The sequence below is a fragment of the Pleurodeles waltl genome, chromosome 6, assembly GCF_031143425.1.
Source record: "Pleurodeles waltl isolate 20211129_DDA chromosome 6, aPleWal1.hap1.20221129, whole genome shotgun sequence".
Taxonomy (NCBI): domain Eukaryota; kingdom Metazoa; phylum Chordata; class Amphibia; order Caudata; family Salamandridae; genus Pleurodeles; species Pleurodeles waltl.
In genome coordinates, this window is record NC_090445.1 from 221,683,781 (window position 1) to 221,827,959 (window position 144,179).

General features: G+C 45.1%; 1 protein-coding gene across 1 annotated transcript; it reads right to left on the reverse strand.

Annotated features, from left to right (window-relative positions):
• Positions 1 to 15,930: 15,930 nt before the first annotated feature.
• GJC1 (gap junction protein gamma 1) lies at positions 15,931 to 110,705 on the reverse strand. The gene is made up of 3 exons (XM_069237934.1): positions 110,494 to 110,705; positions 41,792 to 41,865; positions 15,931 to 17,609 (listed from the first exon to the last, which is right to left on the reverse strand). The coding sequence occupies exon 3, from the start codon at positions 17,587 to 17,589 to the stop codon at positions 16,417 to 16,419; it is 1,173 nt and encodes a 390-aa protein (XP_069094035.1). The 5' UTR covers positions 17,590 to 17,609; positions 41,792 to 41,865; positions 110,494 to 110,705; the 3' UTR covers positions 15,931 to 16,416.
• Between the last annotated feature and the right edge of the window lie 33,474 nt (positions 110,706 to 144,179).

The window sequence follows — 144,179 nt, forward strand, 5'->3', positions numbered from 1 at the left end:
GCTGGAGCCTCCCCCCACCACTGCTAGCACCAACACCAGCACTGCCACCACTGAGCAGCCGTCACCGCCGGAGGACAGTGTGTAGCCTTGCCTCCATGGGCTCTTGTGCGTCCTGGCCCCTGCAAATCCAGTGGGTCTGACACCCAGGTGAGAGACTGTGACCTTGCACTCCCCAAGATCTGCATCACAGGGCACAAGGCCCCCTCCAGAACCAGTGGAGAAGCCATCCACTCACCCCATCCTTCCCAGGATGTAGCACACAGGGCAGAAGGCCCCCTCCATAACCAGTGGAAGAAGCCATCCACTCACCCCATCCTTCCCAGGATGAAGCACACTGGGCACAAGGCCCCCTCCAGAACCAGTGGAAGAAGTCATTCACTCACCCCATCCTTCCCAGGATGAAGCACACGGGGCACAATGCCCCCTCCAGAACCAGTGGAGAAGCCATCCACTAGAGAGACTGTGGCTTTGGACTCCCCAGGACCAAGCAGTGGGCAAACCACCCACTGTAGAGACTGTGGCCTTGCACTCCCCAGGACCAAGCGGTGGGCAAACCACCCACTTAAGAGAATGTGGCCTTGCACTCCCCAGGACCAAGCAGTGGGCAAACCACCCTCTTGAGAGACTGTGGCCTTGCACTCCCCAGGTCCAAGCAGTGGGCAAACCACCCACTAGAGAGATTGTGGCCTTGCACTCCCCAGGATCAAGCAGTGGGCAAACCACCCACTTGAGAGACTGTGGCCTTGCATTCCCCAGGACCAACCAGTGGGCAAACCACCCACTAGAGGGACTGTGGCCTTGCACTCCCCAGGACCAAGCAGTGGGCAAACCACCCACTTGAGAGACTATGGCCTTGCACTCCCCAGGACAGCGCAGAGGGCATGTAGCCCCCTCCAGGACCAGTGATGTTGTACCATGTTCTGGCTGAGGTGCCCAACATTACCTATACCCCTGGGGTGCCTGTGTATTTTCGACCCGATGCCCCTTCAGTGTTCTCTCCGTGTTGTTGCAGGAGTGAGGTGGGGCCCTGGCCTATGTGTTGTGGCCCACGGACATTGAGGACTGGGCAGTGTCCCTACATTTGTAAATATGTATATACGTTTGGATTTTGATGCACTTATTCCTAGTATTTTTTCGTATTACACTCACTTTCTTCAAATCATTTTGTCCTTGCACTATTCCTGAGGGGTACGGGTGGATATGTAATGTTACTGCATCTGTTTGTGTGTATGGTGGTGGGGGTCCAGGTGTTGCGTGTGTGTCACTCTCTTTTTCCTCCCACCTCCCTTGTGTGGTAGGCGGCAGTACTCACCGTGGTTGTCTTTGCCGGCGTTGGTGTTCGTAATGCAGTAAAAGGTAGACGAGCATGGGAAATATGTGTATTTTGGGCTCCATGGCGTCGTGGTTGTTCCCTGTGTCTCCAGAGGTGAGTCCTTTGACTTCTGTGTTCTGTTTCTGCCGTGCTTTTGATGTCTTGGTACTGCCCCAGAAAAGGTGACGGATAGGCCTGTTGCAGTACTGTGGGCGGTACATTGTCTTCCGCCTGGCTGTTGGCGGTTACCGCCATGGTGCTAGATGCTACCACCGTGGCGGTCGGTGTGTTAAAGTGGTTGTCTGTCTGAGCGGTTTCCGCTGTGGTCATAATTCCATTTTTGTTACCGCCGGCCTGTTGGCTGTATTACCGCCGATTTATCACCGACCGCCAGAGTTGTAATGAGGGCCCATGGTTCAAAGCCCCCACTCAGAATTAAGGTAATCTGCTTGATGCCATCCTTTCTTCTAACATACCTAAATTAGTCACAGGGGCCCCAATAGATATTACATGGTCAGATCACAAAATAATACCTTTTCAACTGACCAGATCAAACCACACAGATACTGCAGCCAGTAAGTCCATTGTCCGGCGGTGTTGTGTAGCCATTTTAGCTATAGTTTTACACACGTTATTTTAGCAAACTAGGCCTGCCGCTGTGCACTTTAACCTAGCCATACTTTATTCAGCTTTGCTTTTATTTTAACAACAGCCACATCTGAGGTCTTGTTTTATTTTCTCTATCTAGCTGTTCTTACTTAGGCCAGCACTGCGTTCTTAAACAAGACATTTCTTTCACTCTGTGCTTTTCTAAAGGCTGCAGTAAGATAGGTTGCCAGCAAAAAGTGGTACACTTTGTCTCTAATGTTCACAGAAACATACCCACGGGATCCTTTCTTGGAACATCAGCAGTTTTATTATAAAAACACTACTTTGACCCATGTATGTTAGAGGAAGATTCCAGCCAAATGACCACGACTGTATGCTGATTGTTGAGTGCTTCGCTGCAGCTGCTTATGTAGACTACAGGCCTCTTGCTCAGGTATGAGGGATGATGTCTTCCCGGGAGAACCTAAAGGGCAGAATTAGAGCTTAGCATGCTGTGCTCTAACACAGCCTAGGTAGGACTATTCTTAACGATCGTAGTGGCAATATGGTAGCGTTATTTTTATGCTTTACTCTCCTTGCCATAATTTTAATCCTGTCAGGCTTCATCGTCCTAGTTATTGCATTACATGCTTTATTATCTAAGATGCAGTTACTTGAAAAAAACTTTATTGAACTAGATTCTGCCTCTGATTGTCCTTGCATATGTGAGACTAATGTAACTGAAACAGATGAGATCTTAGTGACCACGATTTCCCTGAGGAGTCCATTGTGTAACGCGCTCAGTTGCTCAATCATCCCTGCCCTTGGTTGGAGATGAGGCACTGCTAGTTAGCCGAAACAAAACCTGGATTAGGCCGACAGGTGTCACCTGTAGTGGGTTCAGACTCAGTCCCCCACAGTGCAAGTGATTCTCTCGCCCAAATCCAGTAGTCTCATTAGGATAATGAGAGCCTACGCAACAGCGGAACTGGTCTAAACTAGACATAGGAGATTAGAAGAACATGCTCACCAACTCCGTCCCTGAAATGACAGGCGTCATAGCCAATAGATATAACAGTTTCGAGATATGGATACAGAATGTCCTAAATCTGTTGGCACCTTCAAAACAACAAAAGGCCTCACGCTCCAAGGGGGTGAGCATTGTGGTTCTCATCAGAACTCCTGGAACTAAAAAGGAGTCCAAATGGTTAGAAAGGGCACAGAGGAAAAGGTATGATGACCCTGGAAACATTTGTATGCAATAATCTATCCCTATACTAGGAGTCAAATGGAATTTTCCCTCCATCTCAAACTGGATTTTCACAAGGCAGCAGTACAGAAACGGCCCTCCTACCAGCCAAGGAAGAACTTTTGGATAAAGGTGGTTCAAAGGCCTTGATCCTACTTGATCTAATTGCTGCTTTCTGACATCGTTTCGCACCCAACCCTGGTTAAAAGGCCAGTGAAAGGAGGGATCACCAGTACAGCACTTAAATGGCTGACCTCCTTCCTTCAAAATAGAGCCTTCCAAGTAGGTTAAAAAGATAGGCAGTCATTCCCTCAAGTGCAGAGTGCCTCAGGGCTCCTTACTAAGCCCTACTTTGTTGAATTTATACGTCCTCCCACTAGCAGAGATCATAAAGAAGTACACCTTCTCATCAATATCCTATGCTGATGATACACAAATTATCATCAGTCTCTTTCATCAAACGGAAAATACTTCCACCTTCCTTAACACCTGCCTCAAACACGACTCGACTCTACACGACTCAGACTGGATGACTGCCAGCTGTCTCAAATTAAATGGAGACAAAACAGAGATGATGGTAGCGGGAAACAACCCCATCAGCTGGATGGAAATAAACTGGCCTATTGTTATGGGCAGTCAACCCACGCCTAAAACAGGGGGTAAAAAGTCTGGGAGTGTGGCTTGACAAGAAGCTCACAATGGAAACTCAAGTAAAACAATTGGCAGCTACCTGCTTTGGCATTGTTCGAACTTTGAGAAGACTACTGAGATGGCTTCCGGAATCAGCACGCAGAGTGGTGGTGTGAGGCTTGGTAATCACTTGACTTGGCTATGGGAATTCCCAATATCTTGGGAGTCCCAAATCAGTCATTAAAAGAATGCAGGTTATACAAAATGCTGCAGCCCATATACTGCTGAAAATCTCTTAACATCAGTCGGCAACTGTAGCTCTCGTAACCCTGCACTGGCTTCCAGTATTAAAAAGAATCCACTTCCAGGCACTTTGCCTTTCTCACAGAGTGTAGGATGCTGGCCTGGCTTGTAGTGGATACCAAGGGGTACTTACACTCTGTACCAGGTCCAGTTATCTCTTATTAGTGTAGAAGAGGTGTTTCTGAGGTACCCAGGGTATTGGGGTTTCAGGAGATCCCTATGGGCTGCAGCATTTCTTTTGCCACCCATAGGGAGCTCTGACAATTCTTACACAGGCCTGCCACTGCAGCCTGAGTGAAATAACGTCCACGTTATTTCACAGCCATTTACCACTGCACTTAAGTAACTTATAAGTCACCTATATGTCTAACCTTTACCTGGTAAAGGTTGGGTGCTAAGTTACTTAGTGTGTGGGCACCCTGGCACTAGCCAAGGTGCCCCCACATCGTTCAGGGCAAATTCCCCGGACTTTGTGAGTGCGGGGACACCATTACACGCGTGCACTATACATAGGTCACTACCTTTGTATATCGTCACAATGGTGACTCCGAACATGGCCATGTAACATGTTCAAGATCATGGAATTGTCACCCCAATGCCATTCTGGCATTGGGGAGACAATTCCATGATCCCCCGAGTCTCTAGCACACACCCGGGTACTGCCAAACTGCCTTTCCCGGGGTTTCACTGCAGCTGCTGCTGCTGCCAACCCCTCAGACAGGTTTCTGCCCTCCTGGGGTCCAGCCAGGCTTGGCCCAGGAAGGCAGAACAAAGGACTTCCTCAGTGAGAGGGTATTACACCCTCTCCCTTTGGAAAAAGGTGTTAGGGCTGGGGAGGAGTAGCCTCCCCCAGCCTCTGGAAATGCTTTCATGGGCACAGATGGTGCCCATTTCTGCATAAGCCAGTCTACACCGGTTCAGGGATCCCCCAGCCCTGCTCTGGCGCGAAACTGGACAAAGGAAAGGGGAGTGACCACTCCCCTGACCTGCACCTCCCCTGGGAGGTGCCCAGAGCTCCTCCAGTGTGCTCCAGACCTCTGCCATCTTGGAAACAGAGGTGCTGCTAGCACACTGGACTGCTCTGAGTGGCCAGTGCAAGCAGGTGACGTCAGAGACTCCTTCTGATAGGCTCTTACCTGTGTTGCTAGCCTATCCTCCTTCCTAGGTAGCCAAACCTCCTTTTCTGGCTATTTATGGTCTCTGCTTTGGGGAATTCTTTAGATAACGAATGCAAGAGCTCATCAGAGTTCCTCTACATCTCTCTCTTCACCTTCTGCCAAGGAATCGACCGCTGACTGCTCTGGAAGCCTGCAAAACTGCAACAAAGTAGCAAAGACGACTACTGCTACCTTGTAACGCTGATCCGGCCGCCTTCTCGACTGTTTTCCTGGTGGTGCATGCTGTGGGGGTAGTCTGCCTCCTCTCTGCACTAGAAGCTCAGAAGAAATCTCCCGTGGGTCGATGGAATCTTCTCCCTGCAACCGCAGGCACCAAAAGACTGCATCACCGGTCCTCTGGGTCTCCTCTCAGCACGACGAGCGAGGTCCCTTTAACTCAGCAACTCTGTCCAAGTGACTCCCACAGTCCAGTGACTCTTCAGTCCAAGTTTGGTGGAGGTAAGTCCTTGCCTCCCCACGCTAGACTGCATTGCTGGGTACCGCGTGATTTGCAGCTGCTCCGGCTCCTGTGCACTCTTCCAGGATTTCCTTTGTGCACAGCCAAGCCTGGGTCCCCGACACTCTAACCTGCAGTGCACGACCTCCTGAGTTGTCCTCCGGCGTCGTGGGACCTTCCTTTGTGACTTCGGGTGAGCTCCGGTTCACTCCACTTCGTAGTGCCTGTTCTGGTACTTCTGCCGGTGCTGCTTGCTTCTGAGTGGGCTCTTTGTCTTGCTGGACTCCCCCTCTGTCTCCTCACACAATTGGCGACATCCTGGTCCCTCCTGGGCCACAGCAGCATCCAAAAACCCTAACCGTGACCCTTGCAGCTAGCAAAGCTTGTTTGCAGTCTTTCTGCACGGAAACACCTCTGCAAGTCTCTTCACGAAGTGGGACATCCATCCTCCAAAGGAGAAGTTTCTAGCCTTTGTCGTACTTGCAGAATCCACAGCTTCTACCATCCGGTGGCAGCTTCTTTGCACCCACAGCTGGCATTTCCTGGGCATCTGCCCACTCCCGACTTGATCGTGACTCTTGGACTTGGTCCCCTTGTTCCACAGGTACTCTCGTCAGGAAATCCATTGTTGTTGCATTGCTGGTGTTGGTCTTCCTTGCTGAATTCCCCTATCACTACTTCTGTGCTCTTTGAGGAACTTAGGTGCATTTTGCACCCACTTTTCAGGGTCTTGGGGTGGGGTATTTTTCTAACCCTCACTGTTTTCTTACAGTCCCAACGACCCTTTACAAGGTCACATAGGTTTGGGGTCCATTCGTGGTTCGCATTCCACTTCTAGAGTATATGGTTTGTGTTGCCCCTGTACCTATGTGCTCTCATTGCAACCTATTGTGACTATACATTGTTTGCACTGTTTTCTATTGCTATTACTGCATATTTTGGTATTGTGTACATATATCTTGTGTATATTTGCTATCCTCATACTGAGGGTACTCACTGAGATACTCTGGCATATTGTCATAAAAATAAAGTACCTTTATTTTTAGTATATCTGTGTATTGTGTTTTCTTATGATATTGTGCATATGACACCAGTGGTATAGTAGGAGCTTTACACGCCTCCTACTTCAGCCTAAGCTGCTCTGCTAAGCTACCTTTTCTATCAGCCTAAGCTGCTAGACACTCCTCTACACTAATAAGGGATACCTGGAACTGGTGCAAGGTGTAAGTACCTCTTGGTACCCACTACAAGCCAGGCCAGCCTCCTACAGATATCTGCATGATTTGATGCTTTTATTGGTGGGCACAACTGACCTGGTAGAAGCTCATAAAGTACCTTTAGCTGTAATATCTCTTGACGTGGTGTAGGCCTTCAATTAGGTTGATTGGGTGTTTCTTTGGGACTGTCTACTAAGTTTGGAATACCCTCCAAAGTGGTATAGGCTATACGGAAAGTTTATGAAGCCCCACAGCACAAGAGTCCAAGCAAATGGGACCCTATCTAACTAAATTCAAATAGGAGGAGGAATGTGACAAGGGTGCCTGCTTTCAGCTTTATTATTCAATCTATATATAGGGTCCTATGTACAGCAACTAAGTCAAGATGCAAATATACCTCCTTTTAAATTTAATGGATACAAAAAAACAAGACACTTTGGGGCTCATTCTGAGCCCGGCGGGCGGCGGGAGCCGCCCGCCAGGAGGGAGCCGCCAAATGACCGCACCGCGGTCAAAAGACCGCGGCGGCCATTCAGACATTTCCTCTGGGCCGGCGGGCGCTCTCCAAAAGAGCGCCCGCCGGCCCAGAGGAAATGCCCCTGCAACGAGGACGCCTGCTCAGAATTGAGCCGGCGTAGTTGCAGGGGTGCGACGGGTGCAGTTTGCACCCGTCGCGTATTTCAGTGTCTGCATTGCAGACACTGAAATACACAGTGGGGCCCTCTTACGGGGGCCCCTGCAGTGCCCATGCCATTGGCATGGGCACTGCAGGGGCCCCCAGGGGCCCCGCGGCACCCCCTACCGCCATCCTGTTCCTGGCGGGAGACCCGCCAGGAACAGGATGGCGGTAGGGGGTGTCAGAATCCCCATGGCGGCGGAGCACGCTCCGCCGCCATGGAGGATTCCCCCGAGCAGCGGGAAGTCGGCGGGAGACCGCCGACTTTCCGCTTCTGACCGCGGCTGAACCGCCGCGGTCAGAATGCTCGTGGGAGCACCGCCAGCCTGTTGGCGGTGCTCCCGTGGTCGGTGGCCCTGGCGGCCACCGGCCGCCAGGGTCAGAATGACCCCCTTTATACTGACAATATCATCACATATATCAGGTTCAAACAAAGCAAAACGCAGGTAGCAAAGGTGACATTAGAGCGTAGGACTTAATCAGGTTATCAACTAAATAAACAAAAACCCTGAGGTTATGGAATGTAATATCCCCCTAAAGTCCTCCACTCAAATTAATGTGAAAGAAACAAGGTACTAGGGAATCACAATAACTCATGATTAAAGCAAAATTCCATTAATAAATGTAGTTAGAATCTCCAAAGAAACTGACGACCCTTTAACAAAATGGCTCAATCTCCCACTGACCATCTACGGAAGGGTTACCTAAATAAAATGACTATCCTCCCCAAGGCTGTCCTTTTGTATTATTGCATACTATTAGAGTTGATAAAAGGCACATCTCCAAAATACAGGGCAATCTGCCTAGTTTTATTTGGGTTTCAAAGGCATAAGGTTGTTCAAGAAAAGAGTGAGGACACTGAAGAAATGTGGACCTTTTTATTTTATTTTTGGGCTTTTCAGTTAAAAAATTGCTGTATGCAAATAACCTTTCTACACAAGTCGAATACAGGGCGAATGTTACACTACTAAAAGATGTAGATCAAGGAAAAGCCTTTCTGTACGGGTTGTTGCACCTAAATTCTTTACGAAAGTACTCCTTAAGACACTCCAGACAAATAGTAAAGTGTGGTATAATATCATGCTAAAAAGGGATTTACCATATTATAGCACTAGATCTCTAATCTTAGAATCATGAGGAATTCTATGTTGGTGTGACCTGATTGAGAAGATGACACTGAAATCATGGGTAGACCTACTACAGGATGCAGCAATGACAATATCAAGGATTAAATATGTACCACTTCAGTCATGGAATGCTACCCACAATTAGGATCAGCATAACTACTTGGACATTGAAATTCACAGCAATAAGATACCAAAGAAAGAAAAAGGCATAATGTTCTATGGATGAAACAAGAAAAATGAATCACACATATTTATATGGACTCTTTATGCCACAGAGAATGCTGCTTCTCTCAAAATAAATCACTTTTTTACACCTCATAGGTTATATTGGATGCCACAGTAAATTCCAAAAATCCTAGTAGGAGGTTTGTAGAAAGTGTGGCACTCCAAAACCAGATGATGTTCATTTGTTTGTGAGCTGCCCAGAACTGATATCTTACTGGGATGAAGTTCAATTCTCACAAATATTTTTCAAGAGTTAAGGTAAACCCAGCGATAATTTTATTTAGAATAGTGCTTAAATACTCAGGCCCTTTGTGAGTCTGGCGGTCCTGGGACCGCCAGACTTGCAGTGGTGGTCGGTCCGCCACCAAAGCAGTGGTCCGGCCTCCACATTGTGACCGTTGCAGAGCTGCCCGGTCCGACCACCTGCACTGCCAGGTTTCCACTGGTGAGCAGCCTTGGGGTGCCAGTAGTCTTAATGAGCCAGGGATTACGAGTCCCCTCTCTGCCGGCTTTTGCATGGCGGTTCTACCGCCATGCAAAGGCTGGCGGAGACGGGGTGCCTGGGGCCCCATGGACAGTGCAGTGAAGGGGCACCCATGGACAGCCCCTCCATGCTTTTCACTGCCTGAATTACAAGCAGTGAAAAGCGCGACGGGTGGTGTTGCACCCAACGCACCGCAACATTGGCCCCAGTTTGATTACAAGCCGGTGTCAATGTTGTGGCCTGTCTCCCGCTGGCTCAGCGTGAAACTCATAATAGGGCCAGCGGGCAGAAAACTAGAGTGGCATTTTTCTGTCCTAAAGAGTTTGGTGGGCTGCCTCTGCCGCCAGCCAAACTCAAAATGAGGCCCTGAATTATTGTACTGAAAAAAAAAGCCAATATGCACTTGTTTTAATTGATAATATTGTGTTGACAGGAGATTTGTACAAAATAAATTTCACCCAATATGCCTTTGACCTTAGATTGGTTAAGCAAATTATACCCAACCTATGAAAGCGATACCCAATATGCTAAACAAAAAAAGTTCAAATTATTTAACTGCTACCAGACATCAGCATCAAGAAAACAAAAATTCAAATAATTGTAACTGAAGCCTCAACAAAAATCCAATTACACCTAAAAACGTCTGAAACGTGGTGACTCGATAGCCAGTACCATTAGTCACACTATGGACCGCATCAAAAAGGTGCATGTGCGACTGGGTCTGGTTCCGAGAGAAAAGATCCAAACCGACTTGCATCGCTAGGTGATGCGAACTTAAAAAAAATTATATCACACTATTGTTCTACCGGCCCTATAATTAAAAGGTATAAGTCCTGCAAAAGCACAACAGTGTTTCTTTGCGCCAGCTCCATAAATCCCTGCGCAAATAGGTAGGTTTCTGAATCCTTCATCCTACACATGCCCCCAAACACTAGCAACATCCCATACCATGCAACAGCACAAGAGCCTCACTGGAGTAGCCAGCTTGGCAGGATATAGCAAGCTTTTGAGGTCTTGGGTCCAGTTTTGGCCTTGCTAGACAAGGAGAATGCCAGGGCCATGCACTCAGAGCCCTGCAAACCACTTCCACCACCACCCCCACCCCCACCCCTGATCCATGAAGCCTAGGTCCTCCTTAAAGTCTGAGCATGCGGATGCCATAAGCAATGTTCTGACTACTGTAAGGCTACAAAAAGGTCTCATTAAAGACACTGACCGGCAGGAACATTGTAATAGAACGTTCCTGCTGGACAGACCAGCAGAAACAGTGCTACGAGATAGCACTCAGCTCCATTAAAGGAGCCGAGTGCTATCTCGTAGCACAGAGGGATCTGACCAGCACCCTCGGAAGCAGACAGACAGTGCGCATTCCAATGATTCTGGGCAGGGGGGCTCCTGTACATGCCCATCCCCCTCCAGCACACCCTCACCGCCATGGAAAGGCTGAAGGTGAGGGGAGTTGTAATCAGCCAGGCGGCACAGAGTTCAGCGCCGCCCTGGCTGAGTACAACTCAGACTGCCGTCACCACGGTGGGAGCCATGTTCCTGGTGGGGATGGTGTTTCACTGGTGGGTCCACCAGCCAGAGTTGTAATTGGGCGGACCTCAGACTGCCACTCTCGTAATGAGGCCCTAAGAGTTGTATAGAATTAATTTAAAGTATTTTATTTATTTTTAATAAATGTTACTGCTACATTAAATGTTTAATTTAAAAAAAGGTTAATAAAACAATTTTAAATACATTTATAACCGTTTTATTTTTCGAAATTTCATTTAACATTAAATAAAATGTAATTATATATTTTTTAAATAAAAATTGTTACATTACATTTAAAATGTTAAAAAGTTGATAAAACATTTATGAATACATTAACTATGTTTTATTATTTTAAATGTAACATTAAATAAAATGCAATTATAATTTTTAACAGTTTAAATAATTTAATTTAAGATCAGTTCCTATGGGTTTTTATTTTAAGTTCCTACTGCCATCATTTTCTGAGGGCGGTTTTGCAGTACCTGTGCCATAGGTGGTGCTAGACTTACTCCAGCTCTGAGCTAGAACATTTTTGACTCTTTTAGGTCATTTTGGCTATAGTAACTATATAAGTGGAGTCGGTAAGTTGCAACAGGCGTACTCTTTTGTGGGTTTGTTCCAGACTCTTCCTAGCCCCTTCCCTAAACCTCCTTTAACTTCTCCTTACTGCTTCCTTAACCCCTACCCTTTAGTAATAGGTATTCCCCATTTTCAGCCACCCCACCGCCCTTACCATACTTACTACTAAAACATAAACATATGTGTGTCCTGAAGTCGGGGGTAGATAGCTGTGCAGAAAACATAGGAGAGGTGGAACCTCCACACGTAGGTTTGTGAACAGCATTTTGTTGTACATCAGTCATACTATTGTTGTTCTACTAAGCATACTACAAAACGCAATGTGTGGAGTTGGCCCACTGCGGCATGTAGTGATTTAACAGAAAAGCAATCTGTTGCCCAGACAGGCTCTTTATGGCCTGCACGAGTAGAATTATAAGTGCATACAATGCCTTCAACTATCCGTCAGCAATCTGTAACAGTTACTGCACTATGATTTCTACCTCTTTTCTACCCTGTACACCACAGCTGCCTTTTCCATCCTTCCTTACTTTCCAAAAAAAACCTAATGAAGACTACGCAGCACACAGTATCAGTTCTTAGGGTGAGCTCATAGTGTTTTGGGAAAATTATTCCATTCACAAATATCCCTGGTCACTCCCACTTCTGTTCATTTCGCGGTTCAACCCTGGTCACCCTTTCTCCTCTTGTCTCAGCTATGCCTCCCCGGCGACTTGTAGGCAGTCAATAGGGTGGTATAAAGCATTATACACATAGCATCATACAAGGTAATCTTGCTCAAATCTACACATGCAACCGCTCACTCAAAAAAGAACTTGGCACAAAAATAGTCAGCCCCTCACGTTTTTGCAACACTGTGCTTTGTAGGCGTTTTTGTGCATTAATAATGTTTATTTTTCACATTTACACATGAAATTACATGTGTACACTTATCTGATTTTATTGCTTTTGACCTATTAACATGCCTTTCCTTGGCATAAGGTAATTATGCCTCAGCTAGGCCTCAGCATCTTCTTTAAAATGGATGTCTCTCCCTGCACATTCACTGTTCAATATTTCTGGTGCACATAGTTAAGAAAAGTTATGTATATTTCTGAATGACGTTCTCCAAGAAGTCTCTATCGCATGGGCTCAGCAATGTTTCAACCTTCCAAGTTTTATTCTGCCTCCCTGCTCTATTGCATTCATTCACAATAGTTCACTGTTGTTTTATAACTAGTTTGCACTCCCCGAACGACATTAGCCTAGAGGGGGCGGAATCAATATTTATAAAGTGCTTAGGTGGAAAGGTACTATGACATTTACTATTTCTGTGCTCTGATTTGCTAAAATTTTATTATTTTGCTCACACCATGATGAACCTGCCGTTTTCATACTGTTCTATGAGACGATTTCCTATATAAACCCTCAAATTTGGGGGTGAGCCAAAGACCTTTCAGAGGCTAATAGGGATTCTGTACTGATATTGCTGCTCATTGAAACTTAGATTATCCTCGATTTTGCCTATAATTATGTATTGCCCTATTCCTGTGAGTCTTTCGGGAAATTACTTTATGAATCTGCATTTCTGTATTGTACTTTAACTTTTGTAATAAATCTTTCTAAATTGTCTTATTCTGCCTTAGAACTAACCTACTCAGTCTGTCCTTTCTTATTTAGTTGTATTTTTTTTTTTTTGCACATTATGGTGGGACACTTTGCCTTATGAAATTGAGGTTTAACACTGTCCCCAAATCATTCCACCCGTGGGCTTGCTATTGAAGTGTCTTTTGGGTTGTAAGATTTTCTAGGTTCCCCGCACCCGCAAAAATTTGGTAGCAGACGATGGTTAGAATATCGGGGTGTTTTTACAGATTCCTTTTTGCCCTGTCCCTAATATGGCTTTTGTCTACATTCCTGCGTCCACAGTGAATGTTTCTTTGTGGATTATTTGCTGATGTTGCAGTGGCTGTGCTTAACACTGTCCCCAATGCACCTACCCGTGGGCATTCTACTGTGGTATCTTTTAAGGTGTAAGTTTTCATGGGGTTGTCTGTGCACTGAGAAGCTGCCACTACTTCTAGCTTCCCTGTGCAATGATTAGAAGGAATTGAGTTAGCAAGAAACACTGCAAATCAAAATGTGTTTACTTAAAAAATACTCTTCCTTGATGCCATCTTGCACTGGTTGTGAAAGCTTAGAAAATCCAGTACTGAGACCGAACTATCAATGGAAGTATCTCCATGTCTGTATCACTAGCCTGCAGCGCAAAGCTTTCCAATCCAAAGGCTAGTGACAATACATTGATTTAATTCCTGACATTGTGGCCAGCTTCCATATTTTATTTAAAAAAATGCAAAAACAAAAAATAACAATAATATCTACACCCTGTTCAACATTAAATAATAACTGAGCAAATATTTGCTGATATGGAGAAAGGGAATGTGAAAGAACAGTTGTAAAGGAGAGAAAAATGTGCTTTTAGCAGGGGTGGGAAGTAAATACTTAACTTACTGCCATCAATTAAATCAAAAATGTACTTCCCTTCTGTAAAATTATTTCTGGTGGACACATAATCATCCTGCATATTACTCACCTTCTGAATTATCTCTCCACCCTTCAATCTGTTTATAAATTTCCTTCCCATCAACGGCTCCCCAGCACTGACGGATGGTGTCATGTGCCTCCAGCCACAATTCTGCCTCAAAACAGAACACCGGAGTATATTGGGTTCCAATTGGTGTGCTGGTGTGAGTTCCTGGACCTTTTCCACAGCCAAGCAAGGTGTGCAGTGAGGAAGCAGCAGAGCAAACACAGCAACAAATAACAAATAAGGTATACAGTATACGTTACTCAGAAAGGTGGTTGATGCTGAACGTCGCACATCTGAAACAGAGAGCTCTAAAATAGCATATCATATGTACAGTCATGTGAAGGGTGCCAGCCTGGTACGGAAACCCAACCACCATGGGTTTCGAGATGCACAAACACAGGCGGGAAAACAAACAACCTATGTCATGTGCTGCAGAATACACAATGCAAGAAAACACGAGCAACCAGGGCACTCCAAAATGATAAGTCCAAGATGAGTAAATTTGCAGAAGATACTTTAATCCTTAGTAATAGGAAGTCAAGTAGATACTCAAAGATACTCAAGTCCATATGTTAGAACAGGTATATGAGAGTTCAGAAACAGCCAACACGTGTTTCGTCCTCACGGACTTCTTCAAGGCTCAAAAGCTATCATTTGAGTAACCAAAATACTTCTGTTAAAGCTCCAAAGGTGATTCTATATAATCCATCAAAGTGAAGAAGCGTCCCTTATGATAAAGGGAAAAGTACTCTTCCAAAGCAGAGGGACTGTTCCGTAGAGTGTATCCGTAGTATAGGATAAAACTATGACAACGGCCTAAGTAGACCCAGTCTGTACTGCCCCAGAATCCGGGAGTCAGGAAGAAGCGGCGTGTGTGATTAACCGCAGCGCATGATACCGCTGCCGTGTTCAGTGAGGCAACCCAGTTCTTCACTTTGATGGATTACTCATCGTTTTTTTTATATAGAATCACCTTTGGAGCTTTAACAGAAGTATTTTGGTTACTCAAATGATAGCTTTTGAGCCTTGAAGAAGTCTGTGAGGACGAAACACGTGTTGGCTGTTTCTGAACTCTCATATACCTGTTCTAACATATGGACTTGAGTATCTTTGAGTATCTACTCGACTTCCTATTACTAAGGATTAAAGCATCTTCTGCAAATTTACTCATCTTGGACTTATCATTTTGGAGTGCCCTGGTTGCTCGTGTTTTCTTGCATAAGGCGTACAGTATGTTTGCATAGCTTGGTATCCTATTAGCCAGCTGAGGAATCTGCATGAGAACTATGTATCTACCAGAAGTAATCTTACAGAAAGTAAGTAACATTTTTATGATGGATACATCTTCCTACAGATTCCTTTCCTACAAATTTCTATCCTAATAATTACTTACATCAAATCTACAGAGGTTTACATGCCCTGTGCCATAGACTTCTTTACCACAAGGCATTTGGCTTAGTCAGTGTTCAAATACAGAAGGGATTCTACAGGTGAGACAGAGAGAGAGCTTCTGCCCTGCCTCAATAATGTGTGGAAAAACAGGAACTGACACCAGCATGCTGGCTGGTGCCTCATTTATGCTGTGTTTTAATGCCTGTAGGCAGAGTTGCTTTTGGACCAGCTTGCAAAAGTGTTCCCAAATCGTCTTAAACCTGGAGAGATAATTCATAAGGGGAGGAATCTGTGGGAAGATGTATCAATCAGAACACTATTTTGCGTCACATCTGTAGTAACTATTTTCTCACCTAGTACTCAACATAAATACTGCTTCAAACATCCTGTCACTGTGAATTAGTCTGCCAAAAATCATACGACAAGTTTCAAAAGAGCTTAAACATTTTGATTTTAATCAATGTGGTCTCTGTAAGAACCCTCATGAAATCCCCCAACAAACTGAAATATCAGCAGCCAGCAGAGGAACGTGTAACAAAGGCACTTGAAACAGTACGATGACAGCACTTAGGAAATATAGGCTGTAACCACTGGTCTTTCATATAAAAAAAGATTAACTGCAGTGACCCCATTTACAAATTCAAAAACTGAATGTGCATGAATACCATCAAACTGTCTTTACGCACAAACTATTCAACAAGAACCATTCACACGTAGTTGCTTCATTTTGGCAATTCTAGTAATCAAGTGCTGTAACTGTATTGCTGTAGAAGATTAGGTGCATATAAACTGATCTCATGTTTCCATCATTATCTTTACTGCTTGCAGTAACGTAACAAACTGTGTCCCTCAACTAAACAGAACCAAAGCTACGGATCAGCAGAGGCTGAGAACACCTGGCCTAGTTGAGTGTTAGAGCCACGATTTAGCCTTCCCCTCTCCTGCTTTACTGCTGCTGCTGCTTTTGCTGGAGCATGGTTTTGCTTTCTTCTCTTTCAAGCTCCCTTGGTTGCTCTGAGTGTTGTATATCTGGATTGCTAGGTCAAGGCGCTCCTGAGCCACTCTAATCTCCCGCTGCAGGTTCTCCAGGTTGGGTGGGATGTTCTCATCATGGCTCCCATACTGCTGTTCCTGAGCAATGTTAGCTTTGTTCTGCTTGTAGGCCATCTTAGCATTGGAGAGTTCAGTGTACTGGATCTGATCTGGCTTAACTGCAATATTGTACCCAGGGGGCGCAGAAGGTGTATTCCAAGTAAATGGATATGCGTAGGAAGTTGGTTCTTCCAGCACTTTCTTCTTGCTGCTCAGAGTGTCTCGAATGGTCCCAAATCCCAAATGAATCATTTCCAACACATTCAGAAGTAAACACAGGCAACTCACCCCATACATTATAAGTAGAAAAATAGTTTTCTCGGTGGGCCTTGAAACAAAACAGTCCACTGTGTGGTTGCAAGGAGCTGTGCTGCAGGTAAATTTAGGGATAACCTCAAATCCGTACAAGAAATATTGTCCAACAAGAAAAGCAATCTCAAAAGCAGTCCTGATGAGTAGCTGCAGCACATAGATTTTCATGAGGCCGTCAGCCCGAATTCGTCGGCGGCCATCATGTTTAGCTTTGTCATTGTCTGGGCTCTGGGTCTCTTTTTCACTTTCCATCTCCATTTCTGGGTACATCATGGGATCCTCCTCATGGTCATCTTCGGTCTCTTCCAGGGCTCGGTTCCTCTTCCACCGAACAGCAGTATTTTTGCCTTTGGACCTTTTCTCATTGCGCTCTGCCATTCTGGCGATTTTGTGAATAGCATAGCACAGGTACAGTAAGGATGGCGTTGTCACTAGAATGATCTGGAAGACCCAGAACCTTACATGGGATAAGGGTGCAAAGGCATCGTAGCAGACGTTCTCGCATCCCGGTGACTGTGTGTTGCACACAAACTTGCTCTGCTCGTCGTAGTATATTGATTCGCCACCAACAACAGTCAGGACGATGCGAAACACAATCAAGATGGTCAGCCATATCTTGCCAACAAAGGTCGAGTGGTTGTGGATCTCCTCTAGCAGGCGAGTGAGGAAGCTCCAGCTCATGATCACAAAATCTTATCACCCTGAAAATGAAACAAAAAGAAACATTATCAGTAAGAAAACAATGGATCAGAAGATGATGTGACTTTCAACAGGTCTCTCTGAGATAGTGAACTTTCTAGAGACAGAAGCAGGAAATGTAGTCAGAAGATTGGTTTGATGTTGGGTGTTACCTTGCAAGGAATCAGTTTGAAGAACTTTAGGCTATAGCAGCATCAATGACTGATGCTGAGGCGTCATTCAGTGGTCCCACTTAGACATAGTATGCTGGACCCAGCAAGGATATATACTATAGGCTTAAATTAAGCTGCCTCAGTCAGGCAGGATTACCTCAGTGCTCGTTTCTGCAATGGTAGGAGGAATGGTACCACTCAAGAACTATCTGCTCTAAGGCCATGTACCAAATCCAGCCTCGGCAACTTAACTCACAGCGAAAGTGAACAAGTGAAAAGTAAAGAGTGGTGGGACCAAACCAAACCTGTAGTAAAAAGTAACTTGTTAGAAAAGAAAGGTTTACAACACACACACACTTCAACTGAGATTGATGTAGTTATGCTCGCTAATAAACTGAGTTGAAGCTACGTCAATGGTACATGCACTTATTCTGAATACTTTATTTGTAGTCAGTGTGCTGATTTGCATTAGCAAACACAATAAGGTAAAACCTGGTGATATTGGTGATGGAGCCCATGCAAGAACAAAAGAAAGCTATTTGTGCTCATCTCCTCATGAATGCAATTGCTAAACGGGCTCAAAACTGTCTGCCCTTATTTTTAGTGTTAAATACCTGGGATGCTCAGAATACTAGCCAAACAAAGAGATAACCTCTGTTTTCAAAGGTGCTGATCGTGAATTTACAAAGACACAGAACAAAAAACAAGTGGGCCAGTGTTTTGTTTTCCTGATCATTAAAAGTCATAAAGAGTATTTTTTACATTATTTTTGTTGGAATATGGTAAAATACACTTAGGGGGTCATTATGATCCCAGCGGTGAGTGTTACTGTGGCGGTAGTATCGCCAACAGGCTGGCGGTACATGCCGCCACATTATGAGAATGTGTTCTCCACTCATACCGCCATGGTGGTATCAGCCGCCGGGTCGGGATGTCAATCTCCAGCCTGGCGGCCAGCACAGTCCCTCCAGTGGCATTATGAGCCTGCCTACAACCATGGTTTTCGTGGTGAAAACCATTGCAGTAGGCCCTACCGGTGACAGGGAATTCCTTTCCTGTCACTGGTAGGCGGCTCCCCCACCCCCCAAACACTTACCTGACACCCCACAGCCCCCTCAATCCAAATAACTCCCTCACCCCCTTAAGCACATTAACCCCCCCACTCTGTCATTCAAATACACCCCCCACACCAATCCAAACACACACACACCCACCCCCTCCGACCTTCTCACTCACCCCCCACCCACACACACACACCTGCAGACACGCACCACACATACACCCAATCACTCACACTGGCATGCACGCATTCATACACGCATACTTCCAGACATGCTCACACACAATCTCACTGACAGGCAGATATGCACTCACTTCACCATTCTTACACGCATTCAACCATGCAAACAACACAACACACACAGACGCATTCACACACTCACTCACACATATATACGCACACTAAGACACAGACACACACACACAACACCCCCTACCCTCCTCCCCTGTCAGAAGCCCGCCTTACTTTGCACAAGGAGGTCTTCCGGCAGGGAATAGGAAGGGGCGCTCGCCAGCAGAACACTGCCAGGCCGTATTACTTGTCATAATACGGCTGGCAGCGTTCAACTAGCGTGGCAGGCTGGGGGCAGCAGCGCCACCTTACCACCATGGGCCACCATGAACACTGCTGGATTTCCACCTTCCTGTGGCGGAAGTCTGGCAGTGCTCATAATCTGGCAGGTGGATGGTAGACGTGGTAGTGGTATTTTGGCACCCGTCACCGCGGCAGTAGGCAGGTTTTACCACCAAAGTCAAAATGACCACCTTAATTTCTAAACTGTATTGTATGATGTAGCACTACACTATTTAAATGGTCTCCACGTTATACGCTGTCTGACAGAATAATTATGGTACAATACCACTTCATTTTAAACTGAAATAGCAAGTATATTAATTATAGAAGAAGTAGAGGTATCCAACTATCCTCCTTTCACCACTTTTTATACACCAGAAGTTAAAACACTTAGGATACTAGAACAAGAACAAAGAAAGTACTTTCCTAGAACTGCAGTGTGATATCATTTAAAAACTCAAGCAGAATTATCAGAATTATCCCAAACATTTTCTTTACATTTTGAAATATAGAAGTAATTGCCTTATGCTGCCACTTTGGCATAATCAAATCTATGAAAAGACCAGATCAAGATATGCCCAAGCGAGCCACTTTCACCACCTTTCATCCTCCAGAAGTAAAAACACGTAGGGTACTTGAATAAGAACAAAAGGTTAATTTCCTGTAACGTCAGTGTGATATAAATAGAAGCCACAAATTACTATCAGAATGATCCCAAATATTTTCTTCACGTTTTGAGGTAATTACCTTTGTCGCCCTTTGGTATGATCCAGTCTATGAAAAGACCAAACCAAGAAGGCCTCCTACGTACAATAGTGGGCAGGAGAAGCAATAGATGATCACTTTCTGAAAACAATGTAAGAAATAGTATTCCTTGAGCTAAAGGCTCATTATGAGACTGAGGATGGGAGTGTCCAGGGTAACATGTATATAACAAATATTTATTAAAGAAATGTCTAATACGTGCATCAAACATCCTCCAACGCAGATGAGTGTGAGACAATAATAGTGAATCAATTTTAATAAGCTGTAGCGAAAATAAGGGTAATGTTTGCATGTGAAGATCAAGCACTGAGGACAAATGGGATGGCTGACTTCAAATGTAAGGTTTCCACGTTTCTAACACTAGTTTTCATATGAAAAGTCCCAACACCTATTCCACATTTTACTGCTATTATGGATGGGTTGTTGCAGTATGGATGGGCTGACTGATAGGTTACTTGGATCACTGAAAAGGGTACAGCCACTGGAATAACAACCACATACTGCAGTAGTTTGATGAGAAATCAGTCCATCGCCGGTGGTGTTTTTCTTTTTTAAAAGAGACTTGGTAGATAGAGACACCTGACAATGAGCAGCAAATGTACCTTGAACTTTTCACTGCCCATAGCTCTTCTGTTGACAAACAAAATATGGCAGATGATGAATTCAAATAAGCTGTAGCGAAAATAAGGCTAATGTTTGCATGTGAAGATCAAGCACAGATGACAAATGGGATGGCTGACTTCAAATGTAAGGTTTCCACGTTTCTAACACTAGTTTTCATATGAAAAGTCCCAACACCTATGCCACATTTTACTGCTATTATGGATGGGTTGTTGCAGTAGGGATGGGCTGACTGATAGGTTACTTGGATCACTGAAAAGGGTACAGCCACTGGAATAACAACCACATACTGCAGTAGTTTGATGAGAAATCAGTTCCATCGCCGGTGGTGTTTTTTTTTTAAAAGAGACTTGATAGATAGAGACACCTGACAATGAGCAGCAAATGTACCTTGAACTTTTCACTGCCCATAGCTCTTCTGTTGACAAACAAAATATGGCAGATGATGAATTCACTTTTTAACCCCTTCGCTGCCAGGCCTTTTCCCCCTCAGGTGCCAGGCCTTTTTTTGGCTATTTGGGGCAGTTTGCACTTAGGCCCTCATAACTTATTGTCCACATAAGTTACCAGCGCCAAATTTGTGTCCTTTTTACCCAACATCCTAGGGATTCTAGCGGTACCCAGTTTGTTGGTTTCCCTGGAGAAGACCAAGAAATTAGCCAAAATACAGCAAAAATTTCGTTTAAAAAAAATGGGAAAAAGGTCTGCAGAAGGCAGCTTGTGTTTTTTTTCCCTGAAAATGGAATCAACAAAGGTATTGCGGTGCTAAAATCACCATTTTCCCAGCTTTCAGGAACAGGCAGACTTGAATCAGAAAACTACATTTTTCAACACAATTTTGGCATTTTACTGGGGCATACCCCATTTTTACAATTTTTTGTACTTTTAGCCTCCTTCCAGTAAGTGACAGAAATGGGTGTGAAACCAGTGCTGGATCCCGGACAGCTAAACATTTCTAAAAAGTAGACAAAATTCTGAATTCAGCAATGGGTTATTTGTGTCGATCCTACAGAAAATACCAGCTGAAATAAAAAAGTATTAAAATTGAAGGACAAAAACAGCAATTTTTCGCCACATTCTACTCTGTAACTTTTTCATGCGATGTCAGATTTTTGAAAACAATATACCATTACGTCTGCTGGACTTTTCTGGTTGTGTGGATATATAGGGTTTGTAGGTTCTTCAAGAACTCTAGGTACCCAGAGCCAATAAACGAGCTGCACCTTGCAATGGATTTTCATTGTATACCGGGTATACAGCAATTCATTTGGTGAAATATAAAGAGAGAAAAACATGTATTATTTCCAAAATGGGCACAAGATAAGGTGTTGAGAAGCAGCGGTTATTTGCACATCTCTTAATTCTGGGGGTTCCCATAGTTGCATAAGAATTACAGGGCATTTCTCAAATAGACGTCTTTTTTACACGCTGTCTTATATTTGGAAAGAAAAAATGTAGAGAAAGACAAGGGACAATAACACTTGTTCTGCTATTTTCTGTTCCCCCAAGTCTCCCAATAAGAATGGTACCTCGCTTGTGTGGGTAGGCCTAATGCCTGCGACAGGAAACGCAACATGGACACTTCACATTTGTACATTGAAATCTGACGTGTTTTTTGGAAAGTTCCTAGCTGTGGATTTTGGCCTCTAGCTCAGCCGGCACCTAGGGAAACCTATGAAACCTGAGCATTTTTTAAAACTAGACACCTATGGGAATCCAGGATGGGATGACTTGTTGGGCTGTCGCCAGGTTCTATTACCCAGAAACCTTTGCAAACCTCATAATTTGACAAAAAAAAAAACTTTTTCCTCACTTTTCAGTGATAGAAAGTTCTGTAATCTGAGAGGAGCCACAAATTTCCTTCCACCCAGCATTCCTCCAAGTCTCCCAATAGAAATGGTACCCCACTTGTGTGGGTAGGCCTAGTACCTGCGACAGAAAATGCCCCAAAACACAACATGGATACATCACATTTTCCCCAAAGAAAACAGACCTGTTTTTTGCAAAGTGTCTAGCTGTGGATTTTGGCCTCTAGCTCAGCCAGCACCTAGGGAAACCTACCAAACCTGTGCATTTTAGAAAACTAGAAAACCTAGGGGATTCGAAGATGGGGTGACTTGTGGGGGCTCTCACCAGGTTCTGTTACCCAGAATCCTTAGCAAACCTCAAAATGCGGAAAAAAACACTTTTTCTTCACATTTCTGTGCTGAAAAGTTCTGGAATATGAGAGAGCCACAAACTTCCGACTACCCAGCGTTCCCCCAGGTCTCCTGATAAAAATGGTACCTCTTATGTGTAGGTAGGCCTAGCGCTCGCGAAAGGAAATGCCCCAAAACACTATGTGGACACATCAAAATTACCAAATACAAAACTACCTGTTTTTGCGGGGGCACCTGCGTCTTTGGTCCTGGGTTCAGCAGCCATATAGGAAAACCTACCAACCCCAAACATTTCTGAAAACTAGACACCCAAGGGAGTCCAGGGAGGTGTGACTTGCGTGGATCCCCCGGTGTTTTCTTACCCAGAATCCTTAGCAAACCTCAAATTTAGCTAAAAAAAAAAAATCACATTTTTCCCACATCTCTGTGTGGGATCACTACACCGGTACAAATTTCCTACCCCTCTCACCAGGCTCTGTTACTCAGAATCCTTAGCAAACCTCAAAATGTGGCAAAAAAAACAAAACAAAAAAAACGTTTTCCTCACATTTCGGTGCTGCAAAGTTCTGGAATCTGAGAGAGCCACAAACGTCCGACTACCCAGCGTTCCCCTCAGTCTCCCGGTAAAAATGATACCTCACTTGTGTAGGTGGGCCAAGTGCCTATGACAGGGAAGAGCCAAAAACATGCTGAAAATGAGGGGGAACCAAAGCGGGTCCAAATGGGCAATTTGAGAAAAAAACAAAAACATTTTTAGGCTGACAAGTGGGGCAGACTTTTTATTGGTATAGATGCGACAATGCTGGGTGGTAGGAATTTTGTGGCTTTCTGCAGATTCCGGAAGGTTCCATCACAAAAATGTGGGAAAAATGTGTGATTTCCAGCAAAGTTGGAGGTTTGCAAGGAATTGTGGGTAAGAAAATGGTGCGGGGTGCATGTGAGGCACAACACCCTGGACTCACACAGATGTTTAGTTTTCAGATGTGTCAAGGTCTCATAGATTGTTCTACATGACAGCGTCCCAAAGTCCCAAAAGTGCAGCCCTCACCAATCCAAGTGGGACGATTCTGAGAGTTAGACAAGCTCTCATGGCCCAAATGTAAAACCAAACCCAAAATAATCAGACGTCCTCTTGCCTGCCGTGGGATAAGATGTTTTAGTGTGCGGGGGAGAGCTGAAAGATTGTTACCCCCTTCAGTTGGGGTGGGGGCATATCCATGCTCATACTGGTTGGTAGCCACCACCCCACTATTTTTTTTAATTCCCTGGTATCCAGTAGGATTTCTGCCCTCCCTACCGGGGAGTGGATCGGAGGTAATTGCCCCACCTGCCCACCTGTGGGGAGAACATCTTTGTCCCCATTTATATGGGGTGGGGGTATAGCCATACCTCCACCCTCTTTTTAAAAAAAAAAATCTTCTCTGGCCTCAGGTGGGCTTTCTGCTCCCCCCTTGGGGCTGATGGGCCTTACAAAAATAGGGGCTGTCCCCCAAACAAAACACACACACACCAAACCCTGGTGCCTTAATGGTTTCTGCCCCCCCTAGGGGCAGATCGGCCTAATAGAAAGAACCTAAGGGGTCGCTCCTCTTGCGTGAAATTGTTGCAAAAAAATGAAAATCCCTGGTGTCTATTGGTTTCTGTCACCCTTGGGGACAGATTGGCCTAAACAAAATGACCGATCTGTCCTCAAGGGAGGCAGAAATGGCCTAAAATAGAATTGCCCCCCAGAGGAGTGACCCTTGCCTAAGGGGTCGCTCTTGGTGCCTAGTGGTTTCTGCCCCCCTCGGGGGCAGATCGGCCTAATTAAAATAGGGTGATCTGCCCAGAAGGGGGGCAGATTGGCCTAAACAAAATGACCGATCTGTCCTCAAGGGAGGCAGAAATGGCCTAAAATAGAATTGCCCCCCAGAGGAGGGACCCTTGCCTAAGGGGTCGTTACCCCACCTATTGAAAAAAAAAAAAAAAAAAAAAGGTCCCTGGTGTCTAGAGGTTTCTGCCTGCCCCCTAGGGGCAGATCGGCCTAAAAAAATTGGTCGATCAACCCCCAGCGGAGGCAGAAAAGGCCTAATTAAAAATTGCCCCCCCCACCCCCCCAAGGCAAGTGACCCTTTGCAAAAGGGGTCGCTCCCCTTCATTGTAAACACACATAAACAAACATTCCTGGTGTCTAGTGGGAATTTCTGCAGCCTGACTGCTTCACGATCGGGCTGCAGAAATGCTCAGAGAGACATCAAAGGAAAGGAAAGGCCTTTCCTTCCCTTCGATGCTTCTCCCCCCCCCCCTCAGGCCATGATCGGAAGAGAAATGCGAGAAAAGCTTAGCTGCAAGCATGGTGGGGTCTGCCTCTGATAATGTCAGTGTGTGTCATCAGACGCCAACTGGGGGGAGAGTGTTAGGGTAGGGGGCAGAAATTGGGATTGACAGGGGGGAGGGGAGCGGGGATGGAAGAGGAAGCGATTCCCCTTCGATCCCTGCCCATGGGATGGTGGTGCGATCGCACCCCCAGGGCCCATACTAGGATGTAACGGTTAGGTGCTTGGCACCCGAGCGGTGCAGCCGAGGATGTAACCGTTACATCCAGGGCACCCAAGGGTTTAAAGTGTGCCCTTGTTTTTGTGCTGTGCTAATGTGGTACTGTTCAATACTTGTTTTACATTTACATTTAATGACATTTACTATGTTTCTGTCTCTTGTGGCTTTCATTAGTTGCTGTTGTCAGTTGTTCCTTCAATAAAAAGTACTAGAAACGTTCAGTTTGTCTTGTTAAAAATCTCTATTTATAAAGACCGCCCATTCCATTTTAAGTTAGAACAGAGGAAATCAGTGGGTCTCTTGAATGGACTTCCATCTGGGATACAGCGGTAGTAAATGAGCAGAGGTACTCAACTTTGACAATAAGATTCTTGTCAACTAAAAGGTTCACACTTACACTTTCATCTCTTGGAGTTCTCTGGAAGCAGATCTGCTGTAGTCCTGACCCCTTGATATACCTTTGTAAAAAAAAATTGTTGCTCAGAGATTTTAATTTTTGATTTGTGTTTTTCTATCATTAGAGAACTAATTTAGCTCGAGTAGACATTGCTAACACTTTTAAAACTGGCAGATGTGTTGCAGTGATGATGTAATATTTCAGTAACCATGAGATGTTTATACTTCATTTTGGTGTCAAAACATAGGGTTTGGGGGTCAAGTAGTCTTACAGAGACAGAAAATAACACCTCAGGGCAATCCTTCCGACATTTTCCCAAATGGCGGCTCTATAATGATGTGTTTAAGCCATCATTTATTTTAATAGGATTTTTGTTTCACCTTTTCCGTTGATTCAACTTACTAAACATTAGCGAAGCAGGTGGCAGCAGATCTTTACTTCCTGACAGTGTTGCAAACTACGAAATTTGAGGACTCCTTCAACAAAGAAAAATATGTCATATGCCAAACTAATCTGAAAGAAAAACTAACACTGAAACTGATGGGAGAAGAGAATCAAATATTTTATCATTCTAACAACATGTGCTACAAGTCGTAAGCAATGGAAAAATAACCTGGAAAAAATTGCCAAAAAAACAGCAGAAACCAGTGAATTTCAACAAGAATCCGAGTCTTCTGAGAAAGCAATGACAACAAAACTCAATGCCTATGTGTAAGGAAATGCCTCCTTGGCATGGTTGCCCCCTGACTTTTTGCCTTTGCTGATGCTATGTTTACAATTGAAAGTGTGCTGAGGCCTGCTAACCAGGCCCCAGCACCAGTGTTCTTTCCCTAACCTGTACTTTTGTATCCACAATTGGCAGACCCTGGCATCCAGATAAGTCCCTTGTAACTGGTACTTCTAGTACCAAGGGCCCTGATGCCAAGGAAGGTCTCTAAGGGCTGCAGCATGTCTTATGCCACCCTGGAGACCACTCACTCAGCACAGACACACTGCTTGCCAGCTTGTGTGTGCTAGTGAGAACAAAACGAGTAAGTCGACATGGCACTCCCCTCAGGGTGCCATGCCAGCCTCTCACTGCCTATGCAAGTATAGGTCAGTCACCCCTCTAGCAGGCCTTACAGCCCTAAGGCAGGGTGCACTATACCATAGGTGAGGGTACCAGTGCATGAGCATGGTACCCCTACAGTGTCTAAACAAAACCTTAGACATTGTAAGTGCAGGGTAGCCATAAGAGTATATGGTCTGGGAGTTTGTCAAACACGAACTCCACAGCACCATAATGGCTACACTGAAAACTGGGAAGTTTGGTATCAAACTTCTCAGCACAATAAATGCACACTGATGCCAGTGTACATTTTATTGCAAAATACACCCCAGAGGGCACCTTAGAGGTGCCCCCTGAAACTTAACCGACTGTCTGTGTAGGCTGACTAGTTCCAGCAGCCTGCCACACTAGAGACATGTTGCTGGCCCCATGGGGAGAGTGCCTTTGTCACTCTGAGGCCAGTAACAAAGCCTGCACTGGGTGGAGATGCTAACACCTCCCCCAGGCAGGAGCTGTAACACCTGGCGGTGAGCCTCAAAGGCTCACCCCTTTGTCACAGCCCAGCAGGGCACTCCAGCTTAGCGGAGTTGCCCGCCCTCTCCGGCCACGGCCCCCACTTTTGGCGGCAAGGCTGGAGGGAACAAAGAAAGCAACAAGGAGGAGTCACTGGCCAGTCAGGACAGCCCCTAAGGTGTCCTGAGCTGAGGTGACTCTAACTTTTAGAAATCCTCCATCTTGCAGATGGAGGATTCCCCCAATAGGGTTAGGATTGTGACCCCCTCCCCTTGGGAGGAGGCACAAAGAGGGTGTACCCACCCTCAGGGCTAGTAGCCATTGGCTACTAACCCCCCAGACCTAAACACGCCCTTAAATTTAGTATTTAAGGGCTACCCTGAACCCTAGAAAATTAGATTCCTGCAACTACAAGAAGAAGGACTGCCTAGCTGAAAACCCCTGCAGAGGAAGACCAGAAGACAACAACTGCCTTGGCTCCAGAAACTCACCGGCCTGTCTCCTGCCTTCCAAAGAACTCTGCTCCAGCGACGCCTTCCAAGGGACCAGCGACCTCTGACTCCTCTGAGGACTGCCCTGCTTCGAAAAAGACAAGAAACTCCCGAGGACAGCGGACCTGCTCCAAAAAGACTGCAACTTTGTTTCCAGAAGCAGCTTTAAAGAACCCTGCAACTCCCCGCAAGAAGCGTGAGACTTGCAACACTGCACCCGGCGACCCCGACTCGGCTGGTGGAGAACCAACACCTCAGGGAGGACCCCCGGACTACTCTACGACTGTGAGTACCAAAACCTGTCCCCCCTAAGCCCCCACAGCGCCGCCTGCAGAGGGAATCCCGAGGCTTCCCCTGACCGCGACTCCCTGAAACCTAAGTCCCGACGCCTGGAAAAGACCCTGCACCCGCAGCCCCCAGGACCTGCAGGACCGGACTTTCACTGGAGAAGTGACCCCCAGGAGTCCCTCTCCCTTACCCAAGTGGAGGTTTCCCCGAGGAAGCCCCCCCTTGCCTGCCTGCAGCGCTGAAGAGATCCCTTGATCTCTCATAGACTAACATTGCAAACCCGACGCTTGTTTCTACACTGCACCCGGCCGCCCCCGCGCTGCTGAGGGTGAAATTTCTGTGTGGGCTTGTGTCCCCCCCGGTGCCCTACAAAACCCCCCTGGTCTGCCCTCCGAAGACGCGGGTACTTACCTGCAAGCAGACCGGAACCGGGGCACCCCCTTCTCTCCATTCTAGCCTATGCGTTTTGGGCACCACTTTGAACTCTGCACCTGTCCGGCCCTGAGCTGCTGGTGTGGTGACTTTGGGGTTGCTCTGAACCCCCAACGGTGGGCTACCTTGGACCAAGAACTGAACCCTGTAAGTGTCTTACTTACCTGGTAAAACTAACAAAAACTTACCTCCCCCAGGAACTGTGAAAATTGCACTGTGTCCACTTTTAAAATAGCTATTTGTGAATAACTTGAAAAGTATACATGCAATTGAAATGATTCAAAGTTCCTAATGTACTTACCTGCAATACCTTTCAAACAAGATATTACATGTTAAATTTGAACCTGTGGTTCTTAAAATAAACTAAGAAAAGATATTTTTCAATACAAAACCTATTGGCTGGATTTGTCTCTGAGTGTGTGTACCTCATTTATTGTCTATGTGTATGTACAACAAATGCTTAACACTACTCCTTGGATAAGCCTACTGCTCGACCACACTACCACAAAATAGAGCATTAGTATTATCTATTTTTACCACTATTTTACCTCTAAGGGGAACCCTTGGACTCTGTGCATGCTATTCCTCACTTTGAAATAGCACATACAGAGCCAACTTCCTACACTATGCTCTTAGAAGATCAATGGCTACCCTTCGTCCACCTCCAATACCTGATCAGAAAGCAGAGGATCGTCAATGTATTATTAGTGGTTTAACCAGAACAAGAGCCAAGGGGATTGACGAAAGAACAAAGTACAGAGTATATGAGTCTCAAAGGGCATCTGAAGCTAGTTTTGTCCAAGATGAAGTTTTCAGACAAATGGCTGATCTAAACAGCGATGTGAATGTATTTACAGCGGATTTGTATGCCCACCCGAACAGCATGCATGCGTACATTCGAAACTAAGAATGTACAATGAGCTCCCATCAGCAACGTAACCGCCAGCCTTCAATTAAGCTTGCACTCTTTGAAAAAGCAAACAAAGTTTTAAAGCCACTCTTGAGTGCTGGCTAATGGTTCACACTCAGTAACTTTAGAGAAATATTGGTCAACATTGATGAAACTGTATTAATTCATAACACTGAAATTAAGATTTTTCTGAGATTTTACAATGACACAACTTGTTTTTGTCAGTCTAACAAAAGGAGTAAGCCACTTATGGAGTTCTCAGCTGATTTGACTCCTGAAGTTCTTGCTGCCAAAAATAAGATCACAGGATGCAGTAAAATCAGCAGGAACCATTTTAAGAATCGTCCTGAAACATTTAGACTTTGGATTTAATGACACATTTTTTGATGCCCTAGAGCTCTGCAGATTATGAGAGTCAACAAGAATCCCTGATCCTGTCTTAACATTTTTCACATCATTGTTTAATATCAGCAAAGCAAAACTGTTACAAACGAAAGTGCTTGCGTTCAGAACTAAGGCCGACAATATTGATGATGGCTTTGAAGATATAAGCAAAGAAGTGGAAGACAATCCCATGAACCAACAGGCTTATGCTGTGCAAATATACTGTATTTTCCACATCATGTTTTATGAATTATATCACGGCAAAAAGAAAACTCTGCTACACATGATGATTGCCCACGCAATCCATGACAAGTGAAAAAATATAGAGTTAATCATTTCAATGAAAAGGATTTGTGTATCAACAAGTTATATTACCGGTGGTCTGAAGACTGCCATATTATGATGTCGTGCCAATTTCCGCCCAATTTTGGGCAGAGATCCGACACCATTGGCCTGGCCGACGTCATAATAGAGGCCGCCGCCATCGCCATGCTAACAGGACTCTGTCCGAAATATTATGACCCATAATAAGGCGCAGCGGTTTCCTGCACGGAGGTGCGGTGTCGGCGGTTGAAAGCGCTGGGACCCATCATCTCCCAGACAGCCACCTCGCAGAAGCAGGTCAGTTGATCTCCTGAAAGGAGGGTGTGGGAGTGTTGTGTGAATGTGAGTGGTGTGTGCATGTGTGTATGAATGCGGGTGGGGTGGTGCTGGTGTGTGTGTGAGTGTATGACGAGGCGGGGAGGGGGTGTTGTGTGTGCGTGTGTGAGTTTGTGTATGTTTGTGTGAATGCGGATGGGGTGTCTGAGTGTGTGCATTCAAGTGTATGTGTATGTCTGAGTGCGTGCATGCGAGTGTATGTGTATGTGTGAGTGCATGCATGAGAAAGAATGTCTGAGTACATACATGCAAGTGAATGGGTTTATCTGACAGTGTGTGCAAGTGAATGTGTGTATCTGAGTGCATGTGTGCGAGTGAATGGGTGTATCTGAGTGCATGTTTGGGTGCGAGTGTGTGGGGGCGCATGTAAGCGAATGCATCGGAGAGTGGGAGTGTGTGCATGTAGGTGTGTGGTCGTGTGGAGGTGTGTCTGCCAGTGACAGGAATGGAAATTCCTATCGCCGCGTGCATGCCACCAGCATTTTCGTGGCGGCGATACAGATGGCAGTATTGAAGCTACCATCGGGCCGGAGGTGCTCACCTCCAGCCCGGCGGTCTGACTGCCCTGGCGGTAAGGACGGCGTTTTGGCAGTTTGGCTTCGGCCAAACCGCCAAAGTCGTCATATGGTGGTTAGACCGCCACCACGAGTATGGTGGTCCACGGACCGCCAGACTCATAATGAGGGCCATAGTACGGAGCAGGAACTTGTTAGCAGGTCATGCTGTAAAATCTTGTAAAATCGACAACACACCACTTCCAAGTCACTTTACCAGGAAAGGATTTACAAGTGCTGCTCTTGAGAATTTTGATTTTGAAAACAGCTCTTCTTTGTCTGGAACATGCAGCACACAATACTGCCCTGGTGCTTTTTCAAGACTGTACCAATGAAGTAGCTGCTGGAAAATAAGCTGTGTCAGCTGTAGGCATAAACAAACAAAGCTGCAAACTTTTAACCCTATGCCTTACCAACACATGCAAAATCACTACAAACCATCAACACGTCCCATTCTACCAGAAAGTTTCAAAGTGGCTGAGGACATGGATCTTCTTCTGTCTGGTGCTGCATTCCTCAAAGCTGATCTAACCGAATTTATCATTTCGCTTATTAGGTACAGACTGAGAGATGAAGAAAATCCAGTTCCTCCATGGGCTGGTATTCATGCTCTGATTTCCCAGATTATCTCACTGATGAAGGTTGGGTTTTTACCAGTAATACCATCTCCAATCACAAACTATGCAACAGTATGCACAGCTCTTAAAAATTTCCAAAATGTGCATGCTCAGCTTGAAGACCAGCCTATCCTGCCAATTTTCTGTGATGAAGGTGTTTTCTGTATTGTAGCTGATATTTTTATGTGCAATCCTCTATATTTTGATGATCTTTATCCAATGATGGGTGTTTTCCACATGACAAAAGTTGTGTTGCGGTATGCAGGAAGTATCTCAATGGATGTGGCATAGACGATGTACTTATGGAGGCTGAAAACTTTGGAAGCAAAACTGTCCAGTCAGTATTGAGCAGAACTCATTATGTTTGTTACAAGGTACGCTCATCATATCCGAGGCAATAGAAACATTGCATTGGAATGCTTTCTGGCTTTTCCGGTTTTGCATATCTTATCTCAGAAGTGAACAAGGCACAGGGTGCACTTCATTCAAAAGACATAAAACAAAGCCAGGCAATGTTCAATACAATCAGATCAAAATCGGAAAACCTGAAAACCAAGTTTGTAGAGTTGTCAAAGAATGTGAAGAAAAATCAGAACTTTGCAAATACTGGGGAAATGTTTTACACGTGAACGCTCTAGAGAAAAACTTGTTACATGGTGATTGGGAGCTGTCCATGAAGACTGTGGAATCACTGATTACTGTGTTTGGCAAATTCAATTGCATAAACTACCTGAGATATGAAAGAGTGAAGAATCTAGAGGTGGAAAATCATACTGGTACAGAAAAGTAATCCAAAGAAATTTTGTGGTGAAAGACAAGGAGGGAAGGTTCAATGCTGTAGCTCCAGATATGAAACTGAAACAGACGATCCAGAGACCACAGAAAAGCTCCAAAGGAATTGTTGGTGAGACATGTAAAAGTGAATATGTTGCTCAATGGCAGCTAAGTTACCATGAAGTTCTTTCTAAATGCAATGTTTTCAGAGAGATGAGAAATTAAAAATTAATGGAACATTGTGAAACTGTTCCTCACCACAAACTTTTGGGGAAAAAGGGGGAACGTTTTAATAAACATGTTGATGACCTTCTTCATTTTATGCAGCAGCAAGGAAACCCCTTTGAAATGACTTAGCCTGTGGGACTACACAACTATGTCACCAAACAATATGTGGACAATGATATAAAGACAAGTCTACTAGATGTCCTAGAACACAGATCAAAACTACATGCAGAAATGAAGCAGGAGAGGTTTGTATTGAAAGAGAAAAAGCTGTATGACAATCACTAAAGCTAAACTTCCACGCTTTAATTGCCATAGTAAGAGTTAAGTCCAACCAGCCACTACAAAACAGGTTACAAAAAACAACTTTCTAAGGCACTTCAAGATGGATATACCAAAAGAAAGGGGTGGACTTATCATGGACAGTCTGTTGCATGATCTTCTTCAAACAAACCCATTATTTGATGGAGATGCTGCAACCAAACAAGTGAAGCACAAAATTGTACAAGAGCTCGAAAAAACAAATTTCACCTGATGAATTTCACTTCGAAAAGGGGTCTTCATTGAACAAACTCTGTTGTTGTGGACTATATGTCACATTTGTGATTGGGCAAGACTGCATCCATGCAAAACTTCAGAAAGGTCGTACAGACTGTACAGACATGAAAGTCAGTGTGCACCTTACAACTGCACATTGTGTTTGAGAGTCATCTTGAACTATATGTCAAAGAATATGAGAGAATCAGGCAAATGACTACAAGTGGAACAACGGACCTTGCGTGCATCAAACCTTCTGGTCATCAACATCGAACAAGATAAACCTGGAGATGGTAACTCACCAAAACATTGCTCATGCTTCAGTGAACACTGAAATTTTAAATTATTGCAAGTGGAACGATTGTCAATGAGGAATTGGTGCCTGCAGAGGTAGATTCAAAAGGTACTGGCCATAACTTAACAGCAAATTGGAGGAAGCTGACCTTCATGTTGTGCCATATTGAGTGGGCTGTTCAAAATGGTTCCAATCGGGTCATTGTTCTGTCAAATGACACAGGTGTTATTATTGTGCTACTTAGATTTGTTGCAATGTTCGTAAGTCAAGGATTGCCAGAGTTATGGATATGTTATAGAACAGGTGAAAAGACACTTAATCCTACTTCATATTCTGTACAAGAAAGTTGACGTGACGTGGACATGCCCAGTGTTCTTATCAAGGCACATATTCTTACGGGTGATGAGACTTTGAGCAAAACTGGAACAAAGCTTGGAGCTTTAACTGCTGAACCTGTGAGGTTTCTAAAAGGATTTGCTGAGGCAGTAGAAGAATGTGACTTTAAAGCTGTAGAAAAATACCTTATACTGTGTGGAAAACGAGTTCTGACTGTCACATTTCTGACAATCTTTGGTACAGTGAGTTCAATGGATCAGTCCAGCTAAGTGACCTTTCACCGATGTCATATTCTGTGTATGGACACATTAAAAGAGAGTTCTACTTGATCAGAAGATGTGGAAATGTTTTGGATCATGGATATGAAGAGAAAAATCCGTGTGAATTTGGTTGGGAAGATATCGATGGGGTACTAAAACCTACAACATTTCTAAAGACTCTACCCAGAGAACTTACAAGTACGTGTACTTGCAAAACCTGTGCTACAAAAAGATGTCGCTATTGATATGCTCTTCTCAAATTTTCAACATTCTGCAAATGTACCACAAGTGATTGTCGAAACAAATAAACAATTAGATAAAGTGAACTATGAACATGTATCTAAAACAGGAGTGATAAACACTATTATTTTCATATTCAGGTCATAAACATTGTTTGGTGTATACATAAAAGGATTAAATACCATTATTATGTGTTTCATTTCTATATATGGCTCTTCTTCTTCTATTATAGCAGTCATTTTGGAAAATGGCTGAAGGGCTGTTCTGAGGAGTTCTTTTCTGGCTCTATAATACTATTTGACCGTCAAAACCTATGTTTTGACACCAAAATAAAGTATATAGGTCTCATGGTTCCTGAAATATTACGTCATTACTGCAACACATCCGCTATTTTTTAAAATGTCGTCCACAAAAAATCGGCCCGGATCAGCAATGTCTACTCAAGTTGAATTACTTCTCTAATGACCCAAAACAAAAATCAAAATCTCTGACCAACAATACTTTTACGGAGGTGTATCAGATTAATTGAATGGTTTTAAAGTGTTGATGCAAAACGCTATTTAGCTTGTTCCAGAAAATGAATAAGCCAATCGGTTTTGAATACTTCTCTGATAAACATTTGTCTATTCGAAGATCTTTTCTGTTTTAAGTAATTGCAAGTTTTAAACAATGGTTCCTTGATTGGTACAAGTGGTAGGGTCCCCTTTGGAAGGGGAACTGACTATGATTCATGGCAAATAAAATGTTAAATTCCACACCCAAGTCTACAACCTAATCAGAAAAGCACAGGTATGCAGTATGATCAATCCAACACCATTAGAATGTTTTTAAATCCAGCACAAAGGAAGGTGCCAGCTGCACACTATTGCAGCAGCTCTCACGTGGATCCAGGCTACCAGTGCTGACTCTCATGGCTGATGCTTCTGCAACCAACTGACTACTAGTGCTGACTCTCATGGCTGATGCTCCTGCAACCAACTGACTACTAGTGCTGACTCTCACGGCTGATGCTTCTGCTATCAGCTGACTTTGTATACCCACAACAACCTGGAATTCTATATTCACAACTCTAAGACTTTTCTTTCCCCAATTCAGGATCTTTTTGTTTACATCATTCAGTTCTGGACATTAGTTTGGGCCATTATACCTACAGGGAAAATCATAAACCTCAAGGAATTATTGAGTTAACATACACCAGAATTTTGGGCTGACCAAAGGCAGTAAACTAAGAAGCCAATTCCTTTTGAAGATCTTGCACACCTGCCTTTGCTAGGTCAAAGTCCTTGGAGAATTCTTGGTGGAAGAAAGCACTGTCACACAAGAACACCATAAGGTTAATTTACATACCTTTTGTAACTCTCATCCTGGTACATATTCTTAACCACAGATTTCTCACCTTGTGAATCTTCCTATGCACCCAAGAATGAGATGTAGTGTCAACATGATTGATCCTTCACTGGGAGTGGGCAAAGCTAACTTGGGACCTTTTTAATACCCAAACTAACACCCCAAAAAGCAGGGGAAAGCAATGAGGAATCTGCAGTTCAGTTGAGTATCTAGCAGAAAGAGAATTATCAAAGCTAAGTAAGTGCTGATGGATACGTATAACCACAGATTTCTGTCTGGTAAATCAGTATCAAAGCCCACTCTGAGAAAGTGGATCTAGGGAGAGGACTTTCGACAAGGAAGTCATGGGTGTCAAAGCGGGCAAAAAAAAAATTGTTACAATGCCGGAGGCTATCATTATTCATTCATCCTTTAATGCTACTCCATGCAGCACTTCAAAGAACACAATATATCATAAAACAGTTAACAATCCAGAACTAGGGCCTGATTTAGAGTTTGACGGAGGGGTTACTCCATCACAATGGTGACGGATATCCCGTCCGCTGAAATCTAAATCCCATTTTATCCAATGGGATTTAGATTTAGGTGGACGGAATATCCATTGTGACAAAGTAAACCCTCTGCTAATATCTAAATCAGGCCCTAGAACCTTTACTCACATATAAATAGTTTATTCATGGAATCCTCTTCCTCTTTTAAATGCTGCTCCTTATTCAGATAAGTAGCAATTTTGCTTTTGTCTTTCATATATTGGTATGAGTCTGAAATATTACTGTATGATTTTTGTGAGTGGCATTGATGTTATTAGTCAGTTTTGAGTTTTCAGTTTGTCTTAAGAGTTTCCAATTTATGGAAATGGAAAGTTCTGTGGAGACATTTAAAGTGACTCCGGAAGATGTAAGCTCAGGCCGGCTACAGAGCATTTTTGGCAAATGTGCATAGGAGTAGGGGCCCATATTTCAGTTTTGAGCTAAACTGTACTAACACGCAGTTTGGCAATTTTCCAACTGTGTCAAGCCGCACTCAACCATGAAAATCTAAGCACACGCTGCACACATAAGCAGTGAACCTACCTCATGTAGGTGAACACATGCATTTGGCCGTTTCTGACATCAGGGCGGCAAGGCTTCTGGCAGTCGGTTGTACGGGGGCCTAAGGCTGTTCATGGTCGCTACTGCTCGAGTGTCAGAGTTCCGAGCGTGAGCAGCTTTCCGATCATTAGAGAAAAGATGTTGGTAGATGCACAAATTTAATTCTCACAAGATTTGGGTGCCATCTTGGTTTGGGCTTGGGCGTAAAATGCATTTTATGCTGCTGTTTTTTTATCTCACTTACTCATAATTTGTGCAGTGACAGTTACAGTGTCAGTTGTGAAGAGATAGTTAAAGGGGCATGTCAGATCAGGAGCTGGTTTTAATTGATAAGGAAAGGAAAAGGAATTTGGGTGTATTTTTACACTGTTTTGTTTGCTCTCTTGAAAGTTTTGGTCATTATTATGACAAAGAAGGGAAAAGATGCACCAGAATCCAGGAGGGGAAAAATAATGAGGATATTATTAAAAGATTAATACAACAAGAGATGAGGTCCTGTATACAGGAGATTGTTGATAAGGTAATGTAGAGTAGGAAAAAAGACAAAAGGTTCTGATAATGAGTATTGGACCTTATCAGAAGTTGCTTCTGATAGTGGTGAAAAGATGGGGAAAAAGAAAAACCAAACATATTAAACAGGGGTGTAACCCCCTTAAACAAGTAGGAGGTCTGAGCACCATTAAATTAAGGAGAAGAGTGTCCCTAGCAGCACAAAATCAAAAAAGAAAGGTATCCCATGGGACACACAGGAGAGGGGTCACCTTAGCGGCACACAGAATTTTGAAACTCAAGATAATGAGTTTCCTGAGACCGATTATTTAAAAGGGGAGAATGAGTTAGATGAGTACATGTTAGATCTCCAACAGGAGGATGATGAAAGTGAATATCACTTGGGAGAAGAGTTAACTCCCTCTACATCGAAGGATAATATTAAGAATCCCTTAGGGGAGGAAATGTTCTCACTGCATAGTATAAAGCACCCAGGAAGTGCGGAATGGTGGCCCCTGGGGCATGTGGGCAATTTTATTAAAAAATGGTTAAGAAATCCTCTAAAAAAAGAGGTGAGGAATGTGTTAAAGGCAGAATGTTCAACACCAGTGATTGACGACAAAGTCTGTCTTAGCCCTAATCTACACCCTGAAAAGATCACATTTTTGTCTAAGTTGGTTAAAGATCCCAGGGAAGGACATGAAAGTTCCTTGAAGCAGTGCCAGTATTGCCTCCCGGATATGGTTGGTCCTCTCCCTCAGATAACTGATATGTCTGAGGAATACGGATATATTAAGGGACTTCCTTTGGGCTCTGTCTTATTGAGGGGTTGGAGCCAAATAGCTCTAGTTTTGCTGGGCGACGTTAATGTGGGCCTGAATGCAGAAAGGAGGAAGGTGGTGTTAATGAACACCAACCCCAAATTAGGTGACCAAACAAAATGAGTGAAAATCCAAAAGAATTATTGTTTGGCGAGGACATGGTTAAGAGTCTGGGGAAGTATATGGCCACTTTCACTGCCTTCAATAAGGCTCAGAATAACATGCACAGCGTTTTCAGTGGCAGTGTTTTTTGCAGGGCCTGCAGAAGGGGACTTTCTGCTGGCCAGGGTTTCCAGAGGTCCCACTACAACAGTTACAGACAAAGAGGTTTTAGAAGAGGCTACCAAGCCGGTGCAGGATCTTCATTGTACCCTCAGAGGGGTTGCTTGCAGCGAGAAAGAGAAAATAAGACCAGTGGTCAGGGACTATCAGGATTCCTGGGTGAGTACAGTGATTTCTTTTTTCCAATGAAAAGTAGGTAGTTGACTAGAATATTATACAAAGATATGGGAGAATATAACAAAAGATCTATGGGTACTGGATGCAATTCAATAATTCAAAATAGAAATGACAGACACCTTTTCAATATGACCATCCAAGGGAATTGTTGTTGAACAGACCACCAGAGGGTGGTAGAGAAAGAAATAAAGAGTATGTGGGAGAAGGGCACAATTGTAGAGGTGAGCAAAGAGAACAAAGTTTTTGTGATTAATGTTTTACCAGTAGAGAAAAAAAGACAAAGGATGGAGACCTGTTATACGTGTGAGAGAATTTAACAAGTTTCTAGTGTAGAGACATTTCAAGATGGAGGGTATCCATCTTTTAAAGGACATGGTATTAACGAACGACTGGTTGGTAAAGTTGAATGTAAAAGATGCTTACTTTACAATACCAATGGCAAAAGGACAGTCATCCCTTCCTTCAGTTCATTTGAAAGAATTGAATAAATCAGTTCTGTTGCCTTCCATTCAGTCTGTCTTTAGCACCTTGTTGTTTCACCAAAGTAATGAGGGCAGTAGTAGCTTACCTGAGAGAGGGAGGGATTCGGTTGATCATTTACCTAGACAATATCTTGATTATGTCTTAATGCTTGATTCAACGTCTGCAGGAGTTGGAGGTGGTACGGAATTTGCTGGAAAACTGAGGTATTATTGCAAAGAGGGAAAAATCGATGTTGATTCCGAAACATACTTTGGAGTTTCTTGTTTTCCAAATAGATATGGTCAATGTACTTTTGCACATACCAGTGAAGAAGGTGATCAAAATAAAGAAGGAAATACGTTAAGTGTTGAGACGAGATGTTTTGACTTTAAGGGAATTGGCAAGATTAACAGGTCTTTTATCCGCTTCAATTCAGGCAGTCTTCCCAGGTCCTCTTCATTATCGAGCACTGCAAAAAGTAAAGGCGAGAGCCCTATGGGCAGGCCTGTAATATGGAGACAAAGTAATTGTGGATCAGGAGTTAACTTAGTGGTTGGAGAATCTGGATGCTTGGAAAAAGAGTGCAATTTTTGGCTGTCGTCCAGATTTTGTTCTTGAATCAGATGCAGGTCTGACAGGTTGGGGTGCACATTTGGGTGTATATGAGACTGGTGGATTGTGGTCAAACTTGGAAAGAGAGCATCATAAAAACTAATTAGAGTTGACAGCAGGTCTTTATGCTCTCAAGAGTTTCAGACAAATTTTGCAAGGCAGAGTAGTTATGCTAAAGCTGGACAATGTTTCTGCAGTGGCATATTTAAATTGATTAGGCGGTACACAGTCACAAGGACTGACAGAACTGGCGAATTAACTTTGGCTAGTTTGTTTAGATCACAAAATCAGTCTCGGAGCAGAATATCTGCCTGGCAAGGAAAATACAACTGCAGACTGGAATTCACGTTTTTTGAAGGATTACAGCGATTGGCAGTTGAATCAGGTTTACTTCAGGAGGATAGATCAAATTTGGGGCCCTCTTCAGCTAGTAGGTTGACCTTTCAGTTAAAGAATTATTTCAGTTGGGTGCCAGATTTGGGTGCATTAGCAGTGGACGCTTTTCTAGAGAGCTGGAGGGGAATAAATGCTTACGCCTCTCCCAACTTTGCTAGGATTCAGGGAGTTCTGCAGAAAGTGCGGAGAGAGAAAAGTCTTTTGATGCTGGTAACTCCATTCTGGGTATCACAGGTTTGGTTTTCAATGCTGTTGGAACTTGCATGTGAAATACCATTTTATCTTTCTGCGGAAGAGGGTCTGTTGAGAGACGCAGATGGAGAGGAGTATCCATTTTGAGTGTTCTTGTCTGGAAAGTATCAGGCAATCTGCAGCTGTTAAAGGACTTTCGGGAAAGGCAGAGGAATTACTTGAGGAACCTTGGACACTTGGTACTCGACGAAGGTATAATGAAACTTGGAATGTATGGGTTTGTAGGTGCTTGGAATGGGGTTTGGATCTCATGGAAGTTCCTATCGTAGAGGTAATTAATTTTCTGGTGGGACAATTTGAGAAAGGACTTAGTTATAGAACTATAAATTGCTACAGATCAACAGTGTCTGCTGGACGTAGTCAGGTGGATAGCAGAAGTGTGGGAAAGAATGTGTTGGTTTGAAGGGTGCTGAAATGTATAAGATTACAAAGATCTCCTAACACAAGATATTAGGTTTTTATGGGATGTCAATATGGTTCTATTTTTGTTGACCTTTTGGCCTAGTGATAGGTATTGAGATTTTAAAAGGCTGACTTTGAAGTTAGCAGCCTTGCTGTGTCATGTCACAGTTTCAGATGTAAAAGCTCTGGAGGTGAGTAACAGAGTTTATGACCCTTTTTGAGCGACATTTGATATTATTAAAAGAACCAAGACAATGTGGAAGTTATTTATGATCTAAAATTTGATGCATGTAAGAAACTGTGTGTAGTAGACTGGATGAATGAGTATGATTCTGGAATGGAGGCATATCGTCCTGATTGTGAGACCCAATTGATGATTTCTTTTGTAAAGCTACCCAAAGCTGTAACTACAGCTACTATTGCAAGATAAGTGAAGTGGACTATGCAACAAGCAGGTGCCGAGTAACAAAAATTGAAAGCTCATTCGAGGAGAGGAGCAATGGAAAGCCAAGCTTCTTGGAAATGTGGGAGACTGGAAGACATTATGAGAGCATCTGACTGGTCAAACGCTTCTGTTTTTGCAAAACATTACTGTTAACCGACTGAGCATATGGCAAATGTGGTTTTAAAAAGGCTACGAACATGCATGATGATAGCCTTGTAATGAAATAGCGTTTCTCCAAATGAAGTGCCTAGGGAGTGTGAATTTCATTAAAGACACGAAGGCTTCGTTTTTCACAAACATATTTATAATCAAGAAAATAAAGTTTCTAATTGCACAGAACTGAATTAGTTTTCCAACTAGAGATTGCTGAATAGTAATTTTTGGCCAACAATATTTACTCATATTTGACCAAGTCACTATAAAAGAAGATCTTTCCAATTGTATGTTTCAACATTTCAGCACCTAGGTGATTTATGAAACATTGAGAAAGTCAAAAAGGAAAGAATTGTGTGAGTTGGTGTGAGATACATAGCTCAATGAAAACCAAGAAAACTTGACAAAATACCTTTCTGATTCATTTACCTGTTGTCTTGACCTCCTGTCAGCCAGAGCTGCATGCAAAATACAGTTTCCTTGTAAATTTTCATGAAAACGTCCTACAAAAGGAAACATGTTCAGAAGTCAATATTGGAAGGAACAGATTATCTTGCTCAGTTATGGAGTATTTGAATTGTTTAAAAAGTTCATGTGCTTAAACAATGTTTGTTCCCATTGCTGGTAACACTCACATTAATGTTTATATTTGTAATTTCTCCTATGCTCTCCTGGAATTCTCACCTAAGCTGATATGCAAGAGAATGTGTACAAGCTAAGAATTAAATAATAAACAGTCAAGCATTCAGTTTGAAGTGGAGGTGGGAATACTACTAGGACATTTTAATTCAATAGGTAATAAGCTCAAAAACATAATTTTGAAAGAAAGACACAACAAAACCTCAAAGCCGAAGAAACCTGAAATTAACACATGTTTTTAGGAGTAATTAATGGAAGGCATTGGATTTGCTTTATAGATTTAGAAATGTATAAAGTTTGGACAGTCTAATATTAGAAACAAGAAACAGTGTTACCCTTATTATATACCTGTCAGTTCCTCTATCCTATACTCTACCCAACAGAAACACAGAAGTCAATAGTAAAACACAAATATATAACCATAAATATTATGTGTTCAATTATGATATGATTTGCACAATGCACATTTGAACTTAAAGGTGACTTGATGAACATGTGCTCTGTAAACAGTTGGCCTAGTTGGGTACCTACTTTGAGTACATAGAGATCTTTCAATCACAATACTTCCTCTAATATCCTTAATCCAAAAATGTACTCAGCTTACTAATAAGCAACGATTCCATGCTGGAACTGGAAACAAAAGAAGACATGTGACTAAAAAAATACTTCCATGAAGCTGCTATGCAACCATCATTCTGATCTCTCTTCTCCATTTACATTAGCATAATGATCTTAAACCGTTGTAACAATCTGCATTACATAACAGAACACTTTCTCCAGCTGAGCCACACATGAGAGTTGCCAACCGTGCGGACATGGCTGATCCCTTATGTTATGAGTAATAATAGGTTGGACATTTAATTCCAATAATATGAAAAGACAATCAATTTGAAGACCATGCAACTATAAGCCCTGAAGAAGTCCTTTTGTGTAGGACGAAACACGTAGGCTGATTGCTCGTTTTTTAAAGAAAAAGCAATAATAAAAAATTAAGATTTTTAAAAGTCAACGTTGTGTTACTGGACTTTACTGACTTTGTGAGGTGGTGCACTATCTATATCTTTTTGCATGTAATCCTTTCAGGATTGCTCTTGTGGTGGCAGGTGCCGTGATTTGTGCACAGGTATAGCCATAGATATTGGGCAACAATATAGTTCACAGAGTTTTAATATTTATGTTAGTCCAAGACAGGTGCATTTGTAAGGTTTAACCCGTATCCAATTCAGTAGCACAAAATATAAGATTGATGTAACGGGGATTCGAATCCAGTTCCCCTGTTTCAAATGCGGCAGCTTTGCCCATAAGGCCCCATCGTCTCTTCAAAATGCATACAAGTCCTTGACAGTAACAGAACAAACGACAGGTGTAGAAGCCATACGTTCTGTAATCTGTGGATGGCATATCCAACTTGCCTGTGGCAGAATAGCTGCTCTTCCAACCGCCACTGCAGAAGCACCTGCACTGGAACTCTATGACGCGCACACTTTGAGAGTCTGTGCGCGCGCTGGAGGAAAGCTGTGTGCGTGCGCACTCATGTTAGAGGGAACTATGATTCAGAGTGAGTCAGAATTAGGAATAAGTAATGAGATAGTTCAAATTCTTACCAACTCCAAATGGTGATTTTGCAAACCAACCTAACAATACATAGGTCAGTTTGCAAAATCAGAATTGATTTGCAAAAATGGAATGCATAATTTATGACCACCTTTTACAAGTCCATTCTTACTACATCTGGCAAGCCATCCTTAAACAGAACCAATTAAAGGAAAAAAAATCATAAGAAATATCCACAATAAATAATCCATACCACACATCAATACAAACAACAAAAAATGACGCAAAGAATCCAAGGTAATTATTTGGACTGTGTCAATGTAAGCCACCATAAAAAACAAGTCTGTGGAAACCAATGTTATCCTTTGGGCAATGTGCAAAACATCAGGCAACTGAAAAAGCGACAAACCCAGGCTTTGGCCTCTTTGTCAATTGGCCAATATGGTGGAATATTTACCCAGTCAGCGCGTCATTAGAAAATCTGACATATATACAGTGTTCCACTAGTGCAGTAGAGGTTTCTCTAGCAAAGTGAATGTACTTGCAATCCAAAGAACCTTTTAGAGGTGACAGCGTGCTAGAAAATACATTAATGGCTAGCACTACTTGATGACATTTCAACAGCCAAATGTGGGTAGTTTATTGTGCCTTGGAACTGGAATTAAAGTATCATTGTTCTTACCTTGATTCCCAGCTGGATAGGGGCGCCATATTTATCTTCCCATGGAAATTTACCACCATTTCCTTATTCTTGCATAGAGTTAAATGAGCCAGGTATAGTGGCAGGTGTACAGTCAAAGTATTCTCAGGGAGGAAGTGTGGGGTGAGAGACTCACAACGCAAACAGTCAAACGCTAAATTAAATAATTAATTGTCGAGCCCAGTGCTTTTATTTTAGTAAAAAGAGAAGTACTTTAATCACAGCAAAATGAGATACTACACATCACCACAAGGCTGTGTACTATGAGTGCTACGGGGTTATCTACAAAGAAATCAACAGCCTAGTTTAAAGAGCACATGCCGGCTCAATAGGGGTGAAGATAGAGAGAGCACAAGTCCTTGGCCTGGGGCAGGCACACTGGGGTGGGGAGGAATCGTTTAGTTAGTTCAACTCACGTTGCCTGGATATATACTGGGGGAGGCATCAAAACCTTTGGGACGACTCAGGTCAACTGTAGTTACTTTAAGACTAACAGCTCTTCTGGGCAACCCCTCTTCAAGGCTCGACAGCTGAGTTTCTTCTTTCTCAGACAGTCAGTTCCTTGCAGAGACTGACACACTTCTCCCCCTTCTAAGGGCACAAGCAGACCCACAGCTCTTCCATCAAGTAGCACTTCAGGTGATTTAATCTGGTAGACTGACTGTCAACACACACCAGCCCTGAATAGCAGCGGTTTTTCTAAGTGCTCTGTTGAGCCCTCCCTTCCTTGATCTTGAAGAACTTGAAACTGGGCGATGCGTGGGATCCACTTTTATTCACACTTCCTAGTAAGGGGATGTTGATACCACTGTCAATGTTCAAGAACCAGTTTTGGTTGCTTCTTTCATTATTTCATATTCTTTTAGAAGCACAGAGTTTGTAAATGGTGATGGCCATCACAAGAGGTAGTGACAATGCAGGCTTCAGGCAGGAATACCCATAAAATATGTACAATAACACGTGAAGCCTCTGCACCTTGCTATCGTCAGCTTTTCCTAAAGTACAACTCAGGGAGGGACGAAAGGAGCAGGTTATGCCTTAAAGCTTCCCCCTCTCTATCAAAAGAATATGCAGTCTCATCCCCATCCCCCTACCATTACCTCATAGGGCATTGCTCAAGAAGGATAATCAGCAACCACAGATTTTCTGAAGGCAGCCCTTTCCCCCATCCTGTCTCAACTTCAATGTCTGGGGTACACCTTCCAGGTCTGGAATGCAGGCAGCCAAAAGTGGATTATGTTGGTCTCTGCAATCTAAAGCTCACATCTGCACAGAGTCCTGTTACTATGCAATCTTTACACAACAAATACTCACCATGAACAAGTGGAAATGTACATGGCTGGGGGCAGAATGCACCATACTCCTGAATCAGAGTAAAATATCAGTTCAGTGTCTAAACAGGATTATAAAAACATTACCCTGCCACCCAGCTAAATGTCAGCAACCCAGGACATAGACAGTAGACCTATATTAGATGGAGAGTACACTGGTGAGCCTCACTAGCTCGCAGAATCAAGCTCTTGACTTTTCTTGGAGTTAAAGGAGAGGCCTACGTCTCAGTGTGCACATGGGATTAGCATGTAAACTGGGCTTCAAAAAGAACACAAGGTATTAGATGCCGTTAGATCACTCTAGGCAGGGGCACACACTCTCTCACCATGCAGGGACATTCCCAATACAATGACAACTTGGAAACAGTATTTCACCAAACTATGTATGGATTTGTAGGTGTCAAACAAAGTTTTGTAATCACCTTCTGTGATAGTGAATTGAAGGCACCACAGATTACATAATCACCTTCCATGCTAGTGAATTGCAGGCACCACTGTGTTAGTGAATTGAAGGCACCACAGGAGTCCAATGTGTGAGGATTTGAGCTTTATTATAAATACCAAAGACACAGCTGACAGGCGATGTCTCTCAGTGACAGTTGCCGGAATTCTAGTGATGCAGAACATTCCATTATACATAGTGAGGAGGGGGAAGTATAATGGGGAAATACCATGGAAGATACCCCCCTTTCTTCATAAAACAGAAGTGGCAAGCAGGGAAGGGTGCCACAGGATTAGAAGGGGGAGGAGGAGTAAACTCTTGACTGCATGGAGAAGCCAGGTAATTTTTCTGAACAATAAATAGTAATTGCAGTACACTGCATTAAAATTGGCATACGTAAAATGAGAACAAATTGACCAATTCCAAGTGTATAGATGAGACTAGGATGAGGAAAAGGGAGCAATGCTTATGAATGTATCACTTAAGCATGCCTCAGAGTATATTACGACTTCACTCCATGACACAGGGCCTGATTTAGAGTCTGGTGTAGGGGGTTACTCCGTCACAAAAGTGACGGATATCCCGTCCGCCGTATTAAGATCCCATTATCGCCTATGGAGATTGCAATACAGTGGTTGGAATATCCGTTGCATTGGTCAAACTCTAAATCAGGCCTGTAGTTGTTCAAGTACTCTGGTGGTCTAATTGGAGGTCCCCGCACTCCAAAAGGGGTTTCGTTCATGGAATGCATGTCTGTTCCTCCATTCAGCATATGGGTATAATCGCCTAGCTAACTATTATTGGCATTGCTCACATTACCTAGTGGTTGGGTTGCATTATCCTTAGCCACAGAATTGTCAAGCTTCGCAACCCTCCATGGGGTCCATATTCTGCCAACTTCAGTTTTAAATGCATTGCAGAACAACTTTGTTACAGTCGAGGCTTTGGAGAATTTTGACCATTTGGCTCACCCCCATGGACATCTTATCTTCACCCAGTTTTCCTCTTGTACATCAGACTTTTTGGCATGGATGTCTTGATCATATCTTTTCTTCCATTTTTCCTGTCGCTTCTTTTCCTGCTGTTTCCAGAGCTGTCTATTATGGACGCAAACTCAGCCCTTTTGCCAATTCATCCAGGCCGGGACCAGCTGTGAGTGAGGCTTCTGTCCTTTCAACAGTTAAAATGGAGTTTATAGTGTGCTTTGGTGCTTTGTAAGACAGAAGGCTCTAAGGGCCAGATGTAGGTAGGTATCTGATTGCGACTTGCAATTTGCGAGTCATAGCGACTCGCAAATTGCAACTCGCAATCCGAGATGCAGAAAGGTGTCTCAGACACCTTCTGCAACTCGCTATGGGGTCCCAAAGACCCACCTCATGAATATTCATGAGGTGGGTCGCAGTTTGCGACCCCATAGCGAGTCTAGGCACTCACGGGGATGGTGGCCTGCTGGAGACAGCAGACCACCATGTCCGTGACTGCTTTTTTAATAAAACAGTATTTTTTTTTCTCTTTGCAAGGAAAACGAGCTGCATAAAGAAAAAATTCCGAAACCATTTGGTTTCGGTTTTTTCAGAGTAGGCAGTGGTCCACAGGACCACTGCCTGCTCTGAAAAATATTTTTGTGGGCATTCACAAAGGGTAAGGGGTCCCATGGGGACCCCTTCCCTTTTGCGAATTAGTTACCATCCACTTCAAGTGGATGGTAACTGCGAGTTGGTTTGCGACCGCTTTCGCGGTCACAAAGCAACTCTACATCGTGATGCGGTCGCAAATAGGAAGGGAACACCCCTTCCTATTTGCGAATCGGAATCACATTTTGCGAGTCGGTACCGACTCGCAAAATGTGATTCTGCATCGCGTTCAGCCTTTTGCGCCTCGCAAACTGCGTTTTTCGCCGTTTGCGAGGCGCAAAAGGCTTCCTACATCTGGCCCTAACTCTTTTAAATACTTCTTCTTTCCAGCATAAATTGTAAGTGTTGGATAGCTGGATTCCTTTCCTTAGGGTCTTATTAACTAGATCTAGAGTTCCATTAGTTTCAGTGTGGTACAATGCTAAACGTAGGTGAGTGATACTATGTACTTTCACTCAAGCAGAATTAAACACCGTTGTTGGTCAGGACCGTTGAGGGCAATCCTCCTCTTGCGAAAATTTATGTTAGGAATTTTATGAAGTTTTTTGAGCTGGTGTCAGATATGATCTTAATTTCGGGCCATCTTGAGTAGAGATCAATAAAAAACAAAACATATAGAGAGGATATTATTCCCAATAGAGGGCCTGTTATGTCCATTGCCAGATCATTCCAAGGCTTTGCCGGGAGCTTGTGCATATGAATGGGAGGCTTTCTTGTAATTACGATTTTGCACTTTTGTTGCACATCATGCTCTGTTTTATGGACATTTGGATGTCCATGCCTCGTCAGCAGAAGTCCATCCTCAACCTTTCCTTTGTCTTGGAAACACCAAAATGGCCTTTGTGCGCCATGTTTATGAATTTCTCTTGTATTGTCAGCCTTACGCGCTACCACAATGGGTGCCAGCCATTCAGTGGCCTTAACTGGTTCTATTACATCTTGTTCGCACAACTTTTCCAACACAATCTTTACTGCATCAAGCACATTCACCGGTAGCCTACGGACTTTGGAAACTACTAGAGCTGAGTTATTTTTTACCATTATCTCGCAGATATATGTTCTGAGGCACCCTAACGTCTCACTAAATACTTCTGGGACTTTATTTACAAACCTGGTGTTTTCTTGGATCATTTGTATTTGAATTTGACAAGCATTAGGGACAAGGTATAGCACCAAACTCTTTTGGACAGACCATCCTAAGATGTTATCACCCTTTTCAGGTACATACGCTTTTCTTTGGGCGTTGCTCCCTCAGTATTGCACTCTCCCTAGAAAATAGCCCTTTATGCTAATCGGTTAGCCCCCATAGCCATCAGGCTGTATGACCAATTTTACTCAGTGGGGTTTTATTCCTGAAATTGTTCAGATATGATTGTTAACCTGGAACACGAGTCCAAACTTTGTCTAAAACATTTACCTCTTCTATACTCAATATGGCCATCATCTGAATCACTCATCTGTAACACTATTTCATTGCCTATTTCTGACACCTTAGAACCTTTATAACTTTTGTCATACTTATTTTTACAGTATGCAATATTGTGCCCCTTCTTACCACAGCCATAGCAAATGGCCCTCCATGAAGGTCATTTTCTCCAATTAGCCATATGGCCCGCCCTCATACATCTGTAACATTGCCCTATGAATGTGATCACTTGCCTTAAATAAATCTCTTTTTTAATCTTTTACTGTGTTTACTTCCCCTTTTCATTATATGTGTTGCACTTTGATTCAGTCCTTTTACACACATCAACGTGTTACACTTGCTTGGAAACAATGAAGACCTCATTAATGGGGGGGGGGGGGTTAATCCTTGAGCCATAGCTCTTACCTTATTCTATTAATGTTACATGTTAACAAAAGCTGGTCATGTATGCGTTTATCAAGGGATGCATCAAACATACATGTTGCCGCAAAGTTTCTCAAGGTAGAATCAAATTTCTCTATACTTTCCCCTTCCTTCTATACCCTCTTCCCAAACTGGTATCTCTCTAAGATAGAGCTTATTCTGAATACAAAATCATTCTCCAGCTCTTTTTAAACAAATTTCAAAACCATTTAACTCACTTGCATTATCATCATCATCATCATCATTGCTTAACTCTAGTAGATGTTCCAGGATCTCTAGCCCCTCAGCACTTAAGCAATGTAACAGTAGTGCTACTTTTATTTCAATGCTCAGATTTGGGCCACAAACCATGATATCGTTTTTGAAAACCTTTTTCCATTTACTGTAAATCATTGGTGGTTCTCCAGGATCATTCATGAAAAATGGTGGTGGGGTAATATTTTGCATGGTGTGTGAAAACAATAACATGCAGTTCAGTAAAAGAGGATAAAGCAGTGTGTTTAAGTGCAGAATCCAGAACAACAAGAATTAGTACAAAATGACACTGCTTAACATTACAAAGAGAACATTGGTATATATTACTTCCCCCACTTAACACTCTTCCAGATGCTTCCTTTAAAATGGAACACAACAGTGTGTGGATCACTGGTTTTGTATGGTTTTGTCTGGTGACCCACTGTAAGCGTGTGGATCACTGATTAAAGGATGAACCTCTTTACTCCGTATATATACATATACACAAGGACGATTAGAGGGGAAATGCTGAGTTTGGCAGAATAAATCAGATTTAAACATTCTCTTCAATACTTACAGCACAAAAGATCCCTAATTACCAACGTTCTAATTACAGTAGTATTCAGACCAGTGGCACAGTGGAAAATCACACAGGTTCAACAGAAATTATGATGTACCTGGTAGGGGCTTAGGGCCAGATGTAGCAAGCCGTTTACATGTCGCAAACTGCGAAAAACGCAGTTTGCGCCATGCAAACGGCCTCCCGCGATGCTCATTCCCAAATTGCGAGTCGGTACCGACTCGCAATTTGGGAATGCGACTCGCAAATAGGAAGGGGTGTTCAGACTTGCTTTGTGACCGCGAATGCGATCGCAAAGCAACTCGCAGTTACCACCAGTGTCACACTGGTGGTAACTCATTCGCAAAAGGGAAGGGGTCCCCATGGACCCCTTCCCCTTTGTGAATGTCGACAAAAATATTTTTTCAGAGCAGGCAGTGGAGGACCACTGCCTACTCTGAAAAAACGAAACCAAATGGTTTTGGTATTTTTTCATTTTGCAACTCGTTTTCCTTTAAGGAAAACGGGCTGCAAAATGAAGAAAAAAAAACTGCTTTATTTAAAAAGCAGTCACAGACATGGAGGTCTGCTGACTTCAGCAGGGCCACCATCCCTGTGAGTGCAGGGACTCGCTATGGGGTCACCAAAAGCGACCCACCTCATTAATATTAGTGAGGTGGGTCTTTGCGACCCCATAGCAAGTCGCAGAAGGTGTCTGAGACACCATTCTGCATATGCTTTTGCGAGTCTGAAATTGCGAGTCGCACAGACTCACAATTTCAGACTCGCAAAAGCATTTCTTGCTACATCTGGCCCTTACTCTTGTCTCACAACCCAGTAGGCGTACGACACTGTCAGTCACGCTACCCTGCAAAATGTTTCTAATCTGACTAAGGGGGTCATTCTGACCCCGGCGGTCTAAGACCGCCGGGGCCAGGGTCGGCGGGAGCACCGCCGACAGGCCGGCGGTGCCCCGCAGGACATTCTGACCGCGGCGGTAAAGCCGCGGTCAGACCGGCAACACTGGCGGTCTCCCGCCAGTGTACCGCCGCCCTTTGGAATCCTCCAAGGCGGCGCAGCTAGCTGCGCCGCCGAGGGGATTCCGACCCCCCCTACCGCCATCCAGTTCCCAGCGGTCCGCCCGCCGGGAACCGGATGGCGGTAGGGGGGGTCGCGGGGCACCTGGGGGCCCCTGCAGTGCCCATGCCACTGGCATGGGCACTGCAGGGGCCCCCGTAAGAGGGCCCCTACAAGTATTTCACTGTCTGCTTGGCAGACAGTGAAATACGCGACGGGTGCAACAGCACCCGTCGCACCTTCCCACTCCGCCGGCTCGATTACGAGCCGGCATCCTCGTGGGAAGGGAGTTTTTCCCTGGGCTGGCGGGCGGTCTTTTGGCGACCGCCCGCCAGCCCAGGGAAAAACTTAGAATACCCTCTGCGGTCTTTCGACCGCGGAGCGGTATTTCGGAGGGGGGAACTCTGGCGGGCGGCCTCCGCCGCCCGTCAGGGTCAGAATGACCCCCTAAGTCTCGCAGACAATAACGGCCAGTCTCTTGGTGCCAACCGGGTATTACACTTTTGTTTAAATAAAAAAAAGTCTTGGGAGCTTAAGACAGTCACGATCTCACCAGGAACGTGTTGGATGCTGTCTCTTGAAGGTATTTTTGCAAATGCTTCCCATCCGTGCTCACTCCATCACAGCTGTAGTGACAGAACCCCCTAATTTGCTAGGGGCTAAGAACTGCGACCAGCGGGTTGGGGTGTATTCCAGCACGATCCCATCCTCTATGTCACAATAGCTAGTGTTATAGTGATCTGCAGGCATCAGTGTGATAGTGAACGGGCCAGCTTTCAATATTGCCAGTAAACATGTGAGGGTGCAGGGAACCCCTAATATTATACACTTCAAAATGACACCTCAACCACAAGGCCTCAAGTGGATGAAGCAGACTGTTAAACCTCAATTTCATGAGGCAATGTGCCCCTGAAATAAGGCACTATATTTTAATACAGTTAATGAGGTAACATGTCCCTGACATAAGGCACCACAACACATATCTACATTCAGTCAATTAAATACGGACAGACTCAATAAGTGGGTTCTAGGGAAAAATAGAAATTTAGGAAGATTTAGATTTTTTGTTGTTTTATTTACATTTTTCAATAGTATACAATGATAACATGCCGCATTTACCATATTTCTACAAGTCATAATTCAGAGTACTCGTTGTTTGACATCACAACCACTGAACCAGTGCATAAAAATGGGCTGCTGCTTAACAATACATATTTCTTAACCATCGTCTACAGGCAAATGTGTACTAAATCCTACTAGACGAATCTGTGATATGTAGCATTACCGATATATTAAAGAACATCATATATTTCCAAGTGCCATGCACAACTATATTAAACAATACCCTCTGGCTCACCTGTTTCTTTTCCAATCAGGCAAATTTGGTATGGACCCCAAACGTTTAGTGGGCGATTCTGTGGTGGAATCAGGTCATTATATGCATCTGTTTGAGTATTGCAGTATATCATATCAGCATGCCATTCCTTTAATGTGGGTAGTGGGCCATTATCCCATCTTATACCCACTCTGCACTTAGCGAGAAGGCAGCCCATCGCAACCAAATTTCTGACTTCTCTGTTGTAACCAAGCAGGGCCAGTAGAGGCGTAACAGACAGCTTAACCCCGTGATTTAATTTAGCTCTCCAAACACATGTGCCCAAAAGCGCTGTACCTAGGACAAATCCATGCCATATGGAGGAAGCACGCCTCCCCATACCACATCTCGGACAATCAGCCGTGGGGCGTAGCCCATATTTATGTAACCTAGTAAGTGGATAATATGTCCGATTCATGTATTTAAAGTGGATTAATCTGTGCCGTCCATTAAGAGAAATGGAGAAAGTCGCAGAACAATGCTGCCACTGTGCACCTGTAAATACTATATCAATTTGCACCTCCAACCTGGCCTTCATTAGGCCCAGCCTACGCACATCCTAAGCGCAAGCATACAGTCTGGATACCAATTTTTTATGCAAGGTCTTTTCTATCGTTACGGTGAGCATTTGCTTACCTGGTGATTCTTGCAACTCATCACCAAAAAGGTTGCAAAGTGCATTCCTCACTGATACTGAAAGCGTAAAAGTGGCGAAGTTACCTCCATCTGCTCTGTAAGGGATTCCCAGGTTTGCTCCACCCCGTCCCGAAAAAAATCCCCCAATGAGTCAACCCCCATTTTCCATATTGCCAATAGTGCTCCCCTGCCCTTGCTCAGGCAAAACCAAGCACACCAGTCTAATTTTATGTAGGGCGCGTATAAAAGAGGGAGAGCCTGTTTAGTCATAAGACTATGCCAAGCGTGTGTAGTGGTGTTCAAAGAATCTAACTCCCCATATCGATGTCCCAGAGAGAAAAATATTTTGTAAGGCAATGGGTGCGGCGCCAACATGTCATGCTCTATGTGCATGTAGGGTAAGCCACCAGGACCATGGATCCACCCATGAGCAAACAGAGTGGGCTGCCCTATAGTCTGTATCCATTTCAGGGGCATTAAGTCCCCCCATATCATACGGGAGTTTCAGCACAGTCCACAGTACTCTTGGTTGTATTCCCCCCCCATGTCAGCCGAATTGTGGAGAATACATGTTTGGGGAGTAGCATGGGGATGTTCTGAAAAAGTAACATAAACCCCGGGAGTACTATCACTTTAATAATAGCGATGCGCTCCGCCAGCAAGAGTGGCAGCCTGATTCACCACTCCACATCTTCCTTTACTCTCTGTATGGCTTTCCCATAGTTATCTGCCATAACAACCGCGGGGTCAGTATGAAACTGTATCCCCAAGTAATGCACAGAATCCAACTCCCACCTAAGGGGGAACTCCAGTGGCACCTGCACCGCAGTTGGGTTAGGGGGATTACAATAGACTTTGTCCAGTTAATTTTCAGTCCTGAGAGGCCGCCAAATTTCACAACTTCTCGCAGCACGGGTTATGGTTTCAGAACGGATCCCTAATGTAAAGCAAAGTATCATCTGTATAAGCGGATATTATCAACCCTATAACCTGGAGACTGTAGGCCCCTGTGACTACAATACTTGAGTAGTACACAAGCCAGTGGCTCTTCCACCAGTGCATACAACAAAAGCAAAAAGGGGGCAGTCCTGCCACGTGTCTCTAGAGATCGTTATAAGGTCAGAGACTCCTCCATTAATTCTCAATCGAGCGACTGGGGAGGCATACAAAGTCTGTACCATCTGGAGGAACAGCTCGCCTACTCCCATTCGGCGCAGTCCCTCAAACAACAAAAAAACACTCGACAGAATCGAATGCCTTTTCGGCATCTTAAAGAAACGCTACCTTGGGGTCTATATACTGTGCAGTGCCAAACAGTGTCTTAAGATTCAATGTAAGACTGCGACCTGGTAAAAAAACAGCCTGCTCCATTCCCACAAGATTGTGGCGCAGAGCTTTGTGTCCACACTGATCAAAGAAAGTGGCCTATAAGAGGAGCATCGCTGTGGGGGCTTGCCTGGTTTAAGTAAAGTGACTATTAGTGCCTCTCTCGTGGATGGTGGCATTTCTACATCCCCAGCCATCTCCTCATACAATGCCATGAGGTGCATGATCAAAAGGTCCTGATATGCCTTATCAAAGGCCACAGTAAGCCCATCAGGGCCTGATGCCTTCCCCATGCCATTCCTTTGAAGCCCTGACGTATCTCCCCATGCTGCAATGAGGTCATTAAGCTTTCTCTATTCACATTGGTCAACCAGGGCAGAGCAATGTGCTCTAAATAATCTGATATTGGATCTGGAACAGAAGTGTACCTGGAATTATACAACGCAGCATAATAATCTCAGAACCGTCTGGCAATAGCGTCTGGATCTCGCAGCATTTCGCCATCCTCATTCTGTATCTCTAAAATCATGTCAGCTTTTCTGTTGGGACACAAACGTCCCACTAATGTCGCACCAAGGTGGTCTCTTTTCCCGTATGCGAGTGTCATGGCTTACTTCCCCATATGTATGACTTCATTATGCGCTCTCTCTCTATAAGTTAACTTTGTGTGAATAAGGCCAAGCAGCCTGGCATCCCCAGAGGTCCGGTGCACCCTCTCCATTTGCCCCATCTCTTTCTCCAATCGTGCCAAACTCCCCCGCAGAGACTTCAGCAATCCTGAATGCTTTGTAATGGTCAATCAACGTATGAACACCTTAGAAGTCTCCGACGCGGTACTGAATTTAGCGACTGAGCCTACATTTGTACTAAAAAACCTTCCACACCTCCCTGTTATCATTCAACCTCCTAACATTCCATGTCAATAGCCTCATAATAGCTGGTTTCTCCGAGCCAGCAGAGGCTAACCCCCCACCCCACAGCCATTCAGCAACTATTGTGATATATACTGGACCAGACTTAACTGTGTAAATTGTCTTCCTTTGCCATTCAATTCTCTCAAGAACATTAACAAAGAGTTCCCATCTCTATTACAGACACCCACCCACGACATTCTGATCCACAACCTGCATATCCTGACTTACTATAGCCACCCGTCCCCACCCATCCTCATTCTGAGGAATCCCTTCAAAAAACAGCGTGGAGCACACAATGGGGTGGATGTTACCAGGCCACACCTTACAAAGCCCCAAACAGACCACCATCTCGCATGCGGATGCACCCCTTACATGTGGCAGGTTGCGCGGTTACCACCACAGCAAGTACCAACGTCTGCTCGTACAACAATGATTCACTGCACCGCCACAATATTTCAAGGTGTGTAGGACCACCCTGCACTCCATTTGAAAGAGCTCAACAGACATTCTGTGGTAGCCATATCCTCACTTCAGTACACAGACAATCCTACGAATCAGTAAGTTTGATCACTACCTCAGGTTAAGGTTATACACCATAGCGAAGGTGCTTTTCCCTCTCCCTGCCTTCATCAAACAAGCTAGAAGTCAGGACAACCTGTAAGGGAAGAGAGGTCAACATGCCAAACAATGCTATAAAATCGCCAAATAACATTCTCCATCCCATCAAGGATTGTGGCAGTCCTATGTTTCAATAATTGAGTGAGCTGTTTGAGGGCAGTAAAAACCTTGGGCTTCCCATCCAACAGCACACACAGCTTTTCTGGGTACAGCATACGATAATCCAGGCCTAGATCTCGGAGTTGTCTCTTCGTCAGCAGAAACAGCAGACACGGCTTCTGCACCTGTTGTGTGAAATCAGGTTATAGAGAAATGTCAGATCCTCCATGTCTCAGAGTTTTAAGTTCTTGTGATTTCATGAAGGCCATGTCTCTGTCTCGATAGTTACAGTTTAGCAATCATCGGCCTCTGGGGAGCCCTAGGCGGCGGTCTGGAAGTCAATGAACGATGTGCTCGCTCAACCTTGCACATTTACGAAAAGGTGTTGCGCCCTAGTAGATTAGTGAGCAATTGTTCAATGTATTGTTCCATGTTGTCTATTGCAGTCGACTGAGCTATGTCAACCACACAAAGGTTGCTCCTTCGGACCTGGCCTCTAAATCTTCAACCTTTGTCTGGAGTGCAATAAGTGTTTTATCCACCTTGGACTGCGTCGCAACCATCAACATCAGAAATTCTGTGCTCAGCTGTGTCGAGACGCTCCACATGTTTATCAAGCCTCTCAGTCATTCTGTCCATACGATATGACAGCACATCTATTTTGGCATCGATTGTGACAAGGATGTTTTGCATCGCTGTAGGTATTTGCTTGAGGTCAGGCTCAGACTCGTAGTCATGATCTCCAGCATCATGGTCCGCTTCGTCGTGTCGATCCTCTCGCACCCTGTGCGGCTTGCGCTGTTTAGCTTTGACTGGGCCTTATTTGCCTTGGGCATCTTGCAAGTTCTCACTATAAGTACTAGTGTCCACATGCACCCAGACAGTTTCAGGAATTCGCCATTCTCAAGGTCCCTTAGTGAAACATCGCTGGGGGCCCCGATATATGCTAGCATCATAACTGTTCCTTTCTGGTGAGTCCGTGGGCGCATCCTCCTCCCCACCACATCGAATCTCTGACTGTTGTGTGTTTCAAAAGAGTCAAAATGAACTGGTGACTCCCCCCCGCCAATTTGCCAGCGTCTAGTGCCAGTGTGTTTGATACTTTGTAGTAGTGGTAATGGCGGTGGCACTTTCTATCTGTGTGGAGTAGCAGGTGTAAGTCCAAAAGAGAGGTCCATCCACTGGGGAAGGGGGAGAAGGAGAAGCACCGCAGTAACACTAGCTGGTGAACGACAGGCCCGCAGGCCCAGCTGTCACATATGCTCCGCCACGAGTGGCCTAGCACTCCGTCCTGACCCAGCTGCATGCAGCACCATCGATCGGCCCTCTCCAGCTGTGTTTGGGGCCAGGGACCACCCTACAGTGGGCTCCAGCCACCAGTCAGGCTGAACCACAGAGCCCATTCTCCCCGGCCCTCGCCAGGGTCCACCGGGACAGCAGTGGCCTGTGCATCGGCCCGCACCCTGCTGTCTGCATCGTATGCTCAGCGATCTGGGGCACCTGATCACTTAAAGCCCCCCAATTGCAAACTCACTGCCTCCCCTGGGGGAGTCAGAAGCAACAAGTGCGTTTTATAAGCCCTCCAGGTCTACAGGATCGTGATGGATTGTTGGCGGTCGGCAGAGCCCTTTCAGATCGCGTCCATCTTGCAGCCCAGCAAGCTTTGCCCCCAAATTTAGGAATATTTAGTTCAATGCTGAAATTATGAATGTAGGTGTAATAAGTCATGGTCAAGAAGGCTCTCACTAATAGGGCAATTCAGAAAATTGGGCAAAGTAAAAAAAAATTCCAAGTCTCTAATGAGCAGCAAAATCAATAGGAAATCGGACAGCATCCCTAATAGTACTGAAGAGAATTAGGAAAGTTTCTGACTCACCCCCAAATTTGAAGGCTTATATATGAAATCTTCCCATAGAAGGTAACCAAAATTGCAAATTCATCATGGTGCGAGCGAAAGAGTTATAATTTAAGAAAATCCGAGCAGTTTTATTAAACATCATATTGACTAACCATCTGAGCTCTAACCCACTACATGAATATTGATTCAGCAAATGAGACTGAAGTCATTTGGAGATGGCAGAACAAATTAGTTACAAAAACAACAGTGAGCCATTGTCAACTAATGCAATACAGCAAAAATTAAATTACAAGCTTCACAGTCAGGCAAAAGTTTGGAATTACCTGACAACAGTAGCCAACTATTGATGATGATGATGATAAAAGCAACTTGTATTGCGCAACAGCTACTCCAGGGAGTGTTCCGGCGCTTATTACAGGTCAAAGAGATGGAACCACTTTGCTCCTATTCCTTTACAAAAAGCCAAGTTTTCAGCCTTTTTTTAATGCTGTGACATTACTCAATGCGTGAATCTCCAGAGGGACAAAAACACCCTCACCTCTCTCTGGGTAGTTGGAATAGTCATCTTCAGAATTACAGAAATGAATTCTTTTGAGACTTTCCTTGCTCTTTTTTCACTGTGATGCCCAAAATAAATCACTTCTTTTTCACAGTACTGCATCTTTGTAGGTGAGGCCTTGCAATCGTTGTGTTGCATCTAGTTCATTGTCTACTTTTGTCATTGATGCCTCAACCAGCTCATTAATATATTGGACCAATACTGAGTTACAAGGCAACTGCAAGTCCTCCAAATCTGTTTTTAGAACCTAACAAAAAAAATTGAGAGTTTGAGTAGAGCCCTGTGAAATTTCACATCAAACAAGGACTTTATTTTGGAAGGAAATGCAAAAATATACTGACTATCCTCAAGCAGAGGGATGGAGAAAAATGCTTGGCACAAGTCAATGACTGTATACCATTCTGCATCTATAGAAATCTGAAATAGCACTGCTGCAGGATGTGGTACCACAGGACAGCACTATTTGATTTTCCTTCTATGATCTTGACCTATTCTCCATTTACTACTCAGTTTAATGCCCATCACCAGAAAGTTGTAAGGACTACTAAAAACTTCTTGTAAAATAACATGCTCTATCATTTTATTTCTATGCTAGGCTTCATTCCTTCTGCTTGTTTTGACAGTGTGTATTGCCTAAATCTAGGAAAAGCAGCCTTGGCCATAAGTCTTAAATCTAGGGGCAGGTCAACTTTAGTAAGAAATAGGAAGAGTTGACCACTTGAGTACTGTTACTTGATTTTAAAAACTGAATTTTCATCTTGAGTTTCAGTGGCAACACCATCCGGTGTGCAGTAAATCATGCAGTTCATCTTGCAAAGTAAGTCTGTCAAGTAATCTAACAGGACTCGAATCACATAATACTAACTGGTGGTTATTCTCCATGGACTGTATTTTAACTAAGATATCTGTCATGATCTCTTTTAATATCTGTTTATTGCTAATGCCTACAACTTGGACTTCTCTTCCAAAGAGGGACAGGTTTGGGACCTCCACAGAACTAACTGTAGAGCGGGTAGCATCAGTATCAATTAGAAATTATACGGGGTGGGCTTTCACCTCGCCATCTATATATGGACCAATCTAGTCTATCTCTAGGAGTGTGCCAAGAATGCACTCCTCCGCCCACCTTAGGCACCATCATTGTGAATTAGTTTCTGATGAAAACTGGGGAAAATCATTATTCAGAAATCATGGATTCTGTTGGTACCCTGGATTGTATGACATCTTACATCTTATGTTTTGCTGCATCACTGGAGCTATTGGCATATTTGTATGGAACTGCCCTTGACTTTGCATATTTTGCACAGGAGCTGGTTGGGCTGGGGCAACCATCTGTATTAGCATCTGATTTGTGTTCTGCTGCAGGTGAAAAACAAAATCATTTTGTATATCAATTCAGATTTTGACTACACTTGCATTTCTTTTAAAATTAATATTTACATTCACTCCTGGGTTATTCATTCACTCTACCACAACCCTGCAGCTGTACCATCTCAACTCTCATTCTAATGTCTTGCATACCTTACACCACATTTATCTTAGAATTGTCAAGAGGCAGACAATCTGAAACAGAGCCTATCATCTGATTCTTGCTGCTTTTCTGAGTCTGCTTAGTCTGAGCAACCATCAACTTCACTTTACTAGTTTTCTGCTTTGCAATAAAACAATCACTGCAATACTTAGCATATTTCAAGAACTAGTCTATACCTTTACTCTGCCAGCACATCACACTGAATATGAGAACTAAGCTCCGGGTGCAAACCAGAATGAAAGCTGACACACATTTACTAACACCTTCTTTCTTGTGTTCTTCAACTCCGCTATACTTAATATTGACTATAATCTGCATGAGCCTCTCATAATAAGAATGCACTGGCTTTTTCAGTTCTTGTGTAGCTCTCATGATTTCACCCAGTTCATATCCTTCTCTGGTATCTTTTTCAAATGTCCTGAGCAATGGGCAGCAATTCATAAGGGTATTATAGGCACAGAAAGAAGTAAAGTGTTGTGAAATATGTCTACCTATTGTCACATAATAACCCAATTGACCATCTGGTAACTTTGGCTGGGCAGTGGCACCTGTTACTACCACACATGGATAGACCGTCATTCTTCAGTGCGCTCTGAATATCTATGGTCAGCCTTCATCGGAGCCTCTCTTATGGCTGACCCTGCCTGACATACCTGTTTCCATTGAGGCATGCAGGCAATCATAACGATGGCGTGGCAGCCATATCACCCTTCTGCTGTGCCTCCTGTATCTATTCAGTGTTTTAGGACATGAAGTCCTGTTGACATTCCTGATGTTGACAACATGGTCTGAACCCAAAAGACTCTGTGGCACCGCCCTACTGGCAAAGAGAAGTTTGAAAAGATGCTTCTTTCTCTGCCTTTCTTATGTCTTAAAGAATGCTCTTAAAATAAATGAGCATACACTAACAAGACAGAAGCACTGATATTCACCAAGAACACATCACCATGGGAATCCAACTGGAAGCCGGATGAACTTGCACCCACACTCAGCACCCATACCAAGGACATCGGAATCATCACTGACACCAAACTGGATATGACCACACAAGCCAACATCATCGCTGCATCGTGCTTCCTCACCCTGAAGGTTCAAATGGCTCCCAAGAAACACTAGAAAAAATTCACTCGCACTCTGTTCACCAGCAAGTTGGACTACGGGAACCCCATCTATGCCAGAATCATCAGGAACTCACCAGAAGAAAACATCCAGGCCTCAGCAGCCATATTCATCTTCAACCTCCTCCACAGAATTCACATCACACCACACGCAACTCCACTGGCTCCCGATACAGAAGCATGCTCATTTCAAACTATTCACACATACTTAAGCACTCCTCCTTGCTGGCCTCGGTCCAGGTGTGATCCTACCTGTGAATACACGTTTGGCCATCCAAGACATAAATCTCCAAAGGCAGCATGTTAATAGTGGAGCTTCATCTTTTAGGCACTGCTCCACTGTCTTTTGCGTATTTTCAGGATTATATACACTGGCCTTAAAAGCTGTTTTCTGAAAGGGACAAATACACTGTGGCCCCTTTAAGTAACCAGCATATGCAATCTGGTTTGCCAGACACCCTGTGTGACAGTATTCCCTTAAGGGAATCAGGCCAAATCCCAGTTGTATTACTTCTGTTTTAGAGACAGTGGCTGGTCCAAATATTTTTGTGTATACAATGTCTTATAAGATTTTAATACAATCCATGCGTGGGCTTTCTTTGTAAAATCAGCCCCATCTTCCTCTCTGGACAATAATGTGGCTTGTTTTTAAGTAGTTTAGATAGGTGTTCTGGTGAGAGGCTCATTTACCAAATTTCTGTAAGGTGTAAGTCATTTAAGGCTGATAAGTAGGTGCTCCAACGTGTTTTTAGGTCTTGCCTGTGACAGCACATGCGCTGCATTCACTCTCGCTTGAGACACATATTTGTATATAATAACAAGGGGCTTGCAGCTCACACACTGCTTAGCATTTGCTGTGTCACTCTTATTTGCTGCCTTCTAATTGACCAGTGCATGCTGGCTTCACTTTCTCGTCTTTCGGCTGGAGCATGGACTAAGTACTGATTGCTTCAAATTGATTGCTGTCCTTCACTGATCGAGCTGTTATTGAGACTACTTTTATTTTTCCTTCTTGCCTGTCGTCCTTATCATTTGCAGTTATGTTTTAGTATGCCACACACACTTCAAAAATAAGCCCAAATTGCAATCTGATTTTTGTGACCAGATTTTCGTACATCCGAAAAACAAGATCAAAAATGTCTACATATTATGGACAAAAAACTAGAAATAAACTTCAGTTAAAGAAAAGGTTGGTTATTACAGTGGTTGTGACTGCTATGAACATACGTTACTGCAAAACCTTGGACAAAAAGCCCTCACATCTAAAGCTTATTTCCTCCCCCCCATATTCCATGTTTATTTAGCAACATTAACATTAATGATTAGAAATGTTTTACGTAGCATCTGTGATAAAACATATGTACGTCTGGCTTACTAATACATATAATAATCAAAGCAGCTTTATCAAGAACAAAGTACACCCACACCTGGATTCGACGGAGAACGACAAGATGCCCACCTCAGGGTGCATGGAAATTTCAGGGGTATTCTGTATATAGACAGACACAATGCTGTTTACAGGTATGCGAATGAGAGTGCTACTGTTCTTGTAATAGATGTTCCATCAGTGCGATCTTGAAATCATGGAGCGAGTGCGAGGTCCGAATGCCAGATGGTAAGGCATTTGAAAGGAAATGGCCTAGCAAGAAAAAAAACATGAAACTCGGAAGAGGCACAAGGTGGTTTAGGTGAAGTCAAAAGGTTTTTGTTAGCAGATCAAAGGCTACTGGATGACTAGCATGGAAGCACTTTAGCAAGATAGCGAATTTTTGGTAATCTATACAATGCCCTATTTTTGGAATTTAGCCATCCAACCCGGGAACATTAGAATAGAGGGTAATGCCTCTAAGACTGAATAAAGCCTAGGTTGTAAAGTTCAGAAACTTATCTACGGAGGTGTACTGGTAACTGGGGATCAGACTGGAAGATAATTTCAATAATACAGTCTGCTGAAATCCAGTGAGTCGAGTGACTTGTCAGTGTTGAATGAGGGAATATTTTGCATGTTAAGTATTTGAAGGTAGGCTGCTGTGGCTGTGCTGGTGATGAAGGCTTCCATCTTAGTGCATCGGTTGAAGGGAACACCAAGATTGTGAACTGAATAGACAAAATTAAGTAAATCATGGCGAGACGAGATCGAGTGCGCTGGGACAAAGGTAGAACGAAAGAGCAACACCTTTGGTTTGGGAGAAACTGGCATCAACAACCGTAATGCCACTCAGAGATAAGTGGCTGTGAGGCAGATGTGATCATAGCAAATGAACACCACCTATTACACATTTAATAATTGTTTAAAATGTTATTGCTTTTACACATCACAGCTTAGTTGGTACATTCAAGATTCTCAGGTCCATAGTCAAATTGAAACACTAACAATTTCAACAGCTGTTGGGGCATGTAACACCTTCTTTCATTGAATCCTTTTGTACCTTGCCAATAAACAACCACAAATAATTAGAGACTGTTTAACTGCAGTACAGTGATAAGCTGCCTAAACAATTACTAAGGTTTTTGATATTATTATTTACTGAGTGGCATACTGTACTGAATTGTGTGGCAGCATGTATATAGCACTCACTACTCCTATGTGGACCCTGAAGCATTTGCCTACACAGGTAGCAAGCTACACAGTGAAAGGTTTGTGGACGGGTGCCGTTTTGCTTTTTTTATGCTAAGTGATGTGTTTGCATGGCGTGTGTGATGACAACACAGGAGTGATTATTGTGTTATGGGGCGCAACGCTTAGCAGTATTGTGGATAAAGGGGTTAAGAGAGATATGCAATGTTTTCATTAGGCTGGCAGCTTTGAGTAGCTCTCCATGTCGTTACTTACATTCAACCCAGTATTTTGTTTAAAGTTTTCAGTTCTGAGCAGGCACGGCTGGAGAGAGAAATAGTGAAGGAGGTCTGCTGGGACGGGCTTTGTTGCTATCATTCCATGTACGAATATCAATTTGAGATGTAAAGAAATGGTCATATTGTGTAGCTAGTTGGGACCTGAAGTAGTGGACTCAGTTAGAGTCCTCGGGTTGTCCAGCAGTATGTGACAGATCTCTTCAGTTATTCCATGCCTGTTCAGTTTGTGGTAGTTGGTTTATTGGATGGACACAACCCATAACATATATCTCTTATATAAGATGATTAAACTATAGTTGGCTGCTGCTCACTGAGTGTTATGGTGTTAGTATGAGCCAAGAGGGTTATGTAACTATATCATACCCAGGCTAATCATTGATCAGCCCTTCACTGCTTACCTGGCTATAGAAAGTAGTGCGCTGGTTTGGTTGTTTTATATCTGTGGGATGTAAAGTGTAGCTTGAATCTGAAGGTGGATTATCTATTTTCAATTCTAGGGTTTTGAGATGATATAATTAATTTGGAAATCCCCATGTGTTCAACTACATGCTGAAGTACATATGTTCATGGATCGTGGCTTTGCATCTTGTACTGAGAAAGCAATGCCTTCTATGAATTGTTTATGGTGAGGTGACATGATGATTATCATGTTTGTATTGCTTGAAATTAACTTTTAGGTATAAGCCTTTTCCTTTGGAAGCTCTGTGGTAAACGCAGAGTGCCTTTCACATTGCCCTACTAGCGATAGGTAGCCAATGAATCAACACAGTCAAGGCATATATTACAGGGTACAAGAAACCTGAATTAGCAAACCCCTTCAATCAATTTGTGCTATGTTCACTTAAGGAAGTACCTTGTTGTTTTAACTTTTAGTGCTAGAAACAAAACATCACACATATTCACATAAAGCAGCTCCCTCAACAAATCTTGCACAGCAATCAAAGATTCACCTTTGGCATCCACCCACTTCAGCATGTCCCAGAAATCCAAGGTGCATAAGGTTAGATTCCAAATTGGCTTTCCGAGGTCTACTACCGAGATCAAAAACACACCTCTCTAGATTTCATAATCCAGTTCTGCCAGTGAGCTCCGATAACAAATCAGTGATCCTCTGCGAGAATGTACTTAACTCAGTACGACTCCAGAACTTATGTATTAGCTCCTCATTGGTGTCTGCATATCTTGGACAAATGTCCTCTACTTCTGGAAATATTATATGAAAATTAAGTGGTGTTGGATAATCCTTGTGAAGAATTTTATATTTCATTAACTTAAACCTCACATTTGCGGAAACATCTGCAGGGTGTTCAAAGGTCCTTATTACATGCTTAATAATATGAGAAGCTGTTTATATTGCCATAGTCCAATGCTGGTAGTTGAAAATAACAATAATAAGTATTTGTGTTAATATTAGCTTTTGTGTTAACTGCTGTTAGGACTGCAGTGGACTATTACAAATCCTCAAATTTCATTCAACCTCAAAAGCCTCCTCTTGCATTCCTATGAAAATTGTTGTTTCTCCTTTTCTAACAAATCTCTCCTTACTTTCCATCCTCTGCATGCCTCCACCGTCTGTGCACAGGCTACTCAGTCACATGCCTGTTTGTACTAATCCCTATTATTATATTTCTGATTTCAAAGACCACAACCTATTCTTCAAGAGTCATACCCCTACAACATAAAAGTACCTAACCTAATGTGTTCCTTTAATAACACTGCCATCCATTTGCATGAATTCAGATGCCTGCAACCACCCACTAAGGATCACACCTACTAAGTTATTCTACCACATAGAAACTGAAGCAAATGCAAGATAAATACCAATAGCCATTGGAAAAACACTAACCTTGGGTACCAGAGCAGCACACTACATAAAGTAAAGGGCTTCAACGCTTCAAGGTGGTTGTAAGTGCTAAATACATGCAGTAACGATACAATACATAACCCTCCCAGCCCACACTAATACTAGTACCATAACACTCAACAGTCGGGCAGTCGACTGCAGATTATATAGGCTGCATAATAATTCTGCTATACTGCTTACACTCTTACAATCACATAAGACAAAACTGCTACGCAGCATGCATCACCCAGCACTGTACAAGTCCACAGCAATAAACCACCCATCACCAATTGAACGGGCATGGAATAAATGAACAGATCTACCACACAGCACAAGAGGTCTTTAATTCAGCCCACCACTGCAAGTCCCAACAAGCTACATACTATAAAACGACAAAATGAGTTTGAGGTCACATGATTCAAATTCATTTTTTTTTTTTTTTCAAGTAATAATTTAAATGTGTCAGATTTGTTTCATAAAGTTAAAGTTCGCAACACTTTATATGAGGTAAAGAATACAATATCTACTTCTCAATAATCACCAACAAGGGTATCCAGGAGCTGAGAACATTGCTGCTATGGGGGCTCAGTTGAACGGCCAGGTCTTGAGTTCTTTCCTGAATTCCAGAAGGGAGGAGGATGTTTGTAGGTGAAAGGGGAGGTTGTTCCAGGATTTTGCCGCGAGGTCGGAGAAGGAGAGTCCTCCACTGTTGCTTCAGCGGGTGCGTGGATGTGTGCGAGGAGGAGGGAAGTGGAGCACAGGTGTCTGGAGGGTTGGTGGAAATTCAGATGGTGGTTGAGGTATGCTGGTCCCCGATTATGAAAGGCTTTGTAGGTGTGGATTACCGTTTTCAATTGACATCTCTTCTGAATGGGGGGATAGAGGAGCTTCTTGAGGTGGTGGTCGGGGTTTGTGGCTCCGTTGGGAGAGATCAAGGATGAGTCTGGCTGCTGTATTCTGTATAGTCTTTAGTCTCTTCAGGAGGAGCGCATAGATTCTTACGTAAAGTGCGCGGCCGCAGTCCACCCGACTGGTGACTAAGGCTTGACAGTTCGGGTGATTTTGACAGGGAGCCATTTGAAGATCTTACAGAGCATGCAAAGAATGGTGAAGCAGGTGGAGGAGACTGCGGTTATCTAGTTTTACATGGTGACCTTGCTGTCCAGGTCGAGGAGAATCAGGGCCACCGGTGTAACACACAAGGAAGGTTGAACAAAACGCTGGAGGATATCATGCCTCACTATGTGGTCTGAAGATAAACTATATCCTGTTCAAAAGAGGCGCACAGCCACACTATACACACATATCAGTAGTTTTTCAATTGAGGAATCAAGTGGATATGAATATGACTTCCAACTCTTTTTATTGTTTTTTTTATGGTGTTGGAGCAGGATACCAGATTCAGGTCTAATCTTAGTCTAAAAAGGATCCCTTTTGTTCCCACTAACTCTTAGCTTAAGCTACATACAATGACCCCTTCTTGAGATCTTACAATGACAATCAGATATAGAATGATATTATCAAAGTTCATCTCAGCATATCTCCCTCCAATTCCTCCCTACAATCTATGCCTACTCAATACTATAAACTTTGACAAAATATCTCTGAATGGACACCCCACTACAGTTACAAGCTAAGTGGGCTATACTCATAAGAAATACCATAAAGGGCCCTGCAGAGCTGCTCAAGACTGCCAGCCTACTAAAACTTTAGACTGTGTACTATCTCTCGCAAGCACTGCACCCCATAACACAATAATTACACCTCAATGGTCCTCACGCTCAACATGGAAACACTTCCCACATAAGGTCAAAACACATTCAACACCTTTCCAACCACATGCCCAATATACAGTGTAGCCTGCTGTCAATGTAGGCAAGCCCTTCAATGTCAAACACAGAGTATCAATTGCTATATTAATGTTGCTATAAGATGCTGAAAGTCAGCTGACCCCCACTAAATATCATCCTCTTATTCCACTGTTTTTCACAACCAGATTTCTCTTCTATTCTCAACTTCTGTTCTCAATGTTGACTGTTTGTGCATCCCATTACATGTAAGGTCTTGTCTCCTATCTGTGCAAACTATATCTGGTTGGGAAAAAAAACTGCTAACTTACAATGGTTTTACAGACCACCCACTGTTTGGCTTTATTGTCACCCTCGTTTGCTTGTTTCATATTCAATGGCTTGCCTTCATCTTCTTCTTTTTTTATTGGTTGGCTTATATCCATAACTCTTTTTTGGTCAGCGACCCATGAGAGTGCATGTGGTTTTTAGCTGTCTCCATCTTGTGCTGTTGTAGTGGATCGTATTTAGTTTTAATGGAACTCCGGAGTTTAGCTTAGGCTTTTGGCTTGCAGACCTGTGCCTCTGTCACCTAATGACTTTTAACCTAATTTATTTAATTATTTCTTTCAAAACTGCTGCTATGTTTATAGTTATTGAAATGTTTGATTTTATGTTATCAATGCCACTCTGTGAAGGCGTCACTCTCAGCGTCAAAGTTAAATGAGATACGTAGGTATTCACATCATGTCCCTTTCCCACTTACATGTTACAGAAACATAATGTACTTTTGGAGGGGAATTTTTTTAATAATTACCGCCCCAAGCTGCCTCCTTATCTATTGTTTGGGAACACACCTCTGTCAGGAGTCCTACAAGATCTGTATAAATACATCTCGCGCGGACAAGGTTATCAGAGGGATTTCTACAAAACACTATCTATGCTACATGTCACCTTCATGCAGATACAGCCTTCGTGTCCCCACGGAGTCTGATCTAGAGACCTCATTCCAAGGTAACAAGGGTTGCGGGGCACTTCTCATTGACATGGTACTGGCAGATTAGGTTTAACACACCTAGCTCTCGGTAGGTTAGAAATTAGGGTCTTCATGCTAGGGTTTTAGGGATCTTTTACATTTCATGTTTATTGCAAGATTGTGGGGGTCTTTGTATTCAAGACTCTCATCTTTACAATTCTGCTTCTTGCATTGTTCATCATCCTAATCATTGCAGTTCATGCATTTTACAGTAGATTGCAGTCCTATTAATAAACCTATTAAAAACTTCACTGCATCTCCTTCCTTGCCTGTGTGTGACTGAGGCTTATTGCCCATTGAGAAAAGAGTAACCTCCGTTCAGCCATGACTTCTGTGAGATGTCGCACTTTACAGTCCATGTGTAAAGGCTGCCAGAAATCACCTTTTACTGTTTGGGTTTTTGCTGAGGTACTGCTTGTGAGCTGGGAGGGTTGGGCTGACTGTTGCAACTTGTTGTAGGAATGGCCTAGTCACCTACAAACCAAAGAGCTGTCATCCCTAAACCGGCAGTCTTGCCTAGAGCAAGAGTCCAACTACAACACTGTTCCCCCCATCAAATAATCCTCCATCTCACTTTGTTGCTCCAGACCCTTCTTGCCTTGTCTGTAAAAGCACAGCAACAGGGATGTTTTTGCTGGGGTGTGGTTGAAGAGTAGAATTTAAGGATTGCTTTTGTTTTACCTCCTGCAGTCTACATAGTGCATGAAAGCATGAGTGATAAATAACCCATGCCCTTTATAATGTTTGAAAATAATTAATTCTATGTACAGGTCTGAAAAACCATAGGACGCGTTTATTTTTCCTCCAGTAGTTTAAAGTATTGTTTAAAGAGTAAAAAAAAAACATTTCAAAGACAAACATTGGCAAAGCCAATAGCTCTGCACTCGCATTAGATAAGCAAGACCTAGTGGCTTTACCATAGCATGTTGGCCCCTACTGCAGCTACACTCCTTAGAAGCTCTTATTTTGCTTTCCTAGCATGAGTGAAGGTGAGGGTGCATAGCTAGCGGTGAGTATACCATCAGCAAAGCCCAGGATGTGCAGAGCCCCCATACCATTTGAGTTGGGTTGCAGTTGTTGATTGATGCTGAAGCTTTATGGGAAGAAAGTGATAAAGAAAATGTGTATGTTACACAATCTTCACATGCTGGTAGAGAAGGATAGTGAAGTCTGGTTGCAAGCAAGGAAAGGACTTAGGAGGTGAGGAATGCATATGTATAAGTAAATGTGTGAGACAGGCCATGTGTGTGATTTTATTATGGTGCAGTGAGCAGCATGCCTAGTTCAGCAGGGAAAGTCAATAAAAGGTAAGGGAATTTTGAGAAGGTTGGTGCAGCCAAGTGTGCCAAAGCTGAAGGGTAAAGCATCTGTTTAAATATTGTGCTTGAGAATATAGAGGAGTTTTGCTAATGGTACTGACATGATCGCTACCGGATGCCATTGGGCACGCCACAAGGCAGGCAAAGGGTACTGGTACACAACAGTGGTGGTTGGGCTGTTTGTCTCTTGTATCCTAGGGTCAATTCTATTTAAGCTTTGCAAACCTGACCAAATATATCAATTCTCTACTTGACTATCAGTGTCGCAAGGATGAGTAGTCAAAAACGTCTAACAGAGATAATGTGGGGGCAGAGGAGGGCAAAGATTCAGAAGTAAACAGTCAAACAACAATTCACTGTCCAGCCCAGGGCTAGTCTTCATGAAACGAACAGCAAAATGTGAAATTACACACATTACTGGTGGTTCAGTTTCTGGGTTCAACAATCCGGTCTAAGGGTCCTAAGTGTCCCACTACCACTAAGGTCCCATTGACAGTTCTCATGGGGCTCCCAATATCTATGAAATGGAGTGGGAACACATAGTTCATAGGCAACAACAGGCATAGGTGTAAGATCACTTAAGCTACCATCAGGTTAGGCAGCCTGTAGGTCAGTTAGTTTGATCATGAGCAAAAAGAGGTCACACTAGCAATGTTAATTCCCCAATGACAGGCATCGCCTTACAGTTCGAGATGCAGTCTTTTGATCCCAGGTATTGTGTTACCTGTTTGTAGGAGGTGCAGCTCGTTGCTTCGTCAGATGCATATTTCTCTGGTTGCCCCAGCTGCATCTTCAGTAGAGGTAACAGATTGCAGACTGCCGCCTTGCTCCTCACTCAGCATGCTTGGCCAAATCAATGTGCCAGGCCTGTTTGCCAAGTGCTCATCTGCGGTAGCAGCAGCCTCTGCATTGTGGGGCAGCTTCCCTGCTATGATAGCATCAACGATCTTTACAGAATAAGCTGCACATCAGGCAGTGGTAGCACAATTCCCTCCAGATCAACTGAAATGGTGCCAATAAGCATGCTGATGGTCTGGTTTGCAGGTGTCTTGGTGCAGCTCACTACATTCACCTCTTGGTCGGTGCCAGCTGTGCTTCCAATATCAGTCATTTTCTTCTGTGTGCGTAACACAGACAAGGACAGTTTTTAGACTCTAAATGAATTCACAGCTTCTCCAGCAGGTTGTGCAGACTTCAAGTGATGTCCACTCAGCTATGGGAAAGCACAAGCTCTGGTCTCACCGCAGCTTAAGTACGCTGTGGAGCACTCCACTCCTTGGTCTGGGAGGCAGCATAGAACTGGAACACAATGGGATGGTTTGGATCTCACTGGTATACTTCTTTTTCAGACAAGATGTGGATTCACTGTTTAAAGATCCTGGATCTGGTTTTTAGTGGTTCCCTTTCATATGTAATTCTCTGACAGCAGTGCAGACAAAACATTTTTGCAAGGTAGTGGGAGGGCAAACGATTGAGAGTTTCATAGTGATTTTGCATTCGAAGACAGGATTAGGCAGATCTTAGTTAAGGGGGAAAAAAGACCTGTGTTGGTGCAGTGAAGGTGCAGGTTATTTTAATTGAAGAACTGCATGCATAGGTGCTTGATGTGCAGAGTGATTATGTGAGAAATAGGGTTCTATACATCTGCAAATTGAGTATTTGTTTCCCTAGAAACAGCTATCTGTACAACAAAGAGGGTAGGTTTGGAAGCTATGGAGACTATCAGGGTACACGCAATGGTCTATTTACAACATGACAACTGCTAAACTTTTGACTGGTAAGCGGGACTTCCAGGGCATTTTAGGCAGAGGCAGCTCTAGCATATATAGGAAACTGACTTACAGTTCATGTCTAATAACAAGCTGTTTGTCTGCTGCTTATGTCTGCACCAAGCACTTTCCATTCCTACACTTGCAGCCCCTCAGGTTACTGGTTAGGTTTCAAGGCTACATCCCTGCTAATCATCAGGAGTTAAGGCTTTCCCACCCTGCATCTCTCTGTGCTTCATCCTTAAGATACCTGCTTAGGGTTTGATGGTTCCTACGGACGATTGAATATTTCTTACATTCAGAGTATTATGTAATTCTGGAACTTGTAAGACAGTACTATATGTTGAAAAGTTATACTCAGCACATTGTTCAAAGAGAGTATAGATATCCATAAATGTAGTCCAGTACATAACAGGCACTGCACACAAATCCAAGTTCACCGTCATAAACCATCCTTTATTGATTGCATAATGTGTTTAATTCAAAATGAACTTCTTTAGGGCACAAATGTGCTATATGCTAATATTCTCAGTATCCAATTATGTTTTAGTCCAATTGGACTTTGTAATTAACTCCATGTTTTAGTATCAGAAGAATAATGGCTTATTCAACAAAAATATGGTATCTGGGACTTCTGTGGCCCCACTGGATATTCATACTTAAAGAACTGACATGTTGTGGGACCCCTTCGGACACTTGCACTTTGGGGTTTATATAAGGTACTATTTTTTGTGAAACCTCACATCATGTTTTTAAGCCTCAGGAGTGATTTCAGTGAAAAACACCTTGCAGTCTGGCACGCTACTAATACTACCTGAGCTTTGGTCGGACTTGTGTTCTGTCTTGTTTGCCCAGTTTTCGCCCACTCCTACTTCTGATAATAGTGCGATAGTCTGTCCTTGTAAGAATGGTGTAAAGGTGTGGATTTGCTTGAGTCTGACAGTCAGTGCGAGGACACACCGTGAGAGTTACAGATTAGCCCTATGGCCCTGTTTTAGAATTCATCAGATGGAGTATAAATCATCAGCATGGCAGAGTATTTTACTACTGCAATGCCAAGGGAACTTCACTTGCCGTAGTTGGAGATATCCACCGGCCCAGCGGACATCTCTGGTATTGGCAAGAACTGCCGTAAAGGAGATTCTTGTCAACGCATTGAAAGTTTGATGTAAGGCTCTGTCAACAAGACAGCGTCACCAAACCTTCGATATTTATTTTTTGTTTCCAAAAACAGAATCACAAAGCAGGATTTTCTTTATGGAAAATAACAAAAAAAAAGACTCCTTCGTCATGGGAGATTTCTCCCATGGAGTGGGAGGCATTTAAAGTTCTCACTGCCCCTTACTGCCAGGTTTTACCTGGCAGTGATGGCTGGCGAAAACTGGCCATTTGAATACCCACTATAATTCAGATGAGTGGTCAAATGGCCAAACCTCTGGCAGCCCTTACTCTGTCAGACCATTCAGGCCATCAGAGGTGTATGAAAGCTGCAAAGGGGGAGTAGTGTCCACCACTGACAAAATTCAGTACCTCCCGACTCAAAATGAGGCGGGTGGAACTTCAATTTGGCGAATATGATAGAAGGAGGGTGGGAGCATACTGCCTCATATCCCAGCATTCAATTCATTCTATTCACCCCAATGCATTATGTTAAATCCATTACATTTTCATGGTTATTTCACTTGTAGTCTGTAGTTTTTCACCCTTGTTGGTGCAGCTAATGCTGTATATCTCTATAAAAGTGTTTCTGGATTTAGTCCTTCATCAGCTGAAAGCAGCAGGCTTTCTTCTTTCTGGGGTTGCTGGTAATGCTACCAAACTCTTCTCAGGTCTCAGTACTACTCAATTCCACACGGGGCATCAACCAGAGCTCGTGAGCTCATCTGCCCCAGGGGGCCTTTTTAAACAGAAAGAGGGTGGAAGCACACTGCCCCACATCCCAGCTTTCAATTCATTCTATTCGCCCCAATGCATTATGGTAAACGCAGTACAATTTCAGGCTTGTTTCACTTGTGATCTGTAGTTTTTCACCCTTGTTGGTGCAGCCAGTGCTATATATCTCTAGACATGTTTCCGGATTCAGTCCTTCATCTGTAGAGTGCAGCAACATTTCAGCAACCCCAGATGATTTTTCTCTGCTTTCTACTACTTCTGCTCTCTACTAATGAAGGGCTAACCCCAGAACCATGAGTGTAGAGATAAGAGCACTACCTGCCCCAACTTTGGTGAAAAAACTACATCAACTTTGAAGTAAGCGTACTGCATTTACCAGACTGCAATAGGGTGAACTGTGCTGGGGTGAGAGGATCTGTGCTCCCTCGCCCCTTCTGTTTTAAAGGCTCCCTTGAGCCAACAAGCTCACTTGAAATGTACCTGTGGAGTAGTACTGTGACCTGTGAAGACTTAGGCAACATTTCTGCAACCCCAGAGGACTTTTCTCTGCTCTCTACTACTTCTGATCTCTACTGATGGCGGGCTACACCCAGAAGCACGTGTCTAAAGATAACAGCGCTACCTGCACCAACTTTGGTGAAAAACTACAGCAACTTTGAAGTAAGCGTACTGCATTTACCAGAATGCAATGGAGTGAAATGTGCTGGGATGAGTGCCAGTGTGCCCCCTCCTGCCCCTGTGCTTCAAACGCTCCTGTGAGCTGAGCTGAGCTGAGCTGACCTGACCTGGGATGCATCTGTGTGCCTGTGAATTGTGAAGACTTAGTTAGCATTTCAGCAACCCCAGATGGCTTTTCTCTGCTCTCTACTGATAAGGGTCTAAACCCAGAAACACATCTAGGGATAACAGTACTACCTGCACCAACTTTGGTGAAAAAGACAGTAACTTTGAAGTAAGCGTACTGTATTTACCAGAACGCAATGCGGTGAACTGTGCTGGGATGAAAGGCAGTGTGCCCCCTCCCCACTTCCAGAGACAGGACTATGTTGTCTTTGCGGGAGAGTACCCTCTCTGCCAAACGTAAGTGATGTTGTTATAACATTGGGGTTTCAGATTGCCAGTAGTTGTCCCCGGATATTACTCTATAAGCTTACAAGTTTTAAGTAATGGAACTGTGTTTTGTACATGTACTTGATCTATTTGGAGTATCGATTAAACTGGAACAATAAATAATGTTCAAAGCATGTTGGGATTTTTTCACTGCCCAGTACCACAGCAATTCTTTTTTCATAGAGGACGGCGAGTTCATTGCGGATTGGAAGCTTGGCTATTGTGTCACATTTGACACCCAAATACATTTAGAAACAAATAGCTTCCGCCATATAACTCAGTGGAGTGTGAAGGACAAATTTGTTTTGATTGTTCCAGAATTCATACTTGTGTAGAGAAGGGACAAGCGACGCTCATTAGTCTCATTCATTTTTACATGGTATCCTCCAACTTCTGAGCAGAAACAGCACATCCTTAAGAGGGTTTAAGAAATGAATCATCAGCTCAATATTGAAATTGGATCATGAAGCGGAACAGCTAGATAAAACTGCAAATGCTACAAAGGACATAGCTCTGGGGGTTCCCACCTATATTAGAGGGTGATGTTGTTATACCTCTTATGCCTCACTTTTTGGAAGATGTATTGGAGCCTTAAGCAAAGTCCACCTTGGAGATTCGTAAAGTCACCAGGATTCCAAAGAGGGGATAAGGAGGTAGGATTCTGGGGACTGGAACTTGAACTGGGAGACCCATCCCAAGAGACAGAGCAATTCACAAGGGCAGTAGCAAAAACAAACATTTGCAATGCAATGGGTCTCGCATTTGCTCGAGTTAGAGCTATTAACGTTGTAAACTTCTAACCGGACTTTTTTGCCACATAAACTGAAAATGAAAAGTAATACAATTTCACATAAGGCAGCCGATTTAAAGCACCATGCCATCAGCGTGAAGGTGACTAATCAGAACAAAAAGACTGGTCCGGTTTCGCCTTTACATAGTAATTAAAAAAATTCAAAAAACAAGCGCAATTGCACTGTGTAAAACCATGAATTTGCGAAGGAGCGCTAGGATAAACAACAGAATTAAACTGGTAGTCATGATAAGTGCTCAATTACTGCCCAGCGAGATCACGCTGTGTAGGAAGTTGGCTCTGTATGTGCTATTTCAAAGTAAGGAATAGCATGCACAGAGTCCAAGGGTTCCCCTTAGAGGTAAAATAGTGGTAAAAATAGATAATACTAATGCTCTATTTTGTGGTAGTGTGGTCGAGCAGTAGGCTTATCCAAGGAGTAGTGTTAAGCATTTGTTGTACATACACCTAGACAATAAATGAGGTACACACACTCAGAGACAAATCCAGCCAATAGGTTTTTATATAGAAAAATATCTTTTCTTAGTTTATTTTAAGAACCACAGGTTCAAATTCTACATGTAATATCTCATTCGAAAGGTATTGCAGGTAAGTACTTTAGGAACTTCAAATCATCAAAATTGCATGTATACTTTTCAAGTTATTCACAAATAGCTGTTTTAAAAGTGGACACTTAGTGCAATTTTCACAGTTCCTAGGGGAGGTAAGTATTTGTTAGGTTAACCAGGTAAGTAAGACACTTACAGGGCTTAGTTCTTGGTCCAAGGTAGCCCACCGTTGGGGGTTCAGAGCAACCCCAAAGTCACCACACCAGCAGCTCAGGGCCGGTCAGGTGCAGAGTTCAAAGTGGTGCCCAAAACACATAGGCTAGAATGGAGAGAAGGGGGTGCCCCGGTTCCGGTCTGCTTGCAGGTAAGTACCCGCGTCTTCGGAGGGCAGACCAGGGGGGTTTTGTAGGGCACCGGGGGGGACACAAGTCCACACAGAAATTTCACCCTCAGCAGCGCGGGGGCGGCCGGGTGCAGTGTAGAAACAAGCGTCGGGTTTTCAATGTTAGTCTATGAGAGATCTCGGGATCTCTTCAGCGCTGCAGGCAGGCAAGGGGGGGATTCCTCGGGGAAACCTCCACTTGGGCAAGGGAGAGGGACTCCTGGGGGTCACTTCTCCAGTGAAAGTCCGGTCCTTCAGGTCCTGGGGGCTGCGGGTGCAGGGTCTCTCCCAGGCGTCGGGACTTTAGGTTCAAAGAGTCGCGGTCAGGGGAAGCCTCGGGATTCCCTCTGCAGGCGGCGCTGTGGGGGCTCAGGGGGGACAGGTTTTGGTACTCACAGTATCAGAGTAGTCCGGGGGTCCCTCCTGAGGCGTCGGATCTCCACCAGCCGAGTCGGGGTCGCCGGGTGCAGTGTTGCAAGTCCCACGCTTCTTGCGGGGAGCTTGCAGGGTTCTTTCAAGGCTGCTGGAAACAAAGTTGCAGCCTTTCTTGGAGCAGGTCCGCTGTCCTCGGGAGTTTCTTGTCTTTTCGAAGCAGGGGCAGTCCTCAGAGGATGTCGAGGTCGCTGGTCCCTTTGGAAGGCGTCGCTGGAGCAGGATCTTTGGAAGGCAGGAGACAGGCCGGTGAGTTTCTGGAGCCAAGGCAGTTGTCGTCTTCTGGTCTTCCTCTGCAGGGGTTTTCAGCTAGGCAGTCCTTCTTCTTGTAGTTGCAGGAATCTAATTTTCTAGGGTTCAGGGTAGCCCTTAAATACTAAATTTAAGGGCGTGTTTAGGTCTGGGGGTTAGTAGCCAATGGCTACTAGCCCTGAGGGTGGGTACACCCTCTTTGTGCCTCCTCCCAAGGGGAGGGGGTCACAATCCTAACCCTATTGGGGGAAGCCTCCATCTGCAAGATGGAGGATTTCTAAAAGTCAGAGTCACCTCAGCTCAGGACACCTTAGGGGCTGTCCTGACTGGCCAGTGACTCCTCCTTGTTGCTTTCTTTGTTCCCTCCAGCCTTGCCGCCAAAAGTGGGGGCCGTGGCCGGAGGGGGCGGGCAACTCCACTAAGCTGGAGTGCCCTGCTGGGCTGTGACAAAGGGGTGAGCCTTTGAGGCTCACCGCCAGGTGTCACAGCTCCTGCCTGGGGGAGGTGTTAGCATCTCCACCCAGTGCAGGCTTTGTTACTGGCCTCAGAGTGACAAAGGCACTCTCCCCATGGGGCCAGCAACATGTCTCTGGTGTGGCAGGCTGCTGGAACTAGTCAGCCTACACAGACAGTCGGTTAAGTTTCAGGGGGCACCTCTAAGGTGCCCTCTGTGGTGTATTTTACAATAAAATGTACACTGGCATCAGTGTGCATTTATTGTGCTGAGAAGTTTGATACCAAACTTCCCAGTTTTCAGTGTAGCCATTATGGTGCTGTGGAGTTCGTGTTTGACAGACTCCCAGACCATATACTCTTATGGCTACCCTGCACTTACAATGTCTAAGGTTTTGTTTAGACACTGTAGGGGTACCATGCTCATGCACTGGTACCCTCACCTATGGTATAGTGCACCCTGCCTTAGGGCTGTAAGGCCTGCTAGAGGGGTGTCTTACCTATACTGTATAGGCAGTGAGAGGCTGGCATGGCACCCTGAGGGGAGTGCCATGTCGACTTACTCGTTTTGTCCTCACTAGCACACACAAGCTGGCAAGCAGTGTGTCTGTGCTGAGTGATAGGTCTCCAGGGTGGCATAAGACATGCTGCAGCCCTTAGAGACCTTCCTTGGCATCAGGGCCCTTGGTACTAGAGGTACCAGTTACAAGGGACTTATCTGGATGCCAGGGTCTGCCAATTGTGGATACAAAAGTACAGGTTAGGGAAAGAACACTGGTGCTGGGGCCTGGTTAGCAGGCCTCAGCACACTTTCAATTGTAAACATAGCATCAGCAAAGGCAAAAAGTCAGGGGGCAACCATGCCAAGGAGGCATTTCCTTACACAACCCCCCCCCAAACGAAAGAGGATGAGACTAACCTTTCCCAAGAGAGTCTTCATTTTCTAAGTGGAAGAACCTGGAAAGGCCATCTGCATTGGCATGGGCAGTCCCAGGTCTGTGTTCCACTATAAAGTCCATTCCCTGTAGGGAGATGGACCACCTCAACAGTTTAGGATTTTCACCTTTCATTTGCATCAGCCATTTGAGAGGTCTGTGGTCAGTTTGAACTAAGAAGTGAGTCCCAAAGAGGTATGGTCTCAGCTTCTTCAGGGACCAAACCACAGCAAAGGCCTCCCTCTCAATGGCACTCCAACGCTGCTCCCTGGGGAGTAACCTCCTGCTAATGAAAGCAACAGGCTGGTCAAGGCCATCATCATTTGTTTGGGACAAAACTGCCCCTATCCCATGTTCAGAGGCATCAGTCTGCACAATGAACTGCTTAGAATAATCTGGAGCTTTTAGAACTGGTGCTGAGCACATTGCCTGTTTCAGGGTGTCAAAGGCCTGTTGGCATTCCACAGTCCAGTTCACTTTCTTGGGCATTTTCTTGGAGGTGAGTTCAGTGAGGGCTGTCACAATGGATCCATATCCCTTCACAAACCTCCTGTAATACCCAGTCAAGCCAAGGAATGCCCTGACTTGAGTCTGGGTTTTTGGAGCTACCCAGTCCAGAATAGTCTGGATCTTGGGTTGGAGTGGCTGAACTTGGCCTCCACCTACAAGGTGTCCCAAGTAAACCACAGTTCCCTGCCCTATCTGGCATTTGGATGCCTTGATAGAGAGGCCTGCAGATTGCAGAGCCTTCAAAACCTTCCTCAGGTGGACCAGGTGATCCTGCCAGGTGGAGCTAAAGACAGCAATATCATCAAGATAAGCTGTGCTAAAGGACTCCAAGCCAGCAAGGACTTGATTCACCAACCTTTGGAAGGTGGCAGGGGCATTCTTTAAACCAAAGGGCATAACAGTAAACTGATAATGCCCATCAGGTGTGGAGAATGCGGTCTTTTCTTTTGCTCCAGGTGCCATTTTTATTTGCCAGTACCCTGCTGTCAAGTCAAAGGTACTTAGAAATTTGGCAGCACCTAATTTATCAATGAGCTCATCAGCTCTTGGAATTGGATGAGCATCTGTCTTGGTGACAGAATTGAGCCCTCTGTAGTCCACACAAAACCTCATCTCTTTCTTTCCATCTTTGGTGTGAGGTTTGGGGACTAAGACCACTGGGCTAGCCCAGGGACTGTCAGAGCGCTCAATAACTCCCAATTCCAGCATCTTGTGGACTTCCACCTTGATGCTTTCCTTAACATGGTCAGACTGTCTAAAGATTTTGTTCTTGACAGGCATGCTGTCTCCTGTGTCCACATCATGGGTACACAGGTGTGTCTGACCAGGGGTTAAGGAGAAGAGTTCAGGAAACTGTTGTAGGACTCTCCTACAATCAGCTGGCTGTTGGCCAGAGAGGGTGTCTGAGTAGATCACTCCATCTACTGTGCCATCTTTTGGGTCTGATGACAGAAGATCAGGGAGAGGTTCACTCTCTGCCTCCTGATCCTCATCTGTTACCATCAACAGATTGACATCAGCCCTGTCATGGAAGAGCTTAAGGCGGTTCACATGGATCACCCTCTTGGGGCTCCTGCTTGTGCCCAGGTCCACCAGGTAGGTGACCTGACTCTTCCTTTCTAGCACTGGGTAAGGGCCACTCCATTTGTCCTGGAGCGCCCTGGGAGCCACAGGCTCCAGAACCCAGACTTTCTGCCCTGGTTGGAACTCAACCAGTGCAGCCTTTTGGTCATACCAAAACTTCTGGAGCTGTTGGCTGGCCTCAAGGTTTTTGGTTGCCTTTTCCATGTACTCTGCCATTCTAGAGCGAAGGCCAAGTACATAGTCCACTATGTCCTGTTTAGGCTCATGGAGAGGTCTCTCCCAGCCTTCTTTAACAAGGGCAAGTGGTCCCCTTACAGGATGACCAAACAGAAGTTCAAAGGGTGAGAATCCTACTCCCTTCTGTGGCACCTCTCTGTAAGCGAAAAGCAGGCATGGCAAGAGGAAATCCCATCTCCTTTTGAGTTTTTCTGGGAGCCCCATGATCATGCCCTTTAATGTCTTGTTGAATCTCTCAACTAAGCCATTAGTTTGTGGATGGTAAAGTGTAGTGAATTTATAAGTCACTCCACACTCATTCCACATATGTTTCAGGTATGCTGACATGAAGTTGGTACCTCTGTCAGACACCACCTCCTTAGGGAAACCCACTCTGGTAAAGATACCAATGAGGGCCTTGGCTACTGCAGGGGCAGTAGTCGACCTAAGGGGAATAGCTTCAGGATACCTGGTAGCATGATCCACTACTACCAGGATATACATATTTCCTGAGGCTGTGGGAGGTTCTAGTGGACCAACTATGTCCACACCCACTCTTTCAAAGGGCACCCCCACCACTGGAAGTGGAATGAGGGGGGCCTTTGGGTGCCCACCTGTCTTACCACTGGCTTGACAGGTGGGGCAGGAGAGGCAAAACTCCTTAACCATGTTGGACATATTGGGCCAGTAGAAGTGGTTGACTAACCTCTCCCACGTCTTGGTTTGTCCCAAATGTCCAGCAAGGGGAATGTCATGGGCCAATGTTAGGATGAACTTCCTGAACAGCTGAGGCACTACCACTCTCCTAGTGGCACCAGGTTTGGGGTCTCTGGCCTCAGTGTACAGGAGTCCATCTTCCCAATAGACCCTATGCGTTCCATTTTTCTTGCCTTTGGACTCTTCAGCAGCTTGCTGCCTAAGGCCTTCAAGAGAGGGACAGGTTTCTTGTCCCTTACACAGCTCCTCCCTTGAGGGTCCCCCTGGGCCTAAGAGCTCAACCTGATAAGGTTCAAGCTCCAAAGGCTCAGTTCCCTCAGAGGGCAGAACTTCTTCCTGAGAAGAGAGGTTCCCTTTCTTTTGCTGTGTTGCAGTTGGTTTCCCAACTGACTTTCCTGTTCTCTTGGTAGGCTGGGCCATTTTTCCAGACTCCAGCTCTACTTTTTCACCCTGTGCCTTGCATTGTGCTCTTGTTTTCACACACACCAGTTCAGGGATACCCAGCATTGCTGCATGGGTTTTTAGTTCCACCTCAGCCCATGCTGAGGACTCCAGGTCATTTCCAAGCAGACAGTCCACTGGGATATTTGAGGAGACCACCACCTGTTTCAGGCCATTGACCCCTCCCCATTCTAAAGTAACCATTGCCATGGGATGTACTTTTCTCTGATTGTCAGCGTTGGTGACTGTGTAAGTTTTTCCAGTCAGGTATTGGCCAGGGGAAACCAGTTTCTCTGTCACCATGGTGACACTGGCACCTGTATCCCTCAGGCCCTCTATTCTAGTCCCATTAATTAAGAGTTGCTGTCTGTATTTTTGCATGTTAGGCGGCCAGACAGCTAGTGTGGCTAAATCCACCCCACCCTCAGAAACTAGAGTAGCTTCAGTGTGGACCCTGATTTGCTCGGGGCACACTGTTGATCCCACTTGGAGACTAGCCATACCAGTGTTACCTGGATGGGAGTTTGGAGTGGAACCTTTCTTGGGACAGGCCTTGTCTCCAGTTTGGTGTCCATGCTGTTTACAGCTATGACACCAGGCCTTTTTGGGATCAAAGTTTTTACCCTTGTACCCATTGTTTTGTGAAGAGGCTCTGGGCCCACCCTCCTGTGCAGGTTTTTGGGGGCCTGTAGAAGACTCTTTACTATTTTTAGTTTTGGTTGTCTCATCACCCTTCCCCTGGGGAGTCTTTGTGACCCCTTTCTTTTGGTCACCCCCTGTTGAAGTCTTGGACACCCTTGTCTTGACCCAATGGTCCGCCTTCTTTCCCAATTCTTGGGGAGAAATTGGTCCTAGGTCTACCAGATGCTGATGCAGTTTATCATTGAAACAATTACTCAATAGGTGTTCTTTCACAAATAAATTGTACAGCCCATCATAATTACTTACACCACTGCCTTGAATCCAACCATCTAGTGTTTTCACTGAGTAGTCTACAAAGTCAACCCAGGTCTGGCTCGAGGATTTTTGAGCCCCCCTGAATCTAATCCTATACTCCTCAGTGGAGAATCCAAAGCCCTCAATCAGGGTACCCTTCATGAGGTCATAAGATTCTGCATCTTGTCCAGAGAGTGTGAGGAGTCTATCCCTACACTTTCCTGTGAACATTTCCCAAAGGAGAGCACCCCAGTGAGATCTGTTCACTTTTCTGGTTACACAAGCCCTCTCAAAAGCTGTGAACCATTTGGTGATGTCATCACCATCTTCATATTTAGTTACAATCCCTTTAGGGATTTTCAACATGTCAGGAGAATCTCTGACCCTATTTATGTTGCTGCCACCATTGATGGGTCCTAGGCCCATCTCTTGTCTTTCCCTCTCTATGGCTAGGATCTGTCTTTCCAAAGCCAATCTTTTGGCCATCCTGGCTAACTGGATGTCCTCTTCACTGGGGTTATCCTCAGTGATTTCAGAGGTGTTGGTCTCTCCTGTGAGGGAACCAGCATCTCTGACTATTATTTTTGGAGTCAGGGTTTGAGGGACCCTGTTCTCCCTAGATAGGACTGGTAGGGGGGAATTGTCCTCCAAGTCACTATCCTCTTCCTCTGAGTTGCCACCCTCAGAGGGGTTGGCCTTTTCAAACTCTGCCAAAAGCTCCTGGAGCTGTATTTTGGTAGGTTTGGGGCCCATTGTTATTTTCTTTATTTTACAGAGTGACCTTAGCTCCCTCATCTTAAGATGGAGGTAAGGTGTGGTGTCGAGTTCCACCACAGTCACATCTGTGCTAGACATTTTGCTTCTAAAAGTTGGAATACTTTTTAAGAATCTACAACTAGTTCTAGGTTCTAATTCAAACTTTTATAAACTTTTAAACTCTAAAAGAAATGCTAAACAGGATCTAACACAAGGCCCTAGCAGGTCTTTTAAGAATTTAGAAAACTTTTCAAATTGCAAAAATCAATTTCTAATGACAATTTTGGAATTTGTCGTGTGATCAGGTATTGGCTGAGTAGTCCAGCAAATGCAAAGTCTTGTACCCCACCGCTGATCCACCAATGTAGGAAGTTGGCTCTGTATGTGCTATTTCAAAGTAAGGAATAGCATGCACAGAGTCCAAGGGTTCCCCTTAGAGGTAAAATAGTGGTAAAAATAGATAATACTAATGCTCTATTTTGTGGTAGTGTGGTCGAGCAGTAGGCTTATCCAAGGAGTAGTGTTAAGCATTTGTTGTACATACACCTAGACAATAAATGAGGTACACACACTCAGAGACAAATCCAGCCAATAGGTTTTTATATAGAAAAATATCTTTTCTTAGTTTATTTTAAGAACCACAGGTTCAAATTCTACATGTAATATCTCATTCGAAAGGTATTGCAGGTAAGTACTTTAGGAACTTCAAATCATCAAAATTGCATGTATACTTTTCAAGTTATTCACAAATAGCTGTTTTAAAAGTGGACACTTAGTGCAATTTTCACAGTTCCTAGGGGAGGTAAGTATTTGTTAGGTTAACCAGGTAAGTAAGACACTTACAGGGCTTAGTTCTTGGTCCAAGGTAGCCCACCGTTGGGGGTTCAGAGCAACCCCAAAGTCACCACACCAGCAGCTCAGGGCCGGTCAGGTGCAGAGTTCAAAGTGGTGCCCAAAACACATAGGCTAGAATGGAGAGAAGGGGGTGCCCCGGTTCCGGTCTGCTTGCAGGTAAGTACCCGCGTCTTCGGAGGGCAGACCAGGGGGGTTTTGTAGGGCACCGGGGGGGACACAAGTCCACACAGAAATTTCACCCTCAGCAGCGCGGGGGCGGCCGGGTGCAGTGTAGAAACAAGCGTCGGGTTTTCAATGTTAGTCTATGAGAGATCTCGGGATCTCTTCAGCGCTGCAGGCAGGCAAGGGGGGGATTCCTCGGGGAAACCTCCACTTGGGCAAGGGAGAGGGACTCCTGGGGGTCACTTCTCCAGTGAAAGTCCGGTCCTTCAGGTCCTGGGGGCTGCGGGTGCAGGGTCTCTCCCAGGCGTCGGGACTTTAGGTTCAAAGAGTCGCGGTCAGGGGAAGCCTCGGGATTCCCTCTGCAGGCGGCGCTGTGGGGGCTCAGGGGGGACAGGTTTTGGTACTCACAGTATCAGAGTAGTCCGGGGGTCCCTCCTGAGGCGTCGGATCTCCACCAGCCGAGTCGGGGTCGCCGGGTGCAGTGTTGCAAGTCCCACGCTTCTTGCGGGGAGCTTGCAGGGTTCTTTCAAGGCTGCTGGAAACAAAGTTGCAGCCTTTCTTGGAGCAGGTCCGCTGTCCTCGGGAGTTTCTTGTCTTTTCGAAGCAGGGGCAGTCCTCAGAGGATGTCGAGGTCGCTGGTCCCTTTGGAAGGCGTCGCTGGAGCAGGATCTTTGGAAGGCAGGAGACAGGCCGGTGAGTTTCTGGAGCCAAGGCAGTTGTCGTCTTCTGGTCTTCCTCTGCAGGGGTTTTCAGCTAGGCAGTCCTTCTTCTTGTAGTTGCAGGAATCTAATTTTCTAGGGTTCAGGGTAGCCCTTAAATACTAAATTTAAGGGCGTGTTTAGGTCTGGGGGGTTAGTAGCCAATGGCTACTAGCCCTGAGGGTGGGTACACCCTCTTTGTGCCTCCTCCCAAGGGGAGGGGGTCACAATCCTAACCCTATTGGGGGAAGCCTCCATCTGCAAGATGGACGATTTCTAAAAGTCAGAGTCACCTCAGCTCAGGACACCTTAGGGGCTGTCCTGACTGGCCAGTGACTCCTCCTTGTTGCTTTCTTTGTTCCCTCCAGCCTTGCCGCCAAAAGTGGGGGCCGTGGCCGGAGGGGGCGGGCAACTCCACTAAGCTGGAGTGCCCTGCTGGGCTGTGACAAAGGGGTGAGCCTTTGAGGCTCACCGCCAGGTGTCACAGCTCCTGCCTGGGGGAGGTGTTAGCATCTCCACCCAGTGCAGGCTTTGTTACTGGCCTCAGAGTGACAAAGGCACTCTCCCCATGGGGCCAGCAACATGTCTCTGGTGTGGCAGGCTGCTGGAACTAGTCAGCCTACACAGACAGTCGGTTAAGTTTCAGGGGGCACCTCTAAGGTGCCCTCTGTGGTGTATTTTACAATAAAATGTACACTGGCATCAGTGTGCATTTATTGTGCTGAGAAGTTTGATACCAAACTTCCCAGTTTTCAGTGTAGCCATTATGGTGCTGTGGAGTTCGTGTTTGACAGACTCCCAGACCATATACTCTTATGGCTACCCTGCACTTACAATGTCTAAGGTTTTGTTTAGACACTGTAGGGGTACCATGCTCATGCACTGGTACCCTCACCTATGGTATAGTGCACCCTGCCTTAGGGCTGTAAGGCCTGCTAGAGGGGTGTCTTACCTATACTGTATAGGCAGTGAGAGGCTGGCATGGCACCCTGAGGGGAGTGCCATGTCGACTTACTCGTTTTGTCCTCACTAGCACACACAAGCTGGCAAGCAGTGTGTCTGTGCTGAGTGATAGGTCTCCAGGGTGGCATAAGACATGCTGCAGCCCTTAGAGACCTTCCTTGGCATCAGGGCCCTTGGTACTAGAGGTACCAGTTACAAGGGACTTATCTGGATGCCAGGGTCTGCCAATTGTGGATACAAAAGTACAGGTTAGGGAAAGAACACTGGTGCTGGGGCCTGGTTAGCAGGCCTCAGCACACTTTCAATTGTAAACATAGCATCAGCAAAGGCAAAAAGTCAGGGGGCAACCATGCCAAGGAGGCATTTCCTTACACGCTGCCTACGAAATAAAAATAAAAAGTAGTCCAGAAACCATATAGAAAACATCGAGCCTCGTATGTTTTAAGTAGTTGGCCGGTGTGCTCGAGGAGGGCTAAACACTGGAAAAGGCATGATGTATGCATGCCTTTCACTAATTAAATCAAGCAAATTTTAAAAGGCAAGCCCATGAACCAACGAAAGTGATATGCATCACATGGGCATGGTTAAAAGCCCACAGACAGATTACAACAGGGACCAGAGCGCTTGTGTGCTCGACCCTAAAAAGGACGGGAACTTAGAGGGTGTAAAGTGTTTATTTTCTCAGACTTGAGTCAGAACACTCAGAATAAAAGAAAGAAACACTGTAAGCTGTAACAGAAGACATTTGAACAAGGAACAAGGGGGCTTTGCAGTGGTTTCCGGCAAGACTGCAAGTGGTAAAGTAGGGTACAATTTTCTTCTTCGCACTTTTCCCAGGCAAGTTAAGGATTCCTGAATAGTGGAAAGTTAGAAGGAACTATTTGGCACACTCAGCTTTCTAAAGCTGAGGATCAGTTAATACTGGGTTACAAATGTATACTACGTGAAAAGGTATTCCGTACGTGGCTGGAGACTTTCTTTGGGTTTGAACACTGTGAAAATAACAACAAGTAAATAGATGAAGTTTTGAGACTTGTAACCTCCACTTAACAGAGAGCTCTGATATCTTCATTTGAAAGTTTGATTTATGTATTGTGTATATGTAGACGCTGGTATTAAATGTTGAACATGTAACCAGTTATGAGTCTGTGGTTTTAGTGTCTATCAAGGTAATAGCTTTGCATTCTGTAAGACAAAGCTAAGCACTGCATTTACCAGGAAGAACCAAGTAATAGCGATGTATTGTTGGTATTGTCCAACTCCTACTTCATTGGGAAAGTAAAGGACAGTATTACATGGTGGAATAGCTGTTCCAACTTAATCAAAGTTTAGTAAATGTTGCTGTTTCCCTCGTGGTGACATTGGTCAGAGGTACAAGAATTAAAATGAGTTTATTTACTCTGCAGAAATAGCCTCCGATTAGTCTTTGTTCAAAGGATGCCCCTTTTGTACCACTTTCTATAGGTGATTCTTAGAAATAAGGTGGCAATACTTTCAAAATATCTCCAATGAAGGGTATGTGGCAACAGTGCTCAATGTGGCCTACTTAAAACAACGAGTTGTCTAGAAATTCACTACTTATATCTGTTATGACCACTTCTTTTGCAGATGTGGTAACCCACACAGAGAGTATGATTAAGAAGGGATCTAAGTATCTCTGTGACTGGTACTCATGGTCACAGTGAGTCAAGGTGTGGTGCAGTGTTTCGGTAAGTAATTCCAGACAAAAACCCACATATTGTACTCAATGCCATTGGCAGCAACTGGACAGAATGAGGCATGACTACTCTGACACAAAGCTGTTGTGTAGTGGTCCACCCAGTGCTTGTCATTACAGAGGATTTATTTATAGTGACATATAACTGAGGGTGACCGTACTTTTGATATTATCTTCAGGACACACCCGCCTCTCATACTTGCCACAACCAGCAATTTAGGAATAAGCCCAGTTTCCAGAGCTTTGTGAATTGCCAGATGGTCATCAAGTTCCCTGATTTGGGCAGAGAAGAAATGTCATAGCTTTGATGTATCCACGGGGGAAGGATGACTCTGGAAGCCGTGATCAGTTGTACTTTGAGATTTCCATTTACAGATAGATCTTCGATCTAAGACTGTATCAGGGTCAACAGGTGTAAAAACAACCTCTGCAAAAATAAAGCTCCTATTCCATGTACAGTGCGTTAGGTGATAAAAACAAAGTCCTCGAAACAGTCTAGGTGCGTTCTCTAATTTCTACTTACCCCATCACACGGTGTCTGCGCAGCGCCAGACAGTGCAGAAAGGGCTACTACACCCCAGCATTCAGAAACAGACTGCTGATATATATTAAATAGCAATATTGCGAGTCCCGTCTGGGATTCGGGTCAAATGTTCAACTTTATCAATAAAAGCTATTGGCTCTAAAAAAAAAACACAAGTACTGCCCATGGCTCCGCATTCATAGTTCCCGAAAATTGCACAGTTAAGTGCCTCACATCTCCTCCAAGGCGGGATGTGTCATGGGTTACTGCTTTTGACTAAGAGCCATGCAACTATTTTTAAAGCGAGTTGGCTGATGTCTCCAAAGATAAGCGAACCGTGAGTCGATGACACCAGTCCGATACATTGGCCAGTCTCGAGTATCCGAAATACATTAGCTTGAACACAATGCTAAACACTTCACACGTTTGTGCTGAAAGAGGGACTGCATGTCTGTGCATTAACTCGCATCTGCTCAAGTTTAAGCATATTAGACATTTTAAACTTTGGTGCGTCCGTGGGGATATATCTCCAGCATCACGCCCTGACTCAGATTTTCCATTGCAATTTCCAAAAATAAATAAAAAAACCTGCAGAATATAAATACATTGTTGAAACCCTTCCTTTTCAAACAGCTTGCTGCTTTGGTAGTTAAAGGTATTTGCAGTTCATCTGGCATGCGTATGTACTGTTTAAGAACGCTGAACCCAAACATCATCTTCTGCAGACCACCACACATTAAACGAAACTAGAAAAATAGTTATAGCCGTAACTATGCACAAGGATATACCAGAGGACATTTTAAATAGCGAGAAGTTGTCCCAACGACAGTACGCTTCTTATTTTTTTTTTTTGGGAGACACGGGAAACTTTAAGCCATATCAATTAAAATCACAATTTGTACAGTCGAGGCCGGGATCAGACCGTGGTTTCCGAGTACAAAGGGTGGCACCTCTAGTCACAAACCCACATCTCCTTTATCTACGGAGAGCTCACCAAACATTAGCGGTGTAAAACAACCAAAGTGCGCCATTCCAACATCACCTTTTCCAGAAAAAAAAGAGAGATGGAGAGAGAAATGGATATTTTAACACATTTAGGGTCTGATTACAAGTATAGGTGCCATTTATCGCACCTGATAAATAACGATACCACGGGGTACGTTATTTATCGGGTGCGATACGCAGCACCTATTACGAGTTTCTGGGTAATATCATGACGATTCTGGTGTTTAACAGACCAACATCCACATGATATGGTAAGTTTGACCTGTCGAAATTAATGAGGTTGAGGTGTTCATTAATAATCAACTTGTAATGCTGACCCCTGTGTAAACAGGGTTTATGAAGGGGTCGGAAATTAACGATCCACGCATAAGCAGGCGCTTAGTGTTAAGGTCCCAACAGCGCACTTCAGTCTAACTCTTTTTTAAAAGTTTTTACCTTTAGTGACCAACTACTCTTAAAGGGCAGACACATCAAATATCTGACGACTCGGCTTAATTAGCCAGGGCTTGTTAGACGTGCACCAGTGGTGAAGACGTCCCATTAATATGTAGTTAGGTAGGTGAATATTTCTAGAAATCCTTTACACCCCTAAAACTACCTGGTGCTAACCAGCACAAACGAAGCCAAGTGGCAAAACATAACTTCTCAGATGGTTGGAAGGAGAATGGCTACTGACTAGGAAACTATTCCTCAGAAGAGAGGGCAGTGTTCAAGCAGGACAGCTGAGAAACAGGAAACTACTGGTAAATGCTCTATGATGACTGTGTGCGAGTGTAACAAACAACTTTTTCTGAGTGAAAAGTGGAGCCAAAAACAGTGTAGTGAACAGTAGGCAAGTCTTAAGTCAATTCTGGCTGAAACATCCAGCCAAAAAAGGTTATTTTCAAGAGGAGTAAGAAATTTAAATTTCCTTGTGCCCAGAAACAATTGCCTGCTGCACTATGAATCATGTGCTGCCAACTTAAGAAGGTGGATTAATAGAGAGGTGCAAAAGCCCACACATAGGCTCACTAGGGCAGATTCAGTTATGAGGCCAGGAGAGGTGAGACAAGATAGGCCGTTCTTAAGAAGTCTCAGTTTATATAGGCAAAATGGCGTAATGTCTGCTATATGGGGTTCCAAAAGACGTTCCTGGTGACCTCTGCAGGAATGGGACAATCCTTTCAGTTCCTAGTCCCAATGAGAAAGGGCCAAGAGATCATCAGACAATAGCAATCAGATAACAATCAAAATCAATTTTTATCAAAATTGAGCAGCTGATGCCCAACCAGTTGCTGACCACCAGCATTCACTGACAAAACCTTGATGCAGTTCCATGTGTGTCCACTTCCAAGCCAGGGAGAGCCGAGATAGTATATACATACATTTAAAAGTGTGAGTTATGGAACTGGGAAAGACAAGCAAGTTGTGTAAGAGAGATGTCAAAGAATCAGGCAAGAGAGAGGATCTCCGGAGAAAGCCACAAAACAGCATCTAAAGCTGAAAGAAAAAGGGTGGATAAAAATAGATTACAGTCAAAAACTACACTTTTTAAGGTCTGCTAAAGCTAGACAATAAATACAGACTAAAAACAGTCAAAGATGTACAGCTTTCAAGGCCTGCTGAAGACAATCAAACAGGATAAAAAGGTGCACAGTATCAAATGCGTAATAATGAGGAAGGAACATAATTTTCTAGCCTTTAGAAAGCAGCTCTTTAGAAAACTTGGCTCTTTCCGCAGTAGCTTTGCTTTCTCTTCCTCTTCCTTTTTTTTGGTAACTTCACTCCTGTTGCTTAGCGCTTCAATGCCTTAGCCGGAACGCGCTTTATAAATACGAAATAAATACATACATCTAATACAATTCTAACTTCCAAAACAGAACACCATGACTTATTTAGTGCACTGATTACGCCTGAAAACCGCTGGGAACCCATCAAGATATTGAGTAGCTACAATGTGGTCGCAAAGAAAAGATCTATTACAAATAGGAGCGAGAGGTAGTTGGGGGGGATGGAAAGGTTAGTTAGTTCGTCATACACTCTCTAAAGCTTCAACACAGAAAAATAAAGTAGGACGTTCCAAGTACCCAAGACATGGAACAACCTCCTACAACAAATCCCAACCTCCTCCTCACTTCTTGAGTTCAGCAAGAAGGTGAAGATCTGGATCTTCGTATAAGCACCTTGGGGACCATACACATGCACTCATGGCCAAGCACCTGGATACCTTCTCAGGTGACTAGTGTGTTGTACCAATTAATATGAGATAACAAGAAAGTTATCTATATTTGTTACTTATGTGGTTTTATTTAGCTCCTTCGAGGCTACATTAGGATCATCCCTATTTGGGGAAACATGCGTTGTTAGGAGACAAGAACCCTTACACTCCGGTATGCCATGCTTCATTATTAGGTCTTGCTCCTCGTTTGACTGGGGGTTGCAATACCGTACAGGTCACTTGGTCGTATGGGGCACTTTATGGAGAAATGTTCCCCTTTGTTCATCAGCCAGATGGCTTGAAGAGCATCTCCTTTTTAAAATTGTTTTTTCCTTCAGAAGGTTTAGCAAAGTGATTAAAGACTGGGCCAAAACAGAGTGTATTGAAGTTATCTATGAATATCCTATGTCCAAAGATTTATTAGCAATTCTGGACTCCTTGGACAAGATTCTCCAGAGTCACTGCCGTGAGTCAACATATTCCTTGCGTGTGGTGGCCCTGTAGGGTACATGGCAGTCATCAGAACCGATGGACAGCATAATCTAAATTGGAGAGGACCTAAATAGTTTAGTGCCAGTTCCTATCATGCTATGGTGGTCGTACAAAATATTGTTTTGGCAAAAATATGACAAATACCTTCAAAGCAGAAAAACAGAGAACTTAGGCCCAACATCTTAACTACCCCTTCCTCCCAGCCCTGGGTATGCAAAAATACCACATGCTTGTGAGTCCAGACGATCAGCAAGGATATGTACAGATATATATATGACTGAGCTTATGAAGACCAATTACCTTGGGGGACCTTCAGATTCTCATGGGGCATTAGGCTCTTCCAATCCCTCTTTAGGGGTAGTCAGTCATAGTTTGCAGAGTTTCTCGGGGCAGGTAATTTCCATAAACTCTTGCTAGTATCGAAAGACACGGGTCCCATTTTTTTCCTCAAAGCCCAGCCTGATCCAGATCTACCAGAAAATGCATGTAGGTACTAAGGCAGTTAAGCCTGGATTCCAGTCAGCAATTTTGTATCTACACTCAGTAGAGAAAGTGGAAACATGACCCACTTCTCTGGGACCTTTCCCCGGCTTAGGTAGTACAGTGAAGGACGCCTCATTCATTGTCAGTGCTACTTCCCATTTCCCCTGTTGCACTGAACAAGCATGTCAAAATGGGTGCAAGTTCATGTGAGAAAGGTTTGTAAAACATAGCTGTAAACCAGTCTGTGCCTAGGGCTTTCTGTATTTCAAGTTTAAATGGCTTTATAACTTCTGCAACTTCGATGTTCTGCTTGTGCAAAGTTTAATTTAGATTGGGGTATGATCAAGTAGTGCTGGAGACCCTATCACAGCCTCTGTGATATGCTGTAGGTGCGTGGGGAGTCCAGAAAGTAGTCCAGCTATGTGCATATTATGTGGGAAGCTCAATTGAGTGTAGTCCCTTTCTTTGGGATGCATCGTTCAACAAATATCTGTCCCACGTCCTTTACCCACTCTACCACTTCTGTGGAGAGTGTCACTATCTGACCTGATCTCTGGGTTGACCTGATAACCTCATTGCTCATTACCCAAATAAAGTCCCTACTTAGCATTACACCTCTGTGTTGGCAGTGTAGAGGGAGTGTGTTAGTGCTTGCTTATGAAACTTCTCTTGGTTTAGACATATACTGAGGCCACTGAGAAGGTGCAGTTTCCCACACCAATCGTAACACCAGTACCCTGCCACTTACATCTGCCTTTCAACCCTGCCTTTTTTTGATATGACAAGAAGCATTACTGAGGGAACAATTTTCTGGTAAAATATATAACTGAGTCTTTCAGAAAGGTCAGTAGTGCAGCTCTTTTCACTGGAGCATTATGTTCTCGCACATCAAGCTTAACATTTTAATCCATTCCATTGGTGGCGTTCAGGGAATGTTAAATTACTAGGGCCTCCTGTAGGTCTCTTCTCTGCCCCATCATTTTGCGTTGTTCCCCTCCCAGGATTCACCTCTTATCCTCTTTTCTGATTATGTTGTCCTCACCCCCAGTACCCCTCCCACCCAATCCTAAACAGTAACCAAATTTAATGAACCATAAATCAATATTCAACATTCCTAACCCTTCACTCGGGACACATAGTTGAGTCAACAGGCCTTAGAACTCCTCTGCACCACTTTGTGCATCCTTTCCATTGGCCCACTCTCTTGTCTTACATCTATTACCCCTCTGCCTCAGCAACAACTGCTTTACCATCTCAGCGAATCCCTCCATGCCCAGCCATTGGGGGGGGGGGGGGGGGGGGGGGGGGGGGGTGTGTGTGTGTGTGTGTGTGTGTGTGTGTGTGTGTGTTGTCTGAGTGTGTCAATGTATGTGTGTGTGTGAGTGAGTGTGCATTGTCTGCGTGTGTGAATGTATATGTGTGTGAGTGGGTGTTGTCTGTGTATGTGAATTTATGTATGCGTGTGTTTATGGGTGTGTTCATTGAACTGCCGGGTCGGAGATGCTGATCTCCGGCCCGGCAGGTCCAAAGGCCTTGGCGGTACAGCTGGTGATATGGGGGGGGTTGGCAGAAGCCAACCTGCCAGACTTATTATGTGGCAGGTATTCAGTAGACCGCCAGGGTCATAATGAGGGCCTAGATGTGATCCCTACGCTCCAGGACCATTGGTAGGCACTTGGCCTTCAATGCCTTTATTCTCTGAAGTCCCCTCTGAGCCTCCCTTTTCTGGCACACACTTTTCTTGAACACTTACTTAAATGCCTGAACATACAATGGTCATTGCAGGAGCTTAATATGATTCTAGCTGAATTGCACATCATGTTGCCTTCTTCGAGATGACAAAAGTGATTGAGAAACATCACCTATTAGGCTGTTCGAGCAGGAGCAGATATTTTGGCCTTAATGAGGCCTCTAATTTGTTTGTATTATTGCCTTTACCAATAGAGTGGTAGAACTTACAGCAGTTGTGCTCTGCAGATCTCACTTGGTTGCTGCCAGTGTTGGTGATATCCAAAGTGGTCATAAACCATTCAGGAAGTTTGAGATGACAGCATTCCATCTCGGCAAGTGCGTCTAGCTTTTCTTGTAAGATTTTATACTTAATCCTTGACAGATATTTTGGGGAAGTACACAGCTTAAGCAAACCAAAAAGATGTTGCTGTCAGGTTTTTTCCCCCTAAAATACATTGTGAGGAACATGTTTATTTTTCCTGAAAGTGCATATGTTGCCAACATGAGGCTGCCTTTCACATGATAGACGTGCTAATGCAGAATCAGTTTCATGCCGGCAATCCAAGGATTCTAAGATTTGAACCAGAATTCCTATAATCATTTGCACCAAAGAAAACTCCATCGACTTCAGAAATACATGAAAAACACATTTACGCATCAGCCTTCCCAGTCACTCCCTTTTCCGGAAGGAACTTTAAGCTGATTCCATTCACAGACTTATGCTATTCAAATATATTTCTTCATTCATCAAGATCAGCCCGTGTCTTCTGATCAAGAAATATTAAGTTGTGCTGACTGAGCTTATTCCTTTTTCATTCCCCAAGATCGACAACTTTGCTACTTCTGGTCAGCACATATAGCATTGAGCTATGCAACTATATTTATTCACTGATTAATTTATCAAATTGACCTATATCCTTCTTCAGGTCAACGTATCCAAGTATCATCTGGCTGATGCATATGCCCAGGTTTTCATATTTTGTAATACTGCGAACTTAACTATTTCTAAGCACTGTGATTATGTGCTGATATGGCAACTGAAAGAAACTGAGGTTTGGGCAAGGTAGCTTGTGACTGACCAAGCCTGCTACCAGCCACTTAATTTCCGACCAATGGTGCCTCCAGAATCACACATGTACAGCAATATAAATAGAATACTGAAATGTAATGGAATGGAGCGAGAAGATAAGAGTAAGAAAGGCATAGAGGATGCAGGCACAACACAACAGAACAGGGATCTGGTTAAGTAGTGATACCATGAATGGAACTTGAATCTCCTGGTTCTACAGTTCATCACATAAACACGGTTATAGGTTCCCTTTACATATTTCCCTATTTAAAGGTAATCAGGTCCACCAGTATCTGAACATTCTGCCTAAATGGCATCCAGAAAATAATCCCTATAGGTAAAGACTGGAATTAAATAACTGACACTCTGATAAGGAGAAATGTACCCCAAAACCAAGAATCAAACACAGATAAATAAAGAGACATGGATAGCAATAAGGCTTAGCCCCTAATCCTTTCAGCTACAAAGAAACAGCCACCAGTCAGGAAACAGTGCTATAACATCATACAAACTGGCTGAATGGCTCTATAAAACTCTAGTAACTTGCTTCAGGGTTCCGGGTCACACAGAAACAGAGGGAAGCTCAAATTGGTTGGACTATCAACACAGACCCCCAGTACACACAGGCTAAATGCGACTTATTGGTCTGGAATAAACTGCCCCTCTCAACCATGGGCTGCAGAGCCCTTTTCAAAATGGTTACACTTCCCAGATTCTTCTGTACCCCTCAAACTCTCCCAAACATGCTTCCAAATATCCTTTTGCAGAAATGAATACCCTGCTTGTTAAGTTACTTTACGCAGGTTCCCAACCTTGAGTATCACTGGCTGAATGTATTCAAGCACAATTTGATATTGGGTTGGGGGTTCCAGATCTTCGCCTATACTACTGGGCTTCATAGTTAATTGTAATAAATGATTAGTTTTATGGGGACTCCTCAAAGCCGGGACTTAAATTAGAAAGACTTGACACAGAATTAAACGCTTGAGGCAGTTCTCTATAGCTCATCTGTGACGAAGGGGATACCTTAGCCCTTTAGAATACCACTGACCTTGTGACACGGTGCATTGAGACCTGTGGGCTGGTTCAAGAAAATAACATTGGAAACCTTCTTGTACAGGGTACTTGGCTATCACAGGTTTCAGCCCTAACTAGGTTTGGACGCTAGGACCTCTGGCATCTCAAGGGTGGGAGACTGGACGGTGACAAATTTAAAACATTTGCTCAACCTGCAGATATGCCCTACACCTCTCTCACTTCTGATAGTTCCGCCTCCGAATAGTGATGGAACCACTCACTAAGAAATATAATAAACTCTCCTTGACCCTTTTCTGCAATTAAGAGACGTGTCAATTGGATAGCAGCCTCCTGGAAGATTAGTCATCATGGGCTGAAGCAAAGATGGCAGCATGGTGTCTGGCCATATTAAATTATTGACTATTGGGAAATGAATGGGAGGGCGCAAACGTTGTTGGAGCCTGACGTTTGTTAGCGATGTGCCTTCTGGTGGCCAAGGGACATATAGCTTGGGACTGAATGTCATCTGTTGTCTCCACACTGTGAATAAATGGATACGGAGTATGCATGTTTGCGCAGCAGCAGAACAAACAGTATATAAAGTGAGGTTGCCCGAGTAAATTCCACAAAACATGATAGAAGTGGTTCAGTAAGGAGGACTGAAATGGGGTAGAGGGGCTGGAGGATAGTCAGAATAATATTAATTTTCCATACTCAGATTTATGATTTGCCATGTATACTCTGTGACACAATGTGTATTTAATCACTATCTTCCGCTTTGCTAAAATAACAATAAAACAACTTCATAAAAAAAGACCCAGCTGCTACAAACCTATCAGCAGCATCTACCCTTAGCCTAGCCCACTTCAAGTAAATGCCAACTATCTTCATGCAGGAAAGAGGTAGGCTGGAGAGAAAAGGGTCACCCTCACCTGGTATACTGGCAGAACTCACCTTTGCGGAATACTTGTGTTCGAGGCCTTCAGGTACAAGATCATAGACAACATACAAAAACAGATGTTTGAGGACACAACTGAGTGGAATCCTATACTAATACTCTCATTAAAAGTCTGTTAAATTACACGCTCATAGGATACAGCGCAGATAAAATTTCTGGCCTACACTACTGTACACCTGTCCTGGTACCTTGCCACTGCTCCACCTCTTTTTGAATGGCCAACTCTAGGAGTCTCCCCTTTAAAATTCTGACCTACTTCTACAGGATGATCAACCATTCTGTCTCAATAAAACACTTCAAGCCACAAATCCTTCACAGGAAATCTGAACTATTCTGCCAACTTCCAAGCCCACCTTTTTTCACTCAAGGCCAATAACTTGAAAGGCTTCAATTTAAAATGTTAACTTTTGGGAAGCATCCTGCTCTACATGGCACGAAACTTTTCACACTCAACCCTCCCAGTAGGATCCTAGAACAAACATGATGGGAAAATATGATGTCTATTAACTTCAACTCAACCACTCCCCCAATACTGTCAGAATAACAAACAATAATACCCACTTACCCCCTGCCCAATAGAACACACAAGATTATCACAAAAGTCAGAAATTGAATACCACTGTCAATGATCCGATAAACCTTTAGCTAATCTGTCACACAGTAGCCAACCACTTAAGGTCTTTGTCGAGATCCAGGGCTTTTCCTCTTGTCTGGCATAGGCCCCCTACCTTGTCCTGGTTGTCTCTAGCTAAAATGTTCACAGCTATTCTACGCCTGGGTCTAAAAAAGTTAAGTTCCACTACTAGTGTCATCTTAATAAAAGCAATCTCTTTGATTCAATCCAGTTCCAAAAGACATGCAGAATATTTACAACAATTTTTTTTTTTCTTATCAATATCCTTTAGAAAACCCCGAATTCCTGTGCAGCACAATTAGACCTTACCCCATCTGTCAATTCCTTGCTCACAGCCCTCAAAGCTGACTTAAAGACTAGGGGGTTACAAGGCAGGACCAAAGACCCATTCATTGGATCCTAATCTCGGTCTCCTCATGCACTTACAAGTTTACTAACAACAAGTACTTCATGACATATGCTGCAGCTGGAAGCTTCAGGGCATTGAAAACTCATGCAGTCTGAAGGAAGCTCATCATAATACAGCAACACCATAAATGCAGCCTCTACCAGAAACTGAGCTCTCTTCACGGAACTCAAGCAGAGTCAGTACAGTTCTCTTCCCACCTCTCTAATGCTCAAAGAAAGTGCACTGCAATTAATAACTTTTTGAAGGTGATGATCTCAAAAACAAAAAATAAAGACAGACAGACAACAGACACACTACTACCCACGTAATCACATAATGAACTACTCATGCACTCTCAAATAAAGACCTTCAAAAAATACTCACTCTCAGTACATGGTCCTATGAAGGAGACATCATCTGACTGTCCATACTAAAATCCATAATTGGTGATGCACTTGGAGCTTGAACAGGCTCATCAACCCCTTCCTCACTCAAATTACATTCCCTGATTCCTTCAAGACTATAGAGATCTTGCCTTCACTGAGTAAAGCCAAACTCAACCCTGAAGATATTGCCAGGTACCATCCGATTGTAACCAGTGTTCTAAGAAGACCGAGCAAGATACTACTTCAGGACTTGCAACCAGGTTTCGGCCACTCAGTGCAGCATGGGGCATACACCAATGTAACATCCAAGTAGCATAATCCTTGTGCTCTTCTGCTTGTGTACCCTCCACTGAATTCATATAATTGCATAATTATTTCAGTACCTATTAGTCATTGCTAATGGCATGCTGCATTTAGTATTGTTTGCCCATAATCAACATTAGCTGGATAGCACATTAATTATTTATCTACATGTATTCATATGATTTAAAATGTGTGACAGAACTGAGCGAAGGTGCATCAAGATTAATACACAAGTTTTTTTCTATTTGCATCATTTACTGTGAAGTCTGCCCTTTTTAGACTATTCAGTGTACTTATGTCTGGACAGAAAAGTGTTAGGAAGAGAGGAATCTTCAACTTCAAGATAGATTTGGTTTCTGTCCTCTTAGCTGCAAACATTGTCAGTGAAGGCCATCAGTTTCTTAGCGCCAGCCTAGCCTTAACAGCTCACTTGGGAACATTGCAACCAACACAGAGAGACTGAGAACAACCTCCTCAAAGTGCAAAAAAAGTGTATTTTCTTGTTTAGCTAAGGTATGCGGGCTAGAGGCCAACTCCAAAAAGTTAGACAGGCACCTTTGGTGCCAAGACAGCTTAGCCAGGAGCTAGAAGGGATGAATTAGTGAAGTGACACTGGTGACATCATTCAATGAAAGAACTTATGAACCACTGCCTCAACGTTGTATTTCTTCTTAATATTTTGAATATTACTTTCAATGCCACTACATACCTACTTTTACAGATACATCTGTAAACTTTACCTGCACTAGTATGGAATTTCTAATAAAATCTTAAAATGTATGTAGTGCGGATTCTTATGTGTGCCAATCCATGGTGAAAGGAGTACAGAACTAAGAAACCAATCATCCTGTAAATCTCACAGGACTGATTGCTGCCGAGAACAAGCTATCTTTATGAAATGGGCTGGTGGTTCATGGGTTACAGTCCACCAGGTTTCCTAGCTCAGGCTGGAAAGTTGACACTGAGCCTGCATTTGGCCAAAGGGTCTATGGGATTTAAAAACTGTGCTGTATTTTCAAGAAGACTGGAAAGAAATCACTACAGGCAGTACTCCTAAATGTCTATGGGAAGCCTCTAGGAGCAGCCCTAGCAGGCAACTGACATGCGGAAAACAGACAACTATATCAGGAGGCTTTTTCAGGCACTACTAGTGGCCACAAAAAGTACTGCCTTGTGACAATTTAAATATTGGATGTTGAAAAACAACTTGAAGTCGTCCCACGTAAAGATGGAGTTTATGCCCATCATTCTGAAAGCAAGCATTAAGTTCAAGATTGACTTTCTACTATCAGCGTCACACCTACTGCAGATCCCGACTGCCGACTTCAGAAGGTATGTTACATTTACAGTCTAGGCTCTAGCACATGCTGCCTTTACTTCACAGCCTTTTCCATGCATACATATTTACTTAAAATGCTTTTACCAGCTTTACTTACCAACTCCAACCCCCAACAAGTGTAAGGAGTAAAGAAGATATATATTTGTTTTACAAAAGAAACGTGGAGTTGGTAGAGTTTACCTCCCACAAGTAAAATATTTAAATGTACTTTACAAAAACGAGAGGCGGGATGGAGGGGGTTGGGGGCTATTCCCAACGCCAAAGTAAGGAGTAAAGGATTTACTTTAGCTGGGGAATTGATTAATTTGGAGATACTGTTCTTTAAAATAGGTCTGTTTTTTTTTAGCTACTTTCTTTGCACAACTTTTTTTTTTTAGAAGCAGGGTGAGGGTTACGAAGAATAAGGGTGAGAAATGTATACACAATTAGGGTATTTTTTATTACATAAGTTGAAAGTATTTATTTGAAGAATGTCTTTTTTATAAAAAGGGTCTGCCAGTTTAATTCTCAAAGAGTCATTTTTTTGGTAATCTCTTTATTGAGCATTTTATGACATAAACAACAGAAAATATATATTCCCAACTTATGGGGACATGTGGACAGTATCTCTGTTGATATACATTTAAATTGAATCACCAAGATGCAGGCTTGGCTGGAAACAAAAGTATGATTTCTTCTGGTCTCCCACCCCGGCATATCCAGGGGGTCCCCTAAACATTTCATGGGTATGGTCTTATATGTACCATTTTATTGGAGGGTCTCACTGATGACCCCTACCCCTCCTGATCCCTCACCTCTCTCTAGGGGCCCCAGATGTTCTCAAATTTGTGTGGGTCACCCCGTGCCTGGCATATAAATGTCTCTGCCCCCATACACCAATCAAGATCCTCCGCCCTCTCCCCCATGGTCAGCAGGGTAGGAGTCTCCCAGCGTTTCATGATATCGCTGTGGGCTACCATTAGTGCTAGGTTACAAAATATTCGACAATAGCAGTCCATGGATTGGTCACTCCAGATCCCCAGGGATATCAGCTGGGGCCGGAGTTTCACCTCCGCCCCTATGGTCTGACATTCTTGCACCCACTCTTCTCCAGTACACCTTCAGGTACAGGAACTCCCAGAGAATGTGAATCAAAGTGCTGCTCTTGTGCCATTGCCTGAGGCATCTATCATCTGGGGTCCGCCCCATAGCAAACAATTGGGTCCCAGTATAATAGGCCCTATGTAGGATTTTTAATTGTTTCTTGCAACTTCTTTAGGATATGCACATAACCGAGTCCAGTCGTCATCTTCCAGGGCGCCCTGGTCACTTTCCCATTTGTCCCATAATTTCTGTAAGAGGGAGGGAACTGTTGTGCAGTAGTGTAGGGTAAATTTGAGACACAGCATGTTCAGCCTCCAGAACCCTCTTTAGGTTTTCCCCCATGCATAGGGCTATATTTGGTGTTATATATATATTCCCAAGTACCAAAAACCCTGGGTCTCCCACGGATCGGACCAGGAATTCGTGTGATGGAGTGGTGGCCCCAGAGGGAAGTAGATGGACTTGTGTCAGTTGATTTTAAAACCTGCAAAGGAGTCAAAGATGGTCAATCTATCCAGGACCCTCGGTACTAAATGTTGGAGGTGCACCAGATAAAGGAGGACATTGTCCGCAACTCCCCAATTACGCTGTTACACCCACATTTGTAATTACTGGTGTTAGAATGTTAAATCCGGACTCCCACTAGTTTATTCTGTCACCCCAATATATGTACACCTTGGGAGATAGACAAGGAACCCACCTCTCTCCCAATTATTCTTTGTTACCCCTACGCTGTTGGGACTAGTTAGAACAGTAAATCTGCTATCCTCTAATTATCTTTTGTTACTTCCATCAAGGTTGTTTTCTTTCCTTGGATCCCCATTTTTATTTTGGTCATTTATGAAATGAATTATGTCACATACTTATTATTACTAACTTTTTATGTAACTATTTGGCTTCAGGTATGCAGTAGTTTATTCACATATTTTTCATGCTTTGAGTTTACCTATGGATCTGGCTTTCTGGGTGGATTGTCCATTTGTTTTACTAGGAGACTGTGCTTCTTTTTAGCTCCTACGTGTAGATTAATGGCAGGAGAAGAGGTTTGGAGAAAACATCCTACTGCTACAAAGTTGTAAGTATATAATTCTAAATGTGTTTGGGGAATAATTTATTGGTTAAATATGCTATGCATAATTAGGTTTCAAGGTGGAATTATCTACTGTACATAAGCAGATTTATGAATTAAATTATGTGAATGTAATATTTGTACTTACATGTCTAAGTTAGAATTTTTGTATAGTATGTCACATGTAATATTAAAAAATAGTTCAGTGTTTGGGGTGCAGGATGTGCTTTCTGGATTACGTTTTTAATTACTTTTTTAAACTGTGCAGAATGTAAAATATGGGTGCAGAGAAGGGTGTATGGTGCAGAGTTGAGGTAGCTTAGACCTTGGAGGTCCTAGCAGACATGCAATGTGTTATTGAGTATATCACGCATTTGCTTTATTTGTTTTTGCAGACTTCGTTTCAATCACCTAGGGATTGCCTTATTCTAAGATCTCAGTAGCTAATTTCCTTTTGGAGGATTTCTACAAATAGTAGAGTGTATGGGGATGTCTACCTACTCTTATAAGATGGAGTCCACTAATAAATAACAGTACGTAGTTATATCAAGCGGTGGAGGGGGAGAAAGCATGAGAAAATATTTTTTTTAAATCTGCAATTGGAAGCTGTTGTTGGTTGAGTATTCTATTTTGAATAGAAAATTGGAAGCCTATACTGATTGAGTATTCTACACTTAGGTCCTCATGATGAGCCTGTTGGTCTTCAGACCACCAGCCTCGCGTGGCCAGGGTTCCGCCAGCCCCCATGATCACCACGGCCTGGCAAAGATTGTAATCTGTATGACCTTGTTCTTTGCCAGCCTTTTCATGGTGGTAAAACTGCCATGAAAAGGCTAGCAGAGAACACGTGCCGGAAGCCACAGTGGGGCTCCTGCACTTTGCAAAAAGTGCTGGGCAGGGGAACCCTTGCACTGCCCGTGCCGTGTTCACAGTCTGCACTGCAGACTGTGAACACTGCGCGAGGGAGCTGGTGCACCCTGTGGTGACAGCATTGCCACCGGCTCGATTACGAGCCAGAGACAATTGTGGCGCCTCTTTCCCGCTAGGCTGGTGGGCATCAGCCTAGCGGGAACCTCTTAATGGGTCCAGCGTGGAGGAAGCCAGTGTGGGGGCAACCTCCCTGTTGGAAGTTCGGCGGACGGTGCAAACCATCTGCCAAGCTCCTAATTAGGCCCTTAGACTTGATTTTTCTAGGAAATACCAGATGGCTCTATGGGAATTAAAGTAATACTCATTTATATTGGAATTTGGATATATTTTTCTATTGTATGTATTGTGTACGCAGACTATTTTAGTGGGTGAGTAGTTGTTCACTTTTTAGTTTACTGTGTTGAAGAGTTCATTATAAGGGGTACTCTGCTTGTCTTATTTTTAACTTGGTACAGCTCATGAATGCTATACATTTGAAAAAAGGGAGATGATCAGGTTTTAAAATGATTTTCCATGAGCTAAATGAGATATTGAGTTAGTCAGGTGTTGTGAAGTTGCAACACAGTTTTCTTTTCTTATTAAGTTATCAAATAAAATAAAATATTTTTTATGGGTGGGTGTCAGGTGGAGAGAGATGTTTATTACAGCTTGCGTCTTTGCAGCAGGTTTAGAAATTCATTCACCATTTCGCTATAAATTGTGCTTGTTAGGTGGGGCACATAACACAAGTTGGAATTTACTTGAATAGTCTTCTAAATTGTTCCACTTGAAGAAGTGGAACATGGTGAAGACTCTTTGAAATCTTCATTGATATTGTGGATCTCAATATTTGCCAGATCTGATGGGTGGTTGTGCTTAGTTACATTTTCCACTTCGTAATTTAGCACTGCAGCCCTTCCTTCGAAACTATTTGAGTAGTATTTTGTACACTTTCATTGCTTGTGTTCTTTGCTCTTAACTACAAGAGCACACAAAGTATATGATAAGAGGGGTTCCCTTTTTTTGAGGGACTGAAATTGGGCTTGCCAAACATACTAGAACCTGTATTCGACTTAAAAATATTAAAAAGTGTTTTTCTATAAACTAGTGCATGCTATTCAACATAATATACATTATTGCACACACAGACCTGCTTTGACAATTTGTTACTTCCATTTCCCAGTTGGTCTCTTAATTACATATGGAGTTTATTAATTGGTAGTCCGTTCAGATTTGTAAACAGCTTTTTTATTTTAAAAAAGCTGCATTTCTCTTTCTTTTTTTCAATACTTGCTTTGGTGTTTATGGAAAACGATGTTATGTTGCTTCTAGCATTTCTGATGGAACTACTAAAGGAACCATACATATATTTAAATAATCTGTTGTTATTTAAGTGCTTCATATTTAAAATGTCTATTTTTGTAAATTTCAAATACGTTGATATTATGTCCATCTTAAATTGGTACTTCAATCTTTATTTTGTACTTCTCTATTTTATTAATATCAACTCGTCATATGATTATATTTGTTTTGCCAATGTTTTTGTAATTTGTATAAACTGCATTCAAACTTGATATTTTGGTTACTGATATTTTTGAGACTGTATTTTGTATAGCTTGATATACCAAAGTACAACCTCACACTTCAACTATCTACAATTCCACATCATGCAGAAGGCAGACTACTTGGCATCAGTTATCCTGCACAAGAATAAAGCAGTGGCGTAACAAAACTTGCCCTGGGGGGGGGCTGCAAAGTACAGGGAACTCCGATGACCTATGGTACACAAATAACACCTAAGAAGTCTGCTGTCTCACCTTCTAGGTAGTGAACTTAAACATACAGCTGTCCCAGACAACTTAGTACTAGGTTTCTGGTGATCACAGCACCATCAGCAGCCTTCACAGTACCAGGCTCAAATAAAAACAAGCATTTGCAATGCAACTGGTCTCACGTTTGCTCATGTTAGAGCTGATCGCGTTGTAAACTCCTAACCCGACTTTTCATCTATCGGCAAAAGTGCTTTTACGTACGTAACCCGAAAAAGTGAAACTAGCTGTGTAAAGCGCTCGACTTCTGCCAAGCGAAATCGCGCTAGGAAAAGAGAAAAAGTAGTCCATGATCCGACAGAAAACAGCGAGCCTTGCATGTTTTCTGTACTTGGTCTCTGTGCTCGAGGCAGGTTAACCACCGGAAAAGGCATGACGTGGGCATGCCTTCGACTAATGAAAGCAAGCAGATTTTACTAGGCAAGCCCACAAACCAATCAAACACACTGACGTGACGTCGACAGGGCTCTGAGCCCTTTTCTAATAACTAAAGCGTCTCGCTGCGATACGCATGCGCGAACGCATGCAACGCAGGCTCGACCCTAAAGAACAAAAAGAGATGAGGCAAATGGCCAGAATCTGAAACTTCATCTCTGTGCATATCAGAGATGCTCCCTCTGTATGTATTTCACTTCAAGAATTAACTGAGGACATATCTATTCAAAACATATTTTGAACCCAGGTCAGAGATAAAATACATCCAGTTTGTCAGAGAGCAACCCACCCATGCAAGTTTACTCTTATGCAACCTTCTCTCTTGTACAGTGCTCCTCTGTTTCAGCAGCTAAACTTGCACTGTAAGTATCACATGTGTACACTGAAGAAATCAATACTGAATTCAAAAGGCAATGTCTATTAAAGACCCATCACAACAGATGTTTCACGGCCAAACTGATGGAGAAAAGAGCCCACCTACATTTTCATGAATTCATCAAATAAAACAGACTACTGGACAAGACAGGTTTCCTTCCTGAGAGCCACAAAACTGGCCTGGTCACTACTTGATACAATATTAAAACTCATACAGCAAGTGGGTAGCTATATGTCACTGTATCCTAATTAGGGCTTACTTTATTTGGCAACATTAGAGAGAGCATAGCACTAGAACGTCTTGTTCCATGCAGAGCAAGACTTTATAATCTGTCTCGCACTCCTCCTCATGTTGCCACTCTTCTTTAGAATGCCCAGGGATCTCTTCAATCAGTACCCTACCTTGGTTCCTGCTCTAATAAGATTCTCCAACTTGGACAATCATGGAACTTCCAAACCTGCGCATTAACTGTAAACTGAGGGGGTAGGATTACAGGGGAATCTTGCACCAGTGACGTGTCATAAAAAAATCTTTTTATCATGGACTACGCCAATACAAAGGAATGGATCATGGTATTATTATCTAAAATATCTAAATCAGGGGCAAATTAAAGATTTTTTTTTTTAATTAAGGCTCTGGTAATAATGAATCTTTGCTCCGTACCATGCACTTCACAGAAGCAGACATGACCGATGTCTTGTCTGCTTCTTAATTGTATTATACATGTCATCATGGAGAAACTGTCCAAAAGTATCAACTTTACAGTACATGCTACAGTCTCTAAACAACTAGAATCTGGGCGATTACAGTCAGTCTTTTCCATGGCAAGAATTTAGATATGCTGAATGTTCTAGCCCCTGGGAAATCTAACTTTAAGTCCAGGCATTTTCTAGCACAAGAGTCACATCGTTTATCGTTTAATCACTGCATTGGCTGCTTTTTAAAGTTATGGGTCAGCTGCTAACATCTGTTGTATCCAGTTTAAGACTCAAACATTAGCGGTTTGTTGAAACAGAAACATATGTAAAATGTAAGGTTCTTGATTATCCCCAACATCAAGCTGTATCAAGGACTAGCCCAGGTCTCCCTTCAAATCAGGTTAAAGCAATTGTGCATAAAGAGGAACAAATACTTCAAAAAAGTACTCCGGCTATTTGTTGGAAGCAGGTCGAGAGCAAATCTTCGCTTCTGAATGTAAGTAGGTAAAGTAAGCTCAAATAGATAAGTAGTAAATTCAATACAATTATGAAACAATAAGCAACAATGAGGCCACCCAATGCAGAAAAAGAAAAAATAAGGTTGTTATTAAGCATGAACTAAAAAAAAAATATATATATATTTTTTTTTAAAAAAGGAATAAAGAAGAAACCAGGATTTGATGACCACTTTAACTATGACATTTGGAAGTAACCAGTCAGGGCAAAGTTTGCTGCCATGTGCTAGGTGCTGTTTAGTTGTGTGTCAGCATCAAAAGACTGTGGGAGATAGTTCTAATTTATAATGTTACCATAATGCGGTACCAACCAAGAGAGACAATCACACCATGGTTGCCTCTTGAGGCAGACTGAGTAGGTATGTGTTGAGAAAGTCTGCTGATTACAAGTAAATATTTCAAATAATGTTTACTGTTTTAGATACAACTGCGTTAGCTAGCAACGTCTGCAGCACAGCACCAGAGCAACGAAACCTAAAAAAAAAAAGAAAAGTTTCACTCAAGGAAATCGGGGTTAGAAACACTAACAGTCTGATTGTGACCTTGGCGGATGGAATACTCCGTCACAAACGTGAAGGATATCCCACCCGACGTTTTATAAATTCCATAGGATATAATGTAACTAGTAACACTGTTGGCGGGATATCCATCCCGTTTGTGACAGAGTATCTCATCCGCCAAGGTCATAATCAGGCCCTAAATATGGCCAGGTCTGTATAATCTGAGATAGGTCTACACGCAAGCCTTTGATCAATAATTTTTCTCTGCGGAGTTGCAAGCCTTTGATCCAAAAAAATTCTCTGCAGGGTTGAGTGGGGTTGGTGTGTTGATTCTAACTACTAACATGATTTTTGTTTCTAATACCTTTACATAAAATGTTGCCTGCGGAAACATTCCTTCACAAGTGTTTATTTTTGCAGCGGTTGCTCCACAACCAGTCAGAGCAAGTGGTGATGTGGTGGTAAAACTCTTTAGAGGACCTAGACAAATCCTGAATCCAAAATGCATGGAGTGGTCCCATTTTGTGACCCACTGATGCAGGCTCACAAATAATCTAGCATAGCAAAGTAAGGAGTCCTCTTCTATAACCCACAAATCTCATATTTAGTAACAATGAATTGCAGTGAGGAAACACTCAAAGGAAACAAGTAATGTGCCTTTGTAACCTTCCCTACAGCATGAATGGTCCAATGCAATCATGAATACAAAAATACAAATAAGTCTTAGACACAGCTGAAACCACTGATGGGCCTAGGCACTGCTGCTGCAGCCACTAGTTATGCCATGTCATTTTAAGCCGAGAGAGCTAAAAAAAGATTTAAGTTGTATTTAGAACTAGATGCAGGTCGGGAACCCAGAAAAAGACAGATGAATAAGGAAACACTTCACTTTTAACCGTGTATAATAACGTACGTTATCGTTCAAAACCCACAAAGAAAAGAAAACAAAAGCTGGAAGAAAATCACCTTGTTTTTACAAAGATTTATCTAGGTCTAGTCAATCTTCAGTTCTGGAGAAACAAGTAACTAGCTAGGTTCACGAACTGATGGGTTCACTAGGGAACACATAATGTTATATTATTGTCACCTGAACATAACTGGCAACAATACCTTTTTTTTTTTAAACTATGTCTTGGAAGTGATCTTCGGCAAAGGTAAAAAAAAAAAAAAAGAGCAAGGAGATATCTGTAAAGAATGAGACACAACAACTTTGTAAAAGGTGGAGAAAAGGCAAAGTCTAATACTGCCTGGGAAATACAATATAGGGATAACATATCCATAAATGTATATCTACATGCATGCGGCGCAATTCTTCATGTTCGGTAGTTTATGGTCATTAGTGCACACTTTAAGAAGATGTAGTTATTTATTTTTGGCTTTTTGAGGGTGCCTCTGCTCTGCTGGTGTGTATCTGACCAGCAAGTTGGTAGTTCATTTGAGTATTGCAACCGAGCAGCTCGGCCCAGTCTGTATCCTCAACCTGCACCTGAGCAGCTTAAGAGCCCATTTCATTTTACGTTTCTAATGCTATGCCTCTTACCATGAACATGTGCAGTTCAGCATCGCCATAGCTTAATATCCGCCAAGCTAGTCTTGTGCTGTGGCTTGTGTCGTGAAAATACGCAGTTCAGCACAGCAGGGCCTTAAATCAGCAATGCAGAGTTGGGAATGGGATTTAAACCCCTTCATACGGTACACAAACTGCTCTGAGCAGCCATATTCTACTTCAATGTCAGCAATACTTCACTAGTGCTATTCATTCATGGTACTACTACATTTGCGCAGCTCACATACTATTTTACGTCAGCACCGCTGGGCTTCGGTTTGTACATCTCACCAAAGCTGTAAACAAAGCTACACATTTTTATATTTTGATTGTCTTTGTCCTTTCATAAATTCAGTTGATTCGTAAAACCAAATCAAGTTAGTGGACAGCCTGTGTTTTTGGCTTAACGTCTATCAACTTGATGGCAGAATGATTAAATGTTGCCATAGAAAGAGACACTCGGGTTAAATTACCTGGCTAGAAAAGCTTACTACACTCCTCACCAGTCCATCTTTGCAGGCTGATCCACCCAACACACACCAACTGCCTGAAGCGAACAGATCACGCGCTCAGTTACAACTTTTAGCAGCCGAACTCGTGGATACCCCGCAGGCTGCGCGAACAATGCGAGGAACACGACAAGCTGTGTCGCTTCCTCCTACAACTTTGCCCGGTCACGTTCTTAAACTTCGTGCACAGACGCTGTATTAAGTGCTCACCGGTCATTCCGTGCCACTGTTGCGTGTTTTTTTACCAAGAGGACACATGGTGTCTTAGTCTCTAACCTTCATGACAACCTCGGAAATATCAGAGAATCACCAAATGGACCTTGCAACGTCAGTCCAAAAAAATGGTACGATATTTTAAAATAAATAGAAGGCCAGAACTAAGTTGCAATCTGACCAACTGAAAAGGCCATTTCAGAAAAAAGACAAGTATCAATGCGAAGCCCCAGAAAGGCAGAAAGCACAAGCCCTTGAAGGGACATTACTTTCTAGACTGCTGAACAACTGCACAATGTGCTCCCACCTCTAATTACTCCGACAGAGAAAACAAAAAGGGAAACGGTTTACCATAAACGCACTCGATTAAGAACGTAAAATCGATTTTCACCTTTGGGCTGATCCGTCCGGAGACAAAGGGTCTTCGCCAGGCACCTCATGACCGACAATCGCCAACTGTGTGTCGGAGAACAAAGCTGCACGCGATCCCATAGCCTTGGGATCTTCACCCAAATACCCCATCTGAGAATCGCAGCGGATGCGTCTGGATCTGTGTCACCTCGAACCGCTGTCATCCCTCCCCAGAATCCCCACCCCACCACAAGTCTGCTATGACAACTAGTCCAGTGAAAAGCATACGCCCCCTCTTCTCTCCACCCTCATTTCCACTGCTGACCCCTCCCACCCCCAGCTGCAAATAACTATACTCGTGTGGAGAAGTTAGCTGGAATCTGTGCTGCCCGCAGTCTGCTCGTCGATGTGATGACGACAGGAGTCGAACACCTATTCAAGATCACTGCTATCTTTTACATCACCAACATGGGAATTTTATGTTGTGCGACAGATTGTCATTATTAACACTGTCACGCAAAACACCAAGCGGCTAAGTTATTTACAGCCAGGCGACAAATCGGAGACAAACTGACAGTTAAAGAACAAAGCAGAACAGCGGTTCCCAAACATTTTAGAACAAGGACCCACAAACGTTTGCGACCAACCTATCTTTAACTCAGCGCTGCTACCCCTAGCCCTTAAAGCGCGCGCGCTGGAGATCACAACAATACACTGCATGCGACATAATAAGACACCTGGGACACCAATTGTGGGTATAATATGTCGCAAGTTTATTGATTACACAGGTTGGGTTAGCTTACGGGCGATCCCGGTGTCGGAGATGAGTTTGTTAAAGCTGGCCGACACCCATCCTGAGAAAGCTCGAGCTGTTCCATCTGGTGTTCTTTGCACCAGTGTATTTAGAATCTTACAGCTCTTTATTTTATGTGGTTTACCACTTTCCTCTTATATTTATTTGTCATGCTCCTGACAAGTCAGAGCGAGACCCAGGCCAGTCTCCACAGTTGCTCAGGATTCCACAGTGTTTTGGCGTGAGGCGAGCAGTGGACAGCAGCTGAGAATCGGGCAGCCAGGGGACTCGGAGTAAAAGAAGGACTGAGGTTGGTTGGGTGAATTTGGGGGGGGGGGGGAGGGGGGCAGTTGGGAGTCCACGGCGTAGCGTGGGTCCACTGCTGCTAGGGGATGTTCACTGTTGTTGGGATGGGGGTGCCTAGGCATACCCGGTCCGGGGGACGGTGGTCCCGCCATTCGCGTATCCACGCGCGGGGCTTTGTCTTTCTAGCATGGCTTGGGTTTGGCATGGAGGCATTGTGCAGTCTTAGCCTTGTGAGGTTCTGACCTCCTTGTGCAGCGCGGCAACTGGGCATGCTCAGGCTCGGTTTTCCCTTCTGGGGACGACCGGCGGCACAATCAGGGCTTTCCTGCTGCGTCCGGGCAACCGGGGTGCGCAGCGGTTGCGGGCTCTGCCTCCTGGGGCACAGCAGAGCAGCGGGGAGCTGCCGGCACTGGGCCCGAATTGCGAGGCGGCGTCGGGCGCGAACACCGGCAAATACATTTAAAAATTAAAATAAGGTAAAAAGGGGTGCTGAGGGCGCGCGGACACCTCCACCCCCCCCCCCCAAACGCCCGTATAGCCTCGTGCGCGGCATATAATAAAAAAATAAATAAAAAAAAAAGCATAAATAAAGGAAAGGAGGTGCCGCGGGCATGAGGGCACGCGGACACCTCCACCCCCTAACACATGTTCACAATTTCACGGCCAAACTGCGTCGGGTGCGAACAACTGCAAATACATGTAAAAACAAAAATAGGGGAAAAGGAGGTGCCGAGGGCACGCGGACACCACAACCCCCACCACGTGTTTCAAATTACGCGGCCGGATGCGGGGCGCTTGTTTTGTGCGCTTTGCCGCACAACACTTGGGGCGACGGGTAGGCAGCATGGGGCTGCGTTGCCCGCGTCTCGTTCTTTGCTGGGAGGGGGGGGGGAGGGAGGTGACGCGGCGTGCCACGTGGCCGCTGTGCTGCTCTGGTGGCGCGGGGCTGGTCGCCGTGCCGCATGGCCGCCCTGCTCCTCTGGCGGCGCTGGGCTGGTCGCCGATGGGCGGCCGAGGTGCGGCTGGGGACAGATGGAGCCGCGGGCAGATAGTGGCGCGGAGGCTCGCCCAGGCGAGCATCCCACCCACCCATCCGATTCGGCGTTAGTCGCGATGGGCGCTCACAGCGCGCCATTATTTAAAAAAAAAAAAAAGGGAAAAGAGGGCTAGAACGGCTGCGCGCAGGCGCGCTGAGACTTAAAAAAAAAAAAAATGAGAAGGAAAGAACGGACGAAAGAGGTTCCAAAAAAAAAAAAAAATTTTACCAACGCCGTGCAGAAGGCTTGCGGCCAAAAGACATAAATACATAGTACAAGAACACTCATATGCGAGGCTTTTATTCTCGTTGGTAAGACTCCCAGGTATACGAAGGTTTCATTGAGATATCTTAATCAAGGCATGATTATATGGATTGTGAACAGCTAGCCCGCATGTATATGTCTATGCGAATTTCTGAATTGATAGATATGCAAGGAAAAAATAAAAAAAATTAAATTATAAATAATAATGGTGAAAACTATAATGAGGACTTGGATAATACGATATATATCAAAAGGTGCCTGTTTATTACGGATTATGTGTAGGGTGGGGCGTACTTGTATATTAATAATAATAAATAAAAAAAAAAGGGTGTGTATATTTAATTATATTAGAAATAATATACTGTCGTAAGAGTAAATATATAGCGAAGGGTGGCTGTATTACTGTGATGCTTGGTGCATGTTTGTCTTTACTTACAGGTAGCTAATGAACTGCTAAGCTCCCCTGCGGTGGCCATATAGGGCAACTGCGAGGCACTAGGGCACGCAAGTGAATTAAGGTACACGGTAAGACGGGAAGGGGTACCAGGGCGGATGCGCAAAAGGGGGGGACCACGCGAACTACAGCGTGCCAGAGCCAGACAGTGTCCCAAGCGAGGTTTCCTAGGGTAATGGGCTGCTTGCGGCGCATCGAGAAAGAGGCCATTTGCCACCTGAATAGGTAAGGGGCAGGCGAGAGGGCCAACAATGGCAGCAGCAGCACAGGACGGTGGCTGGAGGGCCATGGGTGAGCTCAAAAAAACAAAAACAAAAAAAAAGAGAGCAAAAAGGAGAGGAGGGCGCAGCACAGCAGTACCGAGCGAGCAAATATAGGGTGAGGCATCGCCAGGGATGCGTTATTAAGGCTGTCTTCTCTCAATTACAGACCTAAGATCACTCACCGGCACGCACTAAGGGACGATGGAGGACCACGGTTCGCCTACACTCTTTTCCCCTGAAGAGAACCAGGAGGAGGCAGATATATGGACGAGGTTCATGGCCATGGGTCAAGCGAAAGGCCTTGAATGGGCAAAGATGATGGTGGCGGCACAAGGAGTGCAGCAGTCAGGAACTTCTGCCATGACAAGCACGAACGAGGTGCAGCCTTCGGACTCAGGCCTCTGTCTCCTAAGCGACGAGAGGGGGGCTGCGCCTGCCAAACGGAAGAGGCCGGCAAGGGCCACAGCTGGGAGCAAACTGAAAAGAGCCAAGAAGGACACAGCGGACATTGAGTTACCGGAGGGCCTCTCAACTCCCCAGCCGGACAGCGGGCCAAGAGGACCTGGGAAAGACAATAAGGAGCAAGAGGCGGCCGGGGGGGGGGGGGGGGGGGGGGAATCCCCTTGCGGCTGGGGGGGTGGCCCCAGGGGCAAGCACACCTATTGCTGAGGAACAGACCAGCCAACCCGCAATGAATGTGGCCTGCAGACCCACCATAGGGGCACCAGGGCAGGGTCTGCAGGTGGGACTGGGTAAGATGATGGAGGCAATGCACAGCTTCATGGCCTCAGCGAAGGCAATAGCTGGTTTGGGCGCAGACGAACAGGGCGCTAGCAACAGACGAACAGGCGCGGGACAGGTGTGGGGGCAGGACACCAATTTGCCGCCAACGGCGCAGGGCGAGGCTTCCGCGTTGGGGGCTGGGGTAGCAGACGGGGTCTTACTAAATACCACAGCAGGCGGGAGCGATAGAGCAAACAGCGTCAGGCCTGATCCCCCCTTGCTGTCAGGGAGGTCTTCCTTGGCGTGGAGGGTCCCTTTGGAAGCTAGGGAGCGAATATGGAAGAGGGAATTCATTGACATTTTCTCACTGCTCACATTTGCAAAGGAGGGCGCAGACATAACAGTACCCAGCAAGGAGATAGACAAGCACAAATGGAAGAGGAAGGTTAAGCCAGAGGAGTCAATTGACAACTGGCTGGAGGCATTTGCGATGCTGTCCACGGTGATCATGGAAAAATTCCCTGAACAAGGGCCGGCTCTATGCAAATACAACCGGGTCATATATGAGGAATATACCCGTAATGGGGGCACAGGGTGGCTGAACTACGACCGAGAGTTCAGGCAAAAAATGGAACAGGCACCAGAGATGGCGTGGGACTGCCGTGAAATTGAACTCTGGGTGCAATACATGGGTAACGGCAGCAGGCCAGCAAGCAGCGACTCTGTTTTCGCAAAGCACAAACAGGCAAGGCCATTCTATTTTAAACAGCAGTTTAGGCCCCCCTTTCGAGGGAAGCCCCCACAGAGGGGGAGAGGGGCTTCACAGTATAGGTTCAACAACAACTCATGCAGGCTGTACAACAACGGGGCATGCTCATGGGGCGCCGGGTGCAAATTCACCCACAACTGTTCCAAGTGCGCCGGCTGGCACCCAGCAGCCAACTGCAACAAAGGGAACAGGACAGACAAGCCAACGGGTGCCAATACCGTTTCCAAACAGCCCTAACTGTCCGGAGTCGCAACACAACACTATGGCACCGTCTCCCATATCATTTAGCACCTTGGCCCACATTCTGAAAGATTATCCTAGACCGGTTGAGCGGGAGATGTTGTTCAGAGGTTTTAGTGAGGGTTTTAGGATCCCATACTCAGGCCCGTCAGTCACCAGGGAAGCCAACAACTTACGGTCAGCCAAGGAAGCACCAGGAATAGTACAGGAGAAGCTGGAGATGGAGCTTCAATTGGGGAGGGTGGCCGGCCCCTTCTCCCGGCCACCCCTTCCAAACTTCATTGTGTCACCCCTGGGGATCGTGCCAAAGAAGGAACAAGGCAAATATAGAATGATCCACCATCTCTCCTACCCTAAAGGGGCGTAGGTGAACGACTACTTGGAGGAAGGATCGTGCTCCGTTGGCTACGCCTCTTTTGACTAGGCAGTTGACCTGGTTCGCGCAGCAGGGATAGGTGCGCTCATGGCAAAGGCTGACATTGAATCCGCATTCCGCCTCCTCCCAGTCCACCCGGGTAGCTTCCACCTCCTGGGGATGCAGTGGGCTGGCCAATACTTTTACGACAAGTGCATGCCTATGGGCTGTGCGGTGTCATGTTCCTTGTTTGAAACATTTGCATGCTTCCTGGAGTGGGCACTAAAAGAAAAAAAAAACCTGGGAAGTTCACTCCACTACCTAGATGACTTCCTCTTCATAGGGAAGGCAGGATCGGACGAGTGTAGGGCTACCCTCAATGCCTTTGAGCACCTGAGTCAGGCGCTGGGGGTGCCTCTGGCACCGGAAAAGACCCAGGGACCGACGGAATGTTTAACATTCCTGGGTATTGAGATTGACTCCACGAACGGGATTTGCCGTTTGCCGGGGGACAAGGTCACAGCTCTACAGGCCGACATTCGGCAGGTGCTGAGCAAGGACAAAGCAACACTAGCCACGATACAGAGCCTACTGGGCAGGCTAAACTTTGCAGCAAAGATTATACCGGCAGGCAGAATCTTCGCCAGGCGAGTAGCAAGGGCAACCGCGAAGGTTAACAAATCCCACCACTTGGTACGCCTGAGTGCGGGCCTAAAAGAGGATCTGCGCATGTGGCAGTCATTCCTGGAGGAATTCAATGGGACACTGTTATGGCGCACTCCATGGTGCACCAGTCAGGAGCTCCAGCTTTTCACTGATGCTTCGGGAAGAGAGGGCTTCGGTGCCATACTCGACCGTCAGTGGTGTGCGGAAAAATGGCCCAATGCATGGAGTAGGCACGGGCTCACCAAAAAAACATCACAGTATTAGAGATGTTCCCAATTGTCCTATTTCTCCATCTATGGCCACAGGTGCTAGCTGACAAGAGGATTACGTTCTGGTCAGACAACATGGCCGTGGTCCAGGCCATCAATTGCCAGTCAGGGAACTGCCCCGTGTTATTAGGACTGCTAAGGGAGCTGGTGAGGGTTTGCTTGACAAGAAACGTAGAGTTTCGTGCGCGGCATGTGCAAGGGGTGAAGAATGTGGCCGCTGACGCTCTTTCTCGTTTTCAGTGGACGAAATTCCGGGCAGCTTGCCCCCACGCGATGGAGGAGATGACGCCGTTCAAGGCGGAATGGTGGCGATTGGTTCAGTGGAACAAAGGATAGGGGCACTGGGGGAGTTATCCCTGGCACCAACCACCCGAGCCAGATACAAGTCATGTTTCAACAAGTTTACGTCACTGACGAGCGCCTGGGGGTCTGGGGAGGGCCACCCAACGGCCGCAAAAGTACACCGCTTTGTGCTGTGGGCGAAAGACAATGGCAAGTCACACGCGTGGATTTCAAGGCACCTGGCGGCTATCGCCCATTTTACAAAATTAAGAGGGGAAGGAGACCCAACCTCGGGCTTCCTCTTGAGGGCAGCACTGAAAGGTTGGGCGAGGGAAGACGATAAACAACCTGACTAGAGGGCGCCCATCGATCTGGACATGCTAAAGGGACTGGTGGGGGCGCTCACAGTTATATGTAACTCACAATATGAAGAGCTATTATTCGCCGTCACCTTTTCCCTAGCTTTTTTCGGAGCATTTAGGTCTTCAGAGTTAGTGGCCAATGCGAAGAGCGACACATCCTACAGGGCACTGAAATGGGGTGACTTAAAAATGGGGGACGACATGATTGAACTCAGAGTGCGGCGCTCCAAAACCGACCAGAAAGGGATAGGTGTGGTGGTGCGTTTGAGAGGTTTTGGGGACCCCAAGTGTTGCCCTGTGGAACTGCTCAGGAGGTACGCAGCGTGCCGCCCCACACAACCAGGTTACTTATTGCTTCACCAGGACGGCCTACCACTCACACTGTTTCAATACAGTAGGGTCCTGAAGTGGGCAATCACAGAGGCAGGGTACCAGGGGCGCAAGTGGTCAACACATTCCTTCAGAATCGGTGCGGCCTCGACTGCCTTTGAGGAGGGGCTGCAGGCGGGGGCAATCAAGCAGATTGGGAGGTGGCAGTCGGACAGATATAAACTCTACATTCGGTCCTGACCATAGCCCCCCTCCCCCCCCCAACCACCCCCGAGAGCTCGGAAACCGTCATTTACTCAAGAAGGGAAAAGGGCGCTGCTTCGGGGAGAATTGCAATGTCTGTATTGTAACCATGTTTGCCATAAGTGTATATATGGCTGTCGCAAATGTCAATAAAGTGTGTCGTAATAGTTACCTTCTCGTTCATCTAGGGGTTAAGACGGTATGGGTGATGGGCCACTCCCTAGTGGCCAGAGCAGAACAACGGGCCAAAGAAAAAGGCTGGAACCGCGGTTTCAGTAACGTCGAACTCTCCTGGATGGGGTGCCCAGGAATGAGATGGGCCATGCTGGAACATAGAGTTAGCAGTCTGGTGGGGATGAGAGGGTGTAAGCTGGACATTCTCTTGATCCACTTGGGAGGTAACGACCTAACTGCTTGTGGGAGGGGCCCACTGCTACAGGCGATGAGGCAGGGCACCATCAGGCTTGCCACCCTGATGGAGGATGGCGAGATAATTTGGTCAGAGATTCTCCCACGGGGGTGTGGCAGGGAGCCAGGTCATGGGCCGCCATTGAAATGTCCAGGCGCAGAATCAACAGGTCCCTGCAAAAGATTGCGAAACAACAAGGTTTTGGCTTTATCAGACATACCCTGCTGAGTAGACACCTGAGTGGCAATTTTGCGCCAGGCGAGGTACTATTGTCTGACGCAGGCACAGATATCTTCCTGCTGAATGTTAGGGACCCGCTAGTAAGGGCAGGGTGTACGTAGAGTAGAAGACGAGCACAGGTGGGGGGGGGGGGGGCCTCGGTTATCGCGAGGTGCCATTCCCGAGGCTTGTCGGAGTTACTGGGCGATCCTAAAGCGTTAAAATGATTAAAATACCTCCAGAGGGTTATTCCTGGAGGCTAAAGCAATTCCTCAGGCCGCTGGGAGCCTTTACGGCGGGGCCTGGGATGACACGACGGCGCTCCTTAATCCCCAAGGGACAGTTGGAATCCTGAGCAACTGTGGAGACTGGCCTGGGTCTCGCTCTGACTTGTCAGGAGCATGACAAATAAATATAAGAGGAAAGTGGTAAACCACGATAAAATAAAGAGCTGTAAGATTCTAAATACGCTGGTGCAAAGAACACCAGACGGAACAGCTCGAGCTTTCTCAGGATGGGTGTCGGCCAGCTTTAACAAACTCATCTCTGACACCGGGATCGCCCGTAAGCTAACCCAACCTGTGTAATCAATAAACTTGCGACATATTATACCCACAATTGGTGTCCCAGGTGTCTTATTATGTCGCATGCAGTGTATTGTTGTGATCTCCAGCGCGCGTGCTTTAAGGGCTAGGGGTAGCAGCGCTATGCGGCTGGCCACGTCGCACAAAGTGCGACAATAAAGGGGACAGCACATTAGCGTGCTCCCCTGCCAGGAAGGCGGATGGTCCTAAGGGGCCACCATAGCTAGGGAGGGTGGTCCACCCTGGTTTATGGCCCCCGAGGTGTCGGCAGGGAGGAGTGAGGCCGGGAGGCCTCAAAAGGGGTGACCCTGGGGGGCTGGGGCCTGTTAGACGCACAGTGTTTTCCTTCCACCCTCCCAACAACATGGACAAACCAGGTCTGGATCCATTAAGAAGAAGTGTATAGGCATGGTCATGTAGGGACTTATTAACATGGCTTTCTTTACAGATGAACCAATGAGTCGCAAGCGGAGTTACTGGGCGATCCTAAAGCGTTAAAATGATTAAAATACCTCCAGAGGGTTATTCCTGGAGGCTAAAGCAATTCCTCAGGCCGCTGGGAGCCTTTACGGCAGGGCCTGGGATGACGCGACGGCGCTCCTTAATCCCGCAAGGGACAGTTGGAATCCTGAGCAACTGTTAAAACACTGTGCGTCTAAGAGGCCCCAGCCCCCCAGGGTCACCCCTTTTGAGGCCTCCCGGCCTCACTCCTCCCTGCCGACACCTCGGGGCCATAAACCAGGGTGGACTACCCTCCCTACCCTCCCTAGCTATGGTGGCCCCTTAGGACCATCCGCCTTCCTGGCAGGGGAGCACGCTAATATGCTGTCCCCTTTATTGTCGCACTTTGTGCGACGTGGCCAGCCGCAGTGCTTTAAATGGAAATATAGAACAGCAGCCACTCACTGTTTGTACCTGCTTGCACCTGAGAGGTGCTGGCACTCTCCCATTAAATGTATTGGAGCAGTGCTGAGAACTCCAAGTACTCTCATTTTCAAATTCAAGAAGTGCAGGTGCTCAGTACCGGACAGTACCTGCCCATTTAAAGCACTACTCTATTGGCTATGAGGAGGGGTGATTTTTTAATGTAACTAAAGCTTTGTGTGGTAGTGCGCTGTCATTTACAGACGGTACATGTTTAACTGAAATGGACATAAACTTAGCACAAAAACAGTTTTAGTGACAAAGGATATGGTATACAGCAGTGTTGTCCAACCTTTTTATCGCCGCGGACCGGTAAATGTATGATAATTTTTCCGTGGCCTGCTTGGGAGGGCGCAATGCTCTGCGCCTCGGCCGCCCGCCACAGTGAAATGAAGTTGAAGTCCGCGGCCCCTGGGTTGGGGAACACTGTGTGGAAATGGTGTTTCTGTGAATATTTATCATTTGTACATCAACAAATACTCGCTTTATTTGTTTTGATCCTATTACGATAGGTTTTTACATTTTTGCTTTCCTAATCACCGAATGTATATAGTTAATTTACAGGTATTTACGTTTTGTGTGTTGCCATAAAAACGACATCCTACAATTGTCACATAATTCCCTTAAAAGACTTCTCTTTGTAGTCAGAGAAAGAAAAGTAAACACCAAACCTATTTTAAAAGAATAAGCAACAACTTGTCAGAGGACATAGCCTGACCTTTGACCAGTGGTTGAAGCACTGTGAATGTTACAAGATAAACAGGATTTAAAAGCATCTCTATTTATTGCTTGGACTTTTGTGACCCACCAAAGTCACTGTGCTACACAATGTAAGAAACACTGCAGTAGAAGCATGAATGGTGGCCAAGATTTCTTGGTAAGCACATCTTGAACTGTAAACCCTGTGCTCTATATTAATATTTGTTAACTCATTACGCAATGCAGTTAGTGAAATTAACTTTGAGGTCAAATTGCCAGAATCTTCCAGCAATCCCCAAAACCAGGTCAGGTAAATTTGGCGATAGAGCCTTTTTTTGTGTAGCAGCCATGAAAAAGTGGAATTCTCTCCAGTTTTATCTTCAAGCAGAGTCAAATATCTCCCAGTTCCTAAAACGTTTAAAAAGGGATTCAACTGGTAACTGGTCTCTTTGCATGTATGTACTTCTTACTTGCGCCACCCCTCCGAACCCTAAACACCAGCCGTTCCCCCACCTGCCTTCAAGCCTCCCCGCAGACCACTGCGGACCCTTTTCCTGCTGGAACTGCACCTTCACCAGCCCTCACGCCAACGACCCACCCACCAAGGCAGGACGCAACCATCTCAGATGTATCCTCCTCAACACACGCTCTGTCCACAAGCATGCAGTTGAGCTATGGAATCTACTCGACTCAGCCTCCCCACACGTCGCTTTCTTGACCAAAACCTGGATGAAACCCTCCTCAGCGCCTGGCATTGCCATAGCCATCCCGGATGTCTACAAGATCACCCGCAGGTACCGCTCCAACAAACAAGGAGGAGGCATCATCATTATCCACAAGAACACCCTCAGGATCACAACCAACACCGAAGTCACCCTCAGCACCGCCGAATACCTGCACTTCCAAATCCACACTGACTCAAACACCACCCTCCAAGGGACCCTCGTCTACAGGCCCCCCAGCCCACAACAGCAGTTCAGCGACTCCATTTCCCACATCATCAGCACGCACACTCACATCCACTGACTACATACTCCTCAGAGACTTAAACTTCCCCCTCAAGAACACCAATGACAACAACATCGCCACCCTGCTCGACAACCTCTCAAACCTCGGCCTCAAACAGCTCGTCACGACACCGACCCACTCAGCAGGACACACACTAGACCCTATTTTCTCTGCCAGCAATCACGTCTCCTTCAGCCACACCACCGAACACCACTGGACAGACCACCGCTGCATCCACTTCTCCAAGAAACCCACAACACACCACCACCCACAATGGATCCCCCACCACAGTTAGAACAAGGTCACCAAAGACCAAATTATCGAAACCTTCTCCCAGAACCCACCCATCGACACCACCGACACTGATGCAGCTGCCCACAACTTTAGGCAACAGGTCAACACCTGTGCCAATACTCTTGCCCCAATCAAAAATCCCTCCAACAGACAGGCCTTCTGCTTTACCGCCGACCTCCACGAATCTAAGCAAACCTGCCGAAGACTCAAAAGAAAGTGGCACCAAGATCAGACTCTGGACAACCTCACAGCCTTTGAAAACGCCATCCACAGACACCACCAACTCATCTGAGCCGCCAAGAGAACCGCCTTCAAAGACCGAATCAACAACAACGCACACAGCCACAAGGAGCTCTTCAAAGTCGTGAAGCAACTCTCCATTCCCAGCTCCAACACCAACGACATCTCGCCATCCCAAGACCTCTGCACCTCCCTAGCCTTCTACTTCCACTGCAAGATTGCAGATATCCACGACAGCTTCAGCACCCAGACCCCCCCCATCCCCCCCCCGGCAACCACCAATACCACAGATTCACCTCCAACCAACCTCCTGCTTTCCTGGACCCCCATCAACGACAACATCGAAATCATGAACGCCATTCACTCCATCTTTCCATCTGACTCCTGCCCTCACCACATCCTCAACAAAGCAAGCTCAGTCATCGCACCCCAACTACGGAAGATCATCAACAGCTCCTTCGAGTCCACTACCTTCCTGGAGAGCTGGAAACATGGCAAGATCAACACCCTCCTCAAAAAACCCAAGGCAGACTCAAAGGACCTCAAGAACTTCCGGCTTATCTCCCTGGATCCCCTTCCCGGCAAAAGTCATTGAGTAGGCTGTCAGACAACTAACCAGCTTCCTCGAGGAGAACCGCACCCTGGACCCTTCCCAATCCGCATTGTGCAGCAACCGCAGCACTGAAACCGCCCTCATTTCCGCCACCGACATCAGAACCATACTGGACAGCTGCAAAACCGCGGCCCTCATCCTCCTGGACCTCTCGGTCACGTTCAACACAGTCTGCCACCACATCATACTCTCATGCCTCAGCAATGCTGGAATCCGCAACAGAGCCCTGGACAGGGTCACCTCCTTTCTCACCGGCAGAACCCATAGAGTCCGCCTCCCCCTATTCTGCTCAGAGGCCACCAAAATCATCTGCGGCGTACCCCAGGGTTCGTCCCTCAGCCCAACCCTTTTCAGTGTCTACATGGTCCCGCTCACTAACCGCCGGTTCCCACAACCTCAACATCATCTCATACGCCGACAACACCCAGCTGATCCTCTCCCTCACCAAGGACTCCACCAAGACCTACCTCCACGAAGGAATGTAAGCCATCGCCGAATGGCTGAAGAGCAGTTGCCTGTAGGAGGCTGGCCTGGCTTATAGTGGGTACCTTGTGGTACTTACACCCTGTGTCAGGTTTAGTTATCCATTATTAGCAGAATAGAGGTTTTTCTAGCAGCTTAGGCTGATAGAGGTAGCTATGGCAAAGCAGCTTAGGCTGAACTAGGAGACATGCAAAGCTCCTACTATGCCACTTATATCATATAGCACAATATCATAAGAAAACACAATGCTCAGAGTTACTAAAAATAAAGTTACTTTATTTTAGTGACAATATGCCAAAAGTATCTCAGAGGATACCCTCACTTAGGAGGTAAGTAATATACACAAATTATATGTACACAAGCCCAAAACAGCTAAGTAACAGTAAGAAAAGTAGTGCAAACAATGTAGAATCACAATAGGATGCAATAGGTAAACATAGGTCTAGGGGCAACACAAACCATATACTCCAAAAGTGGAATGCGAACCACAAATGGATCCCAGACCTATGGGAGGCTGTAGAGGGTCGCTGGGACTGTGAGAAAACAGTAAGGGTGTCCAAGATACCCCACCCCAAGACCCTGAAAAGTAGGAGTAAAGTTACCCTACTACCCCAGAAAGACAGAATAGTCGTGATAGGGGATTCTGCAAGAACCACAAGCACCAGCAAAACACTGAAGACGGATTCCTGGACCTGAGGACCTGTAAAGGAAGGGGACCAAGTCCAAGAGTCACGCAAGTGTCCCGGGGGGGCTGCATGGGGGGGGGGGGAGCCCACTAAACCCCGGATGAAGGTGCAAAAGGGCTGCCTCCGGGTGGAAGAAGCCGAAGATTCTGCAACAACGGAAGGTAGCAGGAACTTCCCCTTTGGTGAGAAGATGTCCCACGGTGTGCTGGAGGTTGCAGAAGTGTTTCCACGCAGAAAGACTGCAAACAAGCTTTGGTAGCTGCAAGAGTCGTGGTTGAGGATTTTGGGTGCTGCTGGGGACCAGGAAGGACCAGGATGTCGCCCCTTGAAGGAGGAGACAGAGGGGGCGCTCAGCAACTCAGAAAGCCCCCGCAGAAGCAGGGAGCACCCGCAGGAGTACCGGAACAGGCACTTAGAAGATCTGAGGAAGTGGTCGACTCAAAGTCACAAAGGAGGGTCCCACGACGTCAAAGTCCAACTCAGCGAGTTGGGCCATGCAGGACGGAGTGCTGGGGACCCAGGCTAGGCTGTGCACAAAGGAATCCTTGGAAAAGTGCACAGAAGCCAGAGCAGCTGCAGATCACGCAGTACACAGGATTACTGTCTGGCGTGGGGAGGCAAGGACTTACCTCCACCAAATTTGGACAGAAGGGCCACTGGACTATGGGAGACACTTGGACCCAGCTCCTGTGTTCCAGAACCACACTTGTCAGGATGAGAGGGGACCCAGAGCACCAGTCATGCAGACGTTTAGTGCCTGCGTTGGCAGGGGGAAGATTCCGTCCACCCACGGGAGATTTCTTCATGGCTTCCAGTGCAGGGTGAAGGCAGACAGCTCTCAGAGCATGCACCACCAGGAAACAGTCGAGAAAGCCGGCAGCATGAGGCGCTACAATGTTGCTGGTAGTCGTCTTGCTACTTTGTTGCGGTTTTGCAAGCGTCCTGGAGCAGTCAGCGGTGTAACACCCTCTCTCAGAGGAAATCCTTTGTTCTGCCTTCCTGGGACTGGCCTGCCCAGACCCCAGGGGGGCAGAAACCTGTCTGAGGGGTTGGCAGCAGCAGCTGCAGTGGAAACCCCGGAAAGGCAGTTTGGAAGTACCTGGGTTCTATGCTAGAGACCCAGGGATGCATGGAATTGCCCCCCCCCCCCCCCAATACCAGAATGGTATTGGGGTGACAATTCCATGATCCTAGACATGTTACATGGCCATGTTCGGAGTTACCATTGTGACGCTACATATAGGTAGTGTCCTATATGTAGTGCACGCGTGTAATGGTGTCCCCGCACTCACAAAGTTCGGGGAATTTGCCCTGAACAATGTGGTGGCACCTTATCTAGTGCCAGGGTGCCCACACACTAAGTAACTTGGCACCTAATCTTCACCAAGTGAGGGTTAGACATATAGGTGACTTATAAGTTACTTATGTGCAGTGGTAAATGGCTGTGAAATAACGTGGACATTATTTCACGCAGGCTGCAGTGGCAGGCCTGTGTAAGAATTGTCAGAGCTCCCTATGGGTGGCAAAAGAAATGCTGCAGCCCGTAGGGATCTCCTGGAACCCCAATACCCTGGGTACCTAGGTACCATATACAAGGGAATTAGAAGGGTGTTCCAGTGTGCCAATGAGAGTTGGTAAAATTAGTCACTAGCCTGCAGTGACAATTTTAGAAAGCAGAGAGAGCATAAACACTGAGGTTCTGGTTAGCAGAGCCTCAGTGATACAGTTAGGCACCACACAGGGAACACTTACAGGGCATACATTATGAGCACTGGTGTCCTGCCTAGCAGGATCCCAGTGACACATCAGCAAAAACAAACATACATACAGTGAAAATTAGGGTAACATGGTAGGCAAGATGGTACTTTCCTACACAACCCCGCCCCCCCCCCCTTCAGCCCCCCCCAAATAAAGTACAATAAGGCTAACCTTGCCCAGATGAGTCTTCATTGTCTAAGTGGAAATATCTGGAGAGTCCATCTGCATTGGAGTGGGTACTCCCAGGTTAATGTTTCACTGTATAGTCCATTCCCTGTAGGGATACGGACCACCTCAACAATTTAGGGTTTTCATTTGTTTTAGCCAAAGTAGAGGATTGTGGTCTGTCTGAACAATAAAGTGAGTACCAAACAGGTATGGTCTCAACGTGTTCAGTGCCCAGACCACAGCAAAGGCCTCCCTCTCTATGGCAGATCAACGCTTTTCTCTAGGGGTCAATCTTCTGCTGATAAAAGCAACAGGTTGATCATGGCCCTCAGAATTCAGTTATGATAGTACTGCCCCAACCCCTAATTCAGATGAAATCAGTTTTTACAATGAATTTCTTGGAGTAACAAGGGCTTTTTAGGACAGGTGCAGAGCACATGGCCTGTTTGAGCTCCTCAAAAGGTTTCTGACAGCTGGCTGTCCACAATACCTTCTTAGGCATCTTCTTGCTAGTGAGATCATTACGAGGGGCTGCAACAGAGCCATCATTCTTTATGAATCTCCTATAGTACCATGTGAGGCCTAAAAAGGCTCTCGCTTGGGTTTGAGTTGTAGGGGGAACCCAATCCATGATAGTTTGGATTTTCCCCTGTAGTGGTGCAATCTGTTCTCCACCAACCAGGTGGCCCAGATAAACCACTTTCCCCTGCCCTATCTGGCACTTTGAGGCCTTGATAGTGAGGCCTGCCTTTTGCAGGGCCTCCAAAACTTTCCATTGGTGGACCAGGTGATCATCCCAAGTTGAGCTAAAGACAGCAATAGCATCTAGATATGCTGCACTAAAAGCTTCCAACCCTTGCAGGACTGTGTTCACCAACCTCTGAAAAGTGGCAGGTGCATTTTTCAAACCATAACCTAATCTGCCAATACCCTGCAAGTAGATCAAAAGTGCTTAGATACTTGCCAGAAGCCAGTGTATCTATGAGCTCATCTGCCCTAGGTATAGGGTGAGCATCAGTCTTGGTTTGGTTACTTGATTGAGCTCTCTATAATCTACACAAAACCTCCTCTTCCTCTTTCCATCTTTGGTGTGAGGTTTTGGTACAAGCACAACTGGGCTAGCACAGGGGCATTCTGAAGGCTCAATCACCCCTAAGTCCAACATTTTCTGCACCTCTTGTTTAATGCAGTCCCTGACATGGTCAGGCTGCCTATAAATTTTACTTTTGATGGGCAGGCTGTCTCCAGTATGAATTGTATGTTCATACCAGGAAGTTGTATTTGGTACAAGTGAAAAGAGGTCGGAAAACTGACTTAAGAGATTGTTTTACTGCAGAACAGAAAGACAACTGTATCAATCTGCTAAGACTACTCCCTCCACTAAGCCATCAGCTTCAGTGGTGGAGAAGAGATCAGGGAGAGGGTCACTCTCCTCTTCCTGTCCCTCATCTGTTGCCAAGAGCAGGGTGAGATCAGCCCTGTCATAGTAGTGTTTTAGGCGATTGACATGAATCACCCTAAGAGGACTCCTGGTAGTGGCTAGGTCTACCAAATAGGTAACCTCACCCTTCTTTTCAACAATTAGATGGGGTCCACTCCATTTGTCCTGGAGTGCTCTTGGGGCCACAGGCTCCAATACCCACACCTTCTGTCCTGGGTGGTACTGAGTCAGGACAGCCTTCTGGTCATGCCATTGCTTTTGCAGCTCCTGGCTGGCCTGAAGGTTTTTACTGGCCTTATTCATATACTCAGCCATTCTGGATCTTAGGCTAAGTACATAGTCTACTATGTCCCGTTTAGGAGCTTTTAAAGGTTGTTCCCAACCCTCCTTCACAAGAGCAAGTGGACCTCTTACAGGGTGCCCAAAGAGGAGTTCAAAGGGGCTGAAGCCCACTCCTTTCTGGAGGACCTCCCTGTAAGCAAAAAGGAGGCAAGGTAACAGGACATCCCACCTTCTGAGTTTTTCAGTGAGTCCCATTATCATACCCTTGAGAGTTTTATTAAACCTCTTAACCAGAACATTTGTTCGTGGATGGTAGGGGGTGGTGAACTTGTAGGTTACACCACACTCCTTCCACATTGCTTTTAGGTATGCAAACATGAAGTTATTACCTCTGTCTGACACCACTTTCTTAGGGAAACCCACCCTGGAAAAGATTCCCAGGAGGGCCTTTGCCACTGCAAGAGCTGTAGTGGTCCTTAAGGGGATGGCTTCAGGATACCTATTGGTATGGTCCACTACCACAAGGATGAATCTATTGTCTGAAGCTGTTGGAGGGTCAGGGGGCCAACTATGTCAACCCCTACCCTTTCAAAGGGCACCCCAACCACTAGAAGTGGAATTAGAGGGGCCTTTGGAGTGCCACCAGTCTTGCCACTGGCTTGGCAGGTCACACAAGAGCGACAAAACTCTTTTGTGTCCTCTGACATATGAGGCCAGTGAAACAAGGGGACAAGTCTTTCCCAAGTTTTAGTCTGGCCCAAATGCCCAGCCAAAGGAATGTCATATGCCAGGGTAAGAAGAAACTCTCTGTACTGCAAGGGAATGACCAATCTCCTAGTAGCTCCAGGTTTAGGGTCACTTGACTCTGTGTACAAGAGGTTATCTTCCCAATACACCCTATGGCTATCACTGACATCCCCATTCTGCAGTTTGACAGCTTGCTGTCTTAAACCCTCTAATGTGGGACAGGTCTGCTGTGCCACACTCAGCTCTTCCCTGGCAGCCCCCCCTGCACCCAAAAGCTCAGAAGTGTCTGCTGTCAGCTCCTCTGGTGTAGGTTCTGCACAGGGAGAGGATTCCTCTACCTCAAAAGGGGAATCTTCTATAGAGGGAGGGATAGTGGGCAGAGATTTACCCTTTCTTCCCTTAGTTTTTGGGAGCACATGGTCCATTGTTCCAGGATCCAAGTTTCCCTGTCCTTTTTGCTTTTTGGCCTGAGCCCTTGTTAAAGCAAAAATATGCCCAGGAATGCCCAGCATTGCTGCATGAGCCTCCAACTCCACTTCTGCCCAAGCTGATGTTTCCAAATCATTGCCCAGTAAGCAATCTACAGATAATTCAGTGGCTACCAAAACTTTCTTGGACCAGTAACCCCGCCCCCCAGTTGAGATTCACAACAGCCATGGGGTGGCTAAGAGTGTTGTTCTGAGCATCAGTCACTTGGTACTGCTGACCAAGTAGGTGTTGATCAGGGTGGACCAGTTGTTCTATCACCATAGTTACACTGGCTCCTGTGTCCCAGTAGGCCTCAACCTCAAGACCGTTGATTAGGGGTAGTTGCTTGTACTTACCCATATTAAGGGGACAAGCAACCAAGGTGGCAAAGTCAATGCCACCATCAGAGACTAAAACAGCCTCAGTGGTCTCCCTAACAAGACTAACCCCAACTACATTGCCAATAGTGAGCCCAGCTACACCCTTGGATTGGCTATTAGTAGTAGACTTCGCACCACCACTGCTATTACTAGGGGCACTAGAGGTTGCAGTTAGGGTTGTGGTGGTGGGAGGTTTGGTGTTTTTCCTTGGACAAGTGGAATCACTTGCCCAATGGCCTTTTACTTTACATAAATAACACCAATTGATTGTTTGAAGAGGATTTGGACCCACCACCCCAGAGGATTTTTGTGGGCCTGATGAAGTCTCAGAATGCTTACTTTTGTACCCACCCTTGTCAGAAGACTTACCATCCTTCTTCTCGCCATCCTTGTCACCCCCTGTATGAACTTTTCTGTTCACTCTTGTTCTGACCCATTTGTCTGCCTTCTTTCCCAATTGTTGGGGAGAGGTCAGATCTGAGTCTACCAAGTACTGGTGCAACAAATCAGACACACAATTGTTAAGAATATGCTCTCTCAGGATCAGTTCATACAGGCTTTCATAGCCAGACACTTTACTGCCATGCAACCAACCCTCCAAGGCCTTCACTGAACAGTCAACAAAATCCGTCCAGTCTTGAGAGGACTCTTTTCTGGTGTCTCTGAACTTAATACTGTATTGTCCAGTGGTTAAGCCAAATCCACCCAAGAGTACATCCTTCAAAACTTTGTAGTTATTGGCATCACTTTCTCTGACAGTAAGGAGCCTATCCTTACCCTTTCCAGTGAAAGATAGCCACAAGATAGCAGCCCTCTGCCTTTGAGGGACAAACTGTACCATACAGGCCCTCTCAAGTGCAGCAAACCACTTATTGTCATCCCCTCCTTGTAATGGGGGACTTTCTTATGCAGGTTTCTGGAATCTTGCTCTCTAACAGGATTACTATCTGAAACACTGCTGCTGCCACCATGGGGATCTAACACCATTCTCTGTCTTTCCCTCTCTATGTCAAGGGATTCCCTGTCTAAGGTCAGCTGCTGCTGTTTAAGCTTTAGTCTGGTCTCTTCCAACCTCAGCTTTCTGAGTTCCCTTTCCATTAAGTTATCCTCAGGATGGGAGGCTTGGGATTGTTTGGACACAGAGGAGATTTGGGAATTGGCAGAGAGAGACCAGTCCCTAACTGGCTGGACCCTAGTAACCTGGCTTTTAGGAGTGAAAGATGCCCTACTAATGTGTGACCCTCTAACACTACCAGTGTCACTAGGTGGCCTGCTAGGGAGCTGGACTTTGTAAGAACCCTCCCCAGCTTCTTCGGGGAACTCCTCTGAGTCTGACTGGGTAGCCTCCCCTTTTTTTCACTCTCTCCTGAGATGGGCCAGACTGGTTTTAGTTATCTTGTAAGATCAGGTTAAAGAGAAACTCTTTTGTTGGATTCTTTCCTATACTTAAACCGCTATCCAGGCAGAGACCCCTCATAATTTTATAGTTTAAACTCTCATAAGTTGCTCGAACAATTTTGGGAGTGGGCTCTACTGAAGACATGACAGAAAACGTTTAAGGATAGTGAGAGAAAAAGTTTTAGAACTTTAGAAAGCACAGAGAAAAAACATTTTCAAACTTTTGGAAAACTTTTAAAAGTTTTCAAAACTTTTCAGAAACTTAGTAAAACGTTTTAGAGCAGAAAAGTAAACTGTTTTGGTTCAATGTACATATACTGAACTATTTGGTATATGATTTTCTTATGAAACGCACCAAATGACAAAGTGGTAAAGCAGTTACAAGTAATTATCCCTCCGCTGCACCACCAATGTAGGAGGCTAGCCTGGCTTATAGTGGGTACCTTGTGGTACTTACACCTTGTGCCAGGTCCAGTTATCCCTTATTAGTAGAATAGAAGTGTTTCTAGCAGCTTAGGCTTTTAGAGGTAGCTATGGCAAAGCAGCTTAGGCTAAACTAGGAGACATGCAAAGCTCCTACTATACCACTTCTATCATATAGCACAATATCATAAGAAAACACAATACTAAGAGTTACTAAAAATAAAGGTACTTTATTTTAGTGACAATATGCCAAAAGTATCCCAGAAGATACCCTCACTTAGGAGGTAAGTAATATACACAAATGCTATGTACACAAACCAAAATCAGGTAAGTAACAGTAAGAAAAGTGGTGCAAACAACGTAGAATCACAATAGGATGCAATAGGTAGACATAGGCCATATACTCCAAAAGTGGAATGTGAATCACAAATGGACCCCAGACCTATGGAAGGTTGTAGAGGGTCACTGGGACTGTGAGAAAACAGTAAGGGTGTCCAAGATACCACACCCCAAGACCCTGAAAAGTAGGAGTAAAGTTACCCCCCGCAGAAGCAGGCAGCACCCGCAGAAGTACCGGAACAGGCACTTAGAAGATCTGACGACAGCGGTTGACTCAGAGTCACAAAGGAGGCTCCCACAACGTCAGATTTCAACTCAGCCAGTTGGGCAATGCAGGACGGAGTGCTGGGGACCCAGGATAGGCTGTGCACAAATGAAGTCCTGGAAAAGTGCACAGAAGCCCGAGCACCTGCAAATCACGCAGTACACAGGTTTGCTGTCTGGCGTGAGGAGGCAAGGACTTACCTCCACCAAATTTGGACAGAAGGGCCACTGGACTGTGGGAGACACTTGGACCCAGCTCCTGTGTTCAAGGAACCACGCTTGTCAGGATGAGAGGGGACCCAGAGGACCGGTGATGCAGAAGTTTGGTGCCTGCATTGTCAGGGGGAAGATTCCGTCGACCCACAGGAGATTTCTTCTTGGCTTTCAGTGCAGGGTGAAGGCAGACAGCCCTCAGAGCATGTACTACCAGGAAACAGTTGAGAAAGCAGGCAGGATGAGGCGCTACAATGTTGCTGGTAGTCGTCTTGCTACTTTGTTGCGATTTTGCAGGCGTCCTGGAGCAGTCAGCGGTCGATCCTTGGCAGAAGTCGAAGAGGGAAGTGCAGAGGAACTCTGGTGAGCTCTTGCATTCGTTATCTGAGGAATAGCCCAGAGGAAAGACCCTAAATAGCCAAAAAAGGAGGTTTGGGTACTAAGAAAGGAGGCTTGGCTACTGAAAGAGGTAAGCACCTATCAGGAGGGGTCTCTGACGTCACCTGCTGGCACTGGCCACTCAGAGCAGTCCATTGTGCCCCAACACCTCTGAATCCAAGATGGCAGAGGTCTGGGACACACTGGAGGAGTTCTGGGCACCTCCCCTGGGAGGTACTGGTCAGGGGAGTGGCCACTGCCCTTTCCTTTGTCCAGTTTCACGCCAGAGCAGGGCTGGGGGATCTCTGAAACCGGTGTAGACTGGCTTATGCAGAGATGGGCACCATATATGTGCCCAAAGCATTTCCAGAGGCTGGGGAGGTTACTCCTCCCAGCCCTTCACACCTATTTCCCCTCTCAGAGGAAATCCTTTGTTCTGCCTTCCTGGGACTGGGCTGCCAGGCCCCAGGGGTGCAGAAAGCTGTCTGAGGGTTTGGCAGCGGCAGCAGCTGCTGTGGAGACCCCGGAAAGGCAGTTTGGCAGTACCCAGGTTCTGTGCTAGAGACCCAGGGATGCATGGAATTGTCACCCCAATACCAGAATGGTATTGGGGTGACAATTCCATGATCCTAGACACGTTACCTGGCCATGTTCGGAGTTACCATTGTGACGCTACACATAGGTAGTGACCTATGTGTAGTGCACACGTGTAATGGTGTCCCCGCACTCACAAAGTTCAGGGAATTTGCCCTGAACAATGTGGGGGCACCTTGGCTAATGCTAGGGTGCCCACACACTAAGTAACTTAGCACCTAACCTTCACTAAGTGAGGGTTAGACATACAGGTGACTTGTAAGTTACTTATGTGCTGTGAAAAATGGCTGTGAAATAACGTGGACATTATTTCACTCAGGCTGCAGTGGCAGTCCTACGTAAGAATTGTCTGAGCTCCCTATGGGTGGCAAAAGAAATGCTGCAGCCCATAGGGATCTCCTGGAACCCCAATACCCTGGGAACCTAGGTACCATATACAAGGGAATTATAAGGGTGTTCCAGTGTGCCAATGAGAATTGGTAAAATTAGTCACTAGCCTGCAGTGACAATTTTAGAAAGCAGAGAGAGCATAAACACTGAGGTTCTGGTTAGCGGAGCCTCAGTGATACAGTTAGGCACCACACAGGGAACACATACAGGGCATACATTATGAGCACTGGGGTCCTGCCTAGCAGGATCCCAGTGACACATGGGCAAAAACAAACATACATACAGTGAAAATGGGGGTAACATGCCAGGCAAGATGGTACTTTCCTACAATGGGGTACGAGGCCTTAGACCAATTGCTGCACACCTGGAAGTCACAGGAGCCTGACTAGGTGTAGATGACTCTTACCACTAGTGGGTTTGGGGTGCCACATGGCCTGCCTCACAAGGGACCTTGCCTACCAAGTTCGCCCTGGCCTAGGGGAACCCACTGCCCACCTCCCCCACCCAGACACCACCCATGCGTGCTGAATCAGCTGAATGAGAGTGTACTCACCACCTTGTGGCTGCTGTGATGCCGTCAAGCACCCATCCAACTCCGGATACGCCACCGCCAGGATCCAGAAAACATCAGGGGGGTCATGGTGCAAAGGGCACCCTTCCCACGTTGGGAGGCCATCCCCAGCTGGGCCTCCGCTGTCTTCTTGCTCCAGGGGCGCAGATCCTCCTATCTTTTACGGCTGTGGGTGCTCTGTCTGTGGTAGACCCCGAGGGTCCGGACGTCCTTGGCGATGGCACGTCAAATACCCTTCTTCTGGTGGGTGCTGACCTAGAGGAATGGTACAGGGGGAAAGGAAATTACTTACCCATCCGGACTGTCATACTCATTGCCCCCAGTTCCCACCCATGCCCTGACGCACATACACTCCCCATCCGCACATGCAGGCCTCAGCCCCCCCATGTATCTTCCATCCACACCACTCCAAACAGGCATTGCCCATGCAGCATGCTCACAGTGTACTCACATGTTTGTCTGGAGGACTGTACAGTTGCGTGTACTGGTGGAGGACCCCATCCACTAGTTTCTCCAACTCCCCCGAAGTGAAGGCAGGGGCCTTTTCCCCAGACACATGAGCCATCATTGCTTCCAGACACAGGTCACAGCAGCACTTGCAGTGTAGGTCCTCTCCTGTTGAGGGTTAGGTATCAAGTGAGTGAACAGACAGAAAATGGCGGTCACGTCCGCGGCGGTGCGTACCGTCACTGCTGGCGTACATCGTCATTGGCTCCTGGGACCGATAGGACCCAATGTTAACCAATGCAGAATTGCGCCACGGTCTTAGACCGCCCACTGAGACAGTGTACAACGCCAGCGCAGTTACCTCATATCCCCTTGTCGCACCTTACAGGTCAGGCAGTCGCCATTTCAGGAGGCCACATGGGATGGATGTTAACTGCGTCACACCTATCTAGGCCGGGAATATAGACAGATACTGGCACACTGCGGATTAATAACGTTTCTGCAAATAACACATTGTGATACCTCAGTGTTGGATGACTCTCTGCTCTCCTCTATAGGGCACGCCCGCTGGGGCAGGTGATGAGATGGCGGCATCCTCCGGTGTACAGAACCCTGGTGGACCTGTTGACAATGGAAGAGAGACACATCCTAGTCACATGCAGACTTGATCGTGCAACAATCCGAGAACTGTGTGCCCAGTTGGAGCCAGACCTGATTTCATCTATCCCCCATCCCACAGGAATCCCCCCTCTAGTGCAGGTCCTGTCTGTACTCCATTTCCTGGACAGTGGGTCTTTTCAAACAACAGTGGCCATGGCATCAGGGATGTCCCAGCCAATGTTCTCTAACGTGTTGTCCAGATTGTTATCTGCCCTGCTGAAACACATGTGCAGCTACATCGTTTTCCCTAAGGTGGAGGATTTGCACACAGTGAAAGGTGACTTCTATGCCCTGAGACATATCCCCAACATCATTGGTGTCACTGATGGTACACATGTGGCATTTGTCCCCCCCGCAGGAATGAACAGGTGTACAGAAATCATAAAAGCTACCATGCCATGAATGTGCAGATGGTGTGTTTGGCAGACCAGTACATCTCTCATGTGAATGCCAAGTACTCTGGCTCTGTGCATGATGCTTACATTTTGAGGAATAGCAGCATCCCTTATGTGATGGGGCAACTCCAGAGGCACCCTGTGTGGCTAATAGGTGAGGACGAGGACCCTATACAGTGTGAATAGGTGTCTGGGTATGGGTCTGTCCCTAAGGGTTAGTGTGTGTCTAACAGTTGTCCCTCGACATTTGCAGGTGACTCTGGTTACCCCAACCTGTCATGGCTACTGACCCCAGTGAGGAATCCCAGGTCAAGGACAGAGGAATGCTACAATGAGGCACATGGGCGAACTAGGAAGGTGATCGAACGCCGGAGCCTCCATCTGACAGGTGGCTCCCTATACTACTCACGAAGAAGGTGTGCCAGATAATCGTTGCCTGCTGTATGCTGCACAACCTGGCTTTGAGATGCCAGGTGCCTTTTCTGCAGGAGGATGGGCCAGATGGTGGTCTTGTGCACAGTGAAGAAGAGGAGGCAGAAGAAGACGATATTGACAACCGAAACAACCTCAACATGCAATACTTCCAGTGAGACACAGGTAAGAAGATGTCACTGCTTCCCACATCTCTTACTATTGTTTGAGCTAGCATAAGTCTGTCATTTTCATTTAGTGTATGGACCCTGACTTGTCACTTTGACTTTCCATTTCACAGATCTGTGTCCCACTTTGTGCCCTCTGCTATGTTTACTGCTGGCACACAGCTGTGTTACATTGGTATGTGACCAAGTACATTGACATTGCAATAACTATGTAATATAGCAATTACACATTTGTGAAAGCGCAGACTGACTCTAGATTGTTTGAAGTGTGTTTATTTCTGTGCTAATAAGTGGAGGGGGTTGTAAAATGGGCTGGGGGGATGGTGGAGGAATATCCATGGCAGAGTCCAGTCTACTTGTTTCACAGGTGCATTGTCCAAAGGGGCATAGGAAGTGGAGCAATGGCAGTTTAAGGATGGACAGTGGGACAGAAGGGTGACATTCAGGGGGGGTCTCATTTCCTGGCGGGGGTCTTGGCAATGTTCTCTGTCTTGTTCCTGGATCTCAGGGACCGTTTGCGGGGGGGTTCTCCATCTGCAGGGGCTGGGGTGCTGGTGTCCTGTTGTTACTGTGGTGGTGCCTCCTGTCCACTAGCGCCGGCAGAGGTGGATGGCTGCTCTTCATCCAGGCTAGTGTCAGGGGCCCCTTGTTGTGCCACTGTGTCCCTCCTGGTGTTGAGGTCTGCCAGCACCCCTGCAAAGGTGACCAGGGTGGTGTTAATGGACTTCAAGTCCTCCCTGATCCCAAGGTAGTGTTCCTCCCGCAGCTGCTGGGTCTCCTGAAACTTGGCCAGTACCGTTGACATCGTCTCCTGGGAATGATGGTAAGCTCCCATGATGTTGGAGAGTGGGTTCCCTGGGCCTGTCCTCCCCTAGTCGCACAGCAATCCTCCCAGCTTCCCTGTTATCCTGTGCCTCTGTCCCCTGACCCGTGTGCCCACTGCCACTGCTCCCAGGTCCCTGATCGTCCTGTGTTAGTGGGGTTGCCTGGGTTCCCTGTAGTGGTGGACACACTGCTGATTGACGTGTCCTGGGGACAGAAGCTGGGTGGGTGCTGTGCTAGTGTTTCCTGAGGGGGGAGGCTCTGTAGTTGCTTGTGACAGTGTCAGGGGAACCGACTGTCCCGAGGTCCCAGATGGGCCGGGTGGTCATCTTGATCCAGGCGTGCAGAGCTGCTGTCATCACTGTGGGCCTCTTCTGTGGGGGGACTGGATATGTTTGGCACCTCCTGTCCGGTGACGTTGGGTAGGGGTCCTGTTGGGGTGTAAATGCATAATTATTGTATCTGCGTGTGCCATTGTGTGCAATGGGTGAGTGACCCTCTACTCCAGTGCTTGCATTATTGTCTTGGTCCTTGTGTGATTGGTGATTTTGGGGCATGAGTGAGTCTCTCTACTGGCCATGCTTGGGTGATGGGTGTCCATGCATTTGTGTTACATGCAGGGTTTGGTTTTGGGATGTTTGGGTTGTGTTGGTGGGGTATCTGTGGGTTCTTGGGGTGATGGGTGTGAGGGTAAGGGTGGGAATGGCATGCAGGTGGGGTGGATAAGGTAGTAAAGATTTGCCTTACCAGAGTCCAGTCCTCCTGCTACTCCTGCGAGGCCCTCAGGATGCAGTATTGCCAAGACTTGCTCCTCCCATGTTGTTAGTTGTGGGGGAGGAGGTAGGGGTCCACCGGCAGTCCTCTGTACAGTAATCTGGTGTCCGGAGACCACGGAACGCACCTTTCCCCGTAGGTCGTTCCACCTCTTCCTGATGTCATCCCGTGTTCTAGTATGCTGTCCCACTGCGTTGACCCTGTCGACGATTCTGCACCATAGCTCAATTTTCCTTGCAATGGATGTCTGCTGCACCTGTGATCCGAATAGCTGTTTCCTCCACCATGACCCTGAGCTCTTCCTCAGAGAACCTGGGGTGTCGTTGAGGTGCCAAGATGTGGTGTGGGTGATGTGTGAGGTGGTGCCTGTTGTGATGTGTGTGGGGATGTGTTGGTGTGTGTTGTTTGAGGTGCGTGGATGTTGTGTAAGTGATGGTGTTGTGTGTCTGTGGATGCTGGTGTTGTTTTAGGTAGTGTCTCTCTCTGGCCTGCTTTCAAATTTCTGGTAGTAAGGGTTTGTGGGTAATGTGGGTGTGTGGGTGTGGTGTGTGTATTTCGAATTGTCCAATGTGGTTGTGTTTTGTATATGTGTGTGTTGATTCGTGGGTCATGATACTGTGGGCGTATTCTTGTTGGCGACGGTGTCAATTTTGTTTTCGCCAGTTTATCACTGACCTTTGGTATAGCGGACTTTGGTGGGTGTCTGTATTGTGGCAGATTCCGGGCTGTGGGTCGTAATACCTGAAGCAGAATTCCGTGGCCGCAGCGGTATGTTGGCAGTCTTCTGCACAGCGGTAAGCGGGATTTACCGCCAGGGTTGTAACGAGGGCCATTGTGTGCACAAAAAGGAACCTAACACATACGATCTTCTACCCAAATATCCCATGCTGGACAAGGAGGAGGTGAAGAAAGGTGTTGCCGAAGCCCATGAACAGTCCTTACACCAGTCCCCGATGATCCTTGAGGTTACCACAGGGCACTCTGAAGGGTTTGTGCCCATTGGATTTTAAGGATAGAAAAACTGACACCCAATTAAAAGCCATCTTGAAGAAAAGCCATAATCTGAGGAAAGTAGCCGAAATAGGCAGGCGCTTCTTTGAGCCCCAATTTATAGGAAATGCCAAATGTCTGGAGTAAGAAATGCGAGTGGAAGGTTTTCTAGAACCTTTAATTAAAGAAGATACAAACTCGGCAAACCCCTGAATCTTAAGCCTATCTTTTTGATTTTCAGGCTGTCAGCTTAAGTCGTATTAGCGAACGGGTCTAGAGAGTTGGAAAGGGTATGGGAGATCGCACAACTGTAATAGACATTCCTGATCCATCCTCATCACTACCAGCAGATGGAACAAGGGTGAGAGGGGCCAGGCTGGAGCAATTATGAATATTTGAGCCTCCTCCCTCTTCACAAGAAAAGAGCACTGAATCAAAGGAAAGGGAGGAAAAGGGTATAGGAGATTCTATTGGTATGGATAGGAAAGGAAATCTATCTACCAGGAATTGGCTTTCCTTGACCTAGAACAAAAGCAGCGAAGTTGAGAATTAAGAATGGGTCGCAAACAAATCCACACTCTAACATCTCAACATCCAGAAAATCTTGGCACAAGAGCAGGAAAAAGGCAGAATTTGTGGGAGAATGGAATCTTCCTGCTCAACTTATATATTCAGATTCCTCTAAATGTATATTGCCCTCAGATAAGGGATCCTGGATTAGGCTAAAAAAAGCTCATCTGATATGGCTGAAAGTGAAGGTCTCTTAGTCCCCTTTGATAGGCTTTTCCTATCATATTTTCAGTTCTGATTACAACAGCTTGCTTTAACAGAAGGTGGGAGAATGCCAGAATGGCCAGCTTGATAGCCTCCAGCTCCCTCTAATTGGAGGATCTACTCCTCTGACGAGGGCTATGCTTCGCCATCTAGTGATTATGCATTTCTTCTTTCTTCACCAGTGAGCAGCATAATCTAGACTACATCTCTCTTCCTTGAGATCATTACATAAATCTTCTCATGTGTGGCCCCCTTTGTTGGTCACTACTCAGAAGTCAAATTAGCTCCAATGCAAGTGATTATCGATACCATTATATACCACGTTAGAGTGAAAGGCTTGCAGTAACAAATTAGTTGATACAGTTAACTTTTGATCAGACTCAAGACTTTTGAGTTGTACCTCAGGCATTTATTCATAAATTTCCTGATTCTTTTGTTTGAATCTGTTTTTATTGTTTTAATTCTTACGATTGGTTACACAGTACAAGGATGTATACAATGATATCAATTGGCCAACAGCTTTTCAACCATGTTTGCATTGCAGCGATCAATATTGTGTACAAAATTACATTTGAAAAAAATAAAAAATGAATATTGTTCCACTCCAGTGTCTGAGCCACAATTTACATATGCCAGTGTATACAGAAATCCTGCTCTTTTCAAACCATTTCCACATGTATCCGCATTTCAGAAATGTCCCGATGATGTCCCTGATATTTGGGAAGGGTCAAAACGTCGTCTTCTGTACACACACACCATTCTGTTTTGTGTATTCAAGTTGACAGGCCTGCTTTGGGGTCACTTGAATTGTGACCTAGACAGATTATTTTCGGCACTTATTTGCCTGAGTACATTAGCATGTTTACTCTGCTATTACCCACTAGTAAGACTTTGAACAAATAACTTCTTTCCATTCAAAGTTATAGCAACATATTGTGTCAGAATAGATTTTTTCTATTATTTAAATGATTTGTTTCAGTGTAGAGCTGATGTAGCTAAAAAGAAAAGCCAAAAAATGGCAAGAAACTGGATTAAAATTTATGATAGCTTCAGTAAAGAAACTTACAGAAAGGCAACGAAAAACTACTAGTATTCTATTAGACAGCCCAGAATTTCCTACATTAATACAAAAATTGAATCGGCCAACTATTACTCTAAAAAACTGTTTAATGTGGTCCATAGCCTCATACAATTGCCTGTCAATTCTGACAGTGGAATGCAGCAATACGTTTGCAAATGCCTTCATTAACAAAGTAAAAAATATCTTATGCTCCTTACCAACAGTGGCTACACATAATTCCGGCTTGCACACAGAATTAGGGACCACAGCTTAAAATAATTGCATTTCCCACCCTAAATAAGGGTGATGTAGAAGGAATCTTAGCTTCCATTAAATCAGATTCACCACTAGATTTGGCTACACCGGATATATAAAAAAAAGGAGGGAATATCATTTTGTCAATTTTGACTGATATCTTCAAATCATCCATTGGTCAGTGGTAATGTCCCTTCCTCATGGAAAGATGCTATAGTCAAACCCTTATTGAAGAAACCTATAGCCAATCCCCTCTTGGCAGAAAATTATAAGCCCATCTCTTTAATCCCCATAGAAGGCAAAGTGCTAGGAAACACGTTAATAATCATCTCTCTAGCTTTTTAGAGACGCACACAGTCTTACACCCTACCCAAATATGTTTTAGAACAGCTAGCAGTACTGAGACCACTCTGCTTAGAGAGACAGAGGAACTTTGGTCAATTCTTGAGCAAGGAGGCTCAGCAGCCATGATAATGTTGGATCTCAGTGCAGCCTTTGATACCGTCCGACATCCAAACCTCATTCAAAGGATGGAGGGAGCTGGAATATTAGGGGTGCTGGTTGTCAGCCTTAGAAAACAGGAGCTTTAATGTTTCAGAAGAAACCTTTTTCTCAATCATTTACCCTTTAAATTGCAGCGTTCCTCAGGGCTCCCTCCTAGGCCCCATACGTTTTAAGTTATATGCTTTCCTCCTAACTGAGATAGTGCGTGCACATAGTCTTGCACTTGTATTTTACGCTGAAGGCACATAGTTGATTCTAGCTTCTACACCAGAAACAGGACAGACATCCTCAAAATTAAATGTGTGTCTAACACAGACTGGATTTCCCAAAACTGTCTGAAGCCTGATGGTAAAAAACAGAGGTACTGGTGATTGGTAATAACCTCTCTTCTCTTTTGAATTTGTCCTTCTGTAGAAAAGCGTTTTAGGGGGAAGGTCTACAACCGACCCAAGACCTTCATCTTTCTTGGGCACCAAGAAATGGCTGGTTTAACAACTTTTGCCCTTCTCTGCTTCCAGAACCCCTTCTATGTACTCTTTGTGACTGGATATCCTGTAGAAAGATGGCAGCATGACCAGCAGAATCTAGAGTCAAAACAGGTAGAATTTGAGGCGCATGCAAGGTGAGTGGTAAGGCGTAAGCAAACGATCTGAACAATTTGCAGTGTGCATTGATCTGATGTTCTAGTTTTCCATCCTTGTAGAAAATCAGAGATCAGGACTTGGCGTGGGAATGGCCCATAACTGGGAGCAGGAACTGTCACTTGACATCAGCAGGTGTGTTTGTGTGTGTGAGGGAGTGTGAGTGAGTGTGTGTGTGTGTACGTGTGTGAAAGCACACACACACACACACACGCGCCCCATTCGATAAATCTGCACAAAACTTTCCAAAACCAAAAACAGTACATTCACATTAGGTTCTTCATGTCCAGAAATGTACAGATCCATCAAGAGGGGGCCAAAACAAAGAGGGTTCCAAAAGTGCCATTTCCAATCTTAATTCCCATAGGATTCTTTGCTTATTGATACAGAAAATAAAGGCAGAATATAATTTCTCCACATTTGGTTCAAAGGTAGGACTTTACTCAAGGATTGCAATGTTGTTTTTATTAGTCTACATCTGTTCAGTAGTTTGAAAAATTTGTATGGAAAATGAGGTAGAGATAGAGACTGTTGATTTGCAAAATGCATGCACCATCGTCGTCTGCCCCATAGAGATGGACCTCAGAGGGTCAATAGCCTCCTCACTGAGGGCAACAGGGCTGACTGGGGCAGGGCCAGAGGTGCCTGTGGCGAAGGAGACGCCCATCCCCCCTGGGTGAGCGGGCACAGGCAACTGGGTGGGGTGCAACAGGGGGGCGGTGCTAGTAAGGGGGGTGGTGGACAACGATGGTGTTGGTGTGGTACCAGAAGGGTCCGCCATTGCCAGGGAGCCACCATTGGAGGAGGTATCTGAATCAGATGTTGTGGTAGCTCCAGTCTCCCCCGTGGTGCTCTCCTCGCCCTCCGTCCCACTGGTCCCCTCGGCTTACCTGCTGGCCTCCTCCTGGGTCCCGTGGGCTGCTGCATCCCCACTCACCAGTGCCCGTCTTCCCTCGCCAGATGATGCTAATGCACACGTAGACAGAGAAGGAGAGAGAAAAGGAGGATGGCAGAAACAGAAAGGGAGGAACATATTAGAACCCACACATCCACTTCACATACAAACAATGCAGACAACAGTCCCTGCCTGCGAAACAATAGACCAATCAGCAATTATTCCCAATAGAGTCATGCAAGCTATGTCCAAACCCATCTCAACCCTGCAGATCAAACTCCTGCATGAAGACAACTAAATGTCCATTAATGCCAAAATGACTACTCCTAGAATCAAGCCCAGGACTATACCCAACCACACGTCATCCATTACAGGATGATACTAAGCAGAGAGGGTCTCAGGACACTAACTGACAGGAATGTGAGGAGTACATGTGGTACAGAGGATCCATTGATGTAGGAAGTGATGGCAACTGCAACCTTCACATAACATTCCTGTCATTACCCATATACAGTGCCATCATGACCACTTCGTACTACTACAGTACATGCAGAGATGGAGGATGCAGCCATTGACATACCAGACATGAGACCCATACCTACAGCTGAACATGTGTCACAGTACCACTTCTTATCCTACATGGCTCAACATAGCGACCGTCACATACTCCTACTTGATGGGTGTGGCAACCAGGACTGTACATTCCCTAAATAACATCTGACTACGTTTGTTCCAAGTCCAAGGAGGGTGACAGAGCACAACCATGCAGTAGGGACCTGCCAGTCAACACTTACCCGCTTGAGGCTGCTGTGCTGCCTTCAAACGCCCATCCAACTCAGGGTACGCCACTGCCAGTATGCAGGCCATTAGGGGGGTCAGGGTCCGACATGCACCCCTCCCACGTTGGAAGGCTGGCCCCAGTTGGGCCTCTGCGGTTTTCTGCGGCCAGCATCGCAGGTCCTCCCACAGCTTCCTGCAGTGGGTGCTCCGCCAGCAATGGACCCCCAAGGTCTGCACTTCCTTAGCGATGGCTCACCACAACCCTTTCATCTGGTGGGCGCTGACCTGAGTGGGAAACAGTGAGAAAAGGGAGGTCATGATGTACATGATACCTACCCAGCAGTAATTTTGGCGACACACAACGAACACTGCTCATTGTAGGAGGCTGGCCTGGTTTGTAGTGGTACCAAGGGGTACTTACACTCTGCACCAGGTCCAGTTATCCCTTATTAGTGTAGAAGAGGTGTCTAGCAGCTTAGGCTGATAGAAAACGGTAGCTTAGCAGAGCAGCTTAGGCTGAACTAAGAGACGTGTAAAGCTCCGACTATACCACTGGTGTCATATGCACAATATCATAAGAAAACACAATACACAGATATACTAAAAATAAAGGTACTTTATTTTTATGACAATATGCCAAAAGTATCTCAGTGAGTACCCTCAGTATGAGGATAGCAAATATACACAAGATATATGTACATAATACCAAAAATATGCAGTAATAGCAATAGAAAGCAATGCAAGCAATGTACAGTCACAATAGATTGCAATGAGAGCACATAGGTATAGGGGCAACACAAA

Excerpts from the sequence above, each read along its gene's own strand:
- GJC1 (XM_069237934.1), bottom strand. The coding sequence starts at position 17,589 with ATGAGCTGGAGCTTCCTCACTCGCCTGCTAGAGGAGATCCACAACCAC.